Source organism: Phragmites australis, chromosome 15 (assembly GCF_958298935.1).
Source record: "Phragmites australis chromosome 15, lpPhrAust1.1, whole genome shotgun sequence".
In the NCBI taxonomy this organism is placed as follows: domain Eukaryota; kingdom Viridiplantae; phylum Streptophyta; class Magnoliopsida; order Poales; family Poaceae; genus Phragmites; species Phragmites australis.
Window position 1 is genome coordinate 24955548 of NC_084935.1, and position 143191 is coordinate 25098738.

The 143191-nt window shown below is 44.2% G+C and overlaps 9 protein-coding genes, 1 non-coding gene and 1 pseudogene across 14 annotated transcripts; 7 read left to right on the plus strand and 4 right to left on the minus strand.

Annotated features, from left to right (window-relative positions):
- The first annotated feature begins 1633 nt into the window (after window positions 1-1633).
- LOC133891995 (non-specific lipid transfer protein GPI-anchored 14-like) lies at window positions 1634-4169 on the plus strand. The gene is made up of 3 exons (XM_062332732.1): window positions 1634-2226; window positions 3070-3162; window positions 3823-4169. Exons 1-3 carry the CDS (start codon window positions 1887-1889, stop codon window positions 3990-3992), a joined length of 603 nt encoding a protein of 200 aa, XP_062188716.1. The 5' UTR covers window positions 1634-1886; the 3' UTR covers window positions 3993-4169.
- A 13600-nt stretch (window positions 4170-17769) lies between these two features.
- LOC133892231 (uncharacterized) lies at window positions 17770-26014 on the minus strand. The gene is made up of 2 exons (XM_062332929.1): window positions 25310-26014; window positions 17770-18054 (listed from the first exon to the last, which is right to left on the minus strand). Exons 1-2 carry the CDS (start codon window positions 26012-26014, stop codon window positions 17770-17772), a joined length of 990 nt encoding a protein of 329 aa, XP_062188913.1.
- Window positions 26015-27336: 1322 nt separating this feature from the next.
- On the minus strand, window positions 27337-30221 carry LOC133892232 (uncharacterized; annotated as a pseudogene).
- A 7665-nt stretch (window positions 30222-37886) lies between these two features.
- On the plus strand, window positions 37887-49724 carry LOC133892620 (hydroxyproline O-galactosyltransferase GALT6-like). Of its 3 annotated transcripts, none has more exons than XR_009904393.1 (8): window positions 37887-38789; window positions 38883-39115; window positions 39241-39528; window positions 39676-39804; window positions 39902-40075; window positions 46547-46654; window positions 47040-48797; window positions 48874-49724. XR_009904393.1 is itself a non-coding variant. In XM_062333502.1 (7 exons), exons 1-7 carry the CDS (start codon window positions 37949-37951, stop codon window positions 47244-47246), a joined length of 1980 nt encoding a protein of 659 aa, XP_062189486.1. In that variant the 5' UTR covers window positions 37887-37948; the 3' UTR covers window positions 47247-49724. The 3 variants fall into 3 exon arrangements, 1 of the variants encoding a protein (XP_062189486.1); XR_009904394.1 differs by having other exon boundaries at window positions 47040-48493; window positions 48698-49724; XM_062333502.1 differs by having other exon boundaries at window positions 47040-49724.
- A 1988-nt stretch (window positions 49725-51712) lies between these two features.
- On the plus strand, window positions 51713-57898 carry LOC133892632 (ras-related protein RABE1c-like). The gene is made up of 8 exons (XM_062333522.1): window positions 51713-51982; window positions 55276-55348; window positions 55440-55540; window positions 56812-56877; window positions 56966-57060; window positions 57148-57210; window positions 57329-57424; window positions 57530-57898. The coding sequence occupies exons 1-8, from the start codon at window positions 51910-51912 to the stop codon at window positions 57611-57613; spliced, it is 651 nt and encodes a 216-aa protein (XP_062189506.1). The 5' UTR covers window positions 51713-51909; the 3' UTR covers window positions 57614-57898.
- Window positions 57899-65584: 7686 nt separating this feature from the next.
- Window positions 65585-65723, minus strand: LOC133894211 (small nucleolar RNA Z247). The gene has a single exon (XR_009905020.1). It is a non-coding gene; the product is annotated as a small nucleolar RNA Z247 (small nucleolar RNA).
- A 5290-nt stretch (window positions 65724-71013) lies between these two features.
- Window positions 71014-75022, plus strand: LOC133893177 (hydroxyproline O-galactosyltransferase GALT5-like). Its single transcript, XM_062334149.1, has 7 exons — window positions 71014-71956; window positions 72789-73021; window positions 73109-73396; window positions 73474-73602; window positions 73720-73893; window positions 74243-74350; window positions 74449-75022. Exons 1-7 carry the CDS (start codon window positions 71134-71136, stop codon window positions 74656-74658), a joined length of 1965 nt encoding a protein of 654 aa, XP_062190133.1. The 5' UTR covers window positions 71014-71133; the 3' UTR covers window positions 74659-75022.
- Window positions 75023-88951: 13929 nt separating this feature from the next.
- LOC133892477 (probable prolyl 4-hydroxylase 6) lies at window positions 88952-97997 on the plus strand. Of its 2 annotated transcripts, XM_062333288.1 has the most exons (7): window positions 88961-89365; window positions 89461-89518; window positions 89611-89715; window positions 96833-96890; window positions 96984-97159; window positions 97252-97312; window positions 97522-97997. In XM_062333288.1, the coding sequence occupies exons 1-7, from the start codon at window positions 89160-89162 to the stop codon at window positions 97830-97832; spliced, it is 975 nt and encodes a 324-aa protein (XP_062189272.1). In that variant the 5' UTR covers window positions 88961-89159; the 3' UTR covers window positions 97833-97997. The 2 variants fall into 2 exon arrangements, with proteins under 2 accessions (XP_062189271.1, XP_062189272.1); XM_062333287.1 differs by having other exon boundaries at window positions 88952-89365; window positions 96833-97159.
- An 879-nt stretch (window positions 97998-98876) lies between these two features.
- On the plus strand, window positions 98877-100306 carry LOC133892479 (uncharacterized). The gene is made up of 2 exons (XM_062333289.1): window positions 98877-99307; window positions 100188-100306. Exons 1-2 carry the CDS (start codon window positions 99036-99038, stop codon window positions 100225-100227), a joined length of 312 nt encoding a protein of 103 aa, XP_062189273.1. The 5' UTR covers window positions 98877-99035; the 3' UTR covers window positions 100228-100306.
- Window positions 100307-114105: 13799 nt separating this feature from the next.
- On the plus strand, window positions 114106-115757 carry LOC133892233 (glycine-rich cell wall structural protein-like). The gene is made up of 2 exons (XM_062332931.1): window positions 114106-114698; window positions 115618-115757. The coding sequence occupies exons 1-2, from the start codon at window positions 114245-114247 to the stop codon at window positions 115755-115757; spliced, it is 594 nt and encodes a 197-aa protein (XP_062188915.1). The 5' UTR covers window positions 114106-114244.
- An 832-nt stretch (window positions 115758-116589) lies between these two features.
- LOC133892400 (vesicle-associated membrane protein 721) lies at window positions 116590-120525 on the minus strand. Of its 2 annotated transcripts, none has more exons than XM_062333150.1 (5): window positions 120113-120522; window positions 118515-118656; window positions 118305-118425; window positions 118140-118202; window positions 116590-116995 (listed from the first exon to the last, which is right to left on the minus strand). In XM_062333150.1, exons 1-5 carry the CDS (start codon window positions 120300-120302, stop codon window positions 116849-116851), a joined length of 663 nt encoding a protein of 220 aa, XP_062189134.1. In that variant the 5' UTR covers window positions 120303-120522; the 3' UTR covers window positions 116590-116848. The 2 variants fall into 2 exon arrangements, with proteins under 2 accessions (XP_062189134.1, XP_062189135.1); XM_062333151.1 differs by lacking the exon at window positions 116590-116995 and adding an exon at window positions 117018-117627 and having other exon boundaries at window positions 120113-120525.
- Window positions 120526-143191: the final 22666 nt, after the last annotated feature.

Below are 143191 nucleotides of genomic sequence, written 5' to 3' on the forward strand. Positions count from 1 at the left end.
ACGACTAGGGTGCTGAGGACGACTGAGCTGCGTTTCAGCTTGTCCGAAGGAAGGGAGAGATGTTATGTGTGGGAGTTAAGATTGGTAGGAGGTATTTGGTTCAGATAAGTTTGGTAGGAAATAAAGTAGAGTTAAATGTCAAGTCCATATTGAGATAAGTTATAATTCGGATTAGGTAAGATTGGAAAGAGATAAGTAGAGTTGGATTCGGTTCAGATATTAGGAAAGAGATAAGTAAAGTTGGATTCAGTTTAGATTTAGCTGGGATTGTTAGCTAGGGATAGGCTCTATATATAAAGAGCAGACGGCAGCCTTTGAAATTTAGCAATAAACCAATCTATTTACTCATCTCCTTTTCTTTATTCCTCATCTCTATGATACCGACTCCTCATTCCCCTGCTGCAACCGACACCCCCAAGCGTCCTACCCTCCACTACGTGCAGAAAACCAGCCAAGGATCGGCTATAGGCCTCTTGCACCTATCCAATCCAGTCACTTCCCTACATAGTATATACTTCTAGCTCGATCCATAGTTGATCATGTTTAACTGAAGTATATACTACTTTCTGAGATGCATATACGATTTTTTGATATGTGTATATTATTTTCTAATATGTGTATACTTCTTTATAAGTGAAGTATATATTTTTTCAGAGATATATATACTATTTTCAAAATATACATATTACTTTTTAACACCCGTTAGAGAGGGATATGTGTACCTAGTAGTAAAAAAAAGACTCCCCCCCTCTCTCTCTATATATTATATATATATGCGCGCCAAATTACTAGTCCTAACTGGATGGTGGGATGAATATATATCTAACTTGAAATAGGTTAGTATGTTAGTACCACACAAGTACTTCGGCATTCCGTTCATCCATTGGATAGCACGAGCTGACAAGCGGCGCCCTTGAAGGCTTGAATTCCTCCAGAGCTGACAAGTGATAAGGTGAAGTGGAGTCCCGTACTCCCATAGGCGGTAGCTGCCAAAACTCGCACTAGTGCAACATCCGCTTCTACATGACCATCATTCCTGTCATGTTTGTTGTCGGATTTGTAACACTTTGTTAGGGAAAATGAGAGTAATAAGAAACAAAAAGATAATAAATACGGAAAATTCGATTGACAAAAAATGCTTATCCATCAAGGAAATACCTGTTATTGTTTTTAGTCATCACAGACGTTCCCGAACCAACCGCCTTAACGTGTCAGTGATAAATAAGAGAATTATATATCATAAGTAATTATTACAAACGGTTCGTATGATGAACCGTTAATTATCACAAACAATCTATATGATGAACCGTATGTGATAGTAAATTAATCATAAATGGTTATTACTTAGTAGTCTTATCATCTTATGGTATGCTATTAAAGAAATGCGGTTTATAACGTGATAATCTTGTTTTTTAATCCTGATCCGCGATTTCGGTTCTGCCTTTGTATCAGATGATATTCGCATCAGGATAATTTTCAAGCCTCAAGATAACCATCAGTCTTTTCTAAATTCTCATAGCGACGCTTTCACTCAGCATATGAGAGAGGCCACTATTTAATTAATCAACGAGCGTTGTCTACGTACACACGTCACAACCGCTACATATCGCTACATCACACCCCATCCGACGCTCCTGCTTTCACGGCACCCGCGCCCGAACCCATCGCCGATAGACCACACCGGCTCCCCCGCGCTCTCCACTTGCCGCGACGGCGCCCACAGGTGTGCCCACGCACGCTCTCACAAGGCCACGCCCCTCTATATATCACCGGCTCACCGCACGTCTTCCGCGCCAGCAAACCCGCGCAAATTCTGTGCATCACGCTCTCACTCTTCCCTGCCCGAGCTAGCCGCAAGCTAGCTTCGTCTCTCCGATCATCTCTCCATGGGTTCGGGAGCTCTGGCAGCAGTGGTGGTCGTGGTGGCGGCGATGGCGGTGGTGGGTGTGGGAGGCGACTTCGCGGCGGACCGTGCGGAGTGCTCGGACAAGCTGGTGGGGCTGGCGACGTGCCTGACGTACGTGCAGGACGAGGCGGCGGCAGCGGCGGCGCCGACGCCGGACTGCTGCGCGGGGCTCAAGACAGTGCTGCAGACCAGCCGCAAGTGCCTGTGCGTGCTGGTCAAGGACAAGGACGACCCCAACCTCGGGCTCAAGATCAACGTCACCAGGGCGCTGGGGCTCCCCGCCGTCTGCAACAAGCCCGCCAACATCTCCGACTGCCCAAGTACGTACTTCTACAATCCTATCCTAGATGCTCTAGTTTTTCTCACACACGCACCCATGACCATGATTCGAGCCTCAATAACTCGCAAAAATCTAACTTTTTTGCCAGTGCTGTTCTCAACTATCTACAAGTTCTTGTGTTCCAAGTGGAGATAGTCTTTTGCTCATCACCTTTAGTCTCGATCCAAGAGGTGCAGAGATCACAGTCACCTTACCCATGAATCTGCCGAAGATGAACTTTCCCTTTTTTTTTAAAAAAAAAGATAAGAAGGGACTTCCATGCATATTCACACCGAATCAATTTGTTAATGCAGAGCCACCTAAGAAATGCCGTGTAAAGAAATGCATGCATGCTTTCTTAGGCCCCTGCTGTAGGACATGCTGATAGCTACACGTCACGAGAAATTTCGCGTCCCAAAGGGGACAAAAATAAAAAATATTTTTACATTATTTATTTAACCGATTTTTAGATAGTAGAAAATAAAAATTCTTGAATGAAAAAGGTGAGAAACAAACATTTCGAGCTCTTGAGTGAAAAAGGTGGAAAACAAACATTTTGAACCGTGCACCATTGATTTTCACATTGTTTTTCTAGGACCGCCCGAATATATGCTGCTTGTGGTACTAAGATCATGTTTGTTTTGCTCTGAATTCTGATTATAAATTATAGATTGTAGAAGCTCATCTTAAATAGATCGTGCTATAATTCAGATATATATTTGTAGAATTTATTTTTAAAATCTAATCGTTTATTTACATAATACACTGCGATCTACAATTAGAATCTACACAAGCAAACACAACTTTAACATGTGCGTTTTTCCGTACCTCTGGATTGTGGCAGAGCTGCTGAATCTGCCGCCCAACTCCGAGGAGGCGCAGGTCTTCGAGCAGTACGCGAAGCAGGCGGAGGCCCAAGGCTTGCCGAGTGCAACTGGTCAGTTTTCCCATCACTTTTTCCATTACACGCCGCATACTTCGAAGAGGCTGCGTGCAGTACACGATGCGGATGCTGGAATTGATTTTCCATTGCGTAGAAAATGCCCCCTTCAAAGGCTTCTCAGGTTGATGACCGGAATCAGTTCGTTGAGAGCTAAACAGAACTGTTGCACCGATACTGGAGAACAGGGGCTCATCTGCCGGCGTTTAAGCTTGAGGTGACGCGAGAAATCAATGTGCTACAACTAGCCCAACTGCAGTACACGTATGTAGGAGTTGGAACAGAGGACGCCGGCAATGATAGAACAGTGATCGAAGTAGGGGATCAGTAAAAGAATGCTCCCGAAAAATGAAAGAAAATTTATATAGAGTGCTGTTATTTGCATCCGTTGGTAAGGACGGTGCGTCCAGTTAACCCGTGTTTGAGTTTGAACGCTCGTACGGGTATGTACGAAATGGGCGAGCAGGGAGTGGTCTAGTTCAACTTTATTTTCAAAGAAGACTATACAAATGAGTTTTACTGTTAAAAAAAGAGTGCTGTTATTTATTTTCTAAGATCGTGGGCTTGTGACGATGATTTTCTTTTGAACTTCTCTTTTCGAAGGCAACCATCATTGGCTTCGATTCCGGTCTAACGCACGCCTGATGTGCCCTCCAGGTGGTGCGAGCGCGGCGACCGCGGGCCCGCAGAAGAACGGAGCTGCTGCCGGTCCCGCGACGCCGTGGTTGGGAGTGGGCAGGTTCGGTGGCGGCGCACGCGCGGTGGTGCTCTCCCTCGTCTCCGCGGCCGCCCCACTCGCCGTGCCTCTCTTGCTTCTGCTGGGATAGCGGACGAAACGGCGCAGAGAAACGAGACGTGGTGTTGCCGGCTCGTGGTCTCTATTGGTGATCGTAACATGACGATTGATGTGCGTGCGTGCGTGGGTGCCGCTGTGATTCTCGTGTCAAAAAAGGAAATGAGCTTCGATAAAAGGACTTGTACCGTATTACACTCACATGTTTTGAAAAAAACTTGGTGCTTTTCTTTTACGTCTTTTGTGAACTAAGGATTCAAATTGATGGATCAAAGGTATCCACGTATCTCTTTAATTTAACCAATAACATTATTTTCTTTTCTGTCTTTTGTGAAAAAGGAAATCAGCTTCGATAAAAGGAAAAAAGACTGGTTGCTTTTCTTTTACGTCTTTTGCGGACTAGGGATTCAAATTGATCGATCAAAGGTATCCACATATCCTCTGTAATTTAACCAATAACATTAATTTTTTAAATTGAATAATTTAAAAAAATTAATATAATTAATTAAACTAAAAAAATCAGTGAGTATCTTAGATTCACCGACTTGCACGTTTACTGCGAACCATAATGCTCCGCGTAAAACGTCGGGTACAGAAATTCTTCGGACGCTTCGCTGGCAGTCCCACCTCCTTTTCTTTACCAATATAATCAATACAAGGATTCGTACCAACTCTCATATGCGAGTTCTATTCTGCTGTAGCTTGAAACATGCAAGTTGACCTGTTGTAATAGTTTCTTTTTTGTCGATGTCGTAGTTGCTTTCTCTCAGGCCGTGCCATCCCACTTGTCGGCGTAGACGAATCTTTAGGTTCCTTCGTTTTAATTTTTTCTGATTTTTTTCTCATTCACATTCTTTTTATTTTCTCTCATCCCCTATAATTTTTCTTTGAAGAGATTCGTAAAGAAAAAGGAGAGAGAATTCTGTTTTGATGGGAATGATCCTATTCTGAAGAGAACTTTTGTGACAGAAATCATAAAAAAAAAATTAAAACGCTGAAGAGAAAAAAATCTTTTTAGAAAGAAAATTTGATCCATGACAAGAATTTCTTAAGATGGTCTTATGAGCGCAGCACCTTGCGAGATGCTGCGTTCTGCGTTGGACGGGGAGATAGAGGCTAGCGTGAGGTGGAAGGAGCTGGACTTGGACGACAAGAGTGACACGCCAAGCTCCTCGTTCAAGCAGAGGGCACAGATTCCGGATGCGCCGCAATCGTGCCGGCACGGTAGCGGTTCTTGTTGCAGTCCGCCGCTTGTCCCGCTGCAATGTGACCTCCGCCTCCACCGCTTTTCTCCATTCTTGAACCTTCCTGTGCACTGCTCGATCTTGGCTAATCTAATCCCCACGTTACGTCTGTTGTTTGCTAATGCCCATCGCAAGAGCCCAGCACTTGTTGATCTCCCGGACGCGGATACTAGATTAGAGAGATTATATTTCTTCAAATTGTATAATTTATTTTTAAAATCTGTTTGTTGATAATTTACTGTAGAATTATAACGTTTATCATAGCTTTTGCGGAACCTTTAGAATCCACAAGCATAGTACTTTATTTGTTGCAACCGTAGAAATTGTGATTTAGAGGTGGAAAACTCGATTTTTTATGATACGAGGCAAGGTTCATGTGATTTGCTGTGGGGTTGGTTAGGGAGTCGAGCTCCTCAACGATCTCCTGGGCGAGCTACCACCTGAGGAAAGAAGGGGGATTTTTTGCTTGGATGTTGCAAGAAACATGCTGCGATGTTCCTCTGGGAATTTTCTATTTACATCGAATGGCAGGGAGAACATGCATGCTCTCAAATCGAACAATGACAAAGTGTTCAGTCACTCCGGGCGCTAGCAGCGCCCATTTGCCAATTACCTTAAAACTTGTTGTTTCTAGTCTTGTTTTGGAACGACACTGAAAGCGTATTTTACTCAACGCAACTAATGATATTAGTCTTGAGGCAGTAATTAAATAGAGAGTACATGGAGGCTGAGATAGAAACGAAAGATACATGCCGTGTATAGGCTAACTAAACACGGAAACAATCTAAACTAGCCTCCGGAGATGGCGCTTCCTGCATGCGCCTGTAGCCGCTGCATGCGTACGAGAGATGTGCGCTAACACGCCCCCGCAGTTAGAACGTCGACATTAGCCACGACTGGAGACATTCAAACTGGACCGAAACTCCGTGAAAACAGAGGTGGGCAGCCTCTTGGTGAAGATGTCCGCATACTGCGAGGTTGTGGGCACGTGAAGAACACGAATTTCGCCTGTGGCAACTTTGTCCCGAACAAAGTGTAAATCAATCTCAACATGTTTAGTACGCTGATGTTGTACCGGATTGGTTGAGAGATAGACTGCACTGATGTTATCACAGAATACCACAGTGGAACGCCTGGGAGAGAAATGAAGCTCCTGAAGTAACTGCCGTAGCCAAGTGACCTCTGCAACTGCATTAGCAACTGCCCTGTATTCTGCTTCTGCACTAGAACGGGACACTGTCTGCTGGCGCTTGGAAGACCAGGAAATCAAATTATCACCCAAAAAAATAGCATAGCCAGAGGTAGAGCGGCGTGTGTCTGGACAACCAGCCCAGTCGGCGTCTGAATAGGCAACAAGATCGAAACCAGGAGAGCGATGTAACTGCAGGCCATAATCCAAGGTGCCCTTGATATAGCGGAGAACACGCTTGATCAGGGCGAGATGTGGCTCACGTGGATCATGCATATGAAGACAGATCTGCTGCACAGCATAGGAAATGTCGGGGCGGGTGAAGGTAAGGTACTGAAGGGCACCGGCAATACCTCGATAATGAGTGGCGTCAGCAACAGGTGTGCCATCAGCGGGAAGCTTAGCACAAGTATCAACCGGAGTGGAGCAGGGTCTGCAATCTGCCATACCAGCACGATCCAGAATCTCAAGCATATAGTGGCGCTGGGACAAAAACATGCTGTCAGTGCTCCTAGTAACAGACATCCCAAGAAAATGATGTAGACTGCCGAGATCCTTCATAGAGAACTCCACGGTGAGAGAATCAATAATGCTGCGAAGCAGAACTCCAGAGGAAGTAGTGAGAATGATGTCATCGACACAAAGGAGCAAGTAAGCCATGTCGGACCCGCGATGAAGAACAAAGAGAGATGTGTCTGATTTGGCTTCAACAAACCCAAGGGACTGAATAAAGGAGGCAAACCTACTGTACCAAGCTCGGGGTGCCTGTTTCAAGCCATAGAGGGACTTGTTAAGGCGACATACATGATCTGGCCTAGCTGAATCAACAAACCCAGATGGTTGTGCACAATATACTGTCTCGCTCAAAGTGCCATGAAGAAAAGCATTTTTCACATCCAGCTGATGAATAGGCCAATTCCGAGATAGTGCCAGAGATAGGACTGTGCGAATAGTGGCAGGCTTCACGACTGGGCTGAAAGTCTCCCCAAAATCAATGCCGGGGCGCTGGGTAAAACCCCGAAGTACCCAGCGAGCCTTGTAGCGATCAAGTGTACCATCAGGATGCATCTTGTGCCGGTAGACCCACTTCCCAGTAACAATGTTGGCATCACGAGGTGGAGGCACGAGATCCCAAGTGTTGTTGGCTTGAAGAGCTGTAAATTCTTCAATCATAGCATCACGCCAATTTGGATCGGCCAGTGCACCACGATATGTCTTCGGCAGGGGAGACAACACAGCGGCCTGAAGATCAAATATTTGCTTTGGCTGTCGAAATCCTTGCTTCCCCCGAGTGACCATGACATGGTCATTGGCGACGGAGGAGATTGGAACGGCGCCTGGCGGGAGTGGTGGCGAGGCGCCAGGATGAGCAGCAGTCGAGCCAGGTGCGCTGGAGGGCTGCGCAGGCGGCAATGCAGGATCAGCTGCGTCAGGTCCAGTGCTTGTGGCCAGCGGCACGTTGTGGGCCGGGATAAGCAGAGGCTCGGCGCATGGGGTTACTGCACCCGCGGAAACACCAAAGGCCGCGGGCGACCCACTAGCCGCGGAAGGCACAGTGGTCGCGGAAGGCTCGGCTGCCACAGACGACCCCGCAACCGTGGCAGCCGCGGATGGCCCAGCAGTCATGGCAGCACCGGAGCAGTCTCCTGCCGGGGGAACTGGAGTCCCGCTGGCAACAACCCGAGGAGAGGATCCAGCGGGGGCAGCGGGAGGCAGACCTGTACCTGCAACACAGGGTGAACCAACAGGGCTAGGCACATAGTCAAACTCCGAGAGAAAGTCAAAGTTGGATGAAGGAAGGGGTGCGGGAAGCTCGGCAAAGGGAAAGGATGACTCGTCAAAAGTGACGTGGCGGGAAACAATTAGACGGTTGGTGGCGAGATCAAGGCAACGGTATCCTTTGTGTTCAGAGGGATATCCCAAAAAAACACAAAGGGTGGACCGAGGAGCAAGCTTATGTGGGGCGGTGGCGGAGAGATTAGGATAGCACTTACAACCGAAGACACGCAGGTGGTCATAGGAGGGGTGGATGCCGTACAAGGCAAAGTGCGGAGTCTGGAAGTCGAGGGTCTTGGTTGGGTGGCGGTTTAGGAGGTATGTCGCGGTGTGAAGAGCTTCCACCCAATAGGGCGCCGGTAGACTAGCCTGAAATATGAGGGAACGCATGATATTGTTAGTAGAACGAATAATGCGTTCGGCGCGACCATTTTGGGGGGAGGTGTGGGGACATGACATGCGGATGGTGGCACCATGAGTGAGGAGGAAGGAGCGTGCAGAGGAGTTATCGAACTCCCGACCGTTGTCGCACTGAACGGTCTTTATCGTGGTGCCAAACTGAGTAGCGACATAAGAAAAAAAGTTAGAGAGGGTGGGGAAAGTGTCAGACTTGAGACGTAGAGGAAAGGTCCAAGAGTAATGTGAGCAATCATCAAGAATTATGAGATAATATTTATAACCAGTGACACTAGCAACAGGGGATGTCCATAAATCACAGTGTATTAAATCAAAATTCTTGAGAGCACGAGAATTGGACCTAGCAAAAGGGAGGCGCACATGGCGTCCTAGCTGACAAGCATGACACAAAGTTTCTAGCTCACTTTTATTACATGCAGAATCTAAAGATGGCGCTAAACGAGAGAAAGACTCATGGCCAAGATGACCAAGCCGACGATGCCAAAGCACGGTGGGTGGGGTGATGACGGCGAGAATGTGAGGCTGGGCGGGCGGACGAAAGGAGTAGAGCTCCCCAGAACTATTGCACCTGGCGATCACGTTCCGCGTTACGAGGTCCTTTACAGAGAGGCCAAAAGGGTCAAATTCGACAGAACAGTGATTGTCAGTAGTGAAACGACGAACAGATATGAGATTTTTAATAATTTGCGGGGATATAAGAACATTATGTAAATGTAAAGGACGATCTGACGTGGAAAAAGAAAGAGCGCTTGTGCCGGTGACAGGTAACAAGGAACCATTGCCAACGATAATGTTAGATGGGGTAAACGGACTAGGAGGATGAATATAGGAAAGAGAGTCGGAGTTTGAGGCCATGTGAGAGGAAGCACCTGAGTCCATATACCAGTCGTCGCTCGGCGGAGGAGTGAGGGTCATAGTGTTGAAATTGCTCGCCAAGGCTTGCTGATCCCACGTCCAAGGTTGCTGTTGGGACAGCATGACAGGAGATGCGCCGAAGGAGGGTGCAGAACCAAGCGGTCCTGGGAGCGCCTGCTGAACCTGATGAGGCGTGCCGGTGTTTCCCGCGGCAAAGGCTTGAGGACGGGGCGGCAGCGGCGCAAGTGGAGGATGCGGGCGGGCGCCGTGGTGTCCCGGCCAGACAGCGAATGTCCCCGTAAACGGGTTCCAAGGAGGCTGCTGCCAGGCCGGAGAGCCAAAACTAGGAGGGCGCGCCTGTCCGCCCCCGTTCCCATTGGAGCGCCAGCGCCGGCGGTTGCGGTTGGAGCCGCCGCCCCCGGTCCCGTTGTTGGAGCCGCCAGGGATGCCAGGGCCGCCAGGACCGCCGAGCCTCGGCGCGATGGGGGGATAGGAAGGGCCCGGGGCGCGTGGCACCGGGGGACGAGCGGGCGCGGTAGCCACCAGCGCTGTCGGAGTGGTGGCCTTGCTGGCCAAGGTGACCTCCTCGATGAGAAGATCCGCACGGACGTCGGAGAAAGTCGGGAACGGCCGAGTGCGCTTGATTAACGCCGCCATGTAGGAGAATTTCTCGTTGAGGCCCCGGAGAAGATTAAGGACAAGGGTGCGGTCAAGGACCGTCTCACCCAAATCCCCCAAAGCGTCCGCCATGCTCTTCATCTTGTGGCAATAGTCGGTGACGGAAAGATCGCCTTGGACGAGTGTCCGGAATTCAGCATCAAGGATGATAGCACGAGTTTCCTTGTTGCCGATGAATTGGTCCTCGAGACCGACCCATATGGAACGCGACGTCGGGGACGAGGTGGACACCGCCTCGATGAGCTCGGGCGCGACGGTGCTGAACAGCCACGATTTGATGGTGCAATCCATGCGACGCCAATGGGGGTCCGTAGAGAAGTCGTCGTCGGAGAGCACAAGGCAGTCGAGGGCGTACTTGGTCACCGTGTTGAGGAAGAAGGTGCGCCACCGATTGTAGTGCGAGGAAGTCTGGTCGAGTACGAAGGGGATCATCGTCTTGATGTTAGACACCGCGACGGCCTGCGCATGTAGCTGGGATTGCTCCAGGTTTTTGTACTCGGCGAGACGACGTGCGGCTTCCTCCGCCCTGGCGGCAGCAGCCTTGGCCTCTGCTGTGGCGTTGGCGGCCGCTTGACGAAGCGCAGCGAGACGGGCCTCCTCCGCGGCGGCATCAGCCTGTGGATTTGTCATCGAGTGGATAGTGCACGCCGGCAAGAGAAGCAACGGCGGCAGCTCGTGTGGCGTGAGGCCAGCACAAGAAGAAGGAGGAAGCACGACCAGCGGGGGTGCCGGCGGCAGGAACGCGTCGTCGCTTGTGGATGCGATCGACGGAGGGGCGCCGCGGCGAGAGGCCGGCAGCGATTAGCGGAAGCGAGGGGATCGATCCCCGTCTGGTACCATGAAAGCGTATTTTACTCAACGCAACTAATGATATTAGTCTTGAGGCAGTAATTAAATAGAGAGTACATGGAGGCTGAGATAGAAACGAAAGATACATGCCGTGTATAGGCTAACTAAACACGGAAACAATCTAAACTAGCCTCCGGAGATGGCGCTTCCTGCATGCGCCTGTAGCCGCTGCATGCGTACGAGAGATGTGCGCTAACAGACACCATACTTTTTCTAATTAAATTCTTGCATAATGTTTCAAACAGGTTCAGTGTGACTAAGAATAGAAACGGATCGGATACGAATCGAATAGTCTACTTTCTATATTACTATTTAAATTTTAATAAAAATATGAATACAAATCCGAATATCCTCGAATACGACTATGAATCGGATAGTTCAAATCCGAATCCGCATTCGAATATCTACTCGATCGGGATGTATGCAAATATCCTACACGTTTAACGACAAGAATTTTTATTTTGGTGCGCAAAAAATTCGTTCACATTTGGAATTACTGGAATTACCAAAATTTTAGAAATTTCGTTCAAATTCATGTCAGAAATTAAAAAATTTGGCCAAATTTGATAAAATTTGATCAAGTTTGACTGGGCTGGAATATATATAAATTTTGTTCACAACTGAAATTTCTAAAACATTAGCGAAATTTGGTTCCCTGTTGGCGGATACGGATATAATCCATTTCCACATCCGAATTCAAAGCAATTCGGATATCCACATTTGAATCCAAATATCGAAAACGAATTTGAATACATCCATTTTATGATCCATTTTAGAAACGAATACGAATACGGATATAAATATTCGTATTTAATGAATACAAATATCAAATAATTCAGATACCTGCTATCTATTTCCTTAAGTGTGAGGGCGTTTTTCCTTTCTCACTTACGAGATTGCTTGCATTCCACCAGGATTTGCTTGTTTTATCAGAAAATCAGATTCATCTTGGATGGTTATGTACTTGTCGCATATTTTCTTGTAGGTTGCCTTTTACCTCTCTTATTCCTTTGTTCTTCACCGTCCTCTTCCCCTGCACCGGCCTAACTAGGATGCCCAACAAAGGAATAGGAATACGATCTAGGTCTATCTGATGTGGCAACATGGCATTGTTGCCAGGGACTGGGACATGGAGATCTTTATGAAGCTGGATACATTGAGTAGTACAACGCCTTAGAATTCAAAAGAAGGCGCTTCCAATTGCAACCATCCTGAACCATATTTGTGTCTCCCTCGTCTTTTTCCCATCCTCTACCTGACAATGATTTCTGTGATGCCAAATGCAGGCGCACAGCTGCACATCACAATCCCTGCCCATCTTCATGCCTCACTTTTTCGGCTATGCATATTAATTTTGACGCATAGGCGTCCCATTGACAACAACATGTCCTTCAATACTTGAATTGAGCCTACATCTCAATTCATTTGAGGGTGTCAGTCCTAACCTGTATGCCAGTTCAGGAACATGCTATGAGATGTTGAGTACTACTTAGTACAGTAACAGTAGTACATCGAACTCTCGAGGTTTGAAGGCAGCAGTGCCATACGAGCAAGGACAGAGAACAGGAGCACGTACGATACGTGCACTGTTAACACTTAACCGTTCTTTATAAAAAAGAAAAATATAAATGGGTCTACTCCAACAATTTGGGAATTGCTGATTGACAGATTGAGAGGGTTCAGGATCAATAGGTCAAGTTTGTCGTAGCTAGGGGTGAAAATGAGACCGATATTTTTCACCCGTTCGACTGATCGAAGACTTGTGAAGTAAATATATGATGTAATAATAGCTACCTAATACTATTTGACACTATCTGTGTCCGACTCCAGATCTGAGAAAAAAAAGGAACGATACAAGATAACTGATATCCGTCTGAAATATCTAAATATTAGGTGTTATGAGAAAATTTATTGTGATTTCATTTAAAATATGATAATATATAGATAGATTGTCACACATCCGTAAAGAGATAATATTGAATGCTCTTATTTTCATATATTAGCTATATCTCTCTCCGTGCTCACTTCGATTTCACTCATATATTATTTAATGTGATATATGAGGATGTAAATAAAGTGAAATTTTTTTATCTATCCGACTAACCGAAAGCTTGCAGCGCTATCCGCTTAGACTCTGACTCCGTCTCCGAGAAAAAAAAAATATACATATGACATGATACATGATAAGCTATAACCGTCCGTATCTAATCCGATCACTCTAGTTGTAGTCACTCTCCACCTCTTCTAGTGGTTGTTCTCAGATCACTAGGTGTTGGCCTTGAAGATATTAAGACATTCCAGAGTTAAAGTCTTTGTTTGAACTGTGATATTCAACTTAATAAGATCTGCTTTTGACAAAAAAGCATTTCCCATCCAATAAAGCTAGTCAGAGATGTGGAATAAGGTATTCCATTTTTCTTTTTGTTAAATTCAGCTTCGCTAGTGATGTTCAAGGCATGCACTTCATGAATTGAGCACGGGTTCGGCACTTCTCCATGAGCATTTAGTAACCAAGAGTTGGGAATATGGGCAATATTCTACCACCAGAATCTACTAGGAAGCATATTTCATTTGTAACTAAAGATGCAATATAATCTAGTACTAGCAACAGGCAAGTAGCCAACAAAACATAGGATCCATCAAGATCGACATGAACTTAGGTCGGGCTTGATGATGAAAAGGAAGCAGTGTATGTTCGATGCAGTTGCGGTTATGCAAATAGAAGACAAGCAATGCAGATCGTCGAGAGTCGAGGAAGCAGGACGGTCACGCAAATGTGCTATCCAAAACCTTATTGCTGCCCTGCTCCTCGTGCAAGCTTCACAATGGCAATGGCTCGGATATACCCCAGAACACGCCGAGGAGAAGGGCCTGCAAGATATGACAGAGGCGAAACCGCACATAGGCAAAATAACGTGTGAAGTTCCGCTTAGAAGAAATAACTTAAAGGCTAGGGTACATTAATATAAAAACTATTTTTAAAGACGGATAGTAACATATTTTTACAAGCATTTAGTGTACTGACTGTGATAGAAGACCTATAAAAATAGACAATTTCCACATGCGTAAAAGAAACCGTCTACAAAAACCTAGGTTTTCATACGTGGTTCTCTTAACAAATCGTATGTGGAAACCTATTTTCACATACGGTTCTTTAAATGAACTATTTATGCAAATAGGTTTTCACAGACGGCACACTTTAGCATCTGCCTGTAGATAGATAGAATACCACAGGCAGGTGATATAAGGACCCACCCGTGGTATATATTTCACTCTAAATTCATAATATGCATATATTTTATTCCCTTTAGATTTTTAAGACATATTAACATCACATATTTCAACAGTATTTGAACACATTTTTAACACAACATATTTTAACATAATATTTACATCAAAGATAATATTCATCGCAATCTAATATTCAACACAAGTACAACAATAATTCAACTAACATTACTAAAAATCTTTCCTCTCCCACTCACAAAGCCTCGGATGGCTAGCTAATTCACTTTCGTGGTCAAAGAACCTGCCACTCTTATGGATGACTTCGTGCATGATGAACCAGCACATGTCACGTTGAACGTTTTGGATATCTTCGTCTTTGAACAAGGTGTTAGTACTATCGATCCTCCATGCCTACAATAAAAACACAATTTGAATAGTTAAAACATTGCTAACAATAGAAACAGAAACAAATAAGAATATACAAGCGCAATGATGACTTATATCCTTAGGGCGTTTACCCTAAGAAACTGGTAAACATAGTATCCACAAAGAATAGTGTCGAAACCTTACTTGTGGCACTTCAAATAACAATGCAATATATTCGTTAGTTCAATAAGACTCTTCATCATAAATAGTGAGATATAAGCATTAGAGGTGTGTTATTACCGAAAAATGTATACAGACCGCCATCTTAGTCGGCTTGACCGTATCGTGTCTCCCACCTTTCAGTACATACCACTTGTAGGCCATATTCAAATGCCAAGAAGTAATTATTAATTCATAAATGATTTATAAGAATTTTATGTATGAGGATTTTCTTTACATCTGTATAACGTCGATGAGATTTTGGTAGGATGATTGGAGAAGATCGCTAAGTCAAAGACCATGAGTTTGCTCCTCTTCGTCATCAGCATTATACAATAAAATGGTCGCTACATGAATACTTATGTTAGGTCTTGATCGACCAATTAAGTTAGGTGCAAAATAAACTTTTAGGACTAATTAACGTATCAAACTTACTTAAAGTTGTAGGGGATCATGATGTAGCCCTTATCTTGCATTTCTAGCATAGCCCTTCCTACGTAGGTTGATATATCAAGTCTGCGTGATTTGGTCATTTCTTTTATGACCCTTGCTTTCTTCATGTTACTCTTTCCTTTAATCTCTGGGGCATCTTTTCTCAACTTCACGACCATATTAGGCTGGATAATTCGTTGCGAATTAAGGAATCCGACCGGTAACTTCATCTTCTTCGTATTGTTAAATTGTATTCTACAGAACAAGTCACTAGTCATTAGTTTCTATAACATATATTGATAGATATATGAACATAAGAGTATGTTATAGGCACTTACAGGCACCACACGCTTATGAGATTGGCATCAAGTTTGTCGTGGTGGAACAAAGCGTGCATGTCCTTAAAATCCATCATGAAATAGGAGTCTGTACTTAGAAAAACGTTAGCTGGAACATTAGCCGTGATTATCAAGAACCCCGTGCGACGTGCCCTCATGTATTATTCGTAGAATCTCCCCGTCTTCCATGGACCATCTTGGAGTTGAAACAAAGGTAGAAATGTCTTGTAATTCTCATATGTCTCAGGAACATCCAATGTAGGTAAGAAATCCAACTGAGGGGTACTCAGTATTTTGCCGGCCTCTTTCACGACATCGCCCTTCGCTAGAGATTTCTGAGCGGATGATGCCTTTCCTTTGGAGGATAAAAGCCTCCTCTTCACTGGAGATGTTAGAGTCTTTTCGTATGGGGTAACCATAATAGGGACTCTCCAATGCTCAAGTGAAGGTGCCAGAGGCACAAACGCTGGAGGCGGAGATACCGGAGTCGCAGACACTGAGGCGGAGGTGTCGGAGTCACATACGGTGAAGCACGAGGCGAAGATGCCTGAGTAAGAAAATGTGATGGATGCTCAAGAAAAGGTGCCAGATGTGGAGATGATGCTGGGCACGGGGGCGAAGGTGCCACAAGCAGAGAGACTAGGCGCGGGGGCGAAGGTACTTGAGGCGAAGAGGCCTGGCACGGGGACGAAGGTGGCTGACGTAGAGATGCTGGGCATGGGAGCAGCCGTGACACTGGCGATTTTAACTGCTGATGGCTGAAGATGATATCTCTCGTCTGGGCCATAGAATGAAGTTGCCAACAACCTCATCAAGAATCTCGATACCCTCAGGTGTGCTGATGTCTAGCTTATATTTCATGAAAAGTGGTTGTACTTAGTCCACTTGTACCTTGGCATAACCAACTGGAATATCTTGATTGTGAAACACACGGCCTGGAATGGCTTGGCATGTGGTAGCCTTGATAGTGAAGTCTCCCTTGCTGACCAAAACATGTAGCATGCAAGGGGTCGTCTCTGTGATATCATCCACAAGATATCTCTGGTTACTGACTTACGTGGACTCGACGCTACTCCAAAATCCTGGGCTGGTTGGTTGTTCTATCATCATTAATGTCACCCTTTCCTTCTCCTTTTCATTCCATATTTTTATGAATTGGACCATAACTTGTTCTTGTATCTCTTCTGCTAGGGTCTTTTTATATCTATTACGGGTCTTGTACTGGCCCACGGCGTCCGGGAATCTATGCTTCCAATCCACTTTTGACCCGATGCCTCGAATGTGACCCGGGTGTTTCCTATTTCCTAGGGCCTTAGTAAGCATGTCATTCTCCCTGTTAGGCTCTAAAGACCCTTCGTTAGCGATCTTTTGAATGGTCCGGGTTACTTCCATGGTCTTAGAGCTTTTGAAGGCTAAGTCCCTAGAATTGGTTCATTCTGACCGAGTGTAGATCCAGTTCTTGCTTCGCTCATCACAATTTTCCAATGGGTTAGACTTCCTAGCCTGGGCAGCCTCTTCTTCTTGCCTCCTTCATTCAAAAAAATTGGAGGCATACCCATCCGAGCCCAGGTGATAGTGATACTTGTTCTTCTTTGCAAGGTTCTTGAACTATTCACCCAATTTGATGGCTTCAGGTGTGTTCTTCTGTTGAACAATCTCTGCCCATTGGTCTGACATAATTTTTTTTATTTATTGAAGGGTATCAAGTTCTTCTTCATGAAGTCCTTATTCAGCTCACTCTTTCAGCCCTAGAAGCTCTTTCCCATAGCTTTTTCAACGCATTCTGTTTGGCAGCTTCCTCTGTTCCTGAGGGGAATCGGATGGTTTTGTGCAATATTGCCCATAGGGACTCCTTTGTCTCATCCTTCACGAACCGTCAATCAGTTATTGTGATTGGGACGTACTCCTTAACAAGAAATCCATAACTGTTGTGGAATTTGGCACAGGCCTCACGAGGTGCAACAGGCTTCCCTTCAACACCAACTTGCATTATTGTATATGTGTCAGGCAGCAACTTGTTTCTACTTCACTCGTCGCGTCTTTGTTTCAGCATACCCTCAGAGGGACCCGAAATTTCGCGCATAGAGGGAACGGAAGGTTGTGGCGCAGATGATCGATGGGAAGATCTTTGCACCCTCACCCTCTATAGAGAAAACAAGGGGAGTTGACATAAACAAAAAAAATTCTTCATTTAAGAAGTGTAAAATACATTGATTCATCTCAATACCTCTTTGGCGGGATTGTAGTTGGGGCTACTTTCCTGACGTCGGCTCTCCCGCTCTCACGGAATAGGCTTAGGCTGTGATACGGGCTCTCACTTTCGCTGCTGTCGGAGGAGGACAACGGGTGCTGGCTTAGCCTCCTATCTGGCCTCCTGCTTGCATCCACCCCATCTTTTGCCGGGGCGCCCTCTAGTGTGAGCATCCTCTGTGCTTCTTGTTTCTTAGGGGTTGTTGTCCTCTTCTGCTCTATGGTACTTAATCGACTAACTAGATCATTGTTTACCTAGAAAACAACACAGTGAATGGGTCACTAAAATTATATCTCAAAAAAATGATTTTAGGCCATAACATATGATTATTACATCTGTATGTGAAACCTAGAGCAGGGTATACATATCAATGCAGGGTAGTCCTGTACATTCAATTGTCATGGATGTTGTTTCAGCTTCATGCGTTGTTCTAGAAAATAAAATGAGAAAAAATTGTTCTTATGGCTTTGGTATGTCAATGTAAGCTAGGTATTTGTTATGGACCAAAATAGTTATGAGGAAATTAAAGATCAACTCATGCAAAGGAGTACTATGCAGCAAATTAAAGAGGAGAGAAGTCAGGATCAAGAGTAGTATATTATGTTCTCAATAGAGGAAAGAAAAGGAATCAATGTATGTGTTATGTCTAATTTTGTTTGACTAGAAGGCAAAAGATTTAGAGAAGGAAAGGACAACTACTAAGTGTAATGAGCGGATTATACAAGGAACCACCCTTTTCTTTTTATCTTTTCAGTGTTGCTATTATATGCTATTATATAAGGAACCACCCTTTTTATGTTATTCTGCCTTATTCCAAAAAGATTAACCACAGAGCTCAATTGATTAGTCAATATAAATAGATAGCAACTTGCAAATTCAGAAAGTAAAAAAATTGTAACTGGTGAAAACAAAAGAATAGGGAGAAAGAGAGCTCAATAAGTCTCCATAAGAATTTATTATTTAGAGCAACAACAATATATATAATCTCCCCAAAAAGATACATGCAATATGAGCTTGGTAGTGATAGCTACAAACCAAATATGTGTAAAAAAGTTCACAAGAGGAATATCCCTACCTATCTCAACTTAATTAATCTTGGTAAAGAAATTTGACATACAAATCATTGGATCACATCTTGAACCCAATCCTTAACCCGTCGCTCAGGCATGACAATTTACAATTTCCACACAGAAGATAACCAAGATCTATCATGTCAGTTTCCGTCCCTCCCAGAGACCAAACATCAAAGACCAAATGTCACAACTATGATTCTCAAGTCGTGCATATGTACAGATTGCATTGCTATTTGTGTTCATTTGTGCTAGGTTTATTTTCACCTTGCGTTATTTACAAGAATGTACAGATCAAAAGTTATGATGACCTAAGCATATAAATTTTTTACTTTTGAGTTTATTTAACATTTAGGAACTTTAACAGTTGTGGTCTTGTGGACAAATGTAAGTAAAAGAAATCAGCAAAGCACCATTTCTCCCAAGTTATATGTTCATTCCTTTTCAATTTTGTTTTGCCTTTTTCTTATGTCGCGCATCACACAGAATGGCGGCACGATGGCCAGGCATCACACAGAACAGCGGCATGATAGCCACGGCTCGGCCGAAGCAACATCTACGATGGTTCGGCCGGGCATAAATAGAGAGAGATGAAGGGATGGCTACTCACCACGGTGAGGTGGCCCTCGGTGTCGGCATCGGGGGTGGCGGCGGCTTGGGTTGGCTCCTCCTCCGTGGGGTGATAGCGGCAAGGGCGGCTCCTCCTCGGGGGCGGACAGTGGTGCAAGGCGGCTCCTCCTCCATGGGGGTGATAGTGGCAAGGGTGGCTCCTCCTCGGGGGCTGCGGCGGCATAGGGCGACTCCTCCTCTTTGGGGGTGACGACGACGAGGGCGGCTCCTCCTCCGTGCGAGTGACAGCGGCGAGGGCGGCTCCTCCTCAAGGGTGGCGACGGCGTGGGGTGGCTCCTTCTCCATGGGGGTGACGGCGGCCAGGCAGCTCCTCCTCAGGGGCGGTGGAGGCACAGGGCGGCTCCTCCTTCGTGCGACCGACGGCGATGAGGGTGGCTCCTCCTCTGGGGCGACGGTGGCGTAAGGTGGCCCCTCCTCTTCGGGGAGGGAGAGGACGCTGGCGCTTCGACTCCGGGATGGTGTCGGCATCGTCGGTGGCAGACGACGTCGAGAGAGGGCGTCGATGCTCCGAGACTTAGGCAACCTGACGGTTCGACTGTCTACTCTCTCTTTAATGGGATTAAGGTTTCTGGGTCGCGCGGGCTATATATATCTATATAATTCATTTCCACATGCGGTTTACTTAAGAAACCGTCTGTGGAAATAATTTTCACAGACGGTTTACTTAAAAAACCACATGTGGAAATGATTTGAATAGGCGGTTTACTTAACGAACCCGTCTGTGGAAATGATTTGCACAGGCGGTTGACTTAACGAACCCGCTTATGTAAATCGTTTTAAATATGTTTCTTTCCCGAAAATATAAATTAAAGCATGCCCTAAATACATGTATTTAATACATATTCTATATGAATATATTTGATACATGCCATAAATATAAATGAAAGCATATTATTACTCCATACATGTCCTTGATATAAATTAAATATGTTTTTGATAGGTCTATTAAACATTATCATTTTTTTCACTTTTGGGAATCAATATATAATCACATTGGAAATTAAGTTACATAATATGAATGTCACATTGAAAAATAAATTGCATAACATAAAAATCACTTTGGAAACTAAGTTACATAACATGGCACTATTTGCCTTCAATTATTTTCCCTACACCATCAAGACGCATCTAGGGCATCACAGATCTATTGAGGGTTGCTTCTATAAGTTTGATCTTTTCTGGATCTTCGAAAGGCGGTACATCGTTGAACTGATTGTATTCCTCCTCATCATCCACATTCTCAACTCCAATAATTCTTTGTTTCCTAGCAACAACTTTGTGCTTCTTTTCATTCGTGGAGTCGATTATATAGAAAACCTATATGACGTGATCAGCGAGTACCCACGAGTCATTTTTTATGGGCTACAATGCCGAGGTTGATAATTGTGAACCCGTAGTTTTCCACCACCATACCATTTGGGTGTTTGACCCATTTGCACCAAAAGACGGGGATCTGTATATTCACTCCATAGTCGAGTTCCTAGATTTCATCTATGAACCTATAGTAGGTGTTCTTTTCCCTTATTATGTCATAGGCTTCTATCCGAACGTCATTGTTTTGGGTCGTGCTCTTCGTGTCCTTTGCTTTGGTATAAAATATGTACCCATTAATGTCATATGCTTACCATGATGTAACTAAATTTGATGGGCCACGAGCCAACATTTTCATATATTTTTTTATCTACGGATTCACCATCTGATAGGTTTTAATTCTTGGACCATGTGGTGAAGCAACACTTGTGCTCTTTCAAGATCCAATCATCTGTGCGGCCATCCAATCATCTGTGCGGCCTTGATTTTCTATGTGAAGCTCATTCAAATGTTGCTCGACGAATGGCTCCACTATCTTGAACTACTACAAGATGGTGAAATGTGCTTCTTCCACTACTTTATAATCCTGATCGATGAATCTTTTCTTTCCTTTGGTCCCTCTCCTAGACAACCTCCCCTCATATCAAGATACAGGTACACCAATCAGTTTCGCTTCTTTTATGTAATCGATGCAACACTCAACGACTTTCTCAGTATTGTAGCCCTCGATCATGAAATCATCTGGGTGAGCACGATTCCGCACATAGCTCTTGAGAATGCCTATGTACCGCTCAAACACATACATCTAATGTAAGAATACAGGGCCCAGTGCAATTATGTCATTCACGATGTGAACCAAGAGGTGTACATAACATCAAAAAATGATGGAGGGAAGCACATCTCAAGTTGGCACAGAGTCTCTAACAAGTAACTATGTAGAGCACCTAGTTTTTCAATATCGATCACCTTCTGTGCAATTGCGTTGAAGAAGTGACATAACCGTGTGATGACCACATTTATGTATCCTAGCTTGATACCTCATGTTGCAATAGGAAGCATATGTGTTATCATCACATGACAATCGTGAGACTTCATGTCGATTAGCTTCAAATCTTTTATTAAGACTAGTTTCTTGATGTTGGATGAGTAACCAGTCGGGACTTTCACCCCACGTAAGCACTTGCACAGTCCTTACGTGATTTGATTTCATTATTTGTCTTGCTCGGTATGTCCAGTAAGAGGCCAAGGATGCTATCACACATATTCTTCTCAACGTGCATGATATCTATGTTGTGGCGAATGTCTAAGTCCTTCCAGTATGGAAAATACTTAAAGAAAATTGGAATCTTCTTCCACAGCATGTCGGTCGACGCCTCATTTTTCTTTCTCTTTTTACCCCTTGGTGGCTTCCAAAAAACAACCATGATGTTCTAGATCATTTCAAATACTAGTACTCCACTGTGAGATTTTGGACCAGTACCATGCTCAATTGTATTGTTAAAATATTTCTTCATCTTGTGGTTTTTTATGAGTTTTGAGTAAGAATCATCGGTGTCGCGTGTACACTACCTTCTGTGAGTACGGATGGTACATAAACGCAGTTTCATCTAAGCATACTACACATCCTTGCTTTCCTTTAACCTATCCTGATAGGCAAAAAAGGGCGAGACAATCACTGATGGTAACAAAAATTATGGCTTTCAGTATGAAGTACTGTTGTCGAAACTCATCCCACACCCGGACCCCATCGTTCCATAGTTTTGCTATATCTTCCATCAATAGTTTCATAAACACATCTATATTGTTGTCAGGTTGTTTCGGTCCTTAGATAAGAATGGACAGCATAAGGTACTCCGCTTCATGCATAGCCATAGAGGAAGGTTGTAGATGGGCAAGACCACTGGCCAAGTGTTATGTGAGGTGCTCATGTCACCGAAAAGATTCATTCTATTGGCACTCAACATGAACCTTACATTTCTTGGTTCTTTAGTGAAATCTGAATACATGACATCAAACTTTCTCTATTTTTCTAGCATCAGCGGGGTGTCGAAGCTTAGTTCCATCCTTCTTGCACTTATCAAAATGCCAATGCATCAGTTCAGAGTCCTTAAGGTTCGAGTACAAATGCTACAAATAGAAGATCACTGGCAGGTACCATGTCATCATGACATGACTTCTTCTCTTCTTCTCCATATTAGAAGAAGTGTCTTCTTCATCACGAACAGCAATACTCTTCTTCTTCTTCGCATTTGCAGAAGCATCTTCGTCCTCACAATCGTCATTCCTCTTGTACCAACTCACATTGCACACTGGGCATATATACAAAGCTTTGTACTCTTTACGACAGAGGATACAATGGTTCGGACACGCGTGTATTTTTTGCACATCTATTGACAATGGATAGATAAGCTTCTTCACTTGATAAGTGGTGGTGGGCAATGAGTTAGGCTTCAGAAGTATGTTTGCTAAGAGACTTAATAGATCCGAGAAACTCTTATTGGACCATCCTTTGCTGGCCTTTAATCATAGAAAATTAAGCACCAAATGCAACACCATAAACTCATTTTCACAACCCTTCGATTCCTCATACAAAAGTTCCTTCGATACCTTCTGTAACACCTTGAAATTATCTAAACCTCTCGTGTCTCTTAAAATATGTGGTTCTACGTGGCGCAACATTTCCTCCAAATCAAAATCATCATCATCATCCATCATAATATCAGTGTCGTCTTCGACTCCCTCATCATCACCATTCACTTGATCAGCAGCAATGTCATCGTTTGATTCATATGTGCGTTGTTCGCTGTGTTTAGACCAACTTGTGTAATCCTCGACAAAACCTCTCAAGATCAAATGTGATTCGATTATGCTTGATTTGTCCCACAATTTCTAGTTCTACAGTCAGAATATGGATGATGTATTTTATTTATTTTCTTAGTCAAATCGTCCTTCTTGGTGGCTTCAATAAAAGTAGAGAGTCTTTTAATGTATATTCTCCGTATCTTGGCGTATCGCACATCCATGCTATATCCATCTTTATCTTCAACCACAAAATTAGATCTATAAATTAATTAATAAAAAATCATAATGAAAAAGTTTGTTTTAAAAAAAGGAAAAAATTGAACATATTATGATTATAATATATCTACTTAATTGAATCTATATTGGTACAAATTTATGGCTCAAAACAATATTGATTCATTACTCTCTCACTCTCTCCACATCTAGATTTAGATATATCAAAAAGATCCTAATTCATGATAAAACCTTATAGAATTATGTGAATCTATACAATTAAATCAACATTGGCTATAAATTTTAGCTACTTTGAGAATCTAAATGGCTAGAATCACGAGTATCTCTAAATCACATCTAGACTCTAATTAAGCTTTAAATCTAAATCTAAATTTTAAAAAGATGCTATTTAAGGATGAGATACCATTACCTTATATAGCTTCTCTAATAAATTCAAAAACAAAATCTCCCCTCTATTTTCAAATCTCGCGGCCGTCTTTGAGCTGCTGCTCTGTTCAGACACAACGAGCTTTGTCTGAATAAGTTCTCCATAGATAGATACTATTTTCCATAGATAGATATTATTTATAGAGATATTATCACATACGATTCATATAAAAAATTATTCATAAAAATTAATTTTTATATGTGGACCCAAACTCTGACGGTCCGTCCCGTCGACGCTGATCTCTCTGAGGGAATCCAGCTCCAGCCCAGGTGAAGCTTTTCATCGTCTGCGCGAACGCGAGCCCACTGGTACTGCCCCCGCGGTGGTAGCACAGCCCCGTCGCCCTCCTGGGAGACAGACAGAGAGAGGACATGTGTGCCTCGTTATTGATCATGAGATACTCAGATACGTTACTATGCTTGGGAATCACGATGACCGTTCATTTGTTCAAATCCAATGATCATATATTGCAACTTGATCAAATCTTGATTCGATATAAAAGATTCGCATACGTACCAAGACTGTCAAGCAGTATGTGCTGGTGTTTATGTAGAGCCTTGTTAAGCTGGGGAGTCGCGAGATGGAGGAGGCTAGGCTTGGCCCGATTGTACCATCAAACCCTCACCTGGTCGTCAGTGAGAGCACGCTGACATTGGGCAGCTGCGGGACGTAGGGCATCAAGTCCTCACATGAACCATACAATTTTAATTTGCCAATTACTTACGCCGATTAACTGCCGAATATAGGTAGTGTCGTATATAGTACCATTAATGTTAGTCAAAGCGAAAGAATTTATCAAGGAGAGTTACTAATTTTCAATTGAGTGAAAATAAAGATATATATCACTTGACAACAGCAACCGTTAGATGCAGATCTAATTACTGAAAAAAATAATTTATAAATAAATAATATATATTTTTTTTTAATAGAGACGTATACAATTTTATAGTGTATAATAGATAAAAATCTCTGATTGAATATAGATAAAAAATAGATATATGATCAGACGATCGGATGTTGTACACGACGAAGTACCTGATCCGGACCTAGCCAGTTGAGGAGAGACATCTCGTCCGGCATCTCCGGGTCCAGACTGAGATGTTCGGCGACGGAGCAAGCCTGCAGGAGATGCACGGTGTAAAGGAAGTCGAACTGGTCGCGCCGCCCGAGCGCTGGGAGCTTGAGGCCGGAGAGCCGGCGAACGTTCGCCATGTCGGTGAGGAAGCTGAGCCGCTTCGGGTAGCTGCGGTACCAGAGGACGGCCTCCATCCTCGGCGCTGAGAATACCATCTCGGTCTCGCCATTGTCGTCGTCACCCTCACGGCCGCTCGGTAAGGGAAACCGGAAGCAGGAGCGTACGCTCAGCGACCGGAGGTTGGCGGCCACCACGTCCACCCTCTCCAGGTCGTCGAGGTTGTTCAGGTCGAGCACCTCGAGGGCGTCCGAGTGGAGGACCAGCCGGCGCATGGCGTCCCCTCTCACGCAGCAAAGGCGCAGCCTCCTCAGCCGCGGGCAGCACGACGACAGGAACTCGTGGAAGGGCAGCGTGCCGGCGGGCAGCAACACCATGGCGAGGCTCAGCTCTGCCAGCCTGCGGAAAACAGCAGCCGGATCTGGCAACTCAAGGTGGACAAAGTGGGTCGGCCTCAGGGCCAGGGCCTCCGCTCGCGTGCAGCGAGGGAGCTCCAGTCGGATCCCCCGCGGCACCCTGATGCGCACCGACGCGACCGTGCGCTCCATGGCCTGGCGGTACCACGCGTTGGCCTCGGCGACGTAGACGTGACTGTCGAACTCGACGGAGATGGTGGGGATGCCGCGCGAGCGCCCCCCTGCCGATCATCGCCGCTGCCACTCCGCGAGACAAGTTTTAGGGTGCCGTCCGCCTCGCGCTTCCTCATGGCCGGCGTGCGTGCGTATACTTGGCTTAATTTTGCAGGGATCATGCCGACTATACTAGCAATGTACTAATTTCACGGAATAAATCTGAAACCTTAACGAATTTGGAAAAAGGCCGTTGCTTTAATTTGCGCAGAAACAAAAAACCGCCGCCGGTACGTATCCAAATCCACTTCCTTACTATTTAATCGGAGGTAACGCGAGAGCTAGAAACCGAGTCGATCGGAGATGGCGAGAGGCACAAGGCCGACGAAGAAGAAGAAAAAGGAGAAGACCACGGCGACAACGGCCACGAAGAAGATCGCCATTGGTTCTGGTCGTAAGCTATCATTGCTTCTCTCTTAGCTTCTACAAAGCTAAACAAAGCTGCCAAGAAGGATTCTGGTGAGCCTCAAAGTTCGTTCGTGCTTGATCAATTTTCTTGGACGAATCACTTGATGATTGCATTACTCTCTAACACCTACGCGTGCACATCTATCTATCTATCTATCTATAAAAAGATAACTCCAAAATCCTCCGCCGTGCGCGCAGGGAGCGGGAACTGGCCGCCGGTCGCCCAGAAGGCCGAGCAGCGGGATACAGTTGATGAGGCGGCGCCGATCGAGGACCATGGCAAAAGTATATATGTATACAATAATACAAGTACGTGCGTGCGTAAATAAACCCTCAAGTCGTTTTTTTTTCCAATCTGTAGTTACTATATATTCGTACCTTTTGTGTCGTTAAATCATTGGCCTTTTCCTATGCACTTGTTGATTAGGCATTCATTAAGGAGAAGAATAGGTTGCAACCCCCAAATTCTTGTGAATTCCTATTGAAATTTCGGTAACTGAGATGTTTGCAAGATCTCTGTCACCCTGTGAGGGCTATATCTAGGAATTTGAGGCTCCGGTGCGAAATGCAAAATAGGATCTTAAAATGAAAAATGGTGGGCGCGGTAGCGACGGTCTTCATCTCGTTCTCAGAACCCTTAAGAGCACGTGCATCCGTTACCCTCTCTATTAGGTGCTAAGGATAGTTATCTAGCTTCATATCTTTCTTAGCTACTTGTGTTGTATCCCTTAGCACTCATTCATGGTAGCTAAGGCATTATTAATTTTTTAAATTCTAATTTATATATAATGATAATATATATTTCCATGATACTACAAAATAGAGAAGAAATATTAATCTGGTTTTACATGAAGAGAATAACTTGGAATGTGACTAAAATACAACTTAAGTAGAAATAAAATTATTCAATAGGCTCACGTGGATACTTCTACCATATATGCTCTATTAAATCCCTCTTCAATTGATGATGTACTGATCGATCGTGGATTGCAGCGTTTGCTTCAAGCATCTTGGTGAATCCTTGAATTGGCCTATGATTCAAACCTGAGATTTCCTCCATATTCTCTTGATCATAATTAAATAATTTATCAAAGTCCATATCCTCATAGATGCTATATGCATCTCTCTCATCCTCAACTATCATATTATGTAATATGATGCAAGCATACATGATATCTGATAGACATGCTGTGTACCAAAAACGAGCTGGGCATCGCAAAATAGCAAAACGAGATTGTAGTACTCCAAATGTCCGCTCGACATCTTTTCTTGCTCATTCTTGCTTCTTTGCAAACAACCTGTGCTTTATCAATGTGAGGTAGGGAGACAGTTTGATGAAAGTAGCCCACTCGGGGTATATTCCATCTGCTAGATAGTATCTCATATCATATTCCGTCCCATTGACAGTAAAGTTAACAGGAGGAGCTATTCCTTGCGACACCTCAGTGAATAGCGGTGATTGGTTTAACACATTTATATCATTGTTAGAACCAGCAACACTGAAATAAGCATGCCATATCCAAAGGTCCCGTGAGGCAACTACTTCAAGCATGACAGTGGGGCAACCTATGTCACCACGAGTGTATTGGCTTTGCCATGCAACCGGACAATTTTTCCACTCCCAGTGCATACAATCAATACTTCCCAATATACCAGGAAATCCACGTGCCTCATTTATTTGCACTAGTCTTTGAATATCTTCAGGAGTTGGCTTTCTAAGATATCATGCGCCAAAGTTCTCCTTCACACCCCGAACAAATAGGACCAAGCACTTTATTGCAGTGCTACAACCAACCCACAAGCTCTCATAAATATAATCTACCGAAGCTGCATATGCCAACATTCGCATTGCCACTGTACACTTCTGCCAAGGTGACAGGCTTTGCCTATTTGTTGCATCTCTTGATTGGCGAAAATATGGGCTCCAACTACTGAGTGTGTGCACAATACGCTGAAATACAGGCCTCCTCATACGGAACCTTCGACGGAACTGCTCATTAGTATACACTGGATTGTCACAGAAGTAATCGGACATGAGACGCTCATGGGCTTGTTCCCTACTTCTCTCGATATATCTTCGATGTCTACGACTTTGCTGATGTGTGGATCCTTCAGCCAGTTGATGAAGAATTTTAGCCTCGACTTCATCTGAAATCTTCTCTTCAACTGGATCAACTATTTCTTCCAGAACGAGATCGTGAAGGTTGATGCTAGACAATGGGTTGATGTTAGGAGTTGTACCTTTTGAATCATCTGAACGAACGGGCTTGTGAATCTCGGGACATCGAGAAAACAATTCACTTGGACACTAGATTATGAGAATAGAAAATTAGCTAGAGCTAGGAGATGAGTTTGGCAGGTGTGTTTGCAAAAAATATTTGCGCCGACGCCTCTGTTTGGCAGAGATATTTACAGGGGAGATATGTGAGTTGTTACAACAACTATAACAGAGATATTTACGGAGGAGAGATGTGAGTTGTTACAACAACTAGATAAGTTGGACTCTTATTTCTATCGTAGCATTGTTTTTATCATTGAGATGGGACTTTGCAAAAGAAAATGGCAGATGTATATATCCATGTCCATGCTGCACATGGAAACCAGCCGAGCTGGATAGCACCACATAGCTAGTTCCAACAACCCAAGTCCCAAAATCAGCACACCCGTGACCCCTCTCTTCCCAAGTCCCAAGATCAGCACACATGTGACCTCTCTCTCTCTCTCTCTCTCTCTCTCTCTACTTCCAAAGAAATCCTTGTTCCAACTCTCTCTATCTCTCTTTGCTTCCAAAGAAATCCTTGTTCCAACACATGTAGGCTTGCGGCATGGGGGAGGCGTGATCTCTCGATGAGGGGAGATCGATGCTGCTCGTGAGGTGAGGGGAGCTTGATGCTGCTCGTGAGGGGAGCCATCTTGCTCTGCAATGTCTCCCAATTTTTTTTATTATTGCAACTCGGTTGTAATTGTGGGTACTAATTTATTTATTTGTTCATATTTTTTTCATCTCTTGGTTTAAATTAGTTTTCTTGTTGAATCTTAAAACTCATACAAAGAAGAGTCATCTTGCTCTGCAATGCCTCTCAATTTTTTCGATTTGTTGCAACTCGGTTGTAATTGTGGGTACTAATTTGTTTATTTGTTCATTAATTTTTTTCATGTCTTGGTTTAAATTGGTTTCCTGTTGAATCTTAGGACTCATCCAAAGAAATTTCAGAACTCCCACAAGAAAGAACCAAAAATAAATACATGTAGTCTGAAGAAAAGGGATTACAACTTAGTTTATTGAAAAATAATAAAGCTAAATAAGAAGCAAAAGTAGTACTAGGAGAGTGAATGCTAATGGGGAAATTTATTTAATCTGAAAACTAATTAAACCGTATGGCCTAAGATACTTGTCTTAGGAAAATAGTTTCTTATCCAAATGAGCAACAAGCTTATGGTGTTGATCCATTTGTTCGTCATTGAAATCTAAAGTATCTTGAACCATCAACTTCGTATACTTGTCCATTAAATCTGCTTCAACCTTCTCTTGAGATGCATCTGCAATTTTCTCCAGTGCAGCTGATTTACGTGATTGAGCTTCACAGTATTGTTGCATCATGTCACCGGGAATGTTCCTGAAAGAACTCTGCCGTTTGGCTTTCCCCTTCCGTTTCGCTGTCTTGTTTCCTTCAGGCCTAGTGTCTCCATTTACATCCTGCTGATCCGTGTCTTGCATGGAAGGAGAGCTTTCAGGCCCCTTTGATCCAGATGCATTAGGTTTGTCCACTGGATAGGTTCTTCTCCATTTGGGTTTGTCACGAACTACCTTCTAGACATAGTCTAGTGTGAAGTAGTGGCCAGCTTCTTGTTTGTATTGCTTTCGGGCTTTGTCCATCAACATATCGTCTGACTGACCACTTGTGTACACAAGGTTCAGTCGAGACCACACTCCATTGAAGTGCACAACCTTCTTGTTCATCTTGCTCCAATGATCCTTCAAACTCGAAGCTGATCTTCTATGTATGGGGTTGCTATCATTGTAATCCTCAGCAACTTTCTTCCAATAAAAATCCCCTTTCTTTCCTGCACCACTAATCGGATCTATAGAATTATTCAACCAAGCACTCACCAGTCTTATGTTGTCTTGCTTGGGCCAATTCTTGCGTGTGCTCCTCCTTTCTTCATCTTCACTGCTCTTGTCACTTTCGATATTTTCTAGAACCTCCGGACCATGTGATGGTGGAGCTTGTGTGCCTATCACACCGGTGGGTGGAATTGGAGATGAGGAATGGCCTCCAGTAGATCCAAACATCCCATGTGAAACTGGTTGGAACTTCCTTGGTGTGAGAAACCTTGGAAATTACTTTGGTTTGCTTGATGATAGCCCTCCGGAGCACTAAATCCATTAAAGTTTTGTGGGAATTGAGAGGGTGAGGGAAAATTGTGATTGTATTGTGGAGGTGGATAATTCACGGAGAACTGGGATGATGGGAAGCTGTGGTCCATGGAGCTTGAAGAATTGAGCATGTTCATGAAACTACGTTGCTAGGAAGGATCCATTTGAGGAGTGTGTTACATAACTGATTGTGATGTCTACATATATGTAATGCTCATGGTAACAACCTATCAGTTGAAAACGTCCAGCCTGAGATCCGGTAGACAGGGTCTAGCCTGAGATTCGGTAGAAAGTGTCCAGCTAAAACAAATCTGATGCAAAGTAGTTGATAGTTGAATGTTCAGTTTTTTCTGTTTCTAGCTGAGTCATCAAAACCACTGTTGCTTGGCACCGAGGTTAACTTTTGCGACGCTGCTACGATTTGTGCCGCTAGCTTTGGGTGCTATATCGGTTGGCACCGAATCCAACGAGTTTCTCTCTCATGTGGCTACCTCTTGGCAATGGCCGATGTATGTGCTCTAAGAATCGATTAGGGTTTTAGGTATAAGGAGGGGTGGCTTAAACTTGCGTGAGATGATCGTGATCCCGCTGGACTCCCCCTCGTCTGTTTTATAGTGCTGGATGGGGTGGGACTGCAACCAACGTGTTGGTTGCGTTGGTTGCGCCCCCGATCAGGGCGCGTATGAAAGCGACGTAGTCCCCCTTAGGACTCAATCTTTGATCGTCCATGATGGAGCCGAAATCAAACACCAACACAAACATGCAAACAACGACCATCGGCCGTCCAATCCACATCCAATGAGCCGAACTGATCCCACCACAGTGTTTTTGTAGATAACCCCCTGCACGAATTCAATTTATCATGACTTGATCCCTCTCCTTCCCCACCTATAACTGCAAGCCGTCGTCTTTCCCAAGAAGAAGTCAAAGGTCCTCAAAACCTCACCAGTAGGTCAACCATCTCCGACAACGGTAAGGGGAACAGCTGCACGCACTACTACAGAACTGGCCTTATATGCCAGCCCATCACTACCGGTTTCTTATGGACTAGCAGTGATGGGGTATCACTGTCGGTTCATTAGCCGCGTGAGAAGAATCAACCATCATGGGGAAGGAGAGGGACCAAGTCACGATAAATTGAATTTGCACAGGGGCTTATCTGTGAAAATGCTGTGGTGGTATGGTGAGACAGTTTGGCTCGTTAGATGTGGACCGGTAGGCCGACGGTCGTTGTTTGCAGATTTGCACCCAGGATGCCATTTGCACCAAAATTTTTGCCACCTAGTTCAGACTCCAAAATTGTTGTACACAACAGAAGCAATGAGGCCATTCTCTACTAACTGTCAGCACCGCAACGGGCTTGGCGCGCAGGAAATAACTAAAATGAAGGCCATATATGCAACTCAAGAATATCACCTCAATTTCGTTGATATCTTATTAGAAAACAGATGAAACTCAATGCGACTTCGTGAATTCCGGCATGTAAGTCATGCTCATAACTTAGGATTGACACGCCTAACATTAGGCTGCCATAGTTTTATTAGTTATTCTTGGTTGCCGCCACAGTTTTAAATGTGCTTACCTTTTGTCGTGTATCTCACTTTTGTTAGCCTAGAGTTTTTGTCAAACTTTGCATAAGGTTAGAAGGTGAATTTTCTCATGTAAGATATGGTCGCATGACGTGTACGGTTGCTACGGTATTTCATGTGATTATTGGCTGCATAAACATCTCCCAACGCCAAAGTGTCAATCTGAAAATTTGGTGTCTGTCACGGACTTGCTCAGGCCCGACTACGGACTGGGCTACGTTGGGTCGGCGTGGCTCACTCGACTGGTTGACGAGTATAAGCGTGTCTTTGTCCAAGAGAAGAGACATTGAAGAACAGATAAGGAAGGGCGTGTTTGGTACTTTTGTCTGCTCGTCTCGCTCAGTAAGGTTAACTTTGCCAGTGTTGGAGAGCAGATTTGGCTCTCTCATGCTGGCAAGGTGCGCACGAGCATCGAGGCAACTGACAAAGCATCTAAACATGTGATTTCTTGCTTCGCCAAGCAAAACAAGCAGTAGCAAAGCTACCAAACACACCGAAATAGCACCTTCTTCCTCCCCAAGCTCGGCTCTGCCCAAGCCTTGGAGACAAAGAGAAGGAACCTCATAAAAAGCTTGAAGAAAGATTGTGGAGGAGTGGTGGCGGGAATAGGCTAAAATCTTTTATAGCTAACCACTACAAAAATCTGTTTAGCTCCTATGCAGTCAACACGTGGACGTGGTGCTTCGGTGTATTGAGGAGAGGGTCTCACCAGCCATGAATAAGGCCCTCCTCGGTAAGGAGGTGTGGAAAGCAAATTTTATATGATCATATTCTACAAAAGAACATTTGTGATGACACGTGTTCACTCCCTTTCTCTCATCTTCAACTTAACCATTGGATCACGTGATGAATAGTATGAATGGAGTTTTTCTAGACAGGATCGTATAGAATTTTCTTCTGGAGGTGTGGGCGACGCTAGAGAGCATCTGGGCCTGATGGCATGTCGTCCATCTTCTACAAGAAGTTTTGGTCGCTCCTGGGCGAACAAGTGAAGACTGAGGTGCTGGGGTGCTGAATGGTGGTTGCTTGCTATAAGGATGGAATGACACTGTCATTGTGCTTATCCCCAAGGTCAAATCCCCAGATAAATTGAAGGACCTATGTCCAATCAGCCTCTGCAATGTGCTCTACAAGTTGGTTTCGAAGGTACTGCAGGCCAAGTACTACCCAGCGAAGAACATTCTACATGTAAGACCAAGGGGTGGAATTTCCTACACATGGCGCAGCATATTGAAGGGCGTCGATCTGCTAAAGGAGGGCATCATATGGAGAATCGGAGATGGAACTTTGGTGAATATGTGGTGTGACCATGGATTCCGAGAGGACAAACCATGAAGGTAATCACTCCTAGGGGCGGTTTTATCCTTCAGAATGTGGCAGACTTAGGTAGTGTTTGATTCGTGGGAAGGGGTGGAACGGGGTGGGATGGAACAGATCTATTTTGTTTTTAGCTGTTTGATTGGAATTCAGTGAGATAGGATGGTTCTGAATTAAGGAATATTCTTCAAAGATTCGGGACGAAGTCGTTCAAAAAAAAAGCCGAACGTAACCATCCCACTTCGATTGTGACGCTGACGGTGAGTCCGAGTACTAAAATAGACTCGTTCCATCCTACCTACCAAACAAGTATTTGATTCCGGACCATCACATGCCATCCCTAAATACATGAATAGAATCATCTCATTCCACCTCACTCTCCAACCAAACACTATCTTAATTAGCACGGTTAACAGGGCATGGGATGTGCAGCTGGAACTTGATACTTTCTGCGAGGATGATGCGCAACTCATTCTTGCATTGCCAATTTCTGACCAGATGGAAGACTTCCCAACAAGGCGCCCTGACCCAAAAGGCTTATTCTCAATAAAATCAGCATATGCGCTAGGGGTCAGGATCCGTGATCGCCAAATGCAAGATGACGCCTGTTCATCGGGCTCGAGTCTAACTAGCTTTGAGTGGAAGAAGATATGGAAATTGGAAGTCCCAAACAAGGTGCAGATGTTCTATGGCGCTTCGTCCACAACAGTTTACCTGTCCGATCAAACATTGCAAGAAGAGGTGTCACTCTGGATACCTTGTGTCCAATGTGTCATCGATACAATGAAGATCCAGGCCATCTCTTTTTCAAGTGTAAGGAGGCAAGGAACTGCTGGTTGCTGCTGGGATTGGAACAACAACGAAGTGATCTCCTGTCGCAAGGATCGGCCCTATCGGTACTAGAAAAAATCTAGAGCTTTGATAAGGAAACACAGAGGAAAATTATTATCATGTTATGGTGCTGATGGTCTGCGAGGAATAAAGCAAATGCTGGAGAAAGGAAGAGAAGCCCATATAAAGTTGTCAAGGATGTACATTACTACTTGCAGGTGCCTCCAAACAATCTAACAGCAAGCAGTAACCCATCCATGCAGGCCAGGCAGAACAAATGGAGGCCTCCCCCGAAAGATTATTACAAAGTAAACTACGATGGTGCGTATTTACCGGAGAATAAAAAGGGAGGTTGAGGTTTTGTGATAAGAGACTGGAAGGGCCAGTTAATTGCTGCAGGCACGGGCCAAATAAACTTCATGTTAGATGCCCAGCAAGCAGAAACAACAGCATGCAGGAAAGGGTTGGAACATGCAGAGCAGCTCGGCATGGAGCGGGTCGTGCTAGAGACAGATGCGTCAAATGTGGCCAATACTCTTAGGGACCCTTCTTTTAACAGATCGGTACTAGGTTCCATGTTTAGAGAGATCAAGACAGCTTTATTTATTGAGTTTTCTGACTATGTTGTATCTCGTTGCTCTAGACTTTGCAATTCAGTGGCAGATACTTTAGCTGCTGTGGGGTTAGGTTGTAATGCTGATCCTACAATATGGCAGGACCATGCACCTGATTGTATTGCCTTGCTGGTATCCGACGAATTGTCCAGATCAGGTGTTTAATGGAAGAACGTTTCCATCTAAAAAAAATGCTCGGCTCCTGCTGAGGGCTTTCTCCTCCACTACCTCTTCTCTTCCTGCCCCAACTAGACTGCTTCTTCCCTTCCTTTGCCTCTATCTCCCCCAGACTCGTATCCTTCTCTATCTTATCACTCTGAGATTACTTTGAGATCGAGGGGTAGTTGGTGTTCTAAGATTATCTCTAGCGGTTTCTCGTTAGGGTTCAGAATATTTTTACGAAGGGATTTTCGTTCCCTTCAGCATTCTAACAGTTTTTTTCATAATTTCTATTACGAAGGGATTTATAAAGTTATTTCTTTTAGATATGATTCTCTCCTTTTTTTTGCACAAATTCTTTCGAATGAAAGTTGTTGAAAATGAGAGAAAATAAAAAGAATAGAAACTAGAAGAAGAATGAAAAAATATGATTGGAGATAGTCTAAGTTGATTGAGCGCTTGATCCACTAGGCACGTGACAGTGTCGAACATTGCCTCGACGTCCCGAACGGAACTTGCGTCAAACAACAAAATGGCTGCCTCTCCGAAGTCCAGATGGCGACGCACACAGGGCGTCCACGTCGTCGCCTGGAAACAACAGTCACGCTGCCAGCTTGCCCCACCTTCATCCACGTGTGCCCCGCCGCCCTTCCCACACCGTTCTAGACCGAGTCCACACGCTCCCAAGCCCCGAATAGCGAGCGAGCGACACGCAAAAACCCATACGCCGCGGGCTCGCAGCCCCACTAATCCCATTCCGCGCAAATTAGGGAGCGTTTGTATTTCGGACCAGGTTTTGTGGAGCTGTAGCATATAAATAGATTGAATAAAATTATATTTATTAAAAAAAATACTTGATTGTTTATATTTTTTATAGGCTGAGTTTAACTGATTGATTGAATCTGAAATCGTATCATAATATGTAAGAGTTAAGATTATACTTATATAAAGATGATTTTGTTGAGTTTTACTCTTAAATTAGAATGAGATAATATATTTGTATCTATTAAACTAGATTACAACAGTAAATACAGACAAAAAAAAGTTTCATTTTGAAATTCTACGTATCTGCTGAGGGAAAAACAGCCTCCAAGCTCGTCATGCTACAGTATAAACATTTTAGCACGTTAATTATGCAGCTAGTCATTGATAATCTGCTCTCGGCCAGCTCCGCTACTACTTTGCAGTAATTAATTTTGTTTGCCACCCTTATAAGTGGTAATTCTGCTCTCTTATTGTGGATCCATCTGAATCAGTTGGTTAAGATGATAAATTATTAATCACTCACTCTAGAGGGTGGCAAAAGAATTAATTGATCCCTTTTCCTTCTTCTCATCGTGCCTTCGCCACGCGCCACCATACAGGGTTTAACTTATCGACGGTTACCGTTCAAAAATCATAGTAACAGAACTTACCGCTCCGATTGATAATAGAAACCGACCGTTTTAGAATTTGAGTTAAAAAAATAAAAAATCCTAAAAAATTAGAGACAATTCTAAGGCTTTATGTGATTTTTTTAAAAAAAAAAATATCGTTTGCATCATATTCTATAGGGAGGAAGTTTGAAAAAAAAGTTGAAGCATATATCTCATTTATTAATTTATGTTAAGAAAAATCTTAACATATAAATACATGTATTTCTTGTCTAGGGGTATTAAAAGAATCTTTAAAATTGGTTTCATTTCATTTAGAGTTTTATTAATTTCTTCATGATTTTTACAAAGTTCACAAGTATAGAGTGAATATATTAAAAAATAGCACTGTAATTAACTTTTTTCATGTCTACTATTATTTTTCCTACATAAAGTATAGTATAAGTAAACTAATAAAAGTGGTTTAACTAATTTTGGAGGTGTAATTGGTTAGTTATGAATTAATCTAGTTACAACACATTTACACAATTATGCATGTAAAAATAACTATTTCATAAGTTAATGTATTTTTAAAAAAATAGACTCATGTAAGAAGACTAACAAAATTGGTTTTACGATTTTTAGATTAGCAAAGAGTAAACTATGCATTTAACTAGGTTTAGTAAATACATTTTCTCACAGAAAATATTTAACTTTTTTATAAGTATAAATACTTTTATCATGTATATCATGTTATAATAAAACTAACAAAATTTGTTTCACTTGATTTGAAGCTCAGATGAATTAGTTATTAATTTTACAAGATTAAACTATTTTTTAGTTTTTTTTAATTTTACAAAAAATCGAAAAAATCGTTCGATAAATTGTTAAAACTGAATAGTTATCGATGAATTCAAACGGTTAACGACAATTTAAAAAATATAGAAACTGTTTGATAAATCGCTAAATACAGTCGGTAATCATAGCAAACTGATGAGTTATCGTTCGATTGATTCAATCTGAATTCTCACCAAATTTCAAATTTAACCTAATAAATTTTGAATGAATTTTCACTAAATTTTATCCGTTTATTGCAATAACCATGAGTTTTTTGGTAACTCGGCGAGCGATTTTGGAGTCCAAACCTTGCACCCGCGAGCGCCCCGTCCGGTGTGGGGGCAGGGGGGTTAACGGTTTGTGCAGCGATGCGGAGGGCGGCGACGGCGGCGGGGGCCGGGTCCTGCCGCCGGCGCGCGATCGAGGGGCTGGCGGCCGTGCTGATCCTCTACGCGCTCCTCGTGCTCGTCCTCGAGTCGCCGCTCGTGTCCACCTCGCTCTCGGGCGGAGGCGGTGTCGGTGGCGGTGGTCCGCGGAAGCTCCACCTCTCCGGCGCCGGGGAGCGCGCGGCGCCCGCGCACCCGGCCAAGGAGCCCCGCTCCGCTTCGGTCTCCGGCCCGTCCCCGCGCGGCGTGAATCGACTCTCCCGCTTTGTTTCCGGCCTCGACCTCCTCCTCCTCCTCGACTCCTCCCGCTCCGGCGCGCTCCGCCAGCCCATATCAGACGCCGTGGCGACCGGCGCCCGCGCGTTCTCCGAGCTCGAGGACCTCGACCCAGGCGCCTCCGCCCTCGCGCCGCCCTCCGGCAAGGAGTTGGAGAGGGCCACCACCCAGTGCCCGCAGTGGGTCGCGCTCAACGCCGAAGAGTTCCGCGAGAGGGGGCGCGTGGTGGAGCTCCCGTGCGGGCTTGCACTGGGGTCCCACGTCACGGTGGCCGCGACGCCTCGGCCGGCGCACGCGGAGCGGGACCCCGCGATCACGGACCCGAGGGAGGGAGACCGGCCGATCATGGTGTCGCAGTTAATGATGGAGCTCCAGGGACTCAGGACGGTCGACGGCGAGGACCCGCCCCGCGTCCTCCATTTCAACCCGCGCCTCCGCGGCGACTGGAGCGGCCGGCCGGTGATCGAGCTGAACACCTGCTACCGAATGCAGTGGGGCACCGCGCAGCGATGTGGGGGCTGGAGGTCCCGCGATGATGAGGAGACTGGTTGGGGACCCCTGTTAGTTCATTATTTTCAATTATGTGAGTTCAGGTGGATTCTGTTGTTCAAACGTGCTGACTGAATGAGTTGATGTGCAGTGGATGGGTTGGTGAAGTGCGAAAAGTGGATTCAGGACGATGAGGAGCGGTCTGAGGAATCGAAGGCAGCCTGGTGGCTGAATCGGCTGATCGGGCAGAAGAAGGATGTCAATTTCGATTGGCCATTTCCTTTTGTGGAGGGCCGAATGTTCGTTCTTACTCTCAGCGCTGGGTTGGAGGGTTACCATGTGAGCGTTGACGGGCGACATGTGACTTCGTTTCCTTACCGTACTGTAAGTGCATACGTTCCTCCAAGCATGTAGTCTGCACACTATGCATTAGAGTAATTGAAAGAGTTAGTGGTTTGGGGATGTTTGGCCTGCCTTTACAGTTGACATCTGTTTTGTGGCTCTTGCAGGGGTTTGTGCTTGAGGATGCAACAGGCCTGTCATTGAATGGTGACCTCGATGTGCAATCAGTGTTTGCAGGGTCTTTGCCCACTATACACCCGAGCTTTGCATCACAGAATTATCTGGAGTTGTCAACTGTTTGGCAGGCCCCTCCTCTGCCTGATGAACCAGTTGAGATTTTCATTGGCATCCTGTCATCTGGCAATCATTTTGCTGAGCGTATGGGTGTGAGGAAGACATGGATGTCTGCTGTCCGAAAATCATCAAATGTGGTGGCTCGTTTTTTTGTTGCACTGGTAAACCCTGTACCGTGAACCCAAAAGCCCACCTTACTTCATTTGTTTTGTGCATTTGAGCTGATGGAACCCTGTACTGTGAATCCAAAACCTCACCTTACTTCATTTGATTTGTGCATTTGAGCTGATGGACTTTCTTCACTCTAGCATGGCAGAAACGAAGTGAATGTGGTGTTGAAAAAGGAGGCAGAATTTTTTGGAGACATTGTTTTTGTGCCATTCCTGGACAACTATGATTTAGTTGTTCTGAAGACTCTTGCAATATGCGAGTATGGGGTATGGCAGAGTTTCTTCTTATTTGAACTAAATCTTCTTTGGAGTGCTATAGCTGTTATCTTGGTACTTTCTGATAGTAGTGAACTTTGTTGCTCAGGTTCATGTTGTCTCTGCTAAATATATAATGAAGTGTGATGATGATACTTTCGTTAGACTTGATTCAATAGTCACTCATATTAAGAAGGTACCAAGTGGGAGGAGTCTCTACGTAGGGAATATCAATGTTCAACACAGGCCACTGCGCCATGGGAAATGGGCCGTGACTTATGAGGTAAAGCTTATTGTAAATTTTTGTTTGAAAGTTATTAAATTACATTCTGCATGCACCATCTGAAAATTTATTATTCTTCCATAGCTGGAAGCAAAAGCTAAATTACTTTGTTGCAGTCATGATTCCATAAAGGTTTACTTGGTCATCTGTCTGTACTAGCTGGAAGCAAAAGCTAAATTACTTTGTTGCAGTCATGATTCCATAAAGGTTTACTTGGCCATCTGTACTTTACTAATGCGTTAACTGTGATAAGACTGGTCAAACTTATGTTCATATAGGATATAGCTGATATTGAATTATAATTTCTGCAACTGAGGTGAGTGTTCGCAACTTGTTCTCTGAAAGTAAAGAGTTTGCTGCATTCACTTATTTGTTAATGTTCAATTCTACTACCTTCTATTATGTTTGGAAAGCGCTTAACTCAGCTCACAATAAATGAATTGGACTTCTATTTTCTGTCTGCTGTCACGTCCTGTTATCTTCAGAGATTTTAAGACTGAAATCAAAGTACATCCTTGTCGAGATAGGGGCATTGAATGACTTGCGATTCATTATTTTCGGAATTGCCGTATTAATCAGTTAATTTATTCATATATTGCGCCGTCTGTCTACGTAAACCAAAGTGAAGAATCACTTATTGCACGTCTGCACCTGATGGCAGGCTCCTGAAGGCGTCAATTATGGAAGATTTGGCATATACTTTAATTGTTAACATCTTTAGCTATCTGAGCAGCATGATAGCATTTTCGTGGTCAATCGGGCTCTGACTTTCTTGGTTTAAAAGGTTAACATTTAGTGCCTGTTTTTTTAGCTAGGGATTCTGAAAAACAGCTTGTAGATTGTAGATTTTTAAAAGCTGGATTGTAAAAAGTTGAGGGTCCAAAACTCAGTAGTTTGGTATCATGGATTCTAGGGTGGGTTGCATGTTTGTTTTGGTTGCGTAATGTCCGTAGTACCTCTAGTTTTTTTGAGTGCATATTTATGTCCATTTAACCTTCTCTTTCATTGTTTTTCATATTTGATCCTAATTATATGATAATTGACCTATGCGGTGTTTATGTATTTATAACTACAACATTATTTCACGACCTATTTGGCTAGGAGTATTTACAAAGTAAACTAACCTCTATCCTATTTCCTATGAAATTTCTGTTCCAAATGAAGAATATATGATTACCTCATTGCTGAATTAGCTGTGAATTCATAAACCATACATGTGAATCTCGATCGTGCTATCTAAAATCAAGATTCCATAATCCTATTTAGCTTACATTAAGGACCCGTTTGGTAGGAATTCGGATTCTCCTAAAAACGTTTCGGTTTCAGATTCTCCCTGGAAATATGTTCTAGTGTATCAGAATCACCTCTAGAAATCAGAAATCGTTTGGCTAGCTGGATGGATCCAATTTCTTAAAAGAGATGATGATGTTGTAATTGACCACTTTGCCCTTATGCTGATATGTTATCTTTTTACAATAATAACATTGAAAATGAGTGCTAATATTGAAAAACCTTGCTACTAAACCCATAAGCAAGTCGATATGCTCTTTGTGTTAGATCACATGAAGACTATTAAGCATTTCTCATGATCATCAGTTCTCATTAATGAAAAATGGGGACAACGCGGCTAGTTCTGGTCCCACACCGACCATACATCCATTTGGATCAAAATTTCTCAATAGACGAATAACGATTTCTCACTCATATACAGGCTCTGCTAAAATTCAGGGTGAAGGATTCAGGGCTTCAAGCGAATCGCCAATCCTTTTACCAAAGAGCACCTCTTCATTGTGGCAAAGGCTGCAGCAGAGTGCTTTGTCACCTCTGAAAGATGAATTAGGATGAATCAGTAAAAGGATTGTCACAATCCAAGACAACAAAATGTTAAAAGTGTCTGTCATACGTAACACCCTCAACCGTTATTTTGCATAGTGGTAACACATTTACTGAATCTAAAACATAATTCAGGGTCGATCAGTTGATGGAAATTGCTATCCTCCAAAACGCGTCCTGTGCCCCTAGTATCGATACTAGAACTTATATGTTGGGAGAAAGTCCAAGAGACCACAAATAATTAACCCACTGCATCAAAGAACTGAATAATTAGCAGACAATTGTGGTGGCGATATCTATGGTCCATCTCAATCTCACAAGGGATCTTGAATTCAGAGACAAATCCAGGGTCGGCAACAAATGACTGAGAAAGATTGGGGACCCTAGATCTAATATTTGTATGCCAATGTTATGTCATGTGTTCCATTGACTGGAATTGTGGAGAGAGAGATACACGTCCAATAGATTTGATGTCAATATATAGAGTCAATCCTCATGGGCCAATATAGGCTAGAATAATATACTACCATACCAGGATAATATGCTACCACATATACTTAACCCCCCCCCCCCTCAAACTCAAGGCGGTATAGGAGGATCATAAATACTGAGTTTGAGTAGATGAAGCCGATGATGAGCTTGAGTTTGTACTTTGGTGAAGAAGTTTGCAACTTGCAACTCTGATGGCATATATTGAAGAGTAATGGTTTTCTGATAACAATGAGACCGAGTAAAGGAAGCATCAACACCAATATGCTTTGTGAGTTCATACTTCACAGGATCATTTGCAATTTGTATAGCACCAGTATTATCACATAGAAGAGGTGTGGGTGCTTCATAAGAGACGCCAAAATCAGCCAACAACCAGCGAAGCCATACAATCTCTGAAGTGGTCGTGGCAAGAGCTCGTAGTTCTGCCTCTGTATTGGATAGTGATACAATAGTTTGCTTCTTAGACTTTCATGTAAGAGGAGAAATACTAAGAAGAATACAATAATCGATGACAGAACGATGATCTATCGAATCACTCGTCTAAGTGGAGTCCGAGTAAGCATAAAACTGAAGAGGACTAGAACGAGAATAGAACAAACACTGTGATGATCTCTCCCTCAAGTAACGTAATATCCGAAGCAAATGACCAAAATACACAGAGGTAGGAGCAAATTGACCTAAAATATGAACTGCATGAGCAATATCAAGTCTAGTGACAGTGAGATAAACAAGACTACCCACAATACGACGATATCAAGAGGGGTCCTCAAGGAGTGTGCCATCAATAAGGCGAAGTTGCAAATGAAGCTCCATAGATGTAGCAACTGTTCGATTATCAGTAATGCCAGAGCTAGTCATGAGATCCTGAATGTATTTAGATTGAGAAAGATAGAAACCCATTTTAGGAGTCATAACTTCAATCCCCAAGAACTAACTAATAGAACATAAATCCGACATTTGAAACTGCTCACTGAGTTGCTTCTTCACATGAGCAACATGCTCCACATTATCTCCAGTAATCAATATATCATCAACATAAAGGAGAAGCAAAGTACGCCCTTTTGAAGATAGATGAATAAATAAAGTAGGATCATGATCACTCGAGGAAAAACCAACAGCCTGTATAACAGAAACAAACCGCTCAAACCGAGCATAAGGAGCTTGTTTGAGGCCATATAAAACACGATGAAGACAACAAACATATCCTGAAGGAGCATCAACATCTGGGGGTTGCTGCATATAAACTTGCTCATGCAAATCACCATGAACAAAAGCATTCTTAACATCCATCTGAGAAATAGTCTAGGAACGAATAACAGACACTGCAATCAAAGTACGAACTGAGATCATGTGAGCAACATGAGCAAAAGCCTCATCATAATCTCGACCCTTGGTCTGTTGAAAACCTCTAGTAACAAGACGAGCTTTGTATCGTTCAATAGAACCATCTGACTTTATCTTAATCTTAAACACCTACTTACATGTGATAGACACTGCATAAGATGGTAAGGGAACAAGATCCTAAGTTCATGTACGGTCGAGTACAACTAGCTCCTCAGACATAGAAGACTGTCACTCAGAAATACCAAATGCCTCCTAATAAGTAGATGGCTCCTCAGGTACAACTGCACTCACACGGGGAAACCCCAACCTGTCAGGAGCCTCAATAGTAGCTAGATCACGTAGATTATAACGAGGACCAGTAGACAACTCATCAACAACAATAGAATCAGTAAAGACAGGAGCATCAGGAATGGTCGAAGAGGTGAGATTGGACGGGTGATATGAAGGAACTGTGGTCCAACGAGTATAGACATGGATGATAGGCGGAATATATGGTGGAGTTGAATCCGGAGCTAGAGTGGGTGGAGGAGCTGAAACCGAATCAGAGGTGGGTGGAGGAGGCATAGGAGATGGAACAGGAGTATGATCACCAGATGAAGGAGGAGGAAGGAACATGAAGGAAGTGGACTCTGTGGAGATGGAACAGGAGTATGATCACCAGATGAAGGAGGAGGAAGGAACATGAAGGAAGTGGACTCTGTGGGAGAGGATGAGGGCTGAGTCGAAGGATTGTAGAAGAAGAGACGGTCCTCAAAAAATATCACATCATGAGAAATACGCATACGACGAGAGAAAGGATCATAGCAACGATAACCCTTATGCTCAGGATTATATTCGAAAGACACTTAACTGATTGGACAAACAACTTAGTTCGCTCACGAGGTGCAAGCAGAACATAAGTACATCCGAAATCCTGAAGATGATCATGGTTAGGAGGAGTACCAAAAAGAGACTCACCAAGGTATTTTCCGGCGAGCTTTGAAAACGGCTGCCAGTTAATAAGATAAATGGCTGTAGAAACATCTTCTCTCTAAAAATAAGAAGGAACAAAAGATGCAATGAAGAGTGTGCGGGCAGCCTCTATAAGATGGCGATGTTTGCGTTCAACAACGCCATTTTGAGCATGAGACCTAGAGCATGAGAGCTGAGTAAGAGTACCCTCATAGGTGAGGAATTGTCAAAAAACAGAAGAGAGATTCTCCTCCCTTGGATCTTGGATACTAAACCTAACCTTAACCATAATCCTTGCTTTGATAACATGTTACCTTGACTAGAATTATGGAGAGAGAAGCATACACATCCAATAGACGTGATGTCAATATATAGAGACAATACTCATGGGTCAATATAGGCCAGAATAATATGCTACCATACCAGGATATTATGTTACCATATATACTTAACATCATGGACCACAAAAAAGTCAGTATTCAATCCATTTTCTGAACCAGAGACTGGGATGATCAATTGATCTTATCTTGTATACTACTTCAAAAGTATTTCCATTATCTCTTAAGTTTGAACAATAATCACAATGAAACTAATCTCTCATACACCTAAACCACTAGTCAGAGGCTGCCACTAACAATTCTCTAAATGCTGACTAAAACTAACATTTTTTTTCTCATATGACTCAACCTTTGAACCGAACTCGCCGACACCATGACAGATACTAAAAGTTACTAGCAATTTTAGCTGGATTAATCGTAGAAACAAGTATGAAATTTGATGTGCAGACTGCAAATCATCAGAGATTCAGATCAGAGAAGTGAGAGTCTTGCCTTCACCTTTGCAGAAGGGAGCATCCTTTCCTTGCCCTGGCCTCTTCTTGCATCCACAGCAAGAGCTCCGGAGGCTACAGGCGTCACCACCACTGTCTTTGTCACCGCAAGGGTTGGGCTCTCAGACGATGACGGTGTAGTCCTCAGCTAGCTCCTCCACCTCACTCCTCCGTGCCACCCTCGCTATCGACGATAGCGGCGACCGCTGTACTGACGAGAGCAGTGTGAGCTGGGCATCCCTATTCTTGACGCCAAACTCGATCGACAAGCCCGGGACGTCGTCGAGCCCCTTCCCGGGAGGCTGCGGTGGAGACCTGAGCAGATCCGAACTATAGCAATCCAATCTGGATTGAGCGGAGGGGCGACAGTCAAGTGGAAGAAAGGGGAAGAGAGACACGCCGGAGTTGCTTGCCCGGGAAATGCCTTTTCACTGCTGCCTGGACGGCCGTCACCGTCAAGGCCGACGCGCATGAGGTCAGGGAGGGGGCAGTGATTGGAATGGGATCGCGGCGGCGTTAGGGGCGGTGGTTGGAATGGGATCGCGGCGGCGTTAGGGGCGGTGGGGAGGGGGCGTCCAGGGCTAGAGGATGGAGGGGAGGAATAGAATAGAGGACGGGGAGAAAGAAAAATAACGGTTCGGGGAATAGTAATAGCATTGGTGGGTAATTCCAGAAGGCTTGTGTGGGCACCTCTATTTTACCTATGGTCACAATCTGTAAAAAGCTGGTGGGAGGCTTGTAGATTGTAGCTAAAAAGGGGGTGAGATTTTGAAAAGCAGATTGTGAAAGTAGCTTGTTTATTTAGCTTTAGCTTTTAAAAGTTGCTTTTTAGAATCCCTAGCTAAAACAAACAGACCCTTAGTATTATGTTTACAAAATTTGTATCTTGTCCCAACATGATTTCATTAGCTTCTTGTGAGTTTCTCATGATGTTTTAGTTTATACTCTTCTTGTTGACACTACTGGTTTGGATATTTTTGTGTTTAGTCTGGATATTGATATTGTTGCTTCTCACTTCACAGGAGTGGCCAGAAGAGGTGTATCCAGCATATGCAAATGGCCCTGGATATGTTATATCGTCGGATATTGCAGATTTTATCATGTCAGAATTCACGAAGCGAAAATTGAGGGTACAATATTATAGTTCCCTATTGGGAAAACTCGCCTCCATGCCTTTTCCCCCCACTGCTTGCCATAATGCCATTTGAATATTGGACAATTGCCAAAATGTGATTAGAATAAAACTATTGCCAGAGTACCACTTTTTACAATAGATTAGGCAACATATGCCAATAATAAGGAATAAAGAGGCAATATATTATGTTTATTTGGTCAAACTTTATGTGATTCTTCCATTTTTGTTTGAGTAATAGGCTAATAGCTAATAACATCAGTATATGACCCCTATTTGGTCTCTTGTTTAAACACTGAAAATATCTTTCTACATGTAGAAAATGCCTAATAACAACCCACAGTAATGAATAAGCATATCTAACTTATTATGCCTCTATGCAGCTCTTCAAAATGGAAGACGTGAGCATGGGTTTGTGGGTTGAGCAGTTCAATAGGACAAGAGCTGTTGAATACGTTCACAGTGCCAAATTTTGTCAGTTTGGATGCATCGATGATTATTACACTGCACATTACCAATCCCCAAGGCTGATGTTATGCATGTGGCAAAAGTTGCTGGAGGGAAGGCCAGAGTGTTGCAACGTGAGATAAAAATAATGGAATCAGTAGCATTTGACCCTCATCAATAGTGGCAGTCTCATTTAATCAACAAATTAGAAGGTTTGACTAATGTTCTTCGTCACCCGGGATTCGTTAATATATCTTGATGGAATTAATCCTCCTGGAGACTGACATGCTGAAGTTTGCTGCGTTACATTAAAGCTGACCCAACTTAGTTGCAACAGTGGACAAGGCAGCACATCAGTAACCATATTCTCATTTGCCCCCAACCATATAGGTAGAAGTTCGCAGGTGCTCTAGAGATGCCTGAGGACTTCATGTATAAATATGAAGAGTTGAAAATTCAGTTAAGTTATTACTACTTCCAATATGGCTGATACCTGATAGTAGTTGCAGCTGTTGTAAACAACTCATCAGGTAACAGGGCAATCTATAACATTTAGGCCAATTTTGTCACACGACATCTCCTTCAGTTATGACTTGACGTTACTAGTGTTTTCTATTTCTTAGCACATATTCTTTTTTTTTTTTTGAAGAACCCCATTTAAACCTATGCACTTTGATATCAGGTATTTAACCTTTAGACCTTTGAAACTAACACATTTATACCTCTATGTCCCACTCGATGGATGCCAAGTAAAGCATAGCACATGTGCAAACCTAGCCACTCATGCTTCTGGAGGCAGCTTTTATTTTTGTGTTTCAAAAACTAGTACCCAATCTGTGGTCCTTTTGACTCATTATGGTTTTTGACGACATAATCACTAAAAGAAAACTCAATGCATATGTTTTGGTTTTGTTTGGTGGAGCATGTGCATAAGAGTTACAAGCACCACTGAACAAATACGAAAACTTTGTTTAGGAGTTACTTTTGAACAAATGAAAGAAAAATACAAATGTAAACTCTTGTGTTCTCTTTGCCACAATATTAATACATTAAGGATAAATTTCACAGTACTGACGCATTATGACCAACCTATTACAAACTACAACTTCAAGAAATTTTTTCACAAAACCTCAGATTTCGAATCACATAACCTTACTTTGGACAAATTCCCATTGTAGCCAATAGACATAGACCATCGCATTCACCTGTAAGTGAAACATGGTAGATGCGCATGTTACGGTGAGGGGATGGCAATGGAGAACTGAGGGTAAGAGCTTTTTTCACTGCTGAGGTGTGATGGGCTTGGTAATGGAGTTATCTGACAATGCACTAGTTGCTGCTACTCTAGTATGGATGGCTGTAGTTGCAGCTGTTGTACAAAACTCATCAGGTATATGTGAGCAGTCTTGGTGATTTTGGGCCAATTTTGTCATGGAACATTTCATTTAACCATGAATAACTTGGTTGTGACTTAACTTTATTAGAGTTTTAGCACCTGACCTTTGTTTTCTGGCTTCTGCTGTGTACAAATTATGCTCATGAGTCAAACTCTCCTGATGCAACATCTTGGAATATGGTAAGTTTTTTTTCGCAGTTGCTCCTTCAGGAGTTCACAGGAACCTTCTACTTGAGCAAAATCAGAGGTGCTATCGCCAAGATTTGCTGTTGATAAATTTCTTGTATGCTGCTTTTTGGTAAGAGGGAAAGTATACTTGATGAGTTGATGTATGTATCTGTCGTCATATCTTCATCAATTGAAAATTCCTGTAGGAGGATTGCATTTGTACCGTTATCCTTTAGGAGGATCTGCTTGCTGGCTTTCTCATTACTCATTAGAATGGTTGACCTATTGATTTCTATGTGAACTTCGTTGCTACGGAATACTTGCAAAAAAGATAGTGGCACAAAACTTTCAGCAGCACATTGTCATGAACTTTTTCGTTTCCTAGGTGATCCCAGATATGTGTGAAGTGCCTGCCAGTAAAAAAAGATAAGATTTTTGTGAAGTGTAAAGCTTGTGCTGTTGTGCATTCCAGGACAGTGACTGTATTTCTACGAAAGTGCTCTCCAGAGTCGAAAAGGGTCATATCTAAGAAATACTGGAACAGCAGATTTGTTCAAGGGAAGGAAAGGACCGAAGAAGTGAACTGGCACAACGAAAGTTTGCTGCTGCTTTTGTGAGAATAATCATGGGTTAGCTGGCAAACATATCTCTCATCTTTTTATGCTCTGATTGCTGCTTTAGTTATGGGCATGGCACTGGCATCGGGAAATCTATTCTGAACCTTTTGAGCTTGGCTTTCCATGGTTTTGTGCAGAATCATTGTGGCATGCACGTCTAACAGTGGTGTTGTAGGTTATTGCACTACCGTTGGGTCCTGCATGCACATTTGCTGCTTGTGAATTCAGATTAAATTGTGATTATCGCGAGTAGTTGACTTATTTTTTGAAACAAACCATTTTCTGGTTGACTTTGAATGTGATACGAGATAGTGAGAAATTGCTGAAAGGCCTGAAGCCTGTCGTTTGTATTTGGTTGGGGTCAACCTCACAATGTGCTACCTTTAAAGGAAAACCATCAGTATATCGACCTGATAGTGTATTGTAATGTAATTCCCATATGGTTTGGTGGTTATATTCTAAAATGAATATTGCCTACGGTTGATGTTCGTTTGTGTGTAATATGATGGCTGTTGCGTGTTTTTGTATCTGTCTAGCTGACTGGGATGGATCGCTGAAGGAGCAAGCAACTGATCGTGGTGAAGGGAAATTATGTAATGAGCGAGTGTTTGAATTTGGGGAATTTTCTGTCCTATGAATCTGTGTGACTGACATACCTAAGCATTTCGAGACCTGGTTGAGAAAAAAGTATGAAGACCTGGCTGAGAAAAATTAATAACCTTCAAGGACCTCGGGACGAATATGTTTGTTCACTTCATCACTCGCACTTTGGTTGAGACTTGAGAGGTCAGGAACAAGTACGGACCTCTTGGTGCAATCTACTGTTCCTGCTTTTCTGCCAGCACAGCACCTTTGTGATGGTAAAACTTGAACCGATGGACGATCGAGATATGCTTCACAAGCCGTGTTAAAACAACTTCCAGAAACCTGCGATTAGGGCTGGGCAAAAAATTCACCGAAACCATATATCGAACTGAAGCTGATTCACTGACTTTTACGGTTTTTGTTTTGTTGTTGTTCGGTGTTCGGCTTTTAGATCGGTTTTCATCTCTCAAAAATCGATTCCACATAGAAAACCAAACAAAGCTAAGAAGCAACCTGCACCCCCACCACCATCGGGCGTGCGGGGGTCGTCCATAACCACCAGCAAGCAACTAAGGCCCATCCCTGCCCTGCGTGCGTACTCCTATGACGACCCATTTGTTTCCCGTCGCCTCTCTTCTCACACATCTCTCTCATTCTCTCATCACGCCTCTCTCTCACATCTCGATTTCTTGTCTCGCTTCTCTCTCTTGCTGTCAGACAAAAGCGACTAGTGCCATTGAACGAGTTCAAACAAGATGAAGATTGGCCTCTCTCCCTCCCAGATTGACATCTCTTTCTCTCCCTCCCTCTATCTTCCCTTGTGTTAGAATTTGCTTGTTCTTGAGGTATAGCATGAACTACGGTCAAAATCGAAAATCGAACCCAAAAAACGAAACTGATTTGTGCGGTTTCTACGTTTCTCGCCACAACTTCGGGTGTCTGTTTATGAAAACCAAAATATTTGCACACCAAATAAACCGAACCGAAGAAGCGAAAAAACCGAATGCCCCAGCCTACCTGCGATGAGGTTTCGTCCTAGTCACAAGTCACAACCATCTTAGCTCACCCCTTGGAGCAGAACATCATACGATGGCGTTGCGTACAACGTCCAAGTATTTTTTTTTATTAGAAGGAGTAAATCGCAACGAGGTGCCAACTAACACTAACTCATAGTTGCTCAACCTTGGTTAGCAATCGATAAGCAAAAATAGTTTCTAGGGTATGATGGGTTGTCATACGGATAAATGCTGGCTCAGTGGATACATATAATCTCAAAAAGATGCGTATTTGGTTACTCGCATGCACATTATAATCTAGCTAGCGGATGCAAATGTACGTCTGCAGTAAAAGCTCGATTCGAGCTTCCCTCTGCAGTTTGGCTCGGTGGATGTATGCTCATGCATCCGCTTATACAAATAGATTCACTTATCAATGTCACAAAATCATTTCTATACGAGCAACCAATCATAATCTCAACTCTTGTATCCGTTGTGACCTCACATTCGGCCTACCAAATATAAACTCAGCTCAATATATCCAGACAGATACAACCAACTAAATACTCTTCTTTTCAATAAATATAACATCACTCAGTCTATATCCTTTCAACCTGCGTATACAATCTATACAAATAAAACTTATACGAATAACCAATGACAACTAAAAGATTGGAAAGTACTACACTACAACTATATTCCCCAATTTGGCAATTTTGAAACGGTGGACAGCCACCACCAGGATAGGTTAGGTACACACCAACCGGCAACTGCCACGGCGTATATCTACGCCGCCAAGCCAACGCAGCACTGGCCCGCGGCGGGGAAGACTACAAAAATACCGTCCTGATACAGTACAGGTCCAGCTGCACATTCCCGTCCTTGTTTTCTCCCTCTCGCGTGCACCTGGACGCCTCCGCTGTTGCTTCTTCCGTCCCCTCGTCTCTCTCCTCCTCGGCTCCTCGGTAAGAGAGAGAAGAGAGCCAGAAATCCCCCCACAAGCGCGAGGAGGAGAGCTCGTCGGCGGCGGCGAGGACGACCAACCATGGCGGCGGCCCCGTCGAGGTCGCGGGGCGACTACGACCACCTCATCAAGCTGCTCCTCATCGGGGACAGCGGTGCGTTCCCCATATCTCACCTAAGCCCAAGAAAATCGCTCTTCTCCCTCCCCCCCGCGATTCTTTCTGCGGTTTCGGTTCTTGGATGCTTGCAAATGAGGCTTAGCTTAGCATGTTTGCTTGCTTGATTAGCTCGATTTCCTAGTGGTTGTAGCCTGCTGCTTGTACTCTTGCCAGTTTCCTTTTAGTACTACTTCTGCATCTCTAGAGGGCTTGATAGTACGGAAAGACGGATTGTTGGGGGAGGATTGAAGGAAGATTGAGTTATTTTTTTTCGAGAACGCGTCTTAGCGCGTTTTTTCATTAAGAGGAATAAGCGAAGTGGAAACGCGTAGAAGCGACCTTATCGCCGCGTCCGTGCCTGACGGCGCGGCTGAGGAAAACGTTTAGCGATTACATGTAGGAACAAGAACGACCAACAAGGGCGAAACAGAGCACAAAAGCTAAGCCTGCAGGAGCTCCAGCAAGCGCCTGTTCCCCGCTCGCACCCAGCAGCGCCCCTCGTCCATGATCGCCCTGCTCAGGACACCCGGCAAGGTCGACGTATGATTGAAAACTCGTTGATTTCGTTCCTTCCAGATGCACCAGCTGCCAAGAACGAAGAGGGAATCAAATCCGTGCCTAGTTTCCTTAGGGAGCCGCTTGCAATTCGGGAGCCACCATTCCACAAGGTCCATGTCAGCCCGCGGAGTGAAACGATGAAGGTTTCCTGGCCTCAAAAGGTGAAACCAAATCTCCCGACTGTAAACGCAACCGAGAATCAGGTGTTGGATAGTTTCCGGCGCTTGGAGACATAGGGAGCAAGGGCCTCCATTCCTCAAGTTGTGCCTCTGCAGTCGATTGTTCGTCCAGCAGCAGCCAAAGAGAGACAGCCAAAATAAAAACTTGCATTTTGCTGGTGCCTTCTTCTTCCATAGCTGTTTGGCCCCTGGAAGCTCCGTCTGTCCATGGAAGAAAGCTCTGTATGTTGAAGATGATGAGTACCGTTGATCGGTCGACCATTTCTAGATGAACCTGTCCGGAGCATCGGACAATTGGACGTGTTCTACGGCGTCCTAGACCCGGAGATACTCAATCAGAATAACCATCGTCAGGGATCCTTCGATGTCCCACACCCACTGCCGATTGCACAAGGCGTCGGCCACCAGGCGTGTACGCAAGGTGCGTTTACCTACAACCTGGGACAGATTAGGCGCCATTTTTTGGATAGAAGAACCAAACAGCCATCTACCTGTCCAGAACAAGGCCATGGAGCCGTTGCCAATTTCGATCGAGAAAGATGCATCGAACATTGTACGAACGATGCGTTCAGTTCTGGATGGCAGGGAAACCCAAGTTCTCATATCGTTCACTCAGCGTAGCCATTCCCAATGGAGGCGGAGTGCAAAGCATAAAAACAAGAGGTTGAGTAGCCCCAAATCGCCAAGCGACATCAGTCGGCAAACACGTGGCCAGGACACCAAGCAGTGGCCACTGGACACCATGTCTGTGCCGCGCCAAAGGAACGCACATTGGAGCTTGTCAATAGCTTCAAGCGCCCATGGCGGTAGGCAAGTTGCAATGGATATGTAGATAGGAATCGCCGTAAGAGTCACCTTAGTGAGCACAACGTGACCGGCTGTGGTGAGCATGCCCCATTTCCATGTTGGCAGTCTGTCAGCCACGACGTCCATGAGCGACTGGACGTCGCATTTCTGCAGCTTTGTCAACGCTAAAGGGATTCCAAGATACTTAACCAGGAACGTGGCGACCTGAGAGGGGAAAAGACTGTTTCCAGTCATGATGATATCCTCCTCCCGGCATTGAATCGATGCTAACTGACATTTGTTCAAATTGTTGTAGAGGCCCGATGCCGCCGCGAATGCATCAAGGATGGCCCTGATGAGCACCAGGTCCTGCATGCGCGGCGAGAGGAAAATCACCAAGTCATCAGCATAAAGCGAAGCTCTACTCTTGATCCCGGCCAGTAGATCGTTGAACAACATAAGCCTATCAGCTTTTAAAATCAAGGCGTTCAGGGCTTCCATCACCAGGATGAGCAGCATCAGCGACAAAGGGTCACCCTGGCGGAGTCCCCTTGCATGACAAATCCGCTGGCCAGGTTGACCATTGATAAGTATTCTAGTGCTTGAGGTGGATAGTAGAATAGCAATCCAATTGATCCATTGACGCGAGAAACCGAGGTGACAGAGCATGTCGAAAAGGAACACCCAAGAAACGGTGTTGATTGCTTATTAATCCGGAAGGTAATGGGACCCTTGGAAGCTTCCACAGGTGCTTGCCAAATCCTGAAGCTGATTGCATCAATACGCTTAGCTTTTGACACAACAAGAGAACAAAGGAGAGGCTAGATGGACGAGTTGCGGCGTCCTAAAAAAATTCTAGCTCTAAAACCATGTTAGGAATATCAACTTGTATTCTCTGGAGGCCCTGAGCCAGTATATACATGCACAAAACCCCTTATATGATGGGGATATTACACAGAGGACTATATATATCTAACACTTACCACCTGACATGAATATTTGTGCTCATAGCCACAGTGAGAAGAATGGTAAAAATACTAAGGCAGAAAGATTGCCCATTAATCAAAGTTCAATGTTTCTTACAAGATCAAATATCTGGACAGTATAACGATCCTAGGATCATAACATAACAATTCTTTCTTGTTGAGATAATTGGAAGAACAAAAGGCCAGCTTCTCGTCTGCTCATACCATCTATTTAGTTGTGATAGAATTGTTCCTCATTCAACTATATTGTTTTTCTACTTTCTATTGTATTTTTTAAAATGTGACATTTGTCAGAAAAAAAAGATGAATTTTGTTTTGAAATTGTTGGAACTAGTGATTTTCTTTTCAAAAAGTGTCCTCACAATACTTAAATCCCTCCACTGAACACTTCATGGACAACCCTGGTGATTTGCACAAAGGGATTAACATGTTTTTTTTGTCTGCGACATTTGATTGGAAAGCTTTGTAAACCCCTTCCCACCCCCCACAGACCCACACACATGCACAGAATTCTGCGTGTTGTTTCAATTTATCACATACGATAGGAGTGAGAGCAATTGATCTTGCGTATCAAATGTTTGTTTGGACAGTCAGAATCATGTGAGGTCCCCTCCTATGCTGTTGCTTTGACACACTGATGGATCCCCATCCTTGTTGATGTGTTGCATTCGTTAATTTGTTTCCTCAACCAATACCTTTTGGTCAGATTATGTGTTTATGCAGCTTTCTCTCAGACAACATAGTGTATGCAGTCTAATATGAGGCCCCTTTTTATCTCCAGGAGTAGGAAAGAGTTGCTTGTTGCTGCGGTTCTCTGATGATACATTCACAACGAGTTTTATCACCACCATTGGGTATGGACTCAGCTAATCATTATTCTCGCTTTTAAGCATTCACTTGTGTAAGTCTATATTCTAAAGTTGACTTTTCCCCCCTTTTGTCAAGCATTGATTTCAAGGTTAGGACAGTTGAGCTTGATGGAAAGCGTGTAAAATTACAAATTTGGGATACTGCTGGTCAAGAACGTTTCCGAACAATTACAACTGGTACTTACATGTTCTTTCTTTTTTTACTACGATGCTCATGTGGGACTATATGTGAAATATGAAGTAAATATCTCTCCACCTCTCAATAAAACACCATATTTGGAACTCTAGTTCCTATAGTTTGTCAAAGAAATCTGTCATTTGAGTAGATGCATAGCATTTTACTGGTTCCAGTATGCCCTCAAGCTGGTATTGGCTCAGATGCCATAGGTGAACAACTCGTATACATGTGCGTGCTACCACTGCCGAGATGTAGCCAGAATTTCAGCAGCGCCCTAGACTTTGAAAATTTTCTTTTGATCACGAGAAGGTCCTATCCAGTCCAACACTTGAATATTTAGAGCATAATATATTTTTTTTGTATTTGCTGAAAGTACTCACTTCAGGTATTTTAGAACAGGGAGGGATAGAAAAATATACGAGCATGGTAAAAAGAACTTGTGGTCAGGCTGGGCTGACCCGTGCCATGTTAGTGAAACTTGTTGATGTTTTGTGAACCCAAAAGACCCGAAAGTCCACCTTGACTTGACCATGAAGCCTATACAAACAACTACCCAACCCCAAAAGTTCAGGAAGCGCATACCACTAAATGTCTTGGTTTTGGTTGCTTTGACGTGAGAACCAAGCAATAGCTCAGTTGGTAGAGCCTTCAATTGAGAGGCCGCCCAGCCGGGCTCAAACCTGGATGCTCGCAGGCCGTGTAAGTAACTCCCTAAAGGGTTTGATACTCCCCTATCTTAAGACAAAGTTAGTGGGATGTCTTCTCCCTGTGGTTGAGTTTTGTTGTTGTTGTTGCTTTGACGTGAAGAGTTTAAAAACTAGAACTAATGCAATTTCAGCTGTACACCTAACATGATATGTTAATAGTATTCACACCGTCTTTGAAATAGCATAAAAGGTACATTCCCGCTTCTATGTGTTGTAAATGTGAAATTGTTCCTTTTGCGTTCTTGCTTCTCGATTGCAAACCTGACTATCCTGCTTTCTGATAGTTTAAGCAGATCATATACATATGCCTATGCGGCTATGCCCAATTATATGTCAGTTATCTGTAAATGTTTCATTGTTCACCACATGTATAGGATGGTGAATTAGCAACAAATTCTTGGGCACTTAGTCATATATATATATATATATATATATATATATATATATATATATTCTCATAGTGTTACAAATCTCCAAATGTTTACAGTAGCAATTCATTTTGTATTGTAAGCAAGGTTTCTGCTCCTTATTTGATTTCTTGATTCTTTTTTCCCGTTTTGCAGCTTACTATAGAGGAGCTATGGGTATTCTTCTTGTATATGATGTCACAGACGAGTCCTCCTTTAACAGTATCCAACATTCATGTGCATCTTGTTTGTTGACAGAAGATCAAAATGCTACTAGCTCTCTTAATTGTCTTTCTTAATTAACTTTTAGACATTAGAAATTGGATTCGCAACATAGAGCAGCATGCATCCGACAACGTCAACAAGATCTTGGTGGGCAACAAGGTTGATATGGATGCAAAGCGGGTAAATGCTTTCATTAAATTACCTTCTGTGTTAGACATCCATGGCCGTTCTTCTCCATGCCCGTAGTGACATGTTTCCTGTGAACAGGTGGTATCCACAGCTCAAGGTCAGAAGCTCGCAGATGAGTACGGGATTAAATTTTTTGAGACGGTAAATTTTATTACTTTAAGCTGAGTAATATACCTCCCAAGTCAGCGTTGCTTGTTCATCAAAATTATCAGCTTGCCAAGATGATCCATTTAACGGACATCAATTGAATTGTATGCAGAGTGCAAAAACAAATCAAAATGTAGAGCAGGTATTCTTTACCATGGCAAGGGACATAAAGCAAAGGTTGACGGAAAGTGTTGCCGCTGCAACTGAGGTAGATATTCTGTCGTGCTGTAAACTCTTACTCATGTTATTCCCATTTGCTCATTTTCATGTTAATTGTTACTTTGGAAATTCTAATCTTTGCCGAACTATGCAGCCCCCAACTATTCAGATCAGTAGGCCAGATCCAGATCAGGCTGGTGCTGCCTCATCGCGGTGGTCATCCTGCTGTAACACCTGATCAACGCAGTGGCAAAATTGCACAGCGTCTGTCTCATTCTTCAGTGAGGTTCCAGTGTTTCTTATTTACATTGCCGTGTTGTAGCCCAGTGTTTCGTGCTAATGTATGCTTGGAAACTCTTGTTTTAGCTCCAGATTTGCCAGAGCAAACATTTCAATAGATAAGCCGATGGATTTGCTCCTGTCATGTAAACAAAGCCTTCAAGAGACAGCAGTATCTGATGTATGGAATCGTGCTTGTACATTAGTGCATTATATCCAATTGCTCCATGTGCATTACCCGTGACCCCTATGTTCCAATATATCATATGTGTACGGAGGATCACTGAAAATGCGACCTCTATGGATTGCAACTGCTGGTGTGCTAGCAGCATACCTGTGTCGGAGCTCCAAGGCGGGAACCTATCTAACGAGAAAGGTGGGAATGGAACTTAGGGATTTTGTGTTGATTACAGACATTTGAATGATTAAAGGTAAATATTCTATTCCTATTATTGATGGAATCTTGGATGAGCTCTCCAATGCTTCTTGGTTCACAAGTTTGGATCTCAGGGCTAGTTTTGACCAAATGTTATTACAAAAGGGTGAAGAGTATAAAACTTCCTTTCAAACTCAGAGTTCATTATGAATTCAGTGTGATGATACTTGGACTAACTGGTGCCCCTGCCACATTTCAAGTAGCCATGAATAAGACCTTATCACCTCTCTTAAGGAAATATGTTCTGGTTTTATTTTATGATATTCTTATCTATAGAACCTCTTATAAGGAACATATCACTCACATCAGACAAGTTCTCCTTTTGTTAAAACAAGACCATTGGTATGTGAAGTTATCTAAATGCACCTTTGCTCAGAGGAAAATAGCTTATTTGGGCTACATCATCAGTGGAGATGGTGTTGCTACTGATTCAAGGAAAGTGTCAGCCATTGTTTCTTGGCCTATACCTCAGAACATCAAGGAGTTGAGAGGATTCCTAGGTTTGGTTGGGTACTACAGGAAATTTGTCAAGCATTTTGGTAATATTAGTAGACCTCTTACTAACCTCCTGAAGAACTCCTTATTTTGTGTGGACTCATGAACATGATGTAGCATTTCAAGCACTAAAGAATGCATTAAGTCATACTCCTGTGCTGGCATTGCCCATTTTCTCTAAGCCCTTTTGCATAGAAACTTATGCTAGCAACATTGGAGTAGGTGATGTTCTTCTACAGGAAGGTCATCCACTTGCCTTCATCAGTAAAGCTTTGGGTCCTAAATTACAAGGTCTTTCCACATATGAGAAAGAATACCTTGCTATTCTTACTGCTATACAATAGTGGAGGTCTTATCTGCAGCTAGGGGAGTTCATTATCTTTACTGATCAGCATAGTTTATGCTATCTTACTAAGCAGCGCCTTCATACTCATTGGCAACATAAAGTTTTCACAAAGCTGCTAGGCTTGCAATATAGAATTATATACAAGAAAGGTACATATAACAGGGTGACTGATGCCTTATCACGTGTCCCTCATTCTAAACTTTCTTGTGCTGCCCTATCTATTTGCACCCTTCAGTGGCTTCAAGAGGTAATCCTCAGCTACCAATAAGATGAACAAGCTCAACAGTTGATTCATAAGTTGACATTATCTCTAGCAAAGTTCCTCATTTCACTTTCCAAGTGGGATCTTAAGATATAAAAAGAGAATCTGGATTGGCAAAGATGAAAATCTGCAAACCAAACTGATCCAAGCATTGCATGATAACCCAGTTGGTGGTCATTCGGGCATTCCTATTACATATCGACGACTTAAACGAATCTTTGCTTGGCAAGGTATGAAAACTGCAGTTCATCACTTTGTCAGACAATGCTCTATATGTCAGCAAGCTAAACCAGATCGATCTCGTTTGCCTAGTCTTTTGCAACCTCTGTCTGTACCTCATCAAGCTTGGTAGATTGTCTCCATGGACTTTGTGGAAGGTTTGCCTCGTTCTTCTACTACCAATTGTATGCTTGTGGTAGTTGATCTTTTCACTAAATATGCACATTTCATATTACTGAACCATCCATACACTGCTGCATTAGCTGCTAAACAATTCTTGCTACATATTTACAAGCTCCATGGGCTACCTCAGTCCATAGTGTCATATAGAGACCCTGTTTTCACAGCAATGTTTGGCACGAGTTGTTTCGACTGGTTGGTGTACAACTTTGTCTCAGTTCCGCTTATCATCCCCAGTCTGACGGGCAGACAGAGCACGTTAAACAATGCATGGTGACTTATCTTCGCTGTTTTGTGCATTCATGCCCTGCAAAAAAATGGATTCATTTGGCGGAATATTGGTACAACACCAGTTCACATTCAGCACTTAATTGTTCTCCATTCGAGGCACTATATGGGTACAACCTTGGCATTTCGATATCTCTCCTGATGATGCTTGCTCTAAGCCCTCCTTATCAACCTGGTTGCAAGAAAAACAAGTCATGGATCGACTCCTGCAGCAACACCTATTACGAGCCAAGCAGCGCATGAAGAGGCAAGCTGATAAACACCGTTCTGAACACCAGTTCCAAGTGGGAGATTCAGTTTATCTGAAGATGCAACCTTATGTTCAATTATCATTGGCTCCGCGTGCAAACCAGAAGCTTGCATTCAAGTTCTTCGGACCATTTCGCATTATTGCTCAAATTGGTGAAGCTGCATACAAGTTGGTATTACCACCAGACTCTACAGTCCACCCAATCTTCCATGTCTCCCTACTGAAACGTGCAGCCGACGTCAACCATCAGGTAACTCCAGTTATTCCTGATGCTCTTGGTGCTCTGTAGGTTCCCTAGATGGTGCTGCAGCGCAGAATCAAGATGGTCGGCCATTGGACAGTTCAGCAGGCTCTCATCTAGTGGTCGCATCTTCCGACCACCCTGGCGACGTGGGAAGACCTGGAAGCGCTCAAGCAAGAATTTTCCTTCGCACCTGCTTGGTGTCAAGCAGGCTCGCAAGGGGAAGGGGATGCTAGCAGCGCACCTGTGCTGGAGCTCCAAGGTGGGAACCTGTCTAACGAGGAAGACGAGAATGGAACCACAAGTGCGGGGCCTAGGCGTGGACAGTGAAGCAGGCAAACAAGCAAGAAGGTATATGGGTCTGAGTGGACCGTCTAGCCCTGAGTGGCGATCAGGCTGCAGCCCTGTAACGACTATAAACGGAGAGGCCGTGAGAGGGAGAGGGCATGAAGATAGAAACATGTAACTACTTTCTTTCCAAGTATTCCTCTACTCTCTCTCTCCTATCCCAGTTTGTTTGTGTTCTTTTTCACCTCCTCCTCCCGATCCCTTCTGCTGCTCACATGGTGGGGCACTCTTTCAGCTAAAAAAAATCCATAATAATTTCATAAAACGAATCATTTGCCCGGTTGGCATGTGTAGTATGGAACTCTTTTGTCCAACATCTTCAAAGGCCGTACAAGAATCCAGTTTCCAACAGATGCTTGCACTCCAAATGGCTCGGTTTTGTCCTTGACACCGTTCTAAACCCAGCTAGGTCAACAGATGCTCTCCGTCTCCCCGTATAATCGACTGGTTCGACCCTGAACAACGAAAACATGGTGTGACGAATCGAGTAGTACCGGTTACCGATCGTAGAACATATATTGGTCCTAAATTCCTACTTGTTGAGCCAGGTGAATCATATATTACTCCAGGCTTTTCTCCTGCTGACATTGCAGTTCATGACTACGCAAAGTTGACGACGGTTCCATCCAAATGATTACAGCTAGCCCAAATTGAAAGGAGGAATTGAATAAAAAGGATTGCAGCTAGCCCATCTGGCGACAGCATTCCAAATGGCGCCAGCTGAAGAACATATAAACCTTCCGATTCTGATTCGGTCCAGGTACACGCCAACACAGATCTAATCACAACCTCATCTATTTCTTATACACGGTAATCAATTTTTGTTGTTGGCCAGGGCTACACTACACGGAAATCAAATCTAATCATGATCGCCGTGATCAATTATTCCATGGCGTTATCCTAACCGCTAATCAACGTGCTGGTGCTGGCTGTGCTGAGTCGCTGCTGTTTTTGGCCAATGCGCTTGGGATGGGGCAATGCCCACTCTGTGCTGAATCGGGATCCTCTTACTTAGGCTTGTGAAATAATTTGGGAAGCATAGAACCCATCGTCCGGGCTGCATGTATTTATATAGCCAGCAAGAGCCGCCGGTATAGCTAAAAATCGGGAGCAAACTTGACCTTTAAGTCAAGTCCTGATTACAAGAGATTTATCTCTATCTATAGCATAACAAACACAGGAAACGGAATAGATTACAAGCCAATCTAGAGATTCTTTCTATATCTCTAACAGCCCCTCTCAATCATAACTTCTCTAAGTTAAGATTGTGTCTAAAATTCTCCAATTGTTGTGCTGAGAGGACTTTGGTAAAACCGTCTGCTACTTGATCTTTTGTAGAGATAAATCGAATCTCCAAAAGTTTCTGTGCTACACGCTCCTGAACAAAATGATAATCTACTTCAATATGCTTTGTTCTGGTATGAAAAACTGGATTTGAAGATAGATAAGTTGCGCCAATATTATCACACCATAGACAGGCGGCTGAAGGACATTGCACTCTTAGTTCTTTCAATACGGTTTGTATCCACATAACTTCTGCTGTAGCATTTGCCAGTGCTTTATATTCCGCCTCAGTACTGGATCTAGACACAGTAGCTTGCTTTCGTGCACTCCATGAAATGAGATTACAACCCAAAAATACAGCAAAGCCACTGGTAGAGCATCGATCATCAATGCACCCTGCCCAGTCTGCATCAGAGAAAGCACTAACCAACATGGAAGCTGATTTTGCTATTTTAAGTCCCGTACTCAAAGTACCTTTAAGATATCTCAATATTCTTTTAACAGCCGCCCAATGAATAGAAGTAGGAGAATGCAAAAACTGACACACCTTGTTAACTAAGAAAGATATATCAGACCTTGTTAGAGTCAATACTGCAAGGCACCAACAACACTCCTATAATGTGTTGCATCTTCTGCTCCCAGCATCTCTCCTTCTTGAACCGAAAGTTTCTCAGATTTAGATAGAGGTGTATTCACCGGTTTGCAGTTATCCATCCCCACACGCTTGATTATATCTAATGCATATTTTTCTTGAGATAATAAAATACCATCACGTACCTTCTTTACTTCGATGCCCAGGAAATAACTCAGCTCTCCTAGATCCTTGAGAGCAAACTCTGTCTTGAGATCTTGAAGCAATGCTCCCACTGCATCTTGTGAAGAACTTGCAACAATTATATCATCTACATATATTAGTAGAAATATCATAACACCTCCTTTATTATAAATGAACAAGGAAATATCAGCCTTTGAAGGACAGAAACCAAGTTGTTGTAGCTTCTGACTCAACCTGGAGTACCATGCTCTGGGTGCTTGTTTTAGTCCATATATCGCCTTATCTAACTTACAGACATATTGTGGCGTATCTTGTTCTTCATATCCTAGAGGCTGCCTCATGTATACATCTTCTTCTAAGACACCATGCAAAAATGCATTCTTCACATCTAGCTGACGAAGACACCATCCTCTGGAAACTGCAACAGACAAAACTGTTCTGGTAGTAGCAGCTTTGACTACAGGACTGAAAGTATCCTCGTAGTCAAGTCCATATCTCTGTTTAAAACCTTTTGCTACTAATCGAGCCTTATATCTATCTATAGTACCATCAGCCTTTCTTTTAATTTTGTATACCCATTTACAATCAATAATATTTCTACCTTTCTCAGGAGGAACCAGATGCCAGGTTTTATTTTTGAGAAGTGCTGAATACTCCTCATCCATCGCAGCTTTCCACTTCTCATCACCTAAGGCTTCTTTTAATTCTTGTGGCTCCCCTGTAGAAGTGAAACAACCATACCTGATTGTTCCATCGGTGTAGACTTTGGATTTACGAATCCCATGCTGTAGCCGAGTCACAGGCCTAGCGGAAGAAGCTGGCGCATCTGGAAGTCCTTGCACGGCATCGGCTGTAGAGTCTTCAGCACCGGAAGGTCCGACGTCTGGTGTGTTGAGTGCACCAGAGTTAGACGAAGCAGGTGCCGGCTCCAAGTTAGAGGAGGAACCAGCAGGAAGAGCCATTGCGTCAGCCATTGCATTAGAAAATTCTCCAGGAACAGCCATTGTGTCAGGGATGTCTGCAGCGCCCATGTCTGAAATCTGCATGTCATGACCAGAAGCTTGCACATTTGCACTGTTAGGATCAGGATTAATAGGATCATTAGTCATTTGATCATTATGTTCACCCCCATGATGCAAATTGGGCAAGTTCTGTAGATGGAAAGGGAGCAGATTAATTTCGGACCGCAAAAGAGCACCAGCATTGGGATGGAGTTTTGAAAAAGGAAAAATCTCTTCATCAAAAACAACATCTCTAGAAATATAGATGCGACCAGTAGAAACATCTAAACACTTGAATCCCTTGTGCATGGTGTTGTAACCAAGAAAGACACACTGTTTAGAGCGAAACTGGAGTTTCCGGGAGTTATAGGGTCTAAGATTAGGCCAACAAGCACAACCAAAAACACGAAGAGATGAATAATCTGGTTTTTGATGAAATAAACGCTCAAGAGGTGTAGCGAAGTCAATGACTTTACTAGGAGTGCGATTAATAAGATATGTGGCAGATAGAAAGGCTTCATCCCAGAATTTTAAGGGAATTGACGAATGTGCAAGAAGAGCTAGGCCAACCTCAACTATATGGTGATGCTTCCGTTCAGCAGCTCCATTTTGTTGGTGAGAGTGTGGGCAAGAGACTTGGTGGGATATACCAACTTTTGTAAAGAAATAGTATAGTCTCTCATATTCTCCCCCCCCCCAATCTGTCTGCATGGTAACAATTTTACGATCAAGTAGGCGCTCGACAAGACATTGAAAATCATGAAAAATCTGGAAAACCTCAGACTTGTGTTTGAGCAAATAGATCCATGTGAACTTACTATAGTCATCAACAAAACTCACATAATATTGTTTTCTGCCTACAGAATCAGGGGCAGGTCCCCATACATCAGAAAACACTAGTTCTAAGGGGGCTGACGACACACTAGATGACCTTGCATAAGGGAGTTGATGACTCTTAGCCTTTTGACAGGCATCACAAATAGACTCCTTATTTATTTCAGTAGAACATGGAAGATTGTTTCTACTGATGACCTGCTGAACAATAGAAAAAGATGGGGGGCCTAAACGATTATGCCATCTCGAAGAGGATGGTTTGATGGTGCCAAAAGCAAGCTTCTTTGAATCTAATGGAGCCGAAGGGAGGGGATAAAGACCACTTCTACATTTGCCTTGAAGAAGTATTTTCTTCGTGTCCTGATCCTTTATCAAAAAGAAGTTAGGGTGAAACTCAAGAAAAGCATGATTATCGGAGGCAAGGCGATGAACTGATACAAGATTTTTTTGAGCTTCGGGAACATGAAGAACATTATTCAAATGAAGATGACGACTAGGGGTATGAACAATTGTATGACCAATATGACTAATGTCCATACCTGTTCCACTGGCCGTATAAATTTGATCTCCTCCATTGTACTTGCTCTTTACGGTCAGCTTGTCAAGTTCACTGGTGATATTATCTGTGGCGCCGGTGTCGGTGTACCAGTTGGTGTCAATGCCATAGGAGGTCATAGCCGCCCCAGCACTCTTTTCTTCAGGAACAAAATCTTGATCAAACCGGTGCCAGCAGTCAATCACCGTGTGTCCAGTCTTCTTGCAGAGTTGGCACACCGGACGTTGCTGATTGTTGGGTGCGCCCCTGCCACCCTGATTGCTGCCGCGTCCTCCTTGAGTAGCGCGGCCACCACCACGGCTGTTGCCGCGACCTCAACCACCACGTCCACGCTGGTTTCCTCCGCGACCACTGCGTGAAGCGGCATGCGCAGAAGACTGAGATTGGGATCCTCCATGAAGTAAATCCATCCGAGTCTCGAAACTGAGCAATTGAGCATAAAGCTCACCCATTGTAACAGGTTCAACTCGAGTCACAAGGGCTAACACGAGTGAATTGAACTCATAATCAAGCCCAGACAAGACGTAGGACACCAGCTTCTCCTCCTCTAGAGGTTTCCCAGCTAATGCCATCTCGTCGGCTAGAGATCTCATCTTGCCAATATATTCAGTCACCGTCATGGTGCCTTTTGTGTAGTTGCAAGCGTGATCCGGGTGTTGACTGCCCTTGCGCGAGTCTGAGAGGAGAACATATCTCCAATCATCTTCCATGCAGCAGCTGCTGAAGTTGTGGTCACCACTTGTGTTAGGATCTCACGGGAGAGAGACCCGAACAGTTAGCTGAGAACCTGTTGGTCGTAGGCCAGCCATTGTGAGTACGCCGGATTTGGAGCTTTCAGGGTCTTGTCTCCTTCCTTGGCATCAATCTGATGAGAAGGAGGTGCAATAGAGACGTCAAGATGATCGGCAAGCTGGGCGCTGCGAACTGAGGCGAGAACTTGGGCCTTCCATAGGAGATAATTGCTCTTTGTGAGCTTCTCTGAAACTGGCTGACTCAAGGTCGAGTTCATGGCCAGAGGCGATGACGAACTCGCCATAGGACTGGGAGATCCGAAGGTGGATGAGGGCTTCGTGTGTTTGTGTGTGGAGGGGTTCGATCGGCCTTGAGCGATCAGAAGCCGATCGTTTTTCAGGCTCTGATTACCATGTGAAATAATTTGGGAAGCATAGAACCCATCGTCCAGGCTGCATGTATTTATATAGCCAGCAAGAGCCGCCGGTATAGCTTACAATCGGGAGCAAACTTGACCTTTAAGTCAAGTCCTGATTACAAGAGATTTATCTCTATCTATAGCATAACAAACACAGGAAACAGAATAGATTACAAGCCAATCTAGAGATTCTTTCTATATCTCTAACAAGGCTAACTCCAACCAAATCAGCATCCACCCAGCAACCGTCTACAAATCGGCATCCACCTAACAAATCACTGTGCCACAAGAAATACCGATCCGATCGGCCAGCAACCGTCTCCAACGGAGACTCTGTCTAGTGCTACAGTGCATGTATAGGGAAGCTGGTTGGATAGAGGAGACGGCAAATTTACGGCCGGAAACATACTCCGTAATATTGTTCATGAGAGTATGGTTGTGGGTCCGAATAAAGGAGGAGAGTAATAGAAAATAAAAAATAGGGCAGCTGTTGGAGATGAAAAAAATAAGAGATGTTGTAATAGTATTAAGCGATGCTGTAATATTATTATAAGAGATGAATTTTTAAAATATCTATTGAAGATAGCCTTACTTAAGGAAATTTGATTTTAAAACGTAATGGGCCATTCAATCTCAAGTGAATGGATAAGACTAGACGCTACACTAGTTAAGTGAATAGTAAAATCTTTGCAATATTTCTGTAAACAGTAAACCTCACCGATTATTGTTTGTCTCCAGACGAGGTCAGAGGATCTGGATCCTCGCTTATGTTGCGGCACCAGGCTAAACAACGGAACAACTTTCCATGGGTTGGCCGATGCAACTTTGTTTTATGCGTGATACTGACCAGTGTTAGCGTAAGGTGTGCGTGTCGGTGTGTAGAATATGAAATGGCTATTTGTTTTCTTGAAGGATTGTGAAATGCTGTTTTTTTAGGATTGTGAAATTCTTGTGATTGCCGTTTGGAGGATGGTTGGCGATGTGTCAGATGGCCTGTTTTGTTTTGAGTTTTAAACGTTCCGAAGCATCTTCACGCAGCAATTTGGTAGATTGTTTTAAGACTATGCCGTAGCGTAACAAGCTAGGTAGCAGCAGTCGACTTTGCCAAACCACGTCTGGCCAGTAATTTAGGTCCTATTTGGTTGTAAGAAACGTTTTAAATTCTCTGATGATTCTGTAGAATCCATGTTAAACACATCAAAACGTGAAACGTTTCACCTTGAATCACCTAAAATGTTTCTTATCGCGGAGGTTGTCGCCGCCGATGAGATGATGCTCGTCCCCGCCGAGCATACCGGCACCGTCGGGATAGCCATGACTACAGCAGTCCATCCATCTATGGCCGGGCTCCTGGACGAGATCATCGAGCAGCCCGTCCACGATGAGCAGTTCGATGTCGCAGAGATGGACGAGCAACCTGTCCACGACGAGCACGACGAGTATGCCGGCTATGTCGAGATCGTCGAGCAGCCCGTCCACATCTAGCAGCCCGGCGTCGCTGATATCGACGAGCAGGCAGTCCCCAACGCTGATATCGACGAGCGGCGCGTCACCTGCATGCGAGATTGATTAGGAAAGTAATTTGCGCTGGGATTAATTCCTTTGCGCTGCTGCATGCATGCTCCGGCTCGTTCCATGTCGGCTTCGGCTGCATGCGCTCGCGCGGCTGGCTCTTGGAATACTTTGCGATTGGTTTGTGGGACACCTGGCAGTCATCCGGCTGGTGCTGCAGAAGCGTCCGTTTGCAGCACGCCAACAGAGAAATTTTTTTCCCTTTTTTTGGGGGGGGGGGGGGGGAGGACGAAGAGGAAACAGGGTTGGTCGATGCCATCTCTGCGACATCAAGAGGAAACAGGGTTGGTCAATATATTTCTTTTATGCCGTAAGGTGTATTTGTCGGTGTGTAGAATATGAAATGGCCATTTGTTTTCTTGAAGGATTGTGAAATGCTGTTTTTTTAGGATTGTGAAATTCTTGTGATTGCCGTTTGGAGGATAGTTGGCATGTGTCAGATGGCCTGTTTTGTTTTGATTTTTAAACGTTCCGAAGCATCTTCCCAGCAATTTGGTGGATTGTTTTAAGACAATGCCGTAGCGTAACAAGCTACTTCATCCGTTTCGCAATGTTTGTCCACGTCCATCATTACGTACAAACCAAGGAATACTGAAATCTAGTGAAAAAATACACTGAGATGACCATGCTACCCCTAATCAATGTAAGAATGAGAGTAAATAACTCATCAGCGTTAGAGTAAATGCATGTATGCACTCAAGGGCATGGCAGTAAAATGGACCATAAAGCATTCTTAGTTACCGCAATGGACAAACAATTTGAGACAGATACTCCTGAGATCATGGACAAACATTATGAAACAGAGGAAGTAGCTAGCAGCAATCGACTTTGCCAAACCACGTCTGGCCAGCAATTTATTCGCCACGTCCTATTTAAGGTTTGAAAAAGCTAGAAATTATAATGGGTGAGACATAGGGTAAAAGTATGGCAAACTATGATCGTGGGACACCTGACAGTCATCCGGCTGGTGCTGCAGGAGTGTCTGTTTGCAGCACGCTAGCAGAGAATTTTTTTCCCTTTGGGGGGGGGGGGGGAGGGAGGAGGAAGAGGAAACAGGGTTGGTCGATGCCATCTCTGCGACATCAAGAGGAAACAGGGTTGGTCAATATATTTCTTTTATGCCGTAAGGTATATTTGTTGGTGTGTAGAATATGAAATGGCCATTTGTTTTCTTGAAGGATTGTGAAATGCTGTTTTTTTAGGATTGTGAAATTCTTGTGATTGCCGTTTGGAGGATAGTTGGCGATGTGTCAGATGGCCTGTTTTGTTTTGATTTTTAAACGTTCCGAAGCATCTTCCCAGCAATTTGGTGGATTGTTTTAAGACAATGCCGTAGCGTAACAAGCTAGCTAGCAGCAGTCGACTTTGCCAAACCACGTCTGGCCAGCAATTTATTCGCCACGTCCTATTTAAGGTTTGAAAAAGCTAGAAATTATAATGGGTGAGACATAAGGTAAAAGTATGGCAAACTATGATTATAATATAGAACTAAATATTTACCACGATAACGTTTGCCAACCAACCAATCATGTTCAGACAACGCAACTTCCTTTAATTTAGCCTCTGTTTGTTTTTAGCTTTTGATTCCACTTCTGCTGCTGTCAGAAGTCAGAATAAACGGGATTATAAAGAAGTGACTTCTGTAGAAACTAGAAATCTATTTACGAGAAAAATAAACTAAAGTTAAAAAGCCTATTAATAGATATTTTTAAAGATATATACTAAGAAACTAAAAATTTATTGTAAAAACTAATATAATATTTTAAAATAACTTTTCAGATAAATTAAAAGCATAACTTCTAGATAAATTAAAAACAAAAACCCAAACAAACGTACCTAGATCCTAGTAGACTTTTCCAAACTCTCCCGCGTACGTGCGTATGACCGTCTTCGCGTGCACCGCATTGGATCGAGGAGTTCTCGCAGTACATGGGACTGGAAGTACGTAGGAGAACCGTATCAGCTGTAGAATATGTGGAAAAAATATGCATCTCACGTTGTAGCAGGGCAACAACGGGAACGGCGGCACACGGTAGTAGTAGAAAGCAAGAGGGGGCTCGAGAAACATGCATGAAACGCGGGCGTTGAAGAGAAACCATGGCGCGCGGTCGGCACCGAGCCGGTGGCACGGGAATCGCGCACCGTCCCGGCGAAATTGCGGCCGTCATTGGCCGAGACACGCGCATGTGCTCCCCACGCCGGTGCCAGACCCCTGCCCGCAGGAGCCGCAGGCAGTTACCGCTCGGTTATTGCGATTATCAGTAAATTCGGTCTGCATAATATTTAGAAACCGAATTATTACCGATCAAACTTAAATTCAAAATTCAAAAAAATTTAAAAATCTGACCAGCTTCTACCAAATTTCACTGAATTACTATACGATTACCGACCCCGGGTGGTTTTCGAGGGTCTATCAAATTTGTGAACCTTGCATGCCATGCAACAGGGGAGCGGAGCCAGGGGTCTACGTGTAACCCATCTGGTATGAGTGTTATGGTGTGACGCTATATCAGAGTCGATTCAGATATGTCTAATATTGGACGTGCAGATATAAAAGATAAATAATATGATTTTGAATATATTTTTAAATATACGAAAGATAAATATTAGATATCTAGATATGAAAGGTAAATAATATGAGATTAAATGTATTTTTAAAAGAGAAATAGTTGTTTAACTTTATACGATGACCATTTGATCGATTCAAATGAACGGTAAAAATCGATTAGATCTATCATAATTTATATATTTTATAAAAGTAAAAGTATATATACGTTAACAAATAACATTGTAAACTGCTTACTATCAAAATAAATATTTAGATATTTCTTTCCCCTTGAATCATTTTAGATAACTATCTACCTGAGTTAATAAACAATGAGGTATATAAATGCTCTTTGCAACTTACAAATGCTATGCAAACATGTTTTAGGTGAATTTATTTGAATCTCGTCCAGCCTTATCTGCATCTGTGGCCATAGCATTCAAACATCAGTATTCACGTTTGACCCTCTATAAATTCTGCGAAGATTCTTCTTTTCCGTGGTAAAACCACCGAGACTTTAACCAACCCATTCGCTGTTCCGTGCTCCACCCTCCCCGCCGCCGCCCTGCACCGCAACGGTCAGAGCTGACGCCACGCCCCTCACCTGTCCCCCGGCAAACGGCTACTTCTTCCCTCCCTCCCTCCTCCTCTTCCCTTCCCATCCCTTCCCTTCCCTTCCGCTGCCGTCCAGGCCACGATGCCGCCGGCGCCGCGGAAGAAGCGCCTGCTCCGCACGGGCCTCCTCGCCGCCGCCGCCGGATACTTCGCCTTCGTCCTCCTCTTCGAGCTTCCTTTGCTGCCCTTCTTGGCATCCTCCCCCGCTTCCTCTTCGTCGTCCCTCCCCATCCAGCACCCGCGCCGCCGGGAGCTCGAGGCGGCTGCGGCCTTCACGTCCCCGTTCTCCCCCGTCCGCCCCGCCAAGCAGGCCTTCCCCGCGGCCACCGCACCGGCCCCGGGCCCGCCCACGCTCCCGATCTTCTCCTCCCTCCTCCTCCTCCCGCGGCCCAACGCCACCGCCACCCCCTTCGACACCACCGCCTCCGACGCCTTCGCCGCCGCCAGGCTGCACCTCGCGCACCTCCACTCCCCCGCGCCCAACCCCAATCCGCCGGCCGCGTCCACAGCGTCGCGGGCCCCGACCTGCCCCGCCTCGATCTCAGTGCTCAGGGAGCAGCTACCCTTCGACGGCGCGCGCGTGGTGGAGCTCCCCTGCGGGCTCGCGGTGGGCTCCCACGTGACCGTGGTGGCCCGGCCCCGGCCCGCGCGGCCCGAGCATGACCCCAAGATCGCCGAGCGCAGGAACGGGGAGGCGCCGCTCATGGTGTCGCAGTTCATGGTCGAGCTGGTGGGCACCAAGGCGGTCGACGGGGAGGCGCCGCCGAGGATACTGCACTTCAACCCCAGGATCCGCGGGGACTACAGCCGGAAACCGGTCATCGAGATGAACAGCTGCTACAGGATGCAGTGGGGGCAGTCGCAGCGCTGCGAGGGGTTCGCGTCTCGCCCCGCCGAGGACACCGGTGAGCTGCCATTGCCAACCTCTCAATCGAGATCCTGATTTTTTTGGTTAATTTTGATTTCTTTTTTTGCGTAGCTTGATTCGATCTAATCATCCCTTGTTCTGGTTAGCATGTTGGTTAGTTTAGAATCTGAATTATCGAGATAGATCGAGGTTGGTACGATTATGAATGGGTGGTCTAGTTAGGAAAGTTGAAGACTCTCAACTTCAGCGGTTGAAATTTGCGTGGAATAGCGTCGCTTGGTGGAATTGGGCACGAAAGGTACAAACTTAGGGCTGGACATTTCTAGAAAGAGACATTTCTAGAAAGAGTTCGAACTGTTTTTCAGTTTCAAGAGAATGTGGTGTGTTGACCTGATGGTGACGTGTTTAATTTTTCAAATTGACCTGCAACCGCGTTTTGGAGCTGTAGAGTTTGACTTGTCAAATTATCGGTGGGAACCTAAACTTCTTTTCCTCTTTTCTATTCTCTTACTAGAGGAACAAAAATAATTTTCATTTAGTTGCGTGTGCTTTGTTTTCATATTCTAGAGTTTATATGTCCAGATAGTTCCAGCTTAGTCCAGCTTCGCGATGATTGCGACCAACTGACTGTAAACCATGTTTGATGAGTCATTGAAGTAGTGAGCACCCCGGAAATGACTAAATTTTGTTTTCAGAGCCTTTTTTTCGTTTACAGCAAGTCAGTAATGCAGTTCCTTGCGATTTATTTGAAAACGCTTCAACTTGAAATTGAAGTTAAATTTGGATTTCTTTTACTTCAAGAATGTGCACCACAACTTTGCTTTGCCAAATTGGCATGTTTTGTGTGACATGTCACTTTGGTCTTTCAGTTGATGGGCAACTCAAGTGTGAGAAATGGATTCAGGACGATGACAACAAGTCGGAGGAGTCAAAGATGAAATGGTGGGTGAAACGTTTGATTGGTAGACCAAAGGATGTCCACATCAGTTGGCCATACCCATTCGCAGAAGGCAAGCTATTCGTCATGACTCTAACAGCTGGTTTGGAAGGTTACCATGTCAATGTTGATGGGCGGCACGTTGCTTCATTTCCTTACCGCACTGTAAGTTCACTGTAAAGCCTCATAAATCTTGATGAGCAGTCCTGAAGGTATGCATTGCTAATTGACACCAGCTGATGTTCTCGACAGGGTTACACTCTTGAGGATGCAACTGGATTGTCTCTGAACGGAGACATTGATATTGAGTCGATTTTTGCTAGTTCTCTACCTAATTCACATCCTAGTTTCGCACCAGAGAGATACCTTGAGATGTCTGAACAGTGGAGAGCCCCACCATTGCCGACTGAACCTGTTGAGCTTTTCATTGGCATTCTTTCAGCAGCCAGCCATTTTGCTGAGCGTATGGCTGTAAGGAAGTCGTGGATGATGTATACAAGGAAGTCATTGAATATTGTAGCTCGGTTCTTTGTGGCTCTGGTAACTACCACTTTGACACATGTTTTTACTACTCATTTGCATATCTCAAACTCTGACCGAATTAAACAAATTTACAGAATGGAAAAAAGGAGGTCAACGCAGAACTGAAGAAGGAAGCAGAGTTCTTCCGTGACATTGTTATAGTATCTTTCATTGATAGCTATGACCTTGTTGTGTTGAAGACTGTTGCCATTGCGGAGTATGGGGTAAGTGATTTCAATTTGTCAGGCAATTACATATTTTCATGCAAGATGCTCTGCCATGTTCCTTTACAGGTCAATTTCATTCATATTATGCTCAGTTAATGTTCTTTGTTTATACAGGTGCGTGTCATCCCTGCAAAATATGTAATGAAATGTGATGATGATACATTTGTTAGAATCGATTCAGTACTGGATCAAGTGAAGAAAGTTCGTAGTGATAAAAGTGTGTATGTGGGAAGTATGAACTACTTCCATCGACCATTAAGATCTGGCAAGTGGGCTGTAACTTATGAGGTAAATTGTTTTTTCCTCTGTAATTGTGAAACTGGAAAGAATAGTGTTTTGGTCATGCAATGTCCTGCATCTGTGTTTTCTTTTGCTATCAGCCAATCATCAAGTGTGGGTGACCAAGTAGCACATTTTATTTTGTTGATTTTCCTTTTCCCGGCCATTTATGATATTATGTATCTTTAGCATAGGCCTCTTCTGAGGCAGCTGTGGTCGTCCTTAGTTGTCAGCCCTTTCTCTAACCTAGTTTTTATTTTCAGAAGTGGGCAACAGCTCTTGTTGATAAACATAGATAGTAAAATTATTTAAAGATAAATACATTATCCCTAAAAAAATTGCATCTTTTCCCCTGCAGGAATGGCCGGAAGAAGTATATCCAAACTATGCTAATGGACCTGGCTACGTAATTTCATCAGATATTGCACGCTACATTGTATCTGAGTTCGATAACCAGACACTTCGGGTAAGCATCATTCCCACCTTATCTATCTATTGCAACTGCGGTAACACACATTGCACTTCAAAAAGCAGTAGCTAAATAGTCGTGTCATTTTGGTGCAGCTGTTTAAGATGGAAGACGTAAGCATGGGCATGTGGGTTGAGAAGTTCAACAACACGCGCCGGCCGGTGGAGATTCGGCACGATGTCAGGTTCTACCAGTCAGGCTGCTACAACGGCTACATCACGGCGCACTATCAGTCCCCGCAGCACATGATCTGCCTGTGGAGGAAACTGCAGTCCGGTAGCGCCCAGTGCTGCAACGTTAGATGACAATGGCGAAAATTCCGCAGCTATTTGTTTGTTCTTAGCAAAGAGAGATGGGTGATCAACAACTCGTAAGCACAGCTCGCTTATGCGACGGCTGAAAAATCTCACCAGAGATGCTAAGGATGAGTTCAGAGGAGATTGCTCTTCTGGACTTGCGATATGATTCGTTCATTCTTTCTTTTGGTCGGTGGCCTGTTTTCCGCTGTTGATTCTGACACCTGATCCATGTTCTTCGGATTCTTTTATACTTGTGCATATTTATAGTTGCGTCAAAATCTTTTGACCTAGGAATTTTGCGGTGTTTGTGTGTAAAAAGGATTAAATTTCGAGTTGTTATTTATCTTATACGGAGTTGTGTGGGCTGAGACTTCAGAGCTGGTGAACTTAGCTGTATCTAACTGGCCTTTTCCCTCACAATGTTCAGAAACATGAGAATGCAGAATTACTAAGGGCTGACGATCTTCACATGACGAAATAGTTGAATCTGAATCAAAGCAGGAGTTGCAGTGGCCAATAGTTGAATATTTTGCTTGCAAGGATAACGGGCATGCATATCAGATCCAAACCTCGACAAAATCCAAGATGCATGCATGCATGGGAGGATGTGGAGGACAAGCCATGCGAGCTAGAATCCTCAAGTAATCAGCCGTTACCACGCACTTCGGATCACTCCCTATTACAAGTGTTGTATCTGAGTTGTGTCTAGCCTGTAAAACCGCAGAATGAAGCACAAATAATCATCTATAATCCACGTAAATTATGGGCAGAGTCGCGTGTGATAATGATGATGATGATGTGCTGTGGGCTGTAAAACTGAAGGCTGAAATTACTAAAAGCCTAAAAAGCTAACTGTTGTCCTAAGCAACATAAACAAAAGTTCAATTAAAACCTTAGATTCATACTAGAGCCACGAATGATTGTCCCAAGTTAAACAAAAGGCAAGGGTTTTTTGAATAAGAAATGCTTGATGATCATTTATTGAATGTGTAATGACTCGATAAAATCGAGAGGAACAAAGGTTTCTTTTAGGCAAACAAATTGGAAGGAAGAAAAATTCTTTTTTTATTAAGAACGAAAGTACATGGTGGCTTTCCTCTCAAAACGAAAAGAACGGAAGTACACAAACAATGCCTGATTCTGAAAAATAAAAAGACCTGAAGCGATGCTTCCGGAATCTGGACACGCACAATCCACTGCGTGTTAATACTCTGCTGTATTGCAAGGGAACAATCCAGTCCATATGAATAGGAATAGATACCTCAAGAAGAACTACTGTTTAACCAAAAAAAGATTAGAACTTGGTACTGTTTAACTGAAAAAAGATTAGAACTACAACTGTTGCTGCATGTCAATGCAACCTAGTTGGACATCTTGAAATTACAGAAGCACGAACAAACGTCACAGAACTTTCCAATTTCTCTCCAGCATTTGCGACTGAATACACAGAAGCTAGAACAATCAGTGAATACTTTGGCCAAGCCAGACTAGGCCTTCCAACTTCCAAGGTGATGAATGGTGGGTACACAACACAAGCAAATACAGCTCTGCTGAAAAGATGCCCCTCGCAACGTTTAGAAACATGAGAACGCGGAATTACTAAGAGAGTATTTAAAGAGGCCCGACGATCTTCAAACGATGCAGGACCCTAAGTGATCTCAATCAAAGCAGGAGCTGCAACGGCAGATTGTAGAATACCAGCAAGAGCAAAGAGCACATATGTCAAGATCCAGACCTCAACCAAACCCAGGTGACATGAAGGGCAACTGGGCAACCCATTCGAACTAAAATACTCAAGTAATTAAGCATTACTATTTGATGGTAGGGAATCCATACAGCTTCGCTGCAGGTCAGGGGCTCTTGCGACCAGGGGCGGCGCCAGGTTTTGAACATAGGAGGGCCAAAATGCCAAACCAGAGCAGAGGGGTGGGGTGTGTCGAATATCTAACTATAACGTATATGTGCACAAAGAATATACCGTATATTTATGGAATGCATTGTACACATGTTTAACAACTTTGGATATTATGGACCTAAATATATGGGACCCTGTATACTCGGAGATTTTAAAAACGTATATTAGAAATGTCTCAATCGGATTAACCGACTCGAGTACGACTAGTACCTAGTTGGATTCGGTTGCCTTGTCCTGGCCGACAAGACAAAGAACTCCTTATCGACTACAGGGCAGCGCCTAGACCATATATAAGGTGGGGATCTAGACCCTGGGAGGACGAAGGCAGAACAATCTACGCATACTCAACTCGATGCAAGTGGCAACAAGACCCTAGCAATCAGAGAGACTCGACGACTTCAACTCTGGACTAGTTTAGATTCAATATGCTCTATTGTAATAGGTCTAGCTACATTGCTTGTACTCGAGATAGCTATATATACAATATCATTCACACAAGACGTAGGGTGTTACCCCAACTGAGACTCAACCTGTATACATCGTGTGTCTTGTTTCCTACTCGATTCCTGATTTTGAAGTTACCCTATTTCAATTACAGATATATTGTTGGGAAATAATCTTTAACATTTAATGTGCCAGGTAGGGGACTTCATCTATTTTTCAGGATCAATCATATCTCAAGTGCGCGTCCGCGGCTGATTCTCTGACACCGGCTTCTACGACCACTTTGAGTCACCAGCAGTCATCTTCACATCACATCCGGTTAGATCTGAGATCACCTTTGGGATTATGGTTTACAACTAGGATAGTCAAGGTGGGCTGGTCCACACTGGTATCATCGAGTCCAGTCCATTGGACGCATATCGCGAGGTAGGACACCTCGACTGGGATCCCAAGGAACCTAATTTTTTTCAGTTCATGGACACTGATGACTCTATCGACGGCCAGAGCACCTAAACAGATCGATTCGTATTCATGGTTAGGGCCGACGACACACCCGTTGAGCAGAATGTGGAAGATTCGGATGCTGTGGTAAATGATGGTGTAGGAATCTCTGAGGATCCAGCAGTGACGGATGTCGCCCAAGATACCAACGCCGCTATAGGAATACCACTAGGGACAATCGCAGTGGGATCCTTGCCTATCCCCGGTACCACCCATCATCAACGGACAGCGAAAGGTCAGGTGAACTCTGATATTGGCGTTGACTTGCTGTGGGAATGCCTATTGGTCAGGTGATGCCTCCACCAGCAACGGTTCCAAGATCGAGGAACAAACTCCCTCAAAATAGCGATCACAGAGCAACATCAGCTCGACCACAGCTGAGCCTTGACAGTGGTGTTTTCAATACTCCAAAAGTCAATGTCCAGGGTGCTCATGTGTTTCTAAGATCATTTCCCAAGTTGGATCCGATGAATCCTCTAATCTTGATGGTCAATCAACTCAAGACACTGCTCGATGCAGCTTAGATCCAGGTTGATTGAGTATATAACCCTAGCAACTCTAGGAACCCCAGCCAAAAAGGTGCTGGTTCAAGGAATCACTAATGGTCGAGCTCAAGCACAATCCTGCAGGACAAACTGCAATTGCCCTATCCATAGGTGCAGAAGCCAGAAAGACTTGAGGGACAACATCCCTCATTATAGGTATGATCTATAAAAAGTGATAGACAACCGTTTGTGAGGATGATCATCATTATAGCGACTGCAGATTACCAGGACGAGACGATTGATGTGACTCCCCTATTCGAAGGGACATGCATGACAGTCCTCCCCTTTCTCCTCTTGAAGAATTCGACGGAGGCTGTGAATCCTTCACACCTGAGCTTCAATCGATACGATGACCCGAGAAGTTCAAAGCAGGTCCAATTCAGAAGTACGAAGGGAAGCTCAACCCCAACGAGTGGTTCTAGATATACACCACTGTTATTCGAGCAGCTAACAGTGATAATAAGGTGATGGCTAATTACCTACTAATTTCCCTCAATGGACCTATAAGGTCCTAGTTGTTGAACCTGCCACCCAGCTCGATCCGGTCATGGGCTGAGCTGAAGGCTCAGTTCATTGCCGACTTCAATGGTATGACGCCCAAGAACTAAAGATGATCTCCATCAGCTGAACCAAGGCCAAAGACTCCAAGCTCATGAACCTTGCCGACGCCTCCAGATCCGACAACATTGCCAAATGTGAGACCAATGATGGTGCCAAGGACAAAAAAAGTCAGTGGTGGCATCAAGGCAGTGCCCCTCGACTCGTCTGAACCAACCAAGACGGTCAAGATAGGGGGCGGCCTTGATCCCAAATAGAAACTCGAGCTCATCACTTTCCTCTGGGTAAATCAAGATATATTTGCATGGCAACCGTTCAATATGCCTGGGGTCCCTAGGGATGTGATCGAGTATCGACTAGCTGTGGAACCCGGCACCAAACCCGTGATACAGAAACAGTGAAGATTTACGAAGGATAGAAAAACAAGCCATCTAGGAGGAGGTTGGTAAACTTCTAAAGGCATGCTTCATTCGAGAGGTTCGTCATCCAACATGGCTCGCGAATCCTCTCATTGTGAAAAAAAAAATCCTATGGCAAGTGGAGAATGTGTGTCAACTTTACTGACCTTAACAAAGATTGTCCCAAGGATACTTTTTCTCTTACTCACATCGACCAGATTGCCGACTCTACGGTAGGTTGTGCATTGTGGTATTTTCTATATGCCTATTTGGGGTATCACAAAATTACTATGGGGATAGAGGACAAATAAAAAACCACTTTTGTTACTCCCTTTGGTGTATTTTGTTATGTAAATTCCTTTCAGTTTAAAGAGTGCTGGTGCTATGTATCAAAGGTGTATCTAAAATTATTTACACCCCAAATCGAGCACAACATTGAAGCTGATGTTGATGATATTGTAGTCAAATCTAGAACTAAAGATTTGATTGATGAGCTCAAGGAAATGTTTGGTAACCTTAGGAAGTATCGTATGATGCTTGACCCCGAGAAGTGCACGTTCAACGTCCCATCCGGCAAGCTTCTCGGTTTCCTAGTGTCAAGTCGGGGTATTGAGGCCAATCCGGGCAAAATTGAGGCTCTCAACCAGATGTGGTCACCTCGAACACTGAAGATGTTCAAAAAATAACAGGATTCATAGCAACTCTTAGTCGATTCATCTCCAAGATGGGCAAGCGAGGGATGTCTTTCTTCAAACTGTTGAAGAAACAGAACCGATTCAAGTAGACGAAAGATGCAGAGAAGGTCTTTTAGGACTTAAAAAAGGTATTTATCGTCTCTGTAAATTATAATCTCACCTAAGAAAAAAAATAAAATATTTTTGTACATTACAGCTACCTCGCAAGTTGTAAGCATGGTCCTAGTGGTCGAACAGGAATATCTCGATAAGAAGGCCAAGACCCAGAAACCTGTTTACTATGTAAGCGAAGTACTAGACGATGCCAAGCTATGATACTCACAAGTGCATAAGTTGTTGTATGCAGTCTTGATGTCTTTCTAAAAGCCACGATATTATTTTCAAGTGCACAAGGTTAGTGTCGTGACGATGTATCCGCTGAAAAATGTTATACGCAATAGGGAGACTACTGGACGAATTGCGCAATAGGTGGTCGAGCTCAACGAGTTCGATGTGGACTATGCAATGTGCACATGCGCTAAGTCGAGAGTACTAGCATAATTCATCGCCAAGTGGACAAATATTGAAGAAACCAAGGCATTCATGGTCGAGAACCACTGGATGCTCTTCTTAGATGGATCACTCATGCTTCAAGTCTCGGGACTGACATCATGCTCAAATCTCCAACGGGCGACGAACTCAGGTACGTCATCCAATTAGAATTTAAAGCTTCCAACAATATTACAGAATACGAAGGACTTGTAAATGGGCTTTGCACAGCTATGTCACTTGGAATCAGACAACTACTCATGAAAGGAGACTCACAAATGGTCGTAAACCAAGTCCTAAAGGAGTCCCAGTACTTAGACAACAACATGACAACTTATTTGAATGAGGTACGAAAGCTCAAGAAAAAGTTCAAAGGGTTGGAAGTCACACACATTTGGAGAGGCGACAACTCCACTGCAGATGAACTCGCTAGACTCGCTTCGGCTTCGTGTCGTTCTCTAACACATGTGGGAGTCTTCATGAAGAAAATCCTCAAACCATCTATCTCGATAGCCTCGAATACATATGCTACCCAACTTGACCAGTAGTCTGGTAAGGTCAGTAATGCAGAATCCGTAGACATAGAAGCTGCACTACTCAAACGTGAATCGACTTGGATGACCCCATTCTAGGCCTATCTCAAAGGTTGAGGGGTCCCTGATGATTATGCGTCTATAGAAAAAATTGCTCGTAAGTTCAAGTTATATTCTCTGGTAGACGACAAGCTCTACCAAAAGGGAAGTATTAGAATCTTAATGAAGAGAATGACTCAAGAAGGGGCAACAAGATATTGCTCGATATCCATGGAGGCATGTGTGCTAATCATGCATCTTACCGCACCTTGATTGGAAAAGTTTTTTGCCAAGGGTTCTTTAGGCCGACTACCCTTCAGGATGCTTCCGAGCTTGTCAAAAAATGCAAAAGCTGCCAATTTTTTGGAAAGCAGACCACTCGACTAGCTCTAGCCCTGCAAACAATTCCTCTTTCTAGGCATTTCTCCGTCTGAGGCTTGGATATCCTGGGACCGTTCCCAAGGGCCCAAGATAGTTATAAGTTCCTATTTATGGCTATCGATACGTTCACTAAGTGGATCGAGGCCAAACCCGTAGGAAAAATAATTGTAGAAGCAACTAAGAAGTTCATGAGGAGCATAATTACTCGATACGACATTCCGCATCGGATAATTATAGACAATTGTAGCCAATTTAGAAGCGGAACTTTTACTGCATTTTGTGAAGAATTCGGCATCAAAACTTACTTCGCTTCAGTAGCTCATCTCAAAGTAACGGCCAGGTTGAGTGCACCAATGATATAATCTTGCAGGGTTTTAAGACTCGGGTCTTCAATAGGTTGAAAGACTACTCGAAACACTAGGCGAAGGAACTTCTCTCGGTACTATGGGCCGTTCGCACCTCGACTAACAGGGCCACTGGTGGAACTCCTTTCTTCTTAGTCTACAAAGCAGAAGCAATGCTCGTGACTAAGTTGTGGTTCGGTTTGCCTCGAGTGGAAAGTTACTCGGAAGAGGGGCAGGAGTATTTGCGAGCGGATGATATCAATCTACTCGAGGAGTATTGTGATCAAGTATCTATATGAGCGGCTAAATATCAACAAGTGTTGCGTAGATATCACAGCCCAAAAATTCAGCCCAGGAAACTCATTGTTGGGGATTTCATCCTACGTAAGGTGCAGAAACAGCTCAGCACCACAAGTTATCACCTAACTATAAAGGACCATACATAGTAGTCAAAGTTACTCGGCTTGGATCATTGCAATTATCTGCTCGAAACGGTGAAGAACCCAAACACTCGTGGAATATCGACCAACTCTAATAGTTTCATTCATAGGTAAGGTAATTTGAAGGTAAGTCAATTACATCCAGTTAGATTACTTGTCTATTATATACTTTTTCTGCTCCTTCTGAACTATGTGGCTAGTGCAAAGTTGACATAAAGGATTCATCTAGCTCTACACAATGAAGGTCCTACTTGCCCTTGAATGAGTCGAGGAACCTCATCTGCTCCTCCTTAGGGTAGTAGCTAATTGCCCCAAGAACCGACCACTGACCAGCATAAGGTTCAGGGAGAGTGGTCGAGGCAAAGACCCTGTTCACACTAAAGCTGTTGACCGACACTGACAATGCCAAAGGACTCTCTACAGGACACGAGAATGATCTAGTGATTGTCGACGGAGATGACGACCACGCTCTCTTCACCACCAGAGGCTCGAGGGCTCTATTGCCAAAGACCTCATCTGTGACCTTGTCGAGATCACCACCATCTTCATCTCCCTCCTGCGTAGCTTGTGTTGCTTGCTCTTGTGTCTCTCGCTCCGTGACATTAGCATCGAGGAAGTGCCAGAGGTGCCGGGTGAAGAGTTGAAGACCTCCGGCAGACATTCTATTCCCTCTTCCCTTAGGCCTCTCACTCGATTCCTCCTCGTCGGAGGAAATGATGATTACTTCCGGTGGGACTATGGTGAGAGGCCTTGGGGTGCGAGATCATACTCCTTCGGTTTATGGATATTACTCGGGAGATGACAGTGGAGTGGAGGCCATGGTTTCAAGTTCTATGAGTGTTACTGAGCAATGCATAGGGAAGAACAGAAGGAGATTGGGGTAAAAACGAACGGCTTCGGGTCCCTCTGATTTATCATCACAGGAATGAGTCGAATGAAATGGTTTGGAGCTGTCAAGATCCGATAATGATGGTTGAAATCTCGAGGTCACCTCGGTTGCGCGGCATTCACAGACTGACACATCAAGTGGAAGCTGAGACGTCACCAAGGCATCATGGTACGTCCAATCTCCATTGTAGAAGGATGTTGCGTCAGTATGGCACATCAAATCAAAAGTTGCGGTGAAAATAAGCACGGTTAGGAGTGGGATTTTAATGTTCACCTACCCGATTGATTGAGTTCATTCGATGACCATTACATAATCATAGCCGTACGCTCGTAGGTTTATGCCTTTGGGCATATGGTCGAGAATCATGAGTCGATGCTTCGCTCTACCTCTCCACTCGATCTAGTTATCAAGTAGAGAGTCATAGGCTACATCATATATTTTCAATGTTTATGCTTCACTCTCTATTTTAATTATTATGTTAACAAGAGAGCTAGGAGTTACATTGTTTAATGTAAAAGATTATGCTATACTTTCTACTTGATCCAGTTACTGAGCGAAGAGATAGGGGCCACATCGCGTATTTTTTATGCTACAACTCTACTCTCTGTCTTGATTATCACATCAAATAGAGAGTCGGGGGCTACATCGCATACTTTCGATACTACGGCTTTACTCTCCGCTTGATCCAGTCATCGAGCAGAGAGTCGGGGGCTACATCCTACCTTTTCAATAGTACATGTATGTTCTTTCTTACTCTTCGATCGGAAAATCTTCTCCTCGACCAGAGAGTCAGAGGCTAATAGTAATGCCATATTTTTTGTAAATACATATTTTTTGCAAAAATTTACCTGGCTATGCATCAAGTGCATTGGATAGAACCAACATAGGCATGTGTTGGATCGATGATGGATAACTACACCTCATAAGGTATAACAGCATTAGATATTGTCAGACATCTCCCGCCAAACGGCCCACAAGGTTCTGAAGTTCTAGTCGGTCCCATACGTGTTCTCTATCGAGTTCATGTTTGTATGCTGGTTAAATATGCAAGTCGACTAAAAGTTTGCAATAAACCATCATGTTGTTTCTTCTTAGTTTCGTACTAGTTTTATGTTCCTTATTCTTTCGACTACTTTGAGTGCTTACTCGAATTCTGGTGCATATAATAGTATGTCTAGTTGAGCTTTCAGGTATCAACAGATATTCAATCAACAACTTTTGAGGATTGATATAACACATACTAATAAATATTCTGCAGGGCACTCGAACCCCTCCATCACCACTGAAGTGTCGAGTGTGGGGTTGTAGCTCTTAAGGAGACCAAGCAATGTCTCGGCACTAACGGAAGCCGACTAGTTCACGCGGTCTAGAGTTTGGTCCCTTAGCTTCTGAAGCGCTATGACCGCAATGTCCCGTTCGGCATCCACGGTGTTTCGGTCAGTTTTCAGTTTCTTCAAAGCGCTTCTGAGATCTTCCAGATACTTTTCCTTCTCCTCGATAACTTTCATTGCCTCATCAAGAATAGTGCTTTTGTCTTTTAAGAAGGATTCGAGAGATGTGAAAGCAAAGAAGAACAATTATCATCAGTTGCTCGATGTTCGAATCACATACTAGTGATTTGTGAGTAGACTAACCGTCGATTCTTTCTTAGCTAGCAACAAGCAGCGCATCCTTTTCCTTCTGGCAGCTGGTGTGGTTGATCTCCTAATATTGAGCTTTGGCGATTCCTACCTGGGCACATGTAGCCTTAATGAGATCCTCTATCGCCGCCCAAGGAACATCAGTTGGGGTCGATGCTAGGGTCTTAGCTTTGTTGGGTTGCAGGATTGTTTCAGGTACTTTTGTAGGAGGATTTTCCACTCGAGGAAGCGGAGGTGATATGACAGGAGATGATGGAACCAGTTGAATAGCTGATCTGCTTGCAGTCTATTCCTTTGATGTTTCCTGGTGTGATGGTCTGCAATCAACAGGATGAGGAAGGGAAAGGAAGGCCACAAGTCTAAAGAAATGTTCAAGTCAAACCCTTTGGCGATCGGACTGCGTGAAAGGATGTTTGACTTCTACCTCTTAATTGTTATTTTCCTCTTCATCATACCAGCAGTTGGGATTGGTTGTCTCGAAGGGATGACATAGGAGTCTAATGAAGCTAAGGAAGCCATTGCCTGTAAGAAATCCGTCCATAATGACTCATCATCATTCTGAACTTATTGAGCGAATCCTCAGAAGAATGACTAAGGCGGGAACTCTTGATACGAGTTACCTCACCTAACGAGTCATCAGGTGCAGTGATCACTCGAGGAGGCGATCGAGGGGGAGCTCCAGTTGTTCCCTACAGGAAGACCATCCATACAAATCGAGCATCAGTTGACTTTGTCCCTATGTGCACTTGAGGGAGGTGGGTTAGATGGCGAGGATGATCTTTTGTATCGAACAGACCCTTCGACATCTTGATCAGTCAGCGTTTTTACCTTGTCGCTGGCGCTAGAGTAGGAGGTATGCTCTTAGTGGAAAGCTGGAACCTGGAATAAAAAAGATGAATCAGGTTGAACAAGTAATAGTCAGTACTACTTTCTTAACCCAAGCAAATTCTCACAGGTGGTTGAGGATTCATGAGGGAGTAGGGCTAAACATAGTGTGGTTGCGCCTCTTCAGCAAACAATTTGCTAAATCGAGCAGCAGTGTCCTATAGGGACAGGGCTAAAGAAATAAGGAGTCACTCGAAAGACTTCGACTACAGCTACAGAAGTAATAAAATGCTAACTAAATCTTACATCCAGCTACATCCTAGGAGCTATCATCGTCTCTGGCATAGTCCCAGGCAAAGCGATCATGAACTTTCAAGGGGCTCAACCTTCGACTAATGAAGTTTTTGGCCACATACCATCTGGTTAAACCACTCTACCTAACTTTGCCAATCTTCTTGATGTGGTGTGCAATGAGGTTGGACTCGCAGTGCTTCTTCGAATAGGACGAATTTGGGCAGGGATGAGCACCTTTATAAACTAAGGGAGAGTTGACTGGTTCAAGGTTGAAAACGTAAAACTAATTTTTCTTCCAATCTTTTTTCCAGGAGGAGGTTAGCGTAACCAGGATATAGGAATTCTTTGTCCCATTCTGCAGTTGGAAACAACAGCCTCTGAAATATTTGTTTTTAGTATTTCTTTTCAAATGATAGAAATACTAAAACAAATTCAAGCTCGGCGTGATACCGAGGAAGCTTCACACAGATTGATAAACACGCTAAGCATGGTGATCGAGTTCGGATTTAGATGGTGAAGCTCAATTTGGTAGCAGTCAAGTATGGTGAGGAGAAATTTGGAAGGGGAACATTGAAACTGTAGCGAAAAAATGACTCAAATATCAAAATCTCATGATCAAATTGATAGGATGGGTATTCCTCACCCGATGCTGGCCTCCAGTTGGCCAACTCAGAACGATTCCTTCGCCTTCAAGTTCTTGGAGCTTCGACTCTTTCATTGTCTAGATCGCTCAAACATCGGTTAGGAGCTTCATCTCATCTAGCTGCTTGGCAGAAGCATTGTCAGCCTCCAAGATAGATTCCTTCTTAGGTGATGGCATCGTTCGAATCTTTGCACGCCCATCTGAGTGCATTAGATGCGCCTATACCCAACGATTAAAATTTTGGAGATTTCTTTTTAACTCTACCCAGAGTCGGGTGTCAGTAAGTCAAATTTTTAAGCCTTGCTTGAGACTTGAGGTGCGGATAACGACAGAACACTCGACCTAATTGCATTTCCACTCGATACTCGGAACATGACTTTCCTTGCTCGATTTTTTCGACTAAGAGTTTGATCCATCATCACATAGACCCCCGGAGGAGGACAAAGGTGGAACAATATACACATACTCAACTCAATGCAAGTGACAACAACACCCTAGTAATTAGAGAGACTCGACAACTTCAACCCTAGACTAGTTAGATCCAATCTGCTCCATTGTAATAGGTTCAGCTACATTGCTTGTACTCGAGATAGCCATATATACAACATGATCTACACACGACGCAGGGTATTACTCTAATCGGGGGTTCAAACTTGTATACATCGCGTGTCTTATTTCTTGCTTGATCCTTTATTCGGAAGTACCCTAGTTTAATTACAAATATATTATCTGAAACTAATCTTCGACAGGTATACATAAAGATCTCATAAGATATGTGCCATAGGAATAATTGAGGCTCTATTATAGTATGAACTATAATAATTTAATAAAAATAGGTCTACCACACGATATATTTGGTTGGATACACCAAATGGGTGCCCTATTACAATTGACATAAAGGGGAATTTTTTGAAATAATATTATTTTATTAAAAAATGCAAAAATATTATTTAAAATAGGAAAGTTGTATAAATAGGTGTCAATGGTACTTCAATTGTCGACTAGGGTGTTATCGACAATTACGGTATCAACATCCCATTTGGTATACACGTGATGGTGAGACGAGCTCCTGTCAGCACCATCAGGGACTGTCGGCATACCAACTACCAATAGGTCCTATGTCCCGCGGATGATATTTAAAAGAAAAATTATAATTTTTTTATATGCCAGATGGAGATGATCTTTATAACTATCACTGATATCTACAATTTTATAGTTGTACACCTTTTCATTTGAATCTATTAAATGCTAAAAAAATAACTAGAATTCACCTTATTACTAATACAGTATCAGGGTTGTGTAACCACACAACGGAGGAAAAAAACATCTAGAATCAAGGTAAAAATTTAACATGAAGTAAACGCCTATCAACTTTTCTTCAATGTAGCCACATAACTATATTCTAGATGGGTGTTTCTTCCTGCTTCAGCACTCGATTTTTCTCTCCCTCCCTCTTCTTAGTTCCAGCAAGATCCAACCCCGTCTTCTCTATCCCCTGGCCTTAGAGGGAAGCAAGAGCCAGCGGCCGGACCGGCAGTGGTGCTGCCGGAGCTGCGAGAGGACGGTGGTCGGGGTGGGTATACCAGCGGTGTTTGTGTATAAAGGGATTTTCAGAGTTTTCACTTATCAATATACGGAGTTGTGTGGGTTGAGACCTCAGAGCTGATGATCTTAGCTATCTAACTGAGTGCTGAATCTTCAGGGGGCACGCATCAGATTATAAAATCGAAATTCAGTGTCTTTCATTTACTGAGTTTTTTACAGTATGATTCCATTTGTACGATGTTCATTAGAGATCGTAGGACGGAACCTGTCAAAGCTCAACTTCACTGCGCTCCGTGCGTGCCAACGCGAAAGCCGGGAAAATCCGAGCTGACGTATAAAGACGTCCAAATGGGTCGTGCCTACTGGGTCGGCCCGAGGCACAGCACTGTAGGCACGGTCCAGGCACGGCACGGTCCGATCACCGACGGGCCGGGCCGGTACGGCATGAGGCCACAGTCATACCTAGGCCGAGCGCGCGGCACGACGGGCCGGCACGGGCACGGCCCGGTCCAAGTCGACACAGCCCGGCACGATCCGGCCCGACACGTAAATGCTCGGTTATTTTCTATTTTTTAATATATTTTTAATTTTGTAGTTATTTTTTTTATCTATTTTTATTTTTTAATCTATTTTTATATTTTTATCTATTTTCTATATATTTTTTCTATATATATTTTCATTTTCTATATATTTTTTTATCTATTTCGGCCCGTCGGACTAAAATCGTACGTCGAACCAGCCCGACACGGCACAGTCATCAACGAACCGTGCCATGGGCCGAGAAGAGGCATACTAGCCGACACAGCACAGCACGGCACGCTATAGTAGATGGGTCGTTCGGGGTCGTACCGAGCCGGTCGAATGGCCCATATAAGCATGTTTGCTTGCGTATACCTATACGAGCACCCGCGCTGAAACACGGGTTGCGCGGGAGCGACGCTCCGTTTACTGAGTTATAGACGCAAGGCCCGATGACGCCAGGGAGAAAGTCAATCACGCATAGAAAAATGTGACAGCTGCAGCAGCAGCAGCAGTAGATTCGATTTTACCGCTCCCCTCGTCGCCTCCGGTATCGGCCGTCTGGCCAGAAGAAACCACGAGTCAGCGCCCCCGACATGGCCACGCGCGCACTAGTTTTCTCCAGCTCCTCCAGGGTCTCTTCCCGCCATGCCGTGGGCACGCACAAACCGGCGACTAACCCGACTGCAGCGGCCGCAGAAAACCCCGGCGCCCGGGAAAACCACCGGAAACGCATGTCAAGCGTCGCTGCGCATTCGTTCTCGGTATAAAGCGGTCGGCATTGACGACGGCGAGCTCGCGTGCGTGCTATAGTTAGGTGGTTCGTAGTTCATGCAAGGTTGCTCTGTGTCTCTGAACGCCATGAAGCTGCCCCTGCGCAGCGCGCTGCTCTTCCTCGCCGCCCTCCTCGCCGTCACCGCCGTCGTGCCGGTGCTCCTCTTGGGTGAGGTGGACGACGAGGAGGCCGGTGCCGGAGCCGTCGCCCCGGCGCTCCCCTTCTACTCCTCGCGCGTCAAGGCCGTCTCGTGGCAGCCAAGGTGAGGAGCGACGAAGGACCTGTACACCCGATGACTACGTCGTCGTTGCTACAGAGTTCTTGGTGCGGTTAATTTCATGCGTGCACTCCCCGCAGGATCTTCGTGTACAAGGGGTTCCTCTCCGACGCCGAGTGCGACCACCTCGTCAAGCTGGTGAGCAGTGTGTGGTCTGTGCATGCTACCATGAGTCGCACAGGTAAATTCGATCGATGGCCTTGATGCCGTTTTGTCCGGTGAGTGAACAGGGGAAGAAGAAGGTGCAGCGGTCGATGGTGGCGGACAACGAGTCCGGCAAGAGCGTCATGAGCGAGGTGCGCACCAGCTCCGGCACGTTCCTCGACAAGCGCCAGGTACGCACACGGCACACCACGCCTCTACACAACTTCACCATGCTTGCTACGAAGCAAATTTTATATGATCTTATTCAGAAAGATTATCATAAGATTTTATTTATGTCATTCATTATATGATTTAATAGTTAGACTGAAGAGGAGAGAGTGTGTGAACATGTATCATCACATAGGAGATGATCTTTCGTAAAACCGAATTCTATAAATTTTGTTTCCTGGCTACTACATCCATCTAGAGATAGAACAGTAAGAATGGCTGAGTCCTGCAATCCTGCATCTAGTACCGTAGGGCAGGAAACAGTCCATACATGTGAAACATAGATAGAATTGAAGGGAAAATTTCACTAGCATTGTAGACATACAGTTATCAGGACTGTTTATTTATGTTATATTAGATGGATAAATATCAGAAGAGAGCGATTGATAGACAAGATAACTCACGGATAGAACAATCGGTCGCTTGCCCAAGTGGAAAAACTTTACAGCACTTTTTTTACTTCTCACGGAGCCAAAAGAAGATGTTTGGTGTAATCCATGAAATCTTTAGTTTGGGATTGTCTCCTCCCCCAAGCTTTCAGTTTGCAGTACTGTAATCCTGTGCTAGAGAAACATGAAGTGTTTACAGTGTAATGCATGAAACTTTAGTTTGGGCTTGCTAGGCTCCGAAATTTCAGTTACCGCATTGATCACTTTGTGGCTGAAAACTGAGGCCTTTGGAATTGGAATCAACTCTTCATGGGACCTCAGTGTTGCAAGAAAGCTCTGGATGTTAGTCGCTGAATTCTTACTCTTCGTAGTAGCTGAATTCTTACTCTCATCGAGAGAGGATGACACTAGGAGTTGGGGCAATTTTTCCTTTATTCTCACACAAATGTCATGCCAACCTGAGGGGTTGGGGATACATATTTATAGGCCCATGACCAGCCAAGCATATACCAAGATGCTAGTCTAAGATGCTAGTCTAAGATGCTGTCCTAGATGCTGTCCTCTAGTCTAAGATGCTAGTCTAAGATGCTGTCCTAGATGCTGTCCTCTAGTCTAAGATGCTGTCCTAGATGCTGTCCTAATGTCCTAGATGCTGTCCTAAAGCATATGGGCAGCAAGACCACCACCATGTGGCAGCCTCACAAAGACCATGTGCTGCACAAGGACTTATCCTATCATTCTCCCCCTAAATCTTGTGCGTCGTCTTGTGGGAAGATTGAACCATCCCGGTCCTGGAGCAGAGCTCAAGGAACTTGAGCCTCCCAAGAGGCTTGGTGAGCAGGTCCGCAAGCTGATCCTTGGTGTTGATGTAGCTCGCCTTGATGCTCCCTTCCTCCAAACAGCCTCGGATGAAGTGGTACCTCACCCGGATGTGCTTGCTCTGTTCATGGAAAACGGGGTTCTTTGCCAGGGCTAGAGCGGACTTGCTGTCCACCCTGAGCTCCACCGCTCTAGTGTCTCTGCCGAGGAGATCACCAAGCAGTCGAGCGAGCCAGAGCGCCTGAGTCGAAGCGGTGGAGGCCGCTATGTACTCGGCCTCGCAGCTGGACAGGGCCACCACCTGCTGCTTGACCGACTGCCAGCTAACGAGGCACTTGCCGAGGAAGAAGAGGATCCCGCTCGTGCTCTTGCTGGTGTCGATGTCGCCGGCGTGGTCGCTGTCGCTGTACCCGATGAAGTGTGCCGCCCCAGGGCACCTAGGGTAGTAGAGGCCGTGGTCGAGAGTCCCCGCAACGTAGCGGATGATCCTCTTCACAGCCTGCTGGTGCTCCGTCGTCGGTCGCTGCATGAACCGACTAACGTAGCCGACGGAGAATGCCAAGTCCGGCCGTGTGTGGGCGAGATAGCGAAGGCTCCCCACAAGACGCCGGTACTGCGTAGCGTCCACCTCCTCCGTCGTGCTGTCGCGGCTCAGCTTCAGCCTCTCCTCCATCGGAGTGAGAGCTGGGTTGCAGTCGGTGAGCCCAGCTAGCTCAACGACGCGCTTGGCGTAGGCGGTCTATCGAAGCGTGATCCCGGAGTCATCCTGGTGCACCTCGATCCCCAGGTAGAAGGAGAGAGGTCCCAGGTCACTCATCTGGAAGGTGGCCTTCATCTCTTCCTTGAATGCCGCCACCTCCGCATCCTTGGTGCCGGTGATCACCAAGTCGTCGACGTAGACACCCACCAGCAGAGCAGTTCCTCCACTGCCCCGTCGGTAGATGGCCGCCTCGTGCGGGCTTTGCTCGAAGCCCATCCCTTTTAGCGTGGAATCCAACTTGGCATTCCACGCCCTCGGTGCCTGCCGCAAGCCATAGAGGGCCTTGCGCAGGCGGAGCACCTTGCCCTCCTTGCCGGGGATCGTAAATCCCGGCGGCTGGTGCACGTAGACCTCCTCCTTCAAGTCGCCGTTAAGGAACGCCGACTTGACGTCCATGTGATGAACACGCCAGCCCTCCTGGGCAGCTAGCGCAAGGAGGAGTCGCACGGACTCCATCCGTGCCACGGGAGCGAAGGCGTCGTCGAAGTCGACCCCCTCCTGCTGCACGAAACCTCGTGCCACCAAGCGAGCCTTGTGCTTGACGATGGCGCCGGCTTCATCCCTCTTCAGCTTGAACACCCACTTAAGGGTGATCGCTCGGTGACCACGAGGGAGGTCAGCAAGCTCCCAGGTGCGGTTCTTCTCAACCGCATCCATCTCCAACTGCATCGCGGCGCGCCATGCCGCGTGTCTCTCGGCCTCTGCAAACGACCGAGGCTCGCCGTCGTCACACGCAAGGTGCAACTGCGCCTCCAGATCGTGAGGCACCAGTCCCGGCACTGGCTGGTCGCCGAGAAGGTTCTCCATCGTACGGTACCGCAACGGCTCGCCGTCGTGGTACGCGTCGATGCGCTCCTCGTCGTGAGAGAGCGGAGTAGCGAGCTCAACCGGGCTGTGCTCGACACGAGCTGGTGTTGGAGTAGACGTGCCCGGAGAGGTGCCTGTCGGTGCTGGAGTGCGTGGCGTTGCCGGCTGTGGTGGAGCCGGTGAAGAACTCATCGCAGCCGAGGTCCTGGCTGGAGAACGTGGTGCTGTCGAAGTAGCAGGCGCCGGGGTCGGTGGAGGCTCGGGGACTGGGGTAGACATGCTCGTCGAAGAAGAGCTGCCTACTCCCCCAGCTCCCTCGAAGTGGACGTACTCGACAGTGAAGTCGTCGTACGTCGGAGCCGATTTGTCGTCCATCGCCTTGTCCCACGCCCATCCTCGCCCTTCGTTGAACACAACGTCGCGCGCCGTGTGCACACGCTGTGTCTTCGGGTCGAGGATGCGGTAGGCCTTCGAGCCCTCCGCGTAGCCGATGAACACTCCCGGAGTGCTCCTGTCGTCGAGCTTGCTGATGTGGCCAAGCTCCTTGGCGAACGCGAGGCAGCCGAAGACCCGTAAGTGGGAGACCGCCGGCTTGCGCCCATGCCAAGCCTCGTACGACGTCCTGCCGTCGAGCGCCTTGGTAGGCGAGCGGTTGAGGATGTAGACGGCCGTCACCACCGCCTCTCCCCAGAAGACAGCCGGCATCCCCCTCTGCTTGAGGAGGGCCCGAGCCATCCCCACAACCGTCTGGTTGCGCCGCTCGACGACGCCGTTCTGCTGCGGGCTGTACGGCGCGGAGTAGTGGCGCTGAATGCCCTTATCAGCGCAGTACGACGCGAATTCAGCCGCCGTGAATTCGCCGCCGTTGTCGGTGCGCAGCACGCGCAGCTTGCGGCCGCACTCCGCCTCCGCAGCAGCCTGCGCGCGCCTGATGGCGTCCGCAGCCTCTCCCTTGCTGCCGAGGACCATCACCCACATGTAGCGGGAGAGGTCGTCGACGAGCAGCAGGAAGTAGCGTCGTCCTCCCGGTGTGGCCGGTGTCACCGGGCCACACAAGTCCCCGTGCACAAGCTCGAGCCTCTCCTTGGCTCGGAAGCTCGCCCGCTGGGGAAAGGGGAGTCGCCTCTGCTTCGTCAACACGCAGACGTCGCAGAGCTGCTCCACATGGTCGAGGCACGACAGGCCTCGCACCATCTCTGCGGCACTGAGCCGCTTCAGGGCCTCGAAGTGAAGGTGCCCGAAGCGCTCGTGCCACTGCCACGCCTCGTCGTCCCGACGAGCGGCGAGACAGAGGGGTTGTGCCACCTGCACGTTAAGGACGTAGAGTCGATTTGTGCCTCTGGTTACCTTAGCAAGAAGGCGACGACGGCGATCCCAAATCCTCATGACTCCATCCTCAACAACCACGCGCGAACCGTTCTCATCCAGCTGTCCCAAGCTGATGATAGAGTTCCTCAACGCGGGAATGTAGTAGACTCCGGTGAGCAGCCTGTGCTCACCAGACACGGCGGTGAAGATGACGGAACTGACGCCCTTGATCTCCACGCCGGAGGCATCCCCAAATTTGACGGAGCCTCGGACGCTAGAGTCAAGCTCGGTGAAGAACTCCCGTCGACCGGTCATGTGATGGGTGGCACCGGTGTCGAGGCACCACCCGTCAGTCTTGTCGTTGCCGGAGCCGTCGCCGAGGAGGGCGTGTGCTTTTGGCTCGTCAAGGTGGAGGAGAGCCGCTGCGGCCGGTGCCGCTGGAGGTAGCTCTATGCTCGCATGAGCCATGAACAGAGCCGGCTCCTCCTCCTCCGCCTGTGCGACGTGGGCCTGGCCGCGTCGTGGCTGACGACAGTCCTTGGCCCAATGGCCAAGCCGGCCGCAGTTGCGGCAGGTGTCGTCTCGTGCCGGCTTGTGCTTGCCGGCGGCGCCGCCCTGGGCGCCTCCGCGGGCATCACCCTCGGCACGTCCTCGCGCCCCGGCCTGGGTGTCTCTGCGCGCCTTGCGCGGCTTGCCACGCTTGCGGCCGCCTGTCGTGGAAGAAGGCTCCCCCTTCCTCCGGTCACCCTGGCAGGCATCCCACTGCTCCCGAGTGAGAAGGAGCTTCCCGCCAGTGGTGATGGGCCCCGAGAGAGATTGTGGCTCATCGCTGTCGACGACCTTGAGGCGACCTATCGCCTCCTCGATCGACATCGTGGAGAGATCCAGCAGAGACTCGATCGAGCGAGCCATCTGCTTGTACTTCTCGGGGACGCAACGGAAGAGCTTTTCGACAGCTCTCTCCTCGCCGTAGGTGTCTTCGCCGAACTGCACCATCTTCTGCAACAGAGTGTTGAGACGAAGAGCAAAGTCATCAACGTCCTCACCTGGCTTGAAGGCCAGGTTCTCCCACTCCTTGCGAAGTGCCTGCAGTGTGGACTTGCGGGCGCGGTCGCTGCCGATGCGTGCCGCAGCGATGGCGTCCCAAGCCTCCTTGGCAGTCCGCTTATTGGTAAGCGAGAACTGCATCTCGGACGGGACTGCTGCGATGAGGGCATCCAGCGCCCGTCGATCCTGGTCGTAGTCGACGTCACCGTACCGGACTGCCTCCCACATGTGTCGCACCTGGAGCTTTACCCTCATCACCGCAGCCCACTCGACGTAGTTGGTCTTAGTGAGGGTAGGCCACCCACCGCCGGGGCCGACGTCCCTGACAATAGCCTGGAACCCGTGGTGACCACGGTACCGATCCGGGGAGAGAGAGCCACGCCGCCTGTAAAGGCCGCGCTCTCCATCGACCCGTCCGCCACCGTTGCCGTGCGCGCCTCCTCCAGGAGCGCCGCCGGCGCGTCCGCGCCTGTCTGGGCTGCCGCCCCGCTCGTGGGCGTGCGCCGCTGCCCACTGTGCCGCCCGCTCTCGCGCTGCCTCTGCCTCCGGCAGCTCGAGGTCCGCGTCGGCGCTGTCGTCAGCAGAAATGGAGCTGCCGGTGCTGCCGCGCAGAGCCTCGACCTCCGCTGCCGCCGCACGTGCTGCAACCGCCGCCGCCGCTGCTTCTGCCTCCGCTCTGGCTGCTGCTAGCTCCGCCGCTGCCAGCCTCGACGCCCTTGCCGCCGCCGCAGCGGTCTCTGCCGCCGCTCGCTCGCGTTCCTCTGCCGCGGCAAGTTCGGCCTCCTGCCGACGCCGCGTGCTCGAGGCGACCGAGCGCTGAGACTGCCCTGCGGACATGACGCGCTACCGGGGGAGGGCTGCTGCGTGGGGAGAGGGCTGCTTCAGACGAGCTACTGCTGCTCTGCGCAGAGGGAGAGGGGTGAGCAGGAGCAACCGGGGCTGCTGCTGCTCTTAGCTGGGGCTGCTGCGAGGCTGAGGGGGGAGATGAGCAGGAGATGCTCAGGCTACAGGATAAACAGGCTCTGATACCACTTGTTAGTCGCTGAATTCTTACTCTTGGTAGTAGCTGAATTCTTACTCTCATCGAGAGAGGATGACACTAGGAGTTGGAGCAATTTTTCCTTTATTCTCACACAAATGTCATGCCAACCTGATGGGTTGGGATACATATTTATAGGCTCATGGCCAGCCAAGCATATACCAAGATGCTAGTCTAAGATGCTAGTCTAAGATGCTGTCCTAGATGCTGTCCTCTAGTCTAAGATGCTAGTCTAAGATGCTGTCCTAGATGCTGTCCTAGTGTCCTAGATGCTGTCCTAAAGCATATGGGCAGCAAGACCACCACCATGTGGCAGCCCCACAAAGACCATGTGCTGCACAAGGACTTATCCTATCACTGGATGCCATCTATCTTCTGGCTTCTGACATCTGCTGCAGTGGTCCGGATCCCTGGATATCTTGATGTCCAGTAATCGTTTCTAATCCTTCCTTTTCAATTTCATCCGTCCTGTCTCTGACGGTCTGAACCATCTCATGTCCATGGTTATTGCAAGGTCAATGCTATTGCTACTCACTGTCATCAGTGCAACGTTGCCATTACTGAACATTTAGATCTCCACCAGTGGCCTGTCGTTGCACTTGCTGTGAATCTGATGTGTGCCTCCTGATCGCGGCACGGCACCGGCAATCGGTAAACATCATCCAGGCCAGCGTCAGTTGCTGGACCACTGGCACTCCTCTGCACAGCAGTTACTAAGGATCCAGGCATCAGTAACCATCCATGGTCCATCGATGCAGCAGCTGATGAGCTCATTGGCTGCAACCGGGACCAGTTCTGGTAGCGACAGTAGTTAGGCTAGGATTTTGTTGCTGAATTTTGCAAGGGATGGTGTGCGGTTCTAATGAGTGATGGTAATGTTTTTTCGTTTCCTTTTATCTTGTTTTGCGAAGGATCCGGTGATAAGTAGGATTGAAGAGAGGATTGCGGCATGGACATTTCTTCCTGAAGGTGAACGAGCTTCAAAAGTTCAGTCTGTTTGCTTCTTACATTGTTTGTTCAGGCAGAAGTCTTTGACATGTAACCAACCCGTGATTTCATCAGAGAACGCTGAGAACATTCAGATACTCCGCTACGAGCACGGTCAGAAGTACGAGCCGCACTTCGATTATTTCCACGACAAGGTCAATCAGGCGAGGGGAGGCCACCGGTATGCGACGGTGCTCATGTATCTGTCCACTGTCGAGAAAGGAGGCGAGACCGTGTTCCCGAATGCCAAGGTACCCAACAGATCTGCTCTTCTTGACGTTTCCAGTCCAAGTACTGTATGTGTTGTTGTGGTTCGTGACGTTGCCAGTTCAAATTGATGCAGGGGTGGGAGTCTCAGCCCAAGGATGACACTTTCTCTGAGTGTGCACAGAAAGGATTGGCAGGTAATCTTTCATCTCACACTGAAACACCGAATACCTGGAAACTTTAAATCTGTTTCTTAGCCCATCCGGCTCTTTTGCTAATTAATATAACAGGCAGCTCTCTGAAGCTGTTACAGGTTTGTGTGCTTTAGTTCCTCGTCAAGAACTGTATTGCATCAGACTCTGAAGCTCTGAAGTCTGATGGTAACAAGGTTGATTTCTTGTTGCAGTGAAACCGGTGAAAGGTGACGCAGTGCTCTTCTTTAGTCTTCACGTCGATGGTGTCCCAGACCCGCTCAGCCTCCATGGGAGCTGCCCGGTCATCAAAGGCGAAAAATGGTCTGCGCCAAAGTGGATCCACGTAAGGTCATACCAGGATCCCCCGGTCCTGAAGGAGGAGAGCGAAGGATGCTCTGACAAGAGCGAGTATTGCGCGCAATGGGCTGCAGTGGGCGAATGCGAGAAGAACCCGGTGTTCATGGTAGGCGCCGAGGGATCGCCTGGTCAGTGCCGAAAGAGCTGCAACGTCTGCGACTCATAGACCGTTTTGCATTTTCTTTCAAAATTCAGCGTGGGCGTCACTTATGGATACCTGATGTGTACATAATTAGAGAAATTTCCCAGATGAAATTAGGAGTATTTGCGTTTTCAGACAGTGAACAGTAGTAAAGATAGATGCTGCCTTTCATTAGTCATTACGTTTTGAAGATTTCAAGTTTACTGCAAGTGCAGGTGAAGTAACTTTTGGTATTTACTGATGCAGTAGAAATGGAATCTTCCCTACGATTGGCAGTGGCAGCAATGCAACTGCATGTTCCACTTTAATTTTGTTGGCTTGCATAACAGTGAATTTCAGGACAGCCAGTGTGTCAGGCTGTCTAAAAAATAACCAACTCCTTTGGCCCTTTCCACAATATAGAAGTTATGTGCACTTTCTCTCCTGCCTCATCTTGGCTTTTGTTTAAAGAAACTTTACTTGCTGCAAAAAAAAAGTTGATAAATAACATCTTAAAAGGAGTTCAGAGCCTAAATGCTTTTCAGCAAATTCAAATGTGAATGGATTTTCAGTTCAATGTTTTCTTCAGGTCTGATGAGCAAAGTGTAATGCATGTAGTCAAGATCCAATAAAAAGGATAGTGACATATCACCAGAGAGTAGTAGCATGCATGGAAATGTGTATTTCTTCAGGGTGCTTCTCACTTTGACGCTGCTTTGGGCCTTACTTTACCAGTGCAATCTCTCATCTGTCATGCCTCCTCCTAGATTTACTCAAAGATTAGTTCTCTCCTTTGTTTCTTTATTCTAAGCTCTTCCATGTAATCTAAGTTATCCCCTAACTTGGTTGTACTTCTGGGATAACCAAGGAATAGTCATGGACCAGACAGCACTGCCAGTTTTGTCACCTTAAACTCCTGTTCATTCTCTTTACCACTGAAAGATCAAAGGGATAAAAATGAAAAGGAGAAGGATGAAAATAACATAACTCAAAAAGCAAAGGATAGTATGGCTGGCTTGCTTTGATTCTACCCGGGCCCCCAGCATTACACCCTTCAAAAGCACATCAGAACCTGCTGAAGAAACGAGAAACTCTGAAGAAAACACACATACCACTGCTTCTCTACAATATATTGTGCTGAGAGAGGAGGCCTTGCACTTGCACTTGCATTGCAACACCCTATGAGAAGCTCATAGAGGGGTGGTGGCAGTGGCGGTGCAAAATTGCAAGTGAAAGTAGGATAGGATTATGAGCAGGCTGGCCGGGTCCGCGAGGCGGGCATCGGCGGCGGCATTGGCCATCCTTCTTGGGGGCCTTGTTTTGGTGTCTTTGGTGGTGGAGAGAAGCTCGAAGGCGTCGTCGCCGATGAGCATTACCGCAGTAGGTGGTAGAAGGATGATGATCGGAGCCAATGGAGGGTTGGGTGATCAGAGGAGGACACTGGAGGACTTCAGGGATGATGATCCTTTGAGCAGCAGCAAGAGGAGGGTGCCCAATGGACCGGATCCAATCCACAACAGGTACCATTTCCATTTCTTGCATGCGAAACATGGCGTGTGCAGATGTGCTGCTCTCTTTTCTTCTTCATTTGTTTCAGAAAATTCAGTATGAATAGTAGCGTGAGATGTCTCGCATTTCGAATCGAGTTCCCATCTTCATGCCCTTCCATGGATCTCTTGAGAATCCCATTTAACATCAAAAGTCTAAAAGAAGAAAATGATATACAATTCTATAATCATGCCGTGCCTTCCATAGTTCTCTTAAGATTCCCATTTGACACCAAATGTCGTAAAAGCAGAACAAGGTGATATATAATTCTGTTGTCATGCCCTTCCATGGACCCTTTTAACTCCTATACTGAAAACATTTAGTGTGGATCCTTCTATACTGAATGCATTTAGTGTAATCTTAATTTTGTTTAGTATAGAAGACCTTAGTACTGTATTTATGCCTCCTTATTCTCTCATCTTTTTGGTTTAGACTAAATCAAAAGTACAGACTGAATAGTGACTAAATTTATATTTTTGTACGAATTTTGCAATAAAGATAATGAGATGGTAACATAAGAAGAGATGATCACACTCTTTGTCTTCATTACACCAACACTACCCCTGTTCTCCACGATGATACCAGAGTGCGAACCTTTTAACAAAGGTGGATCTATCACTCCAACTCTCCTAATGAGTACACTGCATGCACTTATCATACTTGGAATGATTAGTGAGAAACCATCTGAATCAGTCAAACAAACTACACTCTACTATGTCATTGTGAATTATATATTAGTCAATCAAAAGCTCAATGATGCAGTATAAGTCACCTTGACACAACACTTGCAAGCTGTTCCAATTATTTTCCTTCCTCTAGTTTCCAAATGCTCACAATTCTGCATTCTTCCAGGGGAGCTGGCGAGTCAGGAAGATCTCCAGACAGAGCCTAGGCGGCACGCGCGCCCCGATGAACCGAAGTTTCTGAAGTAGTTATTGTGGATCTGATCATTGTGTAGCAAGAAGAAAGGGGGGGGGGGGGGGGACACAGGAGCTGCACGCATTTGTGGTGGGTCTGTCTTGTTCAAACCACTGCTATTTAAGATGATTCGAGGGCACAAAAACTTTTGCTTTTGGAAAACAAAAGTCACTCTACTGGTAGTGGTTTGTAAAGACTCAAAAGAGCACTGTCAAGCTTCCTTCTCACAAAAAACAGGCATCAAAGGTTGGGCAGAGAGATGTGGGCAAGAGCTCCTTTGTTTGCCTTGCACATGTTTGTAGTATTATTTGTTATTTATTTCCCTATTTATTTGTACTCATTGGAAAGCACATTGCAACTTTGCTATAGAGAAACAGGTAAAGATGAGATGACCAATAATTTCCAAGCTTTGTTTCTTATCTTGTGATGAGATGTGAAATCCATTGTAGTTTGTGCCCTAGCACGAAGGTAAAGTAGACCTACTTCTTTGCTAAAGAAGCTTTTGATTTTCATATTAGCATGCTCCAATTGCTAATCACCTTATCGTTTTCACTGCAACAAAAATATGTTTTGAGGCGTACATGACAGCTTATAGAATTTGGTATAATCAACCTTCCAATTCCTTATTTGCCAGTTGATTGCTTTTAAAAGATACAATATTTCAGGTTGCTTTAAGAACATCAATACAAATTCTTTTCCCATGTTTAGTTTCTAGAACAGTTATCTGTGCTATGCAATTTCCCCATCCTTAAAAAACAGCCAATAAATTTACTGTAGTAAATCAGCAGGAAGCATGCATAGGAACAAGATAAAGGGGAGATGGTGAGATAAAGAAAAGAAGCTCCAAACTGCCAAAGCAGCATGGATTCTCTCCCATGAATGCTTTTTCCACATCTTTTTTTTTCGTCCTCTCTCTCTCTCTCTCTCGCAATAATAGAGTACAACTTTGAGCAGCCAAAGGTGCCCCCTGAATGAGGCCCAAAGCAAAGTTTTGTGGGGAAGGCTGATAAGAACCTGTGCTCATGGTTAAAGGATGAACCTTCTTCACCTTTGGATTACTATATTATTTTCTTGACCAGTCTTGTGTCCTTGACAACAAGTGAATTGTATGTTTTTTCTCCATTGTAACATATGCAGACTAAAGTGGGGGAAAACGTGTAAACAGTTTGTGCAGCCAGCTAGAGCCAGTTTTTTTTACTCCTGATCCAAAGAATACTAGGGAGCTTCCTATGTACTACACTGCTTGCCCTTTTTCATTTTGATTTGTTGACAAATGACTTCAAAAGCAAGAAAAAATAAGGATTTTCAATCTGCAATTTGCTTACGTGCATTTCCTTCTCAGAATAGGAGGAAACTGAGTGTATCACGATTTTTGTACTGTCGGATGGCAAATTGTTCATTTTTGGAATAAACAGTTGGAAATATTATGAATACTTGTTTCCTTAGTACTAAAATAGCCATTTTTCGACTGCTTGGAACTAACTAATATTTCAATCACCATCATATTCTCTTTGGATCAATATGCAACTGCTTATGAGTTGAGGTGGTTCGATTTGATCTAAAATAAAATACAAAGATAATGCTCCAAAACAAATCTTGCACTGTTGACAATTCGTGAAATTGCATATTGTACTCCTATACGACAAACCACTCGTGTACTTATTCGCTAGTTTTTCTTTAAGCACCAACATAAGGTCCCATTTGGATGCGTAGTTTTTTTTTAGCTTTTGGAAGAGTACCTAGGTTTGACGAAATTAGGAAGTGTTTGGATATAACAAACTATGTAGTTTTGTGAAACATTGTATCCGTAATACTATGGTCTTTCTTTGTGTGTGTATGTGTGTTCGAAATTCCACCTAAGACCTCATTTTTCTGGACTAAAGAGGCATGCGTCTGCTTCTGCCATACACAGTAAAAGCTAGTGAGTTTCCTTTAAATCTGAATATAGAAGAGACACATGTAGCTGCTCATATACTTAACTGCCCGGTAGTTGATTTCCCATCAAATACTTAGGAATTCCTCTACATTATAAAACTTGAGGAAAAAGTTACTCAATCAATTGTTGATAATTAAAAAAGTATATGGATGGTGAGGTAGACTAGCTATTGTCAAATGGAGGTAGGCTGGTACTGACAAATCAAGTTTAGCTAGTATTCTCTTATATCTTATGTCTTTTATTAAAGGAATTTTTTTTTCTGCCATTGCAATTTTGCACAATCACTTATTTGCCACTATCGGTGACACAAGTGGACACCACGTATCATTAACACATCAATGGCAAATAAGGGATTGCAAATTTTTTCAACGCAAACTCGACCACGGGAGAGACGCCCCCTGGCTTTGTCGTAAGAGAGAGGAGTACCAAACCTTTTATAGAGGTACTCAAATGATCTGCGGGCACCTGTTTCAAGCCTGAGTGGGCGGCCTCTCAACTCGAGGCTCTACCAACTGAGTCCTTTGTTAAGTTTCCTTAATGGGATATTAAAGCTATTATGGAATAATTTTGAGGGTCATCACAATTACCACTTAGCAAGTTGGGATAGCATTTGTATGGAAAAAGAATATGGAGGGTTAGGAGTACCAAATTTGAGATACTCAAACATTTGTTCATGGATAAAGAGATACAACTGAGATCAGGATAAACTTTGGAAAAAAAGTTATAGATCACAAATATTATTCATGCTCTCACATCAATGACGCCATATCAAAGACGACATATGGTAATACGAGTGCGATATTCAAATCACAGTCGGCGCTCAACAATAGTTGTCTGCTAATTGGTAGAAGCTAGAAAGTCATTAGTTATGGTGGAGAGCTCCGAAGAGCAACGGTCTGCCTTATATTTGGCTGACATATGGTAATCATACCGTCCACTTTATCACCAAATTACAAACATCTATAGATACTTGTGGTTTGGAATTCTAAGAGCCATTGGGTGGGGTTGGGTTGGCCATTAATTCAGATGGCTTTTATTAATGGCCATCTGGAAATACATAGAGTCTTTTGGAATACTAGACATTGCTTAGCGCTTTTATTCTCATGGGAAGGGTTAGGGTTTTTTCACTCTCTCACTCTTTGCTCTCTCTCCACTCTTCCCTAGCTGTTCTTCCCATGCTCGCCTCACGGTGCCAATCCATGCCATGGCCTCCTCCTCTTTCTCTCTGTACCTTCTCGAGTCTCCGTTGCCACCACCATTCGAGCTTTCCGCACTAACCTTGACATCACCGTCTGAGGACTAGGCTACCGACAAGTTGGCGACCTTCTACGATGAAGAGGAGAAGGTGAGAGTCTAAGGTGTGCCCGTCAAGGTCAAAGCCCAATGAGGCCATCCTAGTGCACTCGCACCAGGGCCCAAAAAAATTACTAGTATTTGGACCCGTTTTTACCTTGTGTGCACCACGGTCCAAACAACTTGTGCACTAGGGCTATCCGGCCCATACGGACACCCGTGGCCTGCTCAGCTCAGCGCCTCAGCCCACTTGCCCAGCCGGCCAGCCGCCCAGTCCTGCTGTCGCGTGTAGCCCTCGCCCATGCACTCGGCTCCTTCGACGCTCTGCCTCCACGCGATCAGGAGTCAAACGGTCGAGCCGCTGAGGGAACCACAAGTGCCGAGTTGAGACCCTACAGCACCTGCCCGCTGCGATGCTTCCCTCCTTGCTCCTCGGCTCCTCCTTCTTTGTAGCGACCACGCATGGATGTGCCCACATGTCCACGCCCCGACTGGTCAACTTTGAGCCGACGAATCTGGCTGCAACAGGCAGTAGGCCAGTAGCTGCAGCACCCTGCCTAGCTACTCAAGAAGTCAAGCACGCCGGTCATAGGTCGCCGCTGCTGCAGCTTCAAGTGAGCTGATCTTTCCTCACTGCTCTTGTGCTTGATTAATCCTCTGCTTTGTGCGAGGTTTTCTCCTGGAATGATCCCTCCCTTGCTCTCCTCCCGACGTCAGTGCCTTTTGAAACACGTGAGACAGGAAGGGAGAGGAGTTCGGGCAAGTGATTTTTTTTCGTCAAGAGGACAATTCGGACATACACACACACACACCTAAACGCATTTGCAAAATTGAGGTGTGGTGCACTCAGGACTTTGCTCCTATTGCCCACTCCATTAGAATCAAAGAGCTACGTGTTGCTGAACTGAATTGGTGATTGGTAGTGACTTCAGGGGGATGCTACTAGCTATTACTTCTTTACCTTGCAGTATTGTATGTTGAACTAGCACATATCATTCTACACCTCCTGTTAGACTTGACGATAGGTAGTATAAAACTACTATTTGAACATCTTGGGGTTTTCCTACATTGTCAAGATATATCTCTATCCCTGAGAAAGGAATTCCTAGACGTATAAAAACTGCCCGTAGATATCCGGGATATCTAATAAATAGGAAAATTTATCTCCAAACATTATAAGGAAAGACTCTATGAGTCATATGATGACCCCCCTATATATACGGAGATAGTGGACACCGCGGAGGACAAGTCATTAGAATTCAACACAACTTCATTGATTCCATTCAAGCTTGCAGAAGCTCTGCACCCTTGAGCTCTCTGCAACTTAGATATGCATTAGCTTCTCTCCCCGACTACATACAAGGGAGCCCTCCGACTAGATTTAGATCTATCTAAGCTAGCCAATCATCCCCTTGTAAATAGTTCCAGAGATTAATATAAGACCAACATGATGTAGGCTATTATCCTAAGGGACGCCAGAACCTGTATAAGATCGTGTGTGCATTGTGTGATTCGTCTACTCGAAGCATCCCCTACTATTTCTATAAGTTCATAAAATCAGCGGTTCACCAATCGTCTACAGCTGGCGTCGTCCGTGGGGATCATGACAAAAGTATTGAAACTTCCGCACACGACATGCCGTCCGTTTCACCCAAACCTGCACCAAAGACCGGCTTCTCGGACGAGGGGTTATACGACAACTTCACCCCTCGACCAACAATGAGTCGATGATCGATCGGGTGGACATCGATAAAGACGTAACTGGCGATGACTCTGGCGACAAGGTAAGTCACTTTATGGATCAATGCGCCAAGGACTACAACAATGAGATCCCCCATAAAAGAGATGCCACTGGATGAATCGCTAAGTGGGTTATCGAGCTCAGGGAATTTGATGTTTGCTTCATACCTTAGACTGTGATCAAGTCACAAATACTCGCTGACTTCGTGGCCAAATGGAAAGAACTCAATCAACCCCAGGACAACCACAACAATGTGTTGGATATATGGACTCTTTTCTTTGACGGGTCACTTATGCTTCAAGGCATGGGAGTAAGAATCATACTTATCTCTCCAATAGGTGAAAACTTGCAATACACTTTGTAGATTGACTTTCTAGCCACAAATAATGTAACCGAATATGAGGGTTTGCTTACCAATCTCCGAGTAGCTTCTGCTCTTGGTTTCCACCACCTTCTCATGAAAGGGGATTCATAGTTGGTGGTGAAGTAAGTCAGCAAAGAGTATCAAACCTCGGATAAGATCATGACAGACTACCTCGCGGAGGTGAGGAAGCTTGAAAAGAAATTTTTTAGACTTGAGGTCAAATATATCACAAGGAATGATAATTGCCACGCCGATATTCTTGCCCATCGAGCCTCCTCATGATCTCTAGGATAAACCGGGTTTTCATAGAGGAACCCTCAAAGACGTTTGTGAAATCATCAGATGACACGACTGAATGAATAGTAGTTTACGAGACCCATAACTAGCTTAGGGGCTCGTTAGGAATCGACACTCCAAAAGGAGTCACGGGGGAACTCATGGCTCAGCTCAAAAATGAAGATTTGTGGATAGATCCAATCCGCAAATACCTTGAAGATCGAGTTGTGCCTGATGACAATGCACTATCGGAGCAAATCCCGTCGATCTAGGATGTGTACCCCAGTGGACGGCGTTCTCTATCTACGAGATGACCACGGAGTACTCATAAAATGCATCTCTCAGAAGTTGGGTAGAGAACTACTCGAAGAAATCCCTGCATGCAATCCCCTTGTCGTGGCCATTCGTGACTTGGGGGCTAGATATTCTAGGGCCCTTCCCGGTAGCACTCGGGGGCTTCAACTTCCTATTCATCGCAATCGATTCCTTCACCAAGTGGATTGAAGGTAAGCTAGTTGGCAAAATTACCTCGATGGTGGCTAAGAAGTTAATCATGAAAAGCTTCATGATTAGATTCGGCGTCCCGAGTAGGATCATAACCGACAATAGCACTCAGTTCTTAAGAGCGGCATTTATCGATAACTGTGAAGGATTAGGCACTACGATCTGCTTTGCGCCAGTGGCCCATCCATGAAGCAACAGACATGTTGAGCAAGCCAAAGGTTTGGTGCTTCAAGGAATCAAGACCCGTGTCTTCAACTGCTTATCTGCACACATTAAAGCATGGGCCTCCGAATTGCTTAACGTACTCTGGGCACACCAGATGACATCTAGCAGGGCGATGAGTGAAACGCCTTTCTTCCTAGTCTACGGAGCCAAAGCCATGCTACCTTGTAAACTAAAGATAAAATCCACCCCGAGTTGAACTATACGCCGACAAGGATTAAATCCCAAGAAGACAAGACAACCTCAATGTTCTTGAGGAAAAAATGACTCAAGTGCTGATACGATCGGCATAAGACTAGCAAGCTCTCCGACGCTACCAGAACGTCCGGTAGAGATCCTTCCAACATGGAGATCTGGTTCTACTACTCGTATAGAGCCAAAAAAAAATAGCAACAAGCTATATCTGAAGTGGGAGGGTCCTCATAGGGTGGTCGAGTCTAATCGTTCAGGGTCGTATAGGTTAGCAATGGAGGATGGTCAAGTCCTTAAAAACACTTGAAATATCAACCATCTTCATAAGTTCTATGTGTAAGTACTTAGGATATATTTTGTAATCTTCTTCATCATATTACTAAAATAGTTCAATATATCTTGTTGCTTTTCAATATTGCACTCCAATACCTTAAGTGGAGAAAAACCACTATTCGGGTGCTTATGCAAAAGGGCGCGCTTTGAGTTATAGACTGTCTATCTGGGAACTTTTCCCCGATAACCAGTCGATGGCTTCATATGTATTATGTGCAAGTACTTGTTGTGCATGCCACAAAGCATTTTCTAACAAAAAGGGATGATAATCTAAAACCACCTTTTTATGGACTGTGAATATCCTTACTGAGTCCACGAGTGCCTATGACACTTTTCACTCAAGTTTGACTTAAGGCAATCCATGATGTACATCTCGACAAGTGGCTGCGAAATTTCCCAAACTAATCAGAAGGAACGTTTCAAACAACAATACACCAAAAATCAAGGAATCTATAATTATGTGATGACAGCAAAGATTTAATAGCACCCTAAATTGTCTCAATTAGGAAGAACGGCAGAATCTAAGACTCACAGCCAAACCAGTAGTAGCAGCAGCAAAAAGAAAACAACAACCCGATTTGCGATTGTTGTAGTAGATGCAGACCAACGACCAGCAGCACAAACCCAGACACTTGTGCAAATAACAGATGGGAAATCCACGCAAACAATAGCAGGATAGAAGATAACTTGGCTTACAAATATTGTGAATAAATGCAAACCAGCAGCCGTAAAAGCTCTCCAACCTGTGATTCCGAGGAACACGATCTAGAGACAAGAATTCCGATCGAATTCAACACGAGCCCAAGCCTGCTAACTTGATCACGATTTTCACAACCTATATGGATTGGCAACATGATACACACGATAGATGAGGGATTTTTTTAAACCTTTTTTAGTCTAATATTTTTAATAATAACCTATATCGGACTCATTATTCATTTAATTTTTTAACCCTTTTCGTCATGTCAATGGTCTTTGCATGATCAAACAGTATTGTCACACCAATGCATAAGGCGTGACATACTTTGCCACACTAGCACCGGAGCCAGGTCACATCGACATGCCTAAGTCCTTGTCGCGCCACTTGCTCTAGCACGACAGGCTTGTCATGCCATTTGGGATGGTACATCAAAGGCTAATACAAAGGCTGCACATGCCTCCTCCTTTCTTACTCACCTGAGCCCGACTATCTTCTATAGCTTCTCACCGGCAGCTACCCCTCCCCCAATATCACCTCAAATCCACGGTTGTGAGCCCTGATTCGAAGCACATTTTGTGGGAAAGGAGACAAGAAATTGTCTCCTCCATCCTTTCAGTTTTTTTTGTTTCTTTCATATATTTTACTGCATCTAGGGTAGCTAGGGTTTAGTATGTAGATTTTGAAATGTTGGATTTAAGGTTGGTTAGGGCTAGATCGGATGGTCACATTGCAGCATATGAGTGTATGAGTAAATATGTTTTGTTAGTAGATTCCCAGATATAATTTGTTAACTGCGATGTGATATGGTAGGAGTACCCAATGTAGAGTAGCAAGTTTTAATATAGTAGAGTGTATATGTGAAATTTTTTGCAACTATATATTAGACAAATTGTTGTTGATATTGGTTTTGTTTGATTGATGTCCCATTCGTAATGACTTGGTAATTATGCATTACTAGGGCATGGACTCTTTGTGGCGTAAATGTAAGTGAATGCACCGTCCCAAAGAAATGTATCCTGATGTGTCTTGCAAGGATTTTTCCGGTCGCTCCAACTCTTCTCATCCCCAACTGTGATTGTGGTAACCCTGCTGAGGTCATTCAGTCGAGACATCCTGACACGGCCGCCCAGGCTTATTACAGTTGAAGGGATTATCGTGTCAGTGTATATTAGTCCCTGCAAAGAAGCATGTGTCATTTTATATATTAATTGACATGATGTTTAAATATTTGCAGGAGGAGGAGAGACGCTACTTCTTTCAGTGGATTGATGAACCCCGAGATGTATGATTTGAGGATTTGCTTGTTCAAATATTTGCATGTTACTCATCCAATTGGGACCTTCAAGAGTTGGGTGTCTCCTCCAAACCCACCAAAAATGGCAAAGAAGGAGAAGGGGGAAGCTAGCACTAGGTGTGTCGTGAACCCCTCATTGTGCCATTGTGGTGTTCCATGCAAATTGCAACGTCCGCCGAAGGGTTTGACCTATACACCTTACTTCCAATGTGCGAAGCATGAAGTAAGTTGGTAATTGTAAAAGTTCAATATTATTATATGTATGGCAGTTTGTTTGATATGTCAAATTGTTCATGGTTGTAGAGAGGTTATTGCGTGTGCAACTTTTCGGAGTTTATTTACGGTCTGAAGTCCTACTAGCCGGAAGAAGAGGAAAAGAAGAAGGAGAAGATAACTCTTCCAAAGGTGTGGAAGTGTTGTTGTGGTGTGGACGCTTAGTATGATATAGTGCCCTCCGAACTTGGTGTTGGATGGTATTGTGGGCACGTGCATGGTGATTAGTTTTGTCCATATGTTCATTTGTCATGTTTTTCTCATGCATTAGCAATTGTGCAATGTTTTTTAATAGCTAAATTTTTTTAAATTCAGAATACGGGGATATGTAATTGGGAGACTTACCTTGACGAACTAGAGGTGCTGCATAAGATTAGCTGGCATCTTCAACGTCCCCATCTTGAGGTCCTTGTAAGTTATAAGGTGCCAGAAGGAAGAAACTCGTAAGCTATACATCGGAATGTACCCACCTAAGTTTGAAATGGCGAAGTGGAGAGAAAATCAATGCAACACGGTGCTTGAGTGGGAGGAAGATGACGACGACGACAACGAGTTGCTATATGATGGCAATGACTATTAGTATGTTTGAACAATGATGCAAGTGACTCTTTTGATCTGAACTTGTTGTATGTTATTTGGTGAATCGCATCATATTTCCTAGTAATTCATCTCTGATAATTTGAATGATATATGTTTCCCTTTGTTAAACCTACAGGAAAAATGGAAGATTTTGCAAATCCATGCAGATAAATGTGAAGATCTCACGAAAAGGAAGCCAATTGTACCGACAACAACTTGATTGGAGTTTCCATGAGGTTTGGAGGAGTCTGGTATGGTCAATGGTGATCGTACCACTTACCCATGGGTTCAGCTCATTAAACCTAATAACTTTAGTAAAGGAAGCTATGTCGAATGACTTCTAGAGGTGACACAAACCCTATTCTAGTGGTTATTTAAAGATGGCACCAATCTACATCAAAGGGGTGGCCACCAAGAGAAGAAGGAGAAACACTGGGAGAGAGAGATTCAGCCGTTGGCTTAGTTTCCACCATAGTTCATCCTTCCACCCCCATTAGATCCATTGTACTAGGCCACCGCCATAATCTCTCAGTGTAAACATTCATCGCATCAAGAAAGTTATTCAAATTTTCTTTCAATTGTGTTATTCATTTATTTGATGATAGTCTTCCTTGCTTTTATTATGAGTTACATTTCTATTGGGATGAGTGAGTAGTTCCCTTATGGATAGGGGCACTTAGGCGCCATGTAGTGCACTGTTAGTGTAGATTGGGAGTAGTTTTAACGTAGTCTTTTTCTATGCAGATCCTTTTGTTTGTCTCTCTCATTTCTCAGGTTTGTTTTGCCACAAATATGAGGATTAGGTACACAGAGGGAGGTGATGACTATGTGGAGGACCAAGTTGTAGATCGGGGCTCAGTGGCAGGGACAACCCCGCTGCAATGAAGAAGTTCTACATGGGATCAATGGTACAACCACGGCACGTAACGCATTATTTTGGTACCCGTCCTTTAATGGATGTGTATGGCGATGTTATCGTGCACTGAAGGATGATCGTTTATGTCCAATGACCCACATGAGAGACCGGAGGGCAGGAGGAGATTAGGTTGTGCCACCCAAGTGATAAGCATATTTAATTCCTACGGTTGATATTTACTTTTATTAATTTATTAAGTTGTAGACCATCTCTTGATTTGCACAACCAATTAGCTACATGGTACCAACGTGTCATCTACCCTACTTTTAATTATTGTTGCAATCCTCGTTAATTTCATAATTGTTTATTTATCATATTTAAAAGTGGTAGTTTTATTCAAGTATTTTAGATTTAGGGTTTTCTATTTACAAGCAATTAATCCCCTTACATTACAACCAAAGTGATAAGTGATTGCAGGACAAGACCACGATGCAAGCTTGGTAGGCCAACTATCTCTCTGCGGGATCGATATTTAAATCTAAGGTCACTCTAGAGATTTCATGTTGCATGTTCTTCATAGTGACATTAGAAAAACAACCGCATATAACAAGGACACAACACAAAGAAAGCACCTAGTTGCATTAAACTTATCAACATCGTCATCTTCTTCATTCAAACTTATCAACATCAGAATACCACATCCCTAACATTCACTATTGATAGGATGCTTAGCCTACAAGAAATTTCGACCACCACCTCTGTGCAACTCACTTGCGAACCTTGAACAATCTCCATGTGCATCTTCCAATCTACCTCTGATGCCAACTTCATGAGCACATAGTATGCCCTTGCCTTGCCAATATCAAACTGATCATGCATTACTACTTCACCATCCCCTACTCCACAAATAAACTTCGACTGAAGCTGTGAAGCTAGGTCATCATAAGATTGGGGGATTCACAAATAATTCAGTACATTATTTCAGTTTTTCAAACTCGCCATTTTCATCAATTGTGATGCCGAAAAATTACAGACTAAATAATCCATCTACAAAAGACAACCAACAATGTTATATCTTTATTGCAAAATATGCAACTACTCATAAGGTTCATATAGTGACATTTGTATCCACAAATATTTCATTAAATATCGAATCTTTGTTATACACCAGCATTTAATATACACTAGCCATTTCAACAATTTAGACCAACATAAACACCATGCATATACATATATACTAGGCAATCCATGACATACAACACAAATGCCACATGCAACTAATTCTACAAGTCAAAGAAGCCAACAGACAACTAATTGTGATGCGATGTAACTTCCGATCGAGCCAAATCCTAATATATTTCACAAATCTTGAAATTCTTCCTAAACTCTAGGTCACCTAAATCATCTCAAATCTACGAAATCGAGTAACAAAAACAGAAGAGGACGAAGGATATACATTCCTAGATCCACCCTCCATGAAATGCATTTCACATCCGGCCTCAAAACCATGGATTTGGGGTGGGAGGGGCGGCCAACAGTGAGAGTCAGGCTCGGTGAGAAAAAAGAGAGAAGGCACCCGCGTCCTTAACACGCTAGCCGGCCTGGCGTGACAAATCTGTCACGCCAAAACATGTGGCGCATCAAAGCCTCAGCCACGTCGGCATGACCTGGCTCCCGTGCTAACATGGCATGACCAAACACTATTGTCATGCCAAGACCACCAGCGTGATTAAAAGGGTTATAAGATGAAAAATAGGTCTGGTATAAGATATTATTAAAATATTATACTCATGTTCTAGATGAGGAGGGAATCACCATTCTCTAGGGTTTCTACCCATGACAGCAAACACACGCCGAAAGCTAACCTGCGTTTACAAGAGCTGCCAGCATATGGTTATGACTCACGCTCAACATGTATTTATTAAAATAATGCGGCTACTACCCTAATACTACTACTTAACTTGGCCAGCATGACTAAGCATAGAAAGCTCACACGCTTACATATACTAGGAATCAGGCACTGTTTTATACACGTAAAATTAATAATATTATGACGAAAGTTAAAAAAAATGCATGAGAAAAATAATTGAAAAACAAAAAACTGAGAATGTGTCTCTATAGATAGAAGGAAATAATGGTGTATTAATATTTTTTAATGTTGATAGTACCTATTAATTGCATGTTTCTAAATTAGCTCAAAGTTTTCAAAAAATTGAGTGAAGGAGATAGGGGACCAACTTCGATTGTGTATCATTTGATCGTGTAAGATGTATGTAAAGATCATTCAGATCTATCATAACTCATCTATTTTATAGGAATATAAATGAAATTAGAGCAAATGGATATTTTACTTCTTACATCAGGCGGCTTCTCTTCTTTCTTGCTCAAATTAGCTCATGTAAATAAAGTTTTACACGGCGCGCATATATAACGTCAGCAGCTATGGACTTATCCTTGATATTCTTGCCATGCGACTTCTCCTTGATATTCTGCCATGCTTTGCATCAAAAGAAAATGCACCCAGCTGAATAGAAATTTTAGAGGAACCAATGCAAGGATTTTCAGAATTGATATTTGGAGAAGTGATAGTCACATCAATGTGTGCTCTGTTCGGGCAACAATGACTCTTTACATGTTTTCAAAGTCCACCTCCGTTTCGTCTCCGACGACATCCTCACCATCAGTTTCATTTCTGTAGCCCGCCTTCACGTTAATTCAGCTCTCCAGCTCTCCGTTCGCCCCTACCCTAATCTAGCTCACCAAGTATCCTCCGTCATCCGTGACCAGCACCTATCTGTCTTCTCAGGAGCTATTTTAAGCCTAGCAACGGGAAAAACCTCCCAAAACATCCCCTTTCAAACCTAAAGCTCACCAGCGGTGTGAAAATGACATGGCCCAAAATCACTCGAGATTTCGGGCCTCTGAACATAAGATCATGGCCAAGGGCTTCCTTTCAGGGCTCAGATTTCCATCGTGAAAGGATTTTTTTTTGTTCTTTTTAGCGTTCCAACGGTTTCCCTTTATAGTTCCCGTCACGAAGGGATTCCCAAGATTATTCTCTTTAGGACGGGATTATCTCTTTTTTCTTCGTGATTCCTTTCAAAATGAAGCTGTTAGAGATGAGAGAAAATAAAGAAAATAAGAATTAAGAAAGAAATTAGGAAAAAAAAATGAAATAAAAAGAATATAATTAGATATGGTCTAAAAAGCGAAACGTGATATACACATTTCCAACAAAGCCATTATAGCACCTGTCACCTGTGCAATACTAGCAGGACTGCTAGCCACTGGTATGCTACAGAACCTCGTTGCCATACAATATTCCCTGCTCTCGCAATAACTCGCTGCTCATTGATCTATCTACTTCTTCGTCTCCGATTTATTACACCGTGCTAACTGCTGATCTGCTACTACTAGCTTGCGCATCAATGATTTATTGCTGCTGCTCACCTGTCCCTCTCCTCGCCTCCCCTTTAAATCCTCGCGCTCCTCGTCCCCGGAACCCCGACCACCGTACTCACCGCAGCCATCTTGCAGAGCTAGCTAGGTACAAGGATCGTATAGTAATAGCGCCAATGGCCAAGTGGTGGTGCATCGCCTCCCTGCTGCTCTGCCTCGCCGTGGCGGCCGCGACGGCTGCCAGGACCGTGCCCCGAGACGACTGCGACACCGCCACCTTCGAGGCCGCCACGGGCGACAACACCAACGCCGGCGCCGTGGGCGAGGCCAAGACGGCCGACGTCTTTGGCGGGAGCAACGGCGGCGGCCTCTTCGGTGGCGTCCACGGGCCGCTCGGCGGGGGCGCCGCCGGGTTCGGCCTGTTCGGAGGGGCCATCGCTGGCGCCGGGCCGTTCGGCGGGTTTGGGGGCGGCGGCGGCCTCGGCGGGGGAGGTGGCGGCGGCGGCGGCGGCGGCGGCGTGCCTTAAGGTGCACGCATGGCTGGAGCAGGTGTGCGGACGTAGCACGTACCGCATGCGTGCATGCCTTGTTGCGCGTAATAAGATGTGGGGCGTCCACGTATATGCATATGGCTCGTACGTACGTGTTAAGCATTGTCATTAGCTGTGTCTCAGAGCATTATAAGAGAGTGTCTATGTACGTAACTAGGCAGTGCCGTGTATTAAGCTGAGAGAGCATATGTACGTATCGTACGTGTAGAATGTATTTGTCGGATCGTGTCCTGAGCTGCTGTGCTGTACTTGTACCCCTTGATTCGTTCAGCATCGAGCTACTGTTGCTAGCATCACTGCCTTCCGTTATGATCGTACTCACCTAGCTTTGACGTGTGCGACGAGTGGCTATGATTTAGGTCAATTTTCAGATAAAAAATAATAAAAACTTTGACAGATGTCATTTGTCATGTGCTTGTTTTTTAGCGACGAATCTGAGTCGTTCAATCTTAATTCGTTGGTCCTCAATTTTTTCTTCTACCTCTGATTTCCAATATGTTCTTATTTTGCCTCAGTCGCTTCGCCCTCGTGCCGCCCACCTCCTCCAATCTCTGAGGACATCCCAGCCGCTACCGCCCATCGTCGCGCTAACTAATTTATTTTTAGTTCCCTTACTGCCAACCTCGCCCACCGCCTGCGGCTCCGATGACGCCATCGCCACGCCACAGCCTACTGTCGGTCCGATCACTACTCAATCTTTCTCTAACATTTAGAGTCACCAGTGAATCTAGAACCCTAATCTCTCTTAAACTTGTCGACGTTCACACTAACGCCAAAAACCGAAAGTGTGATTTCAGACGCATAAAGATTAGAACTTATGTTATCTGTCTCTTCATCTTTTACTTTTTTAGCGTGGCACCTAAAAAGATCCCCGAAAAGGCACTACTCCTCATCAGCTGCGCCCGTGACGCGCGCTATTTGCGTACCTGCCGGCGTGCCGCGCCCGCTGGCTCTGCAGCGAAACAGAGCTTGGCTCACGCGCCGCGCTTGACCTCTGTCACAATTCACAGCGAGATATCGCGCTGGCCCTTTTGGCTGGCGCATGGGGCCCCACGCCCAGGTGGGCGATGCGGCAATGCCACTGACCCCACGTTGTACAGCTCGGCTTGACAGCGTGGCACTTGGGTGGGGACCTGCTGCCATGAACGCCGAGCCGCACATTTTGCAACTCCTCGGTTCAGAGTCCTCGAGAGATCGCAGACGCCGTAGATCCAATAACCCTTTCACCTCCGAACTATATTTCGTAGGTTAATATAGGGTAATTGAAGTATCTATTTTAATCTAAAATGTAAATAAGATGGTTTAGTCAAACATCTGTGATGTATTCTCAGCTCCACGAAGACCTAGAGGCAGAGATATCCAGCTCCCCACATGCCTGTGCCTGTGGATCGATCTATCGATCCCACCGATCGCTTTGTTAGATGAGTCAAATTAAAGTGGGCCACCGAACCAAATGGTCGTTTGGAATTTTGGATCGTAGATGGCCGAAGACCACCTGGTGAGGAGGCAATTTAATTGGTGAGGCCATGTCAGGAAAAAATATATTGGTAAGGACCTCAACTTGATGTCCCTATTTTGTACAAATTTAAGATGCAGATTCATATACAACACAACACATCAGCACAACAGATTTTTTAAAGATTACAGGTCTCCTAACCAGAAAAATTGCCTACCTGGAACCAAGCACAACCTTTGCCCCTAAAAAAAAATGGATCCCCTACGAAGCCACAGATGAAAAATCAACTTACTGTTCAATCGGAATCACAGATGAAAAATCGACATTATTTCTTTCTACGATTGAACAGTGCGCCAAGCCAATGATCTGGAGCAAACGTAGTAACATCTACTGATATAGCATAATGAAAGAGGGTAGCATACAAGCTATACATGCATATAGTAGCATCCAAAAATACACGACACTCCCGACCCATTAACCCAGTCACTATCCAACCAACAGCAATCAACCATGAACACTCAGGATCACCAAGAATCAGCGCAGGACTCACAACTAACAGGACAAAAAAAAACAGATGGTCTTTTCGCCAGTGGTAGCCACGTCGCGATCTGTGTGTCCCACCCTCCTCACTTGCACTTGAAGCCATGGCACACCGACAGGATGATTATGAGGATGAGGGCGATGATTATGCCAAGGACAATAAGCTTGATCTTCATGTTTTGCAGCCACATCTTTCTTCGCACCTTTGTACCCTGCTGTCTGAAATCTTGTGCCTGCAAACCGTATATTTAAATTCTCGCTAAGTAACAGTATACAGATTGGCATATACGAATAGGTCTTGCTATTTCTTTCCCCAATTCTCAAATGTACAAGCTAAATAGGCAAACTCAGAGATCAAATATCAGCGCCAAATAGAAGATTTGGGCCACTGAGATCTCAAATTATTATTAGCAAGTCGGACAGCTATGGATGGTAGGGACACATGCAAGGTGAAGCATAGAAACATACCAGGTCAGAAGTTACTGTTAGTTAGCTAACAAAAATAACAAATTATGCTTAATGCTTAACCAGTGAAATAGGAACTGCGCATATCTTCAAGCAAGCAGTCAGTGCCAATTATGTCAGTGAATTAGGTAACAGATGGCGAGTCAGTAACAAAACACTTACCAAATCTGTCGGAATCATTATATAGGTATGTTGAGGTCCATATTAAACAGTTTAGGCAGAGATCAACTTAGGAAGTATAACATAGTATTTCTACATATAAAAGAGCATGCTAGTCATTGGACAGAAAATTGTAACATAGTACTTCTTGCTCTTTGAGACAGTAATGTGTCATAACATGAACGCTTCACCTTGAAAGCATATCAGGGTATTCCTACATATATACTGGCATGCTTGTCATCTGACAGAAAATTGAAAGCTGGATTAGACTACAGGATTTGTTGATCTTTAAACAATTTTTCACAACATGAATGTTCAACAAAATAACTTAACATTACAGCAATCATGACATTTCAACTAATAAAGCAGCACCTGTTCTAGTGATATTTTTTTAACACAAATGAAGACATCTCTATTACAGTAATAATTACATTTCAACCAACAGCACCATCATAACTCCAGTACTGGCACTTTAGGAGGATCAGGATGGGGAAGAACATCTAGGACTTATGCGACATAATTCATTATGCACTAAAATAAAGAGTCGAGATTATACCCAGACCATTCGCCTGTCTCATTCTCATGGCGAAAGATCCATGCTAACTTCTGTTGGCAATTTCTCTTAACAATCTCATAAAGTTTATAAATTCAGGTGACAGATAAAAAGATTCCATGTTTAATCTCTTGGATCAACGCAACAGTTACATGCAAAATTATATGCACTAATGTGGACATCACAAAGGAATCCATTACCTGAGAACGCAGGTTTTCAGTCTTGTCGACAAGCAGTTCAATCTTCTCACCACGGTCAAGAACCTGAATATCAAAATTGTAATAAGGAATCAGGAAGAATATTTGAGAAGTACCATCATTTTCCAGCATAATGCATATCTTCCTGTGGATGAGTTAAAATAGTACCTTCTCAATGTTTTCCATCATAACACCTTTGACTTCTGAGACTTGGGCCTTCACCTTGGCAAGCTTGCTGATCTCCTCAGGGTGGTCCACACAATACTGCATGTGCTCTTTAAGTTTTGATCTGTAAACAGTATAGATAAATTGATGTTGGTCAAAGGGGGCAGGGGTACCGTAAGATTGATTATCATATAAACAGAAAAAAGAACACACCCGAACTCCCTGTTCAGGCTGTTTGCTGCAGCAGTAGCTGCTTTGCCACCACCATATCTTTTGGTGAAGTCTTCCTTTATTCTGTCCAGGAAAGCTATGGGGATTTGTCGCCCAACTGATTCGACAGCAACGACGCAGTATGCTATAGAAAAGCAAACAATTTTATTATGAACACGTGCTACAAGTATTGGATGAAGAGAAAGCAATCATCAACATACAAGTGCAGTGATACTTTTCAAGTTTAACTATGAAGAAATTTCACAATGGATAGGTCACAAAATCAATATATGGTGACATTGGTTTCAAGGTAATCTAAGAACAATTAGGAAAGAATAGACGACAGCAATACAAACTTCTATTAAGTAGTACATGGCACTACTTACAGCAATCTAAAGATACAGGATTTGTTTGTTTCCTACTTCTGGTTCTGCTTCTGCTGTTGCAGAAGCCAGAACAAATAGGGTTTTGGAGAAGTGGCTTCTGGCTGGTTCTGGAGAAGTGGCTAGAAACCTGCTTATGAGGAAAATGAACTAAAGCTGATAATCTCGCTGAGAGACGCTTTTCTGAGAAGCTATGTGCTGAAAAACCAAAAATTTATTGTAGAAGCTAACAATCTATTTCCAAAAGCTTTTCAGACAAGCCAACACTACAGCTTTTCAAAAAAGCACAAAAGCAGAAGCTCAAACAAACAAACCCTCAGTACTTTACATAACAAGTTACTTCATTTGTTCTGAAGCAATGCAATTACTACACGATAGACTGCAGCCTATTTTGTTATCAAAATACCAAACCGAAATTCAGTTGAAGTATAGTCATGACATTAGGCCCTGTTTGACACATCTTATTGCTGCCTTCTACTTCTCAGAAACCATAAGCTGAAACAAACAGAGTTCTGAAAAGCTGGCTTTTGAAAAACTGAAAAGCTGGCTTACGATGAAATAAATTAAAAGCTGATAAACTGGCACCGCCAAAAGCCAAAAGTCATAAGTAGCTTTCAGCAAAAGCCCATAACTTTTAGTTATGCTAAACATGACCATAAGCTACCATTAACAGTAATGACAATCTAATGACCACAAACAAAAGCATGATAGCACGAATCACTTCATACGTATCGATAGGTCAGAGTATTATCCCCCACAAACGCTTGGCAACAACACACCCGGCTGCGAGTGCAGTCACACAGAACTCCCACCAATCCGTGATGTGATAAGGTTCCCGAAAATAAAGGCTTCGAATCTCTGCTATCCAAAACATACCTCAGCAGATGCAACGGGCCTAAATTTTCTGCCACATACCGTGCAATCATACATGGAAATATCCGGGCACCCCTAAAAATACCATTTCCTCCCAAAGCACATCTCAACTTGAACTGAAGCTCAAACCGCTACTCCGCTTGCTAAGCTTAAGCAACAACCCGCACAACGCAGATTAGACTCGAAGCAAACGCTGAATCGGAACCAACCACTCGAGACGAACAAACCTAACCGAGCAGATCGAGCGACACCCGCGAGATCTACGTGAGGGAAACCCCGAATCGATCCCCCTACGGCAGATCCAAGCGGAACCAAGCGGATCGGACCGGGGGGAGGGGGACTCACTGAAGCCGTCCTCGACGAGGTAGTTGAAGGTGTGGCCGTCGCAGTTGTAGGTGAACTTGTTGTTGGTGGCGGGGAGCTTCTGCAGGCACTGGGCCGCGATGGTGGTGAAGTTGCCGGTGAACTCGGTGTACTCGGCGAGCACCACCGTGCCCCGCGCCACGAACGCGTAGATCAGCGACTGCTGCCCCATCGCCTGCTCCTCGCCTCAGCTCCCTCCCTGACTTCACGCCTCCCTCTCTTCGCCGCCGCAGGAGCGGTGGTGGAGCTCGCCTGAGGAAGGGGTGGGGGAAGGAGGAGGGGGAAGAGGAGGAGGAGGGGAGAAAGGGGAAGGCGGCGGTGGGAATGGTGGAGGGCGTGAAAAAGCAAAGGGGAGGAAGAAATCGAATTCGGAGGCGGGTGGGGACGCGCGGGGCTTTTGCGACTTGGTCCTCGGCGGGTCGCGGTATTATGGATCGGCCCCTGCTTTGACCCGTTTCGCGATTTCTCGCGCTTATCCGATCTCTGCCACGTCTAACGCGTATCGGCGTTTGAATACATGTCTCCGAGCGTGGGGTTGGAGGTTTTGTTTCCTTTCTAGTAGCTGTATTTCTAGAAGTTGTGAAAGAAAAAAACACCTCCCATAACTCGTAAGCAATGATGAAAACGGTTATGATCGCCCGGAAGATTGTGGTTCCATCTTAAATTTCCTACGCCCCATTTGATTCTCGGAATTGGGTCTAGAATTCTGGAATTGGAATTGGAATTGGACTCAATTCAATTCTGATATTTGGTTGTTACGTCCCTCCAGAATTGAATTGACTCTCCAATTTCATGGAAGTCGCATATAACTGGAGCTGATTTCATGGCTCGGAGGTGTGAATCGGGTGATTTCGCCCCCACCCGACTCAGTTGGGCTCTTGCAACAACCAATTGATCACGGATGGAGTTAGTATGAAAGATGTTTCGAATGTCTACCATGTCAGCCACTCGAATAAGTCCATTTTTTCTACTAACGTGGTTGTAGCGTGTTGGTAGATTCATCGGTGGGTGAAAGACTGATCGGGACTTCGACTCCCGATCATGTTCTGGGGTTTGCGCCTATAAATAGAATTCTTTCGGACAGTCTCGAACATCTATGGACCACAATAGAAGCATAACGTGTTCATCACTTGCGGAGCCTGAGTTTTTGTGAATCTCTTCAGTAGGTGTATCACTACCAAAATCTAGAATATTTATGGCGGTGGACAATTTCCTTGAGAGGTATCAGGTACAGCCAAGGTAATTGGCATTTTCTTGGGGGTTGAAGCAAATACCATCAAGGATATATCTATTGTTTGGGTGGAAAATAACCCCACCAAGGAAATTTGATCTTTATCCTCGCGAGTACACTGAACCTTCAAGGAAAGTGAGAGCACCGCCAAGAAATTGTTGTAATTCGTGGCGGGATCTAGACAAAAATAAACAGTTTATGCAATACCCGCGCTTGACTGCCGCACTACACTAGCACTCGTCCTGAAAATTTTCTAAGCCCCACATCTAAGTGGAGTGCACGGGTCAATTGGCAGTCTTACGTGTAGGTCCATAGAGGAAAAAAAACAAAAAATAATGGAAAGAGACCTCACTATCCCCAACCTAGTTGTGCACTCAGTCGATCTCCATCTCTCCTCCCACCATCTGCTACCCGGCCTTCGCCCTCCATCTGCACCCTGGCCACCACACTCCAGTCGCCATCTACACCCCGGCTGCCACCCTCGATCTGCACCTTGGCCGTGGCCCTCCATCGCTCCCCCCCCCCCCTCGCTCTCATCTCTCCGACCACCATCTGCACCCGGTCGCCACTGTGATAGCCCAAAGTCTGTAAGCACGTAATTAAGCATTCATGAGTATCATTAACATCATAATTGAAGTGTTGAGTGTGTAACTAATTCAATTAAAGCTTACCCAAAATGGTTAAGTTGAATAATAATTGATGTCTTATGAAGCAACTCACAATATTACTATACAACATAGGGTTGGAAATAATTTTAGAAATTAGTCCATGATAAGTGAGGAATGTTAATAAATTTTCCAAATTTTTAGGAGTTATTTTGAAGGCATAAAAATTACAACAAGTTAGAAAAGGGTGCATGTTTGAAGAATTTTAGTTCAAATTTGGGTCAAGTTTTTTGGGTCGAACAAATTAAAATAGGTTGCACAAGAATTATATTTTCACACAAAATTTGTCCCACGAATTTTAGACTACGGAAAGATCTCCAAATTGATTAGAAAGGAGGGATATCTTTTTTCACCCGAACGGTTACTGTTCATCACCCATCCCTCCTCTTTGCTCTCTGGTTGACCGCCATTATGGACTTTTGCAACCACCGGCCACCCACTGACACACATCATCAGCGCCAACTTCTTTGGCCCTAAGAACATGGCCACTGGCCTTATCCCCCCTGGCCGCTCGTCTCTCTCTCTCTCTCTCCCTCATTCTTCTCGTGCGCGCCCAAAGCAGAGCCGAGTTGAGCACCGCACTGCGCACTGCCAGCCAAGCTTCCACACCTGAGTCCCAATCCGTTGAGCCCGAGCTCCATTCGATTGGGCCTGAGCTCCGTGGAACCTCCCCCGAGCTTTCCCCTCTGGATTCACCACCGGCCGACGCGCTGTCCCTCACCTTCCTCGCCTCCGGCACATCCATTCCGCCCCTCTCCGTCTCACCACCGTGCCACTACTCTCCGGCCTAACCGACTGTGTGATGAGCTTCCCCATTCCCCACTGAGTCTTTAGCACGCACTCCTTTTCCTTTTGGCCGTCACCGGCACGGGTCTCCGCGTGAGCCATCCGCCGCCGCTGCCTTGACGCATGTCGCTAGCCAAGCCGTAGCCAGGCTCATCAGCCAATAGCTGCACCGTTGAGTTCGCTAGGGTGCGTAGAAGCCGTAGGTACCCTCGGCCAGGCCGTTTGGGTTGTCGTTCACCGTTGACACGCCTGGTCCGAGCCGCCGCCATGTCACCATCGTTGTGCACTGCCGCCGGTCGCTCTCCAGCCGTCGCCGTCGATCGCATGTGCTACCGGTGTGTTCCCCTGCCACGCTGGTGTCGCCTCTGCCCTCTATTGGCCAAGCCGCGCCATCGCTCACTACCATCGAGGCCTCCCGGCGCTGTGCAGCTGTGGCACGCATTGATTTTGACCCGTGGTCAAAACGCTGGGCCCGCTATCAGCGACTGAGGCTAGCTCCCCGCTGGTGAAAAAAGGTTTAGGGCTATTTAATAATCTAGTTAATTTAGAAATAGCAAAATTGATTTAATATTCAAGTGTTAAATCAGCTGGAACTTGAAAAATACATAGGAAATTGTATGTTGCTCTAAAAATTATGAAACTAATTTTGTTGGGTTTGTATGAGCATAATCTAAATGTTAAAAATACTAGGAGCTATGAAATATGTACTGGAATTTCATTGTTTAATAAAATAGATTTAAGCTTAATTAATCCAAGAAATATTAAATGTTTGTCAATAATCCGAATAAGAAAACCTTGAGGCGTTAAACTCATGGCATGATGTATTGCACTATTGCCATACATCGTGGAGTATCTTTCATTGTAAGGCATTCATGCTCATCATTACATGCGTTCTCAGTAGTGAACGAAGGACTGGAGCATGACGCGGGTGCAATCAAGGACAACACTGAACTACTGGAGTTTTGCGAGTATTGTGCAGGTAGCATCAGACAGGCACCAGAGTAGCAGGGCAAGCATCTAAGTATATTGCACCTTTTGGTTCAAATTGAATGGAGTTTAATTTGATAAATTATGCTCTATGTATATTGCATGTTCAGTGAGTCGATGTCAGATTTGCATGGGTAGAACCTAAGTTGATTGCATTACCTCTACCTTGAGTTGTTGTTCATCCATATCCTTGTAGCCTTTATGTAATTGGTGTCTAGTTTCAAAGGTTAATCGAAATGCTTAGCACTGCTTAGGTCCTCGATAGAAATTGAGCGACGATGCATCCGTTGTTCACGAGCCTAGGGCTTACTTACTGTTTACAATAATGGTTACGAGGTTAAGATGGATGAGATGTGATGATAAGGTGAGATGTGGGCGGTGTTAGGGGTGTTTATCCTGTCCAGATGTAGAGTTCCCCTAGGTAGGTTAGGAGAGGAGCTCGGACACCATAGACCGCTTGCATCGTTTAAGCACTGATCATTGTTGCAGTTAGCTCCAGTACTTTCCGTACTAACCACATGTTGATCTAATGGTAAGGTAAGCTGATTATCATATGCTGTGTTGACACTTTCTTTGCGGTCCTATAACGCGTAAGAGAAAAAGAATGAGGAGAAGAAAGGTGTCAGGGAGCCGGAGTATGGTCGGGGCTTGCTCGCCGTAACCCCGGTGCCACAGGGGCATGTGCCAGTGGTGGTTCTAGATATGAGAAAGGTTGTCACGAGTATCCCTTGTGTGTACTTTCGTGAGTAGCACAAGCCGAATGATCCTCGTGTCGTGTGAGTAAAGATGTATCCCCTGCAGAGTGTAAGAACAATTCGAATTACCGTGCTCTTGGTTATGAGCATGCTTCTGTTTATTTGCAGCAATCATAGAGTTACGAATGTGGTTTTAGTGTGGTATGTGATTGAGATGGCTTTGTTTATAGATATGTTAATTGTTATTCTAGTTACACATACGTTCATGTTCATGTTGAGATTTACAGGTTGGAAAGGTATAGTTGGTTAAGTATAGATGCTCACACATGTGTGTCTAGGTTGCAGTCGCATGTTATTTTACTTAACCTTATGGTCTTTTCTTTGCTAGCGGCTCAATGCATAATCCTTCGAGTTGGGTTATCTATATATACCATATATGGATTAAGTCTTGCGAGTACCTTCATACTCACGCTGCTCTTTCAGGTTCTGTAGGTGAGGATGAGTTGATCTTTGGCTACTTCACGCCCACCGATGTTGGTGGTGGGAATGAGTAGTGCAAACTACTGGAGTGACGGTGTTTTGGGGTGGTGCTTCAGGGCAAATGGCTTCACCCTTGTTTTGTTGCCAATAGGTTTTGTTTCCCCTGCGTAGTTTCTCTAATATTTTGTTGAAAATTGTTGAAAATGATGATCCACTAAAGGCTTGTAACATAATATTAATTACTCGTTCTTTCTTAAGCTTGTTGTGATGCTATATGTTGGTAAGGCATGTGTTCCGATCTTGGGCACAAAACACGTGTCGGGACTACCGGGATGGTATTCTGGTTATTTGTGGAGGTTGTAATTATGAATAATGATCCTCCTGATGATTACTTAGAATACTATTTAGACAATTCATCACAGCCACCCTCCATCTGCACCCTGGCCACCACACCCTAGCTGCCGCCTCCGCACCCCATTTGCTGGAGCCCATCCACTACCCATGGTCGCTCCCATCCACTGCCCCAAGCCCGTCAGCCCCATACCTGGGCGGGCGTCGCTTTGGGCAGGGAGAGACACCCCCAGTGGTGCTGGAGCTGAGGGGTAGTAAGACAAGACACCCGTGCAGGCAGTGAGCAGCAGCCCGTGCTGCGAGGCCACACTAGTGAGGAGAGAATCTTCCCGTGACACACCACATCGGTGAGGAGAGGTGCTACCCATGCCTGCAACGAGGAGAGGAGCCCTCTGTGCTAGACAAACTGCATCCATCTCCATCATGTCCAGCAAACTGTCCATTTGATGCCATCCCCATCTTCTCCAGGACAGTAGGTAAGTGTTGAGGGTTTAATCCCTGGCAATGATTCTGGAGTGTACCAGTCAATAGGTGCGTGAACAACGCTTACGGTATGTATGTGTTTGTGATGAATTCAAGAACACAGAGATTATCCAGGTTCGGGTCTCCCGAAGGATAACAGCCTTACGTCCTATGTATTTTGTTATCAGAGTTTGTAAACTGGTTATCCCTCCATCCTTTCTACAAACCGGGTCCTCCTCCTCTCTTTATATACTAGAGAGAAGGAAAACTTACAAGTGGGTCCTTTTCTACTGACCCATACCTTAGCTAAACCTCCCACCCATATGATACTTAAAATGGGCAGCGCATGTGCCCCTTTTTGTTCTGATGAGTAGTTGAGCTCATCCCATCCGCTGGACACCTCCACGCCTACGTCGCCCCAGTCAGCTAGTGCGCCTCGTCCCATCATCGGTCTCGCAAACGCGCCTATGAAGCAGTCTGACACACCTGTGAGCCCGTCCCGTAACGTTTAATGCTACAGGACAGGACATGATACTTCTGCGCTGGCCAGGACCTGTCCGCTGGGGAGGGTGCCTAGGGAAGTAAAACACTTGAGTAGAATGCATTTAATGAGAATAGATTGGTTTGATGAGTACATGTCTCGTGACCAGCGAAGGTTGGTCGTAGAAATCCCTTATGTGGTAAGGATCCTGGTCGCGAAGATGCAGATTGGTCGCGCGGTGGGACCCTAGTCCGGGAAAGAATCTTCTGCCAACTGGTATTGGCTGGTGTCGGCCCTTAGAACAAGGGACCCCTCATCGCTAGTGGGCATTTTACCCCTTGCGGATGTTGCTCGTATTCCAGATAAGAGACCCTCATACTCCGCAACAAAAAAAAATTGTTGGCTTGAAAATTTAAATGACATGTGTACCTAGAGGTGTCGCTGGCGTGCGGGGTCGAGATCCCTCCAGCCCCCAATCCATTCAACATGCATGGCCTATCAACATATGTGATCATGTGCATGTTCGTCTCTTGTCACAGAAAATCCTCACCGCTCAACGACGAGTACCGCTCCCATGACCTGTGAGGATAGCTGCAAGTACGACAACAACTCCTCGTCTGGTCAAGGAGTGGTCAGTATAGGAGGAAAAAAGGGTCACCTGTTGAGATCCTGGAAGGTTGCCCCCATTCCTGGTATCCGCCGGAAGTGGTCGTTCTTTCTATTAGAAACTTGAAGAGCAGAAGACCCTTTTTCCTATCCTCAAGATGACCCTACCCAAAAGGCCACACACCCAATTAGTTTTAGGGTACCCTCTTACCTGTTTGGGGATTTTACTTGGCTGATGGCTCTAGATTATGCTGTAGAGGTCGCATTGGCACAAGGAGTCGCGCAGATCAGAGGGTTGGCTGTCCCGATGTGGCAAGGGTCTCCGAGCGCTCTTCGTTACCGAGGGAGGACGTGATCTTTCCTGTCATTGGGCCTGCTATGGTTCTTGGCGATCGCGACCATCACCAGTCCTACCGACGGACATGGTGCTTGCCATTGCAGTTTGGCATCGGGCGGTCTCAACTAGGATGGTGAGGTCACACTACTATGGCTCTAACAGTGAACCCTCCCTTACTTCTACCGGTGGGCGGCTAAAAAGTATTCACACAGTCCATAGATTCTATGCAGGTGTCATGACCTCATAGTCAAGCTGTCGAGCGTAGAGTGGCGTCATGTCGTGAGGGGGGAGCCCTTGGCATTCGTGAAACGTAACAGCCTTAGCGATGATGTCGCCAAAGACCGATTCCTCTACGGCAATTCCTCCGGGTGATGTTGTGGTGGTTGGAGTCGTGTCAGAGCATCCCTGTGTCCGACGTCGATCTGGTTCCCCTCTGGGCGCGTGGACTGGGGATCGTCGCCAGCACCTAGAACACGGGACCCTCCGCTGCCCTCCGTTACATGAATTGTCATGCAAACTTCCAGTTGAGCCTCGAAGCCTTCAAACTCTGATTCGGTGTCTCATACATGGAGCACACCGGCTCATCTGGTTCGAACCCCATGACGAACACCTCGTGGTGACCGAGGTTCTCGGAACGGGACTCAGCGGGTGCCGTGGATTCGACCATGGGTAGCCCAATCTAATCTCCAACACTTACTAAAACGCAAAAACGTGCCCCCTACCTGGCACGCCAACTGTTGAGGGTTTAAGCCCTGATAGTGACTCTGGGGTGTACCGGTCGATGGGCGCATGAACAACGCTTGCGATGTGTGTCTGTGATGAAATCAAGAACACAGGGATTATCCAGGTTCAGACCTCCTGAAGAATAACAACTCTACGTCATGTGTATTTTGTTATCAAAGTTTATGAACTAGTTATCCCTCCGTCCCCTCTGTAAGTTGGGTCATCCTTTTTTTATATACTAGAGAGAAGGAGAACTTATAAGTGGACCCTTTTCTACTTACCCATACCTTAACTAAGCCTCATACCCCTAGGCTATTTAAAATAGGCGGCGCACGTGCCCCATTTTGTTTTGATAAAACAACCGAGCCCATCCCATCCACTGAATACCTCCATGCCTACATCACCCTGGTCAGCTGGTGTGCCCCGTCCCATCACCAATCACGCACGCGCGCCTGTGAAGCAGACTGACATGCCTGCAATCCCGTCTCGTAACATTTAATGCTACAAGACAGGGCATGGCACCACTGCACCGACCACGACCTGCCGCTGGGGAGGAGTGCCTAGAGAAGAAAAATACTTGAGTGGAATACATTTAATGAGAATAGACTGGTGATAAGTACTTATCACGTGACCAGCGAAGGCTAGTCACGGGAATCCCTTATGTGGTAAGGATCCTAGTCGCAAAAATGCAGACTGGTCGCGCGGTGGGACTCTGGTCTAGGAAAGAATCTTCTGTCAACTGGTATTGGCTGGTGTGGGCCCTCAGAACAGAGAACCCCCTATTCTATACACCAACAATAAGATTTATATTTTTCATTTTCTTTTATCAAGGTCCAAAATTATTAGTAGGAGTATATTACACTATATGGGGTAACCTATTATCCTGGTAGGAGTATTGTATAGGATTGTACGAGGCATACATAAGCAGAAGAAACTGCTTTGGCAAGCTGACACCTCACATTGGATGCAAAATATGATTAGACAGTTACATAAGCCCTGATGGATTATTTTAGTGCATTGGTTTGTGCTTTGCTGAAATTTGTGAGTCACGCACCATGTAGCCACAGTTAGTTACCAAATCCTTATGGAGACTAATTGGATTTTTTACCTTGAACAGTCAGATTAGAGTAGCTAGTAAGATGCATATATGAACCAATTTATGCTAATTCAAGGGGAAGGTAAATTATAGCTTTCGTGTTTATTGTTTATATTTGGTTCTTGAGATTTAGTTCAGTATCCAATTACACATGAGCTTCTTGTGTTGTAACTCGGTAGAGAGTACTCCTTGTTTTGTATGAGTTTATTTTGATGTAATCTGAATTATGATCCCAAACATGAGCTTCTTTTTTTTATGAGTTTCCTACTTCTTGTTTATGCATTATTGAAATGTCACTTTAACTTGTATCCATATGTTCTTGCATAGTAATATTCAATTAATACTTGTGTCAAACAATTGTAAAACTGATTTGTGTTATTTTTCTCATATTGTAAAAAACATAACAAACTAATGATAGACCGTGATTGGATGTACAATGGTTGATCATATGGAAAAGCTCCTTCTAATAATTGGATTGAAAACACCAACTGTTTCTTAGACTGTGCATTCTCTATGCCTAGTTTAGTTGAAGGTGACACTATTAAGTGTCCATGTGCCTTGTGTCGGAATTATGTGAGGCATAAAAGGTATACTATAGAGATGCACTTGTGTAAAAATGGGTTTAGTGATAACTACAGAACATGGACAGCACATGGGTGAGAGAGATGTTAGTGGTCATGTTGAAGATGGAAATGATGTGGGGTTTAATAAAATTGATCGCATGGATGATATGTTGGCTAACATAGGTGGTGACCATGCACCATCAATTGATGAGGAGCCAACAGGCTCTGCCCAAGATTTTTATAGGATGGTTGCCAGTGCTGATGAATCGGTTCACGATAACACAACACACTCATCTCTTTTTGTTGTAGCACACTTGCTAGCTTTGAAATCACAATATAACATGTCAATTGCACACTTTGAGGCACACTTGGAGTTAATCCATGAGCTTTTGCCTCCTGAATCTAAGTTGTCCAAGGACTTCTACCATTCAAAAAAATTATTAGAGGGCCTTGGTATGCCGTATATGAAAATTGATGTATGTTATAATCACTGCATGCTTTATTACAAAGATAATGAAAATAAAGAGAAGTGTGATGTCTATGGTACCCCTCGCTATGAGAACAAAGTCATGGAATGATTATTATTGCAGAAAGGATGAGTGTGCAATGCCATATGCTAGACGAGTAAAGCAAGAGTTTTGGGTAATAAAACTAACCTTCTTATAGATTCTACTATTTTATTTCACATATCTAACATAAGTTTTTCTTACATAAGCAGAGGCTGTTTTTAGTTAGGCTGCAAGATAGGAGAGAAGCTAAGGTTAATTTAGAGAATTATCTTGTGAGGAGAATCTCTAATATGATGTACCAAGCTCGTTTGTAGTCTGTCAAGTTATTCCATGAAAATAAAGAAGAGGATTGTGATGACACGCGAGTATGCACCATAGAACTTACTGAAGAGGAATACTTGTCTGCTCGGCTTGAGTGGTGCAGTCAAGATGCTTAGGCCCTCCTCTCCCGCTATCGGACCACTGAAGATTTCAAGATAAAGATAAAGAGAGCTCAAGAAGCACGGCTAAATTCTGAAGATGTTGCTCAGAATAGAGGGGGTTCGCGGTCATTTTCTGAGACACAACAATACTTGGTGTGAAATCCTTGTGTCTTGCATGATCTTAAGCAATTTCCCCCCTTAGAAGTTTTTCCAAGGATAATTTGTGGTTTGTTGGTCTTTTAGGATTATAAATTTGGTCCCAGGAAGGGTACCACTTTAAACACATATGTTAAGATGAAATCTAGCCTTAAAAATGTGGATAGCACTGGAAATAGTGGTCCAATCAACAACACAAAAGCAAAAAAAAAATGTTTGGTATGTTCTGCATGAGTAGCTTTATTTGGCATGCAACTATTTCATTCTTTTACTAAACCATATATTGTTTCAGGATGACTATAAAGCAGGAGCAAAATCTGGAAATTCAAAACAAGAATTAGATGGAGAAGTTCTATACTCCATAGGAGGTGGCTTCCCACATGGTCGTGTAGCAATAGTCAATGGTTCCGTGAAGAAGGCGGACATTGTAGCAGCAGTTAAATTCACAAATGCTAAGCCAACAAACTCTGCTTCTTATGGATGTGTCATTGAAGAAAATATGCATCTGAAGGAGACGAATGAGATCCACAGTGAGAAAAATAGTATTTACCGTGAGCTGATCCATGTAATAATCAGTTATTTGCTTGTACAAATTAATTGGTCATGTCATCCATGTATCTTTATTTGGTTGCTTTTCAACTGCAGGGGTTTTATACAGATTTTGAAAAAGGACCACTTGTTGATCTGTTAGGTTGTCATGCAAATATTGATGCTCGTTGTCATCAGGTTGGTACATTTACTATAATACTTTTTGGGCAATTCTTTTTGTATGTGGAGGACATTTCATGTAGAGAGTATATTGTTTGGTGGCAGAATGCCAACACAAATTGCAGCAGTGAGCAGGTGGCTTCTTGTGATTAGAAATGGTTGTTTACTTGGGTGTGTTGAGTTGCCTTTCCATTCACAATTAGTACAATAAAGTTATCTCTAAATTTTCCCTATTCCTCTACTCACACCATGTATGTTTGTTACTGAAATGAGCAAGTTATTTGTACATTATAGCCTTGATGTGCATGTTCATTAGTGAAATAAACAATTTATTTGTACAATCAAGTTATAGCCATGCTCAGTTGTTATTTGCATTCACTTTTCTAGTGTCTTTCTAGTCCAATAGTGATAAAGCAACTGTGCTAAATAATCATCTCTAATATGTTTCTCATGATTTTTCTAGTGGCTGATTCTAGATGTTCTGTTTGCAGGGAACTAAGATCATCATACATATTCTCTCACTCGAACGATGACATGCACACCATCGACAATGCTGCTAATGACATGGACTGCGATGACATGCACAATGACCACAACGGTTGCAATGGTGTCAATGGCGACTTAGGTAGTGAAGAGATTAACATGGTTACCAATGGAAGTGCCACAAGAGAAACTGATGAAGAAACCAATTGATGTCATGGCTGGTGAAAGGATCTAATGGTCCAAGAGGGGGGTGAATTGGGCTCTAAATGTAAAACTTACTTCTATCAAATTCTAGAACAAGAAACAACCTTAACCTAGATGAAAGAAGTACAGCTATGCGAATAAGCTAGAGCAAGCTAGAACAAAAGCAAACTAACATGCAATCAAAAATACTCAGACAATTGTGGAAATGAAACTTGCATGAAAGTAAATGCTTGAAGTAAATTGCGGGAAAGTAAACGAGTAAGAAAAGAGGACATCGATTTTTTTTCCTAAGGTATCGAAGAGTTGGCACTCTTCACTAGTCCTTGTTGGAGCATCAACATAAGGATGTCGCTCCCCCTTGAATCACAAAGACTCAAGTGTTCACTAGTGATTGCCACTTTTTCATCTCCGAATTGGCAAGCACCAAACCAAGTACAAGCTCTTCTCGGAGCTCCCACAAGAACTCCAAGAGCTTACCAAGAACACCTCTAATCACCAAGACCGGCTGGATATTGCTAATCAATAAGAGTAACAAGCTAAAGTGCTTCACTTGATCCCAAACAAACCTAGACGACAGCTAGATGCATGCTACTATTGAAGCACTAATGAAGTCCTTAATCTTCAATTAGTGATTTGAAAATCAACTCAAGTGCTCTCTCTTGCTTCTTGATGACACACACATTGTATGAACTCCTTTGGGTCGCAAGAGAAGCAAATGAAACCGAGTGGAGGGATATTTATAGGCTAGATGTCTAAATCTAGCCGTTGCCCAACTGCCCTATTTTCTGTGAATGTCGAAAGGTCTTGCGTGCGTTGAATTGCAACGCTAGTACATCCAGCGAGCAGCTTTTTTAACCACTTCGAAAATGCCAGGTGTCAGTAGTAGCCGTTAAGTCTATTAAAAGCTCCGGCATTCCTCCGGGCACACGTCAGAACATTCGGTGTGTAGAACCTCAAAATTTAGACTTGGAATTTCTTCTCTGCAAGAAATACTCTGGCGTATACTCTAGCATGTATAACTGCCCAACACCTCTCTGAAAATTGTTCTGCAAGAAATGCTCCGGTGTTCCCACTTCCACATGCTGGAACATTCGGTGCAGACTTCATGAAAAAAGTGCAACGTCACCACTTTAAAATACTCTGATGTTAAGAATGCTTCACCGCTAGACCATCCGATGTATTGAAGATCATTTTAGCCTCAATCTAAGAAATACTCCGGTGTGTTCAAGTCCTGGATTGCCGAACTATCTGGTGTACATAATTTTTCTTGAGCTCATCCAATTTAAGCAAACTTGAGCTCTAACTTCTCTGCAACTTCACAATGGGCTTCTTTGGGCCACCTAGTGCTAGAATTTCACGAGTGTATATACCATATTGTCTAGACTTAACTAGATCAATCTACAACTCTTAGCCCCTCTTTATAGTACAGTCAAAAGACTAAGAAAAGAATACATAAACTACTCTAAATGTACTTCATCCACTTTGTGACACTTAGAACTAGAAAATCCTTAATCTTGAAGTACATATCCATTGATTGTCCATTGAATCACAATAGGGACTAAGAAACCCACATATCATTGTGAACTCAATTTTTATGCCCTTCAAAATATACATGTTAGTCACAATGATATTTTTATCATTAATCACCGAAATACTTATCATTTACCTAGAGTGCCTAGATGCTATAGCTGGGAATTCTAGAAGAGACTGTTGGAATACTTCTGGACTTCTTTTACTCTCTTTTGTTTAAATTGAACCGATGCGAGACTTGTATTAAATAGTAAGAACTTTTAAGGTCAGAACAAGTATATGGCTAATCTTTTAGGAGGTGACTCATGTATTGTACATCATCTACATGGGTCATGACTTATAGTAGGCCGTTTAGTCTTTTGTATTATGTGTAAGTGGACTTGTGTTGAACTTATGGTTGTTTAATTGGGAGACATCGATGATCCTTATGCTTAAATGTGATGATTATTTGTGTGCTAGAATATGTTCAATTAATATGTATTTGCATCAGGACGATTGATATGTATTGATGGTGTCTTGCATACTAAAATTATATTGTGTTTCTGCTTGTTTCCTTGGTGGTTTTGCCAAGGATATGGATTGAAGAATTTGGCTGCTTCTTATTTCTTGGTGGTTACGGCATTTCATTGGGGGTCGGCATTTCATTGGGGGTCTTTGACCATCACAAAAATACGAATTAACTTGGAGGTTCATGTCACTACCAAGAAAATGAATTATTCTTGAGGATTGGCTGTCAGGGAGCACATTATTTCCTTGACGGTTCTTCTATTTCCTTAGGAGTTATTGGCTGCCAAAGCAACTAGTATTAACTTGGTTGTCCATATCCCCGCCAAGAAAATGATTTTTTCTTAGCGATTGACTGCCACAGATTTAGCTCCAAAAATCTAACCGTGCAATACGTTTCTTGGAAATGCCGTCATAATAGATATCCTTGTCTGCTAACTGCCAAGCAAATGCATTTTCTTTGGCATTGCATTTGTGAGTGTTTGCTTGACGGTTTACCGCCATGAATATTTTCCTTGGCGGTTTCATGCATTTCCTTGGCAGGGTTTCCCTCTCAAGGAAATTCTGTATTCTGATAGTATATGTATAGGTTGTAAGTCTAGAATGTACGTATTTAGGATATACATATGCGTTTGGACGTGCGTTTAGATACTACAATTTGTATCTTAGTGTTGAGGCTTAAAAAGTACATTTTTTCATATTTATTTATTTCCTGTGAACAGCCATGCAGTATTTTTAGAAGTCGTAGAAAATCATCTAATGTGATTGCGTACATACATGTCACAAAAAATATAAACTTTGCTCAAATAGCTACGCACTATCATGGATGGGACGTTTCTGACCCTTGCGATTGTCTTGGAGAAATTACGGTACCGAGTTGATGAGTTCCTCCGGTGCTAATGGTTATGTAACAAAAGTTTCTCGACATCTCACACGATGCCGTAGTCCATACGGTTAGACGTCGGCCACAAGACGCAAAAACTAAATTTCCATCCAATTTCATCGTTGCAGTACTACACAAAACTAAGAGCGTATTTAGTTGGATGGATCGGATAAATAAGAGATGACCATCTCAATTTTATAAGTGTTTGGTTGGTAGATAGAGTAGATAGGATGACTACTGTCAAGAAATATTCTTGAGATACTTAGATGGTTGGAACCGAAAAAAATAACTGGACCCAACCATCCAACTTGCACGGACTAAGCTGTTCATCGGATGTACGTGTGTGTTTATATTTTTATTTAATTTTTAATTTTATTTGATAGTATAAGAGTTATCTAAAAATTCTAAATATTTTTATGAATAAATTAGAACTCACTAACAACCCGTTTTAAGATTTGATCCAAAAAGTATGAGCCAATATTTAATTAAAATTCTCCAAAAAAACTTATTTTTATAATTTCTAGTAATTTTTAATGCCTCAATTAAATTTTCAAAAATCTAAAAAAATTCACTAATATTCTTCTCATGTGATGTACTAATTTATAAAAATATTTTGAACCCTAGGTTATTTTTAATGCCTCAATTTATATGCATTTGTATTATTTCATGTGATATTCTTTTTTAATTTATTTGAATTCAAATAAATTTAAACATGCATAAATTCATCCAAATTCTGCACAATAAAGTGGTAAGTTCATCAAAAAATCATCATAACCAACTTAGTTCATCTAATCCATCCAATCAAATAAAAAATTGATTCATCATATCCACCTGATCTCACCAACAAAACAGAAAACTAACTTATACATTCAACCAAATCATATTCTGAAAAAAGATAATCCTATCCTATCTGACTTCCCCTTTCAACCAAAGATAGTGTAAATCTCCAATGGAGCTATCCTAGTCTCCCCATAGTAGAGTTCGGAAAAGCAAACGGCACGCTTCAGATGACCAGCATCGTAATGTCAAATGGAAAAAAGGAAAATTGTAGCAGTAGTACTACAGTACCACCACGCTAATGATCTGGACCTTTGGTCTTTGCTTCCGGTTGCGCCAACAATTCAGGGGCCGCGTTGTGCTACGGAGAGAAATCAGCGGTGCTAGGTCCCATTCAAAGGCCGACAGCCAACGCCGGGCTTGCTGACTCCTGAAGCAAAGGAGACCGCGTGTGGCCAGGGAAATGAGTCTGTGCCGTGCCGTCCCGTCCCATACTCACCGGCACTGAAAAGAGGACCGGTCCTCATTTTACACTCCTAACCTTACGTTCCTGTGATATTGCATTCAATGCTGCCACGGTGCCTGTGATATTGTTTTTAAAAATAATATTAATTTAATAAAAATTGCCAAAATGATATGTATTATCAAAAAATTGTTAAAGTAGTATCCTATCGGCATTTGCCGATAGGCCACCTGTCATCCTATTGGTAATTGATTTGCCAACAGGTGCTTTACTCCCGAGAGGAGCTCAATTGCCAACCTACTATTTTTTAATTTTTGAAAAATACATATTATTTTTTAAATTTTCCATTAAATTAATATTACTTTAAAAAAACTCGGTGATATTGTGTTAAAAAAAAGTGAAAAGCTCGCAATTCGTAAGCCAAACATCAAAATTTGCAAACTGGTGGTACGCGGTGGAAACAGAGAGTTTAAAGCGTGAGGGTCGATCGAGGCTTGTTTCACAAAATGCTGTGGAAAACGGCCATGTCGTCCGATTAGTTGGCCGATTAATCGTTGGCGGTAGCTAAACCATGTGCATCGTGTACGCAGATTTCGTGCAAAGAAGGGCTAACTTTTCGCAGATACAAATACTTTTTTGCCTTACACCGCATACGTTGCGAGCGTGCATTTCTGGGAACTGGGATTGTAACCCAGCTGGTACTTGCCGTAATTTCGAGGACGCGTTCTTCCTCGCGAGCCCCAGCCTCCCACGTCGCCATGATCGTGTCAGTCTCTCTCTCTCTCTCTCTCTCTCTCTCTCTCTCTCTCTCTCTCTCTCTCTCTCTCTCTCTCTCTCTCTCTCTCTCTCTCTCTCTCTCTCTGCAGCCGATGGTCAGGTCCTGGCTGCCGCGTGAAAGCTAAAAGCCGCTGTCTCCGATGGCCACATCTGAGCTCGTGAATCCGATGACTCCCCCGTTCATTTCCTTTGCCTCTCTAATTGCTTGGATCAAAGAGATCCTGAACCAACGGTGTCCTTATCACGTATAATTTGCCCGACGACCACGCAACGCGGGGCTTAATTAAGATCAACGAAACAAGAAAGGGAGAGGAGGAGCTGGGCACACCTCTCTAATTGTTCAGATACTTTTTGCTTGTTCAGCGGTGGTTGGATCTCACGCTGCAGCTACAGCTGCTGCCGCCGGGAGAGGCAACACCTGGGCAATGCTTTCCGTTCACGGCCGCCTGTCTGAAGCTTTGAACAGGAATAACGCGAGCGACATGGTATGATCGCGATGGGACGGGATGGCTCATCTCTCGTGCTCCGCTCCAGCCTCCGGTACAGGGAGAGAAATTTTATGAGATCTAGCTTTTCGTAAGGATCTGTGTAGTGTTTTGATATGTATTTTTGTGTGTAGGTATGCACGTACGTCGTGCGATCACACGTGTACGGCATGGATGAGGATCTCACGAGAGCCTTACGCGCGTGGGTCTCATAAAATTTCTCTCCCCGGTCCAGACCCGCGGGTATGAGCGCAGCTAAAATTGGACGTCAATCTCTCGCTTTCGGATTGGTTCATACAGTGATGCGAACTCAAATAATCCTATATCTACCTTATAAAATTATTCGCAGAATAATCAGCACCCTTAGATCTGCTAATATGTAACACATCAAGCAATCTGTATTGGATTACATCCAACAGTCAAGTTTGCATGGTTCCTCCCCTCACCTCACCCAATTGCGTTAATACACACAATCTGGTCGGCGTTATTTGCGTCCACACCCTGATTGTGGTACTGTTTTTTCTTCTTCACTCCTTCCCCACCAGCGCCCACATGTTGTAGCTGGCTCCTTTCCCCCGATCAGTTTTAAAACCTCAAATCAATTTGTATATGCAATCAATTAACATATGCTATCAACATTAATACATTATTATTTCATTCCATCTATATGTAATAATCAATTAATTTCCTTCCAAAATTCTACCTAAAGATATTAATTTCCTTCCAAAATACTATGCAAATCAACTAATCTCCTTCCACAATACCGCCCAAATCAATTAATCTACTTCCAAGATACTGACCAAATCAATTAATTTCCTTCCGAAATACCACTCCAATCAATTAGTTATGATCAATTTGGAAATTGCTTCTCTTATAAATTCTTCTCACATGTCATAATTTTCTCATCACCTCCACACATATGTGCCTATAACGATCTTCTACTTTACTCCGCTTGTACCACGTCAGAGGGGCCATGATCATCACATGCCACAGTCGCGCATCCATACTCATCCCATGCCACATTTCGAGGTGAAGCACTCGTTCCACTGTTTGACTACGGTCTACATGATTACTTTTGTTCTTATGTATTAGGCTATTTTTCTCTCTATTTTGTTGATTCTAATTTTTATGGACGCTCATGCACATCTCTTGTTTGTTGGAATGACATAATATTGGGTCCATATGCCAAACACAATCTATGTGAAAAAATGTCAGCTATTTTCTATGTTTTTTTAAAGTGGTCATAGATCAGACGCTTTTTTTTTTTCTTGTTACTCCAGAAGATTAAAATTGAAAAATAATGGTGAGTCCACGAAAGATAGCGCAAGATCCTAGCTAGCACTAAGTACAGGATATTGTCAGGAGTTGCTTTCACTTTTTAGGAATCATTTAGACTTGCATGATATATACTTGTTTAACTTCTTACTATTGTATTTTTCAACACCAATTTCCATATTTTATTTTAATTAAATTTCAAATGTTTGATTCTTGTGGAGTGGTTCTTCCGTGTAGGATTGGTTATATTATGTTTTAACTAATAGGTATTTTTTTTTTACTTTTTGGATTGTTATTTCCTTAATTGATTATCTACCTGTAGATATATGATTTCATTGTTCTTTTGGTTTACCAGTAAATCGAGCTATAATCTTTTTTTTTCTCTGTGATTATAATCTTCACTAGCAACCGTACATGTAGAATCAATAAATATTATAATAAATACCAAAAATATTGACTTGATGCATTACATATGCACGCTTAGAAACTTTTGGCTCCCATTATAATGTTTTATTGATTTCACGTGTTTGTAACACGTGCGCTTGCTAGTTGAGTAAAAGAATTGGTTTTGCTTCTCTTTGTTAAGGTGGTGTGTGCATAGGTAACTAGGGGTTATTTCTGATATTGGTGGACCCACCTTAGTGCATGGGTATGCAATTGCATACTTAATTTTTTTTTGAAAAATCAATTATATATACAGTATATATTAGATATACGTGTAGTATGTAGCTAATTGGGTCTAAAACTCACAATCTTAGTCTTCTATCGGATATCTGTTGTCAGTCCATCCTCACTTCCACATGCTCCCATCAGCCTACGACTCACGCATCTAATCACCCACCAGCTCAATTACCCTTCGTGAGTTTGCTTCCTCACAATCTTGCATACCCAACCTAGAATTTCTGGGTCCGCCACTGATTTCTGATTTGCAATATTGAAATTTTTCTCCATTACAACGGGGTATACAATCGTAACTAGTGAAATTTAGTACTTTCTTTCATCATAAATACTTGTAGTTTTATATCTTCGATGTGTAATTTTGACCATTATTTTATATTAGAATATAGTTATAATATCTAATAAAAAATATAATATTATGAAAGTATTTTTCAAGATAAATCTATACATATGATTTTTACATTTCTGAATTAAATATCCTGAAAGCTATTGATGGTGAAAGTTTTAAAATTTTGATCGAATCTTAATCAAAACGATAAGTATTTATGACCGAAAGGAATAGCATTCAAAATTCATATGCGCCAAACAAGTTTGCTCCTTACAAAGTTACAAGGATCACTAGCTTACTTGATCATCATGGCACAGGTCAGAAGCTGTGTCACACACCCAGAAAATTGCATGTCTCATGATCATCATGGCCTCTCCATGCCTTCATCTGTTCCTCGCCATCCAGAGAGTCCACATTCCGCACAAGATCACAGCTGCGTCGCGTCTCGAACAGACTTCAGCAAGCAAAAGATCTCGCGCCCACGCCAACGGCTGCAGATTTGGAAGTTGAACACCGGTAAGTTCTCGTGCATAACTCCACAACATTCTAGCGACCGAGCAGTCGACCAGGACATTCTTGATTGTTTCCTCGTCAGCTCCGCAGGATTTACGTTGGGCCAGAGGGTCAAAATGACTCTTGTGTAAAATCTGACGAGCCGGTAAAAATTCATGGGTCACCCTCCACCGGAAAACTTCGACTTCAGGAGGTACATCAAGTTTCCATACATGCTCCCAGTTACCACACGTCGAAGTTCCAGGTAACAATTCATCTTCACGATACTGGCGATCATTAGCATGTAAGACCATCTCTAACTATATTTTCTTTATTTCGTTTTTTTTTTCTAATTTCTGCCTCTATTTTCATTCACTTTATTTTTTCTTATCTTTAACAGCTTTCTTTCGAAAAGATTCGTGAAACGAAAGGAGAGAGAATTTTATCCTGTACAAAATGACCTTGACAGTCTATTCGTGACAGAAACCGTGAATAAAAATTATTAAAGCACCGAAGAAAAAAAATCCTTTGATACAAAAAATATTAAAAATTATAGGCCGACCTGACCGAATATGTTACATACCTTTCCAAGACCAAGCCCAAAAATCCTCTTCAGCACTGCCCAACGGGATACGTAAGATGGCGTCTGCGTCCGGTGGAAGAAAAACATACCGAATTAACTCATGCCACTGACCGCTAGCAGTCCGAAGCTCTGCAACCACATGAACCGGTTGATTATCTGGTGGTGTTATTGGTCTACCCTTGTTGAAAAATTTGATTATATGTCCTGAAGTTGATCAATATTTATTAATATATCTAAAGTTGGTCATACTTTGATAATATATTCTATAGAGGTTAGTTTGTAATAAAATTTATCCATCACCTCTCTTACTAATACAAAATTTTGCTATAAATTAATCCTTGTGGGACATATGATTAAAAGATTATCAACTTCGAACATACTGTCAAAGATTGATCAATTTAAATACATATAATTAATTTTCCTGCCCTTGTAATGGTCTGGTATCCAACTGTTGGCCCCAATTTCCGTGGAATTTCCATCACCAATCCTTATTAGACCGCTCTTGGGAACATCACGACCAGCAAGAATGGCTCGCCATGTATGACTAGCATGCTTCTTCCTACTTGCCGATAACAAGTCAGTATTCGGAAAGTATCTTCCTTCGAGGACTCGTGCGCATAAAGAATCAGGATTTGACATCAATCTCCTGACTTGCTTCCCGAGCATCGCCAAGTTTAATAGACAGAGGTCACAAAAGCCCATTCCACCTTGAAAGCGTGGAATAAGCTAAACGATCACGCGATGATTTTGTGTTCCAGGCGAGGGCTACAGCCGCCTACAGGTATGATATTGCATGATGAAGCTGTTAGGAACTATTTCCATCTACAATACCGAATGAGTTCATTCCAGATCTTTTATATAGATGAAGGAGAGAGGTAAAATATCATCTCCAAATTTTGATAGGGTATAAATATTACAAGGAGGTCTGTGGATCTTTATATGGGCTGCTTTGTCTACGTGTCTTCTTTTATGTGCATGAGTATTTTCCCCAACAGTAACCTCTCAGCTATAAGCTCTGATGAGATAGCGGACGAACCGCTACAACTAGAAAAAGGCTCAGACTTTTAACTGTTATGTACTTCTCGCTAAAAACTTTATCTTAAAAATCCAGTGGGAAAAAATGGTACAGAGAAAAGAGCACGTATATAATACTGGTTTTTCTTTACATGATTGCTAGAGCTAGATACATTCTTATAACTACACTTCATCTCGCTCGGCGAAGGGTGTCTCCGGCAGAGGTAGCTCCTCCTCCGCAGCCAAAGTCGAAGGTACACCTCCGTCCTGGTCAACAAAGGGGGTTTTGGTGAAGGGGGTCTTCAATGAAGTAATTGGCGAAGGCTGTTGTCGAGGCTTCGGTAGGCTTCGTCATGCGTAGTCGACGTAGCAGAGGTTGAAGACTAATGCCATGGCTCACTAAAGCAAATGATGTCTCCTCCGCTCACGTGCGCTGGCCAAACTCTTAGGACGCATGACGAGATTTTAACCCAGGTACCCCCTAGCCCCTCTTGACCGGTGTTCGTGAGTGGTGAAGGGTGCCACATGGTCGACACAGTCAAAGTCGGCGTTGGCGAAGTCGTAGTCGACTGAGGCGTAGTTGTCGTGGTCGAAGCCCCTCTGATCGACGTAGAAGTAGTCGATGAATACGAAGACGTCGCGACCGCAGCCCCTCCTGCCGGCGTAGTAGTAGCTGGTGGAGCTGAAGTCATCGGAGTCGAAGCACCTCTAGTCGACTTAGTCGGAGTCAACAGAGGCGTAGTCATCATGGTCGAAGTCGTCGACCGAAGCCCCCCTGGTCGACGTAGTCGGAGTCAACGAAGGCGTATTAGGTGCGGTCAAAGTTGTCGACCGAATACCCCCTGGTCGACGTGGAAGTTGACGTGCCCGAAGTGAACATGGTCGAAGGCAACTCTAGTCGAAGTAGACGGAGGTGAAGCTGTCGAAGACTCCATCCGGAGTCTCATTGACACTGTCGAAGCCGAAGCTGAGGGTGACTTTGTCTGAGTTGATGCTAATGCCGAAGGTGACGACGAGTCGATGTCGAAGGTGCGAACATCCGGAGCCATTATCGATGAAGGTGGTCGGCAACACACCATGTATGAATGGATCTTCGGCTCCACGGAGCGCAAAGGGCTGTGTCTTCAAGAATTACTATCTGATGTTCGAGTGGAGCATTGCTTTTACTGTCTGATAATTATATAAAACTACATCTACAATGAAAAATTCATTACAAATATAGTCCAACATGTAATCTATACTGCAAAAAAATATTCTCGAGTCGCTACATCAAACACCTCTAATTCTATATCTACCACATTAGTTATGACTACACTATGTCTAAATT

Coding starts and splice junctions, on each gene's coding strand:
- LOC133892620 (XM_062333502.1), top strand. CDS start 37,949: ATGCGGAGGGCGGCGACGGCGGCGGGGGCCGGGTCCTGCCGCCGGCGC. Junction 38,790..38,882: donor CCGCGATGATGAGGAGACTG/GTTGGGGACCCC, acceptor GTTGATGTGCAG/TGGATGGGTTGGTGAAGTGC. Junction 46,655..47,039: donor TCACGAAGCGAAAATTGAGG/GTACAATATTAT, acceptor GCCTCTATGCAG/CTCTTCAAAATGGAAGACGT.
- LOC133892400 (XM_062333150.1), bottom strand. CDS start 120,302: ATGGGGCAGCAGTCGCTGATCTACGCGTTCGTGGCGCGGGGCACGGTG. Junction 118,426..118,514: donor AGCCTGAACAGGGAGTTCGG/GTGTGTTCTTTT, acceptor TACTGTTTACAG/ATCAAAACTTAAAGAGCACA. Junction 118,203..118,304: donor TGATGGAAAACATTGAGAAG/GTACTATTTTAA, acceptor TTTGATATTCAG/GTTCTTGACCGTGGTGAGAA.
- LOC133892231 (XM_062332929.1), bottom strand. CDS start 26,014: ATGGAGCGCACGGTCGCGTCGGTGCGCATCAGGGTGCCGCGGGGGATC. Junction 18,055..25,309: donor ACTGGCTAGGTCCGGATCAG/GTACTTCGTCGT, acceptor GTTGTTTTCTAG/GTAAACAATGATCTAGTTAG.
- LOC133892632 (XM_062333522.1), top strand. CDS start 51,910: ATGGCGGCGGCCCCGTCGAGGTCGCGGGGCGACTACGACCACCTCATC. Junction 51,983..55,275: donor GCTCCTCATCGGGGACAGCG/GTGCGTTCCCCA, acceptor TTTTATCTCCAG/GAGTAGGAAAGAGTTGCTTG. Junction 56,878..56,965: donor AGACGAGTCCTCCTTTAACA/GTATCCAACATT, acceptor ATTAACTTTTAG/ACATTAGAAATTGGATTCGC.
- LOC133892233 (XM_062332931.1), top strand. CDS start 114,245: ATGATTTATTGCTGCTGCTCACCTGTCCCTCTCCTCGCCTCCCCTTTA. Junction 114,699..115,617: donor TGGGGGCGGCGGCGGCCTCG/GCGGGGGAGGTG, acceptor TTACTTTTTTAG/CGTGGCACCTAAAAAGATCC.
- LOC133891995 (XM_062332732.1), top strand. CDS start 1,887: ATGGGTTCGGGAGCTCTGGCAGCAGTGGTGGTCGTGGTGGCGGCGATG. Junction 2,227..3,069: donor CAACATCTCCGACTGCCCAA/GTACGTACTTCT, acceptor GGATTGTGGCAG/AGCTGCTGAATCTGCCGCCC. Junction 3,163..3,822: donor AGGCTTGCCGAGTGCAACTG/GTCAGTTTTCCC, acceptor TGTGCCCTCCAG/GTGGTGCGAGCGCGGCGACC.
- LOC133893177 (XM_062334149.1), top strand. CDS start 71,134: ATGCCGCCGGCGCCGCGGAAGAAGCGCCTGCTCCGCACGGGCCTCCTC. Junction 73,022..73,108: donor CTTCATTTCCTTACCGCACT/GTAAGTTCACTG, acceptor TGTTCTCGACAG/GGTTACACTCTTGAGGATGC. Junction 73,603..73,719: donor TTGCCATTGCGGAGTATGGG/GTAAGTGATTTC, acceptor TTGTTTATACAG/GTGCGTGTCATCCCTGCAAA.
- LOC133892479 (XM_062333289.1), top strand. CDS start 99,036: ATGAGCAGGCTGGCCGGGTCCGCGAGGCGGGCATCGGCGGCGGCATTG. Junction 99,308..100,187: donor CCGGATCCAATCCACAACAG/GTACCATTTCCA, acceptor GCATTCTTCCAG/GGGAGCTGGCGAGTCAGGAA.
- LOC133892477 (XM_062333287.1), top strand. CDS start 89,160: ATGCAAGGTTGCTCTGTGTCTCTGAACGCCATGAAGCTGCCCCTGCGC. Junction 97,160..97,251: donor CCGTGTTCCCGAATGCCAAG/GTACCCAACAGA, acceptor AAATTGATGCAG/GGGTGGGAGTCTCAGCCCAA. Junction 97,313..97,521: donor TGCACAGAAAGGATTGGCAG/GTAATCTTTCAT, acceptor TTCTTGTTGCAG/TGAAACCGGTGAAAGGTGAC.